Raw genomic sequence first — 141065 nt, forward strand, 5'->3', positions numbered from 1 at the left:
CATGGCTGTTTCTAATAAAGGACGTGTAAAGAATTTTTCATAGAGTACCCTGGGCATAATGTTGACGCTGGAGCCAAAGTCGCAGAGTGCTTCTAGGAAGTCCACCATGCCGATGGAGATCGGGATGACGGTGCGTCCTGGATTGTCTATCTTGACCGGCAGAAGGTCAGCAATTACTTCCACAACGGGGTTGTTCCAGAAGTTACATCCTCAAGCATCTCAGGGCAGTGTTTGCATGAGTGTCCAATATCTCCAGTGTGTTTGTGCTCGTATATCTAGGTTCTTCACTTGGTGGAGTCTGGGAGTTGTAAAACTCCTTCATATTTTGCTCGAAGTGTACCTGCTCATAGGACAAGGCAGAGATCAAGTGCATGGGCCCTGTTGGTGGAAAACACCAACAGAACCAAAAGTGTATTTGTTCTTCTCTAACCTTAAGCATAGTGAGCAAGACAAAGTTAATGGATAATAAGATCATGAGTGTAGCATTTAAAATATTTGTCAGATCATATCGCTCAACCTAATGGAAAGATAATCTATCTATACTTATGTTTTGTTTATATCTTCCAGAGATTGAATGTGCAACATTTTAGCTTATATGATTAGGAGTGTAGGATCACAAAGGTGGAAGAACTAAACATATTGAATCGATTGGGTTGGTTAATCTAGAGTTGTAAATCATATATGTTTATCTCTTTTATTCATGTGAACGCCAGAACCAAGGAGAAGCTTTATAAAAGTGATAGTCAAGTACCTTAAGATGTTACCTTACTTGAAGAGTGATGGTACAATATCACCTTGTGGAAGCTTTCCTTTCTTAGTGGTTATGCATCGTGTTTGTAGCACCCTCCATGGATCATCTCTTGTGAGCTATGCCTTCCTTGTGTAAATTGTTAAACTTCATGTGTCTCTCTCTTTGTCTCCAATGTGAGTTTATCTCAGGACTTCCCAGGTCGATATTGAAAGTTTTCCTGCAGGGGTTAGTCCAACAAAATATCCAATATCTACTATAGCATACTATCAGCTCAAAGATCAACCTAGACACCATGTCTAATTTGATTTAGGAGGGCATTTTAACCTAAGCATCATGCTTAATTTAAAAACCTTTGGAAGTAAGATCATCATTCCTAAACTAAGCACCATGCTTAATTAAGAGATAAATGAAACTACTCCAAACCTGGACATATACTAGAGCAAATAAAGGTAGCATGAAAGCATTTATAGAGATCTACTCAAGTGGAGATGAAGTAGTGTGATTAGTATTTAACAGATTGAGCATGTCTCAAAGGTAGGGACAACCAACATAGCAACATGGCAAATGATGTTTTTATGTAAAGTACTCCCCCAAGCTTGAATTTTGCAAAATTCAAGTTTGGATGAATTTAATTTAATGTTGTATGATGATTGGTTGGACATACCTTGTGCTTGTCATTCATCCGATCTTCTTGCTCCAATCCTAGAAAGGTTAGTGACAAGATACCCGAAGGAATTTTTTACAATTATCCTTATATGCTCAATACACAAGGTAATGCTGCAAATAATTAACAGCTCATGTTACGATCTGATCAGTGCTTGTCTTAGGACACTAAGCTTGTCCTTGGGAAACCATCAATTTATGTCGGCGAAGTGGTTTCCCCTACAACGCTGACCTATATCAAGATCAACTCAACGAGATCTGCAATATTTAATATAGACATATGCATCGACAACCACCCTTTTAAAGTTTTTATAAATAGAAAGGATGAGGGGGTTGGAGATCTCGAATGTGGTGATGTTGGAGAGACCAATGGATTGTGAAGATGTTGCATATGAGCATGGAGTAAATGAAGTGGCTATGGAATAAATCCCATGCTCATTAATGCTTAGAGTGAAATCCATGTGGTATGGTGAAAAATGGTAAGGTGAGTGTGGTAAAAAAAAGGGAAAAGAAAAAGGATACACGGACGACTTGGTTCGAAACTAGCACAGCTACCGTTCCCCGGCAACGGCGCCAGAAAGCTTGTTGGGTATTTTAAACGCAAACAGAAAAATCCGCAAGCGCACAGATACCGATGTAGCTTTCACCCGGGAGTATTCCAGAGTATCGATTTTCCACAGGGAACGTGAGTGTACTAATTAAGAATCAAGAACGCCCAAGGATAACTATATAATTGTTTTTGGTGGGAAGAGAGGAAGTTTCGTGAGAGTTCTCTAGTTGATCTAAGAATCAAGAATTACTTCAAGATTATCTATATCGGGACATCAGAGCACTAACCACATAAAGAGATGAGAAGGGGGCTAGGAAGGTCTGACTACGGTCCTACAAACACCGATCCGAACGTGGTGGAATACGTCGACCGTTAGGGCTGTCACTACCCTAAGGCTACCACAACAATCCGCAGGATTGGGTGCCATTCCAGGTAATCGCAAGACTAAACACCACGTCTAATCTATTAATTACTACTCTAGCGTTATAAAGACTAGAGCACTTGATGCAAGCGGGAATCCAATAAATAACTTGAATGTAAATAAAAGTAATTAAAGAACTCAGGAATTATGAATTGAAGAACCTGGAGAACGATGAAGAACGAACCAGTTGCTGCAAAAGTACAATGTTGAGGAAGATCCGACAGATCCGGCTCCTCCTTCTCCGCTCTCCTCTTCTCTCTCCCTATTTTCTAGATTACAACTAGAACTAACTAGAACTAGAACTAGAAGAACTAGAACTAGAACTAGATGAACTAGAGGGATCCTCTCTACTTGGATGAAGAATTGAAACCCTAGCTTTGATTCTGTAGAAGAGGTATGATCTCCAGGGGCCAGGGGGTCCGGTTTTATAGTCCCTTCAAGTGAATCTGGGCCGTTGGATCAAACCGACTTAGATTGAACGGTTATCCTTGATCCTTTAGGTCGGTGGAGAGCTTGGCCGAAACAGAGTCCTGATTGGAGTCCACGAGGGGGCGGGCGCCCAGGGCAACTGGGCGGGCGCCCAGTCCCTGGCCCCGTTCGGCCTCCGCTTCCTTCCCGTGGCTTCTGGAGTCTTCTAGATGATAGAAAATTGCGTGGCACGTTAATATCTCTATGTAAACCCGACGTGTGGGCCTTTCCTCCATATTTCCTGATAACCCCCTGCAGAAATAGACAAACACCAAAACTCGTGGAATTCTGTCAGATAAAACCCTAAGTCTAGGTGTTGGTTCCATTTAGATCCTTTTCCATGATTAGTTGATGGTTAAATGTGAGCATTAAGGACCATCAACAAGGGTTCAGGGTTCAGGGATCAGGGATCACAGTTCAGGGATCAGGGTTTAGGTTTCAGGATTCAGGGTTCAGGGTTCAGGGATCAGGGTTCAGGGTTCAGGGATTAGGGTTCAGGGTTCAGGGTTCAGGGATCAGGGTTCAGGGTTCAGGGATCAGGGTTCAGGGATCAGGGTTTAGGGTTCAGGGATCAGGGTTCAGGTATCAGGGTTCAGGGATCAGGGTTCACGGATCAGGGTTCAGGATTCAGGGTTCAGGGATCAGGGTTCACGGTTCAGGGTTCAGGGATGAGGGTTCACGGTTCAGGGTTCACAGATCAGGGATCAGGGTTCAGGGATGAGGGATCAGGGTTCAGAGTTTAGGAATCAGGTTTCAGGGTTCGGGGTTCAGGGATGAGGGTTCAGGGTTAGGGTTTATGGTTTAGGGTTTAGGGTTTAGGGTTTAGGGATCAGGGTTCAGGGATTAGGGTTCAGGGTTCAGGTTTCAGGGTTCACGGATCAAGGATCAGGTTTGAGGGTTCAGGGTTCAACCATGGTAAAATTTTAGACTTTTCTATACTTTTATGTGTCCAAACCATAGTAAAATTCCATGTGTTCAATGCATGGTAATATTTTTTTGTAAAAGCTTGAGTACCAATAGGTCATAGCTAGAGGGACCCTATCACAGCTCGAGAGAGCCTATCACACCTGAAAAAGTCTAGGACTCCAAACAATGGTAAAATTCTAGACTTTTCTATACTTTTATGTGTCCAAACCATAGTAAAATTCTATGTGTTCAAAGTTCCCTGAGCACCGGACGCTAGCACCGGACGCGCCGGGTAGCGTCCGGTCCCATGCGCAGGGAGCATGTAAAGTTTCCCCGAGCACCGGACGGTGCACCGGACGCTGGGAGTTAGCGTCCGGTGACCTGTCAGAGACAAGCGCAGGTAGCCGTTATGAAGCACCGGACGCTCGGTGCAGTGCGTCCGGTGCAACATAATGTGCGTCCGGTGACCCCGTTTTCAGTGGAAAATGGTTGGCCGACCTTTGGACTTCGTGGATAGTATTTATACTTCTCTACCTCGTCCATAAGAGCTCTCTTGCCCATTTGAACATCAGTGAAACTTGTTGTGGAGTAAGAGAGTTGCAAAGAGCCTAGAGAGGATTGAGATTTGAGTGATTTCTTGAGAGAATCCTCCTCTAGTGAGTTCCAAGAGTCAAGTGTGCATCCACCACTCTCTAGAGCCTTGTTTGGGTCAAGTGAGAGTTCGTTGCTTGTTACTCTTGGTGATCGCCATCACCTAGACGGTTCGGTGGTGATTGGAGGCACGAAGACCGCCCGGAGTTCTTGTGGGTGGCTCGTGTCAAGCTTGTGAGCGGTTTTGGGCGATTCACCGCGACGGAGTGTCGAAGAATCAGCCCGTAGAGAGCACTTGGTCCTTGCGCGGACCAAGGGGGAGCAAGACCCTTGCGCGGGTGCTCCAACGAGGACTAGTGGAGAGTGGCGACTCTCCGATACCTCGACAAAACATCGCCGAGCATTTTCTTCCACTACTCCTTTACATTCTAGCATTTACTTTATGCCTTTACATTCTTAGAATTGCCATGCTAGAATAGGATTGGAACTAGGTTGCAAAACTTTTATCCGGTAGCTCTCTAGGACACTCTAGGCACAAGGGGTGGAATTGGAGCTTATAGGTTGCTTAAATTTTTAGAGAAGCCCAATTCACCCCCCCCCTCTTGGGCATCTTGATCCTTTCAGCGCCGATGGACCGAGGCAACGGTGAAGAGCAAGTGTGGTTAAGATCGATGAACCAATACGGTCATGTGATGATATGAAGTGGATCATATCATTTGGTGATTGGTTGGTGCATGTGTTGCATCAACATTGGAGGTGATGGAATGGAAAGCGCAAGGCAAAGGTATAACCTAGGGCATTTCCATTTCACCGGTCATAGGTGTTTAGAGAAGTTTATGACCGGATTTAGGATAGATGGCCGTACTATCAAGAGGGGCAAACTTGTTTGCATATCGGTCATCTAGTGCCACTTGAGCGATCTAACTTTGCATACGTGTTAGGATCGAGTGGCGTGGCAAGTTGAGAGGCTAACTCCTTTGGGAAATTGTTTGTGAAAATGCTAACACACTTGCACATGGTGGAGTACACTTGGTGGTGTGGGCACATTTACAAAAGAGGTGGAGTTCCTAGGGTTGAGAGGCGTGTGGGTTCCTCTCTCCCTCCCGCCGAGCTTGCTCGGCGGGATTCGGCGCTTTTGAGAAAAATATGTGTATATTTTCTATTGCGCCGGAGGGAAATTTAGAGAAGTCGCGGGAGTGTTTTCTCACTGAGAAACACTCACCGGACGCTAAGTGCGGAGGCACCGGACGCTGGCCTCAGCGTCCGGTGAGCTTGACCCTGCTAGGGTTAAGCACCGGACGCACTCTGAGAGCGTCCGGTGGTTAGCGTCCGGTGTGAGGGGTTTTTGCAACCCTCTCCGCGCACGAGTCCGGTGAGCACCGGACCGTCCGGTGCCTAGTGTCCGGTGAGGTCGCGAGTTTGACAAACTCTCTGCGCACGAGTCCGGTGAGCACCGGACCGTCCGGTGCCCATAGTCCGGTGGTGCTGTGCAGGCGCGCGTGCGAAGTAGCCGTTGGCGACAACGGTCGACTTCAAACGGCTAGTGACACGTGGCGGTCAGCTGAGCACCGGACGCTGGGTGTTGAGCGTCCGGTGGCTCCCTGTGAGCGTCGCGGTGCCCACGTGTTTCGTCCAGTGAAGGGGCAACGGCTAGTTTAGCCCTTGGGGCTATAAATAGAAGTGGTGGCCGGCCTTGGCCGGTGCTGAGCACCCTTGGGACTTAGTGTCCATGCTTGAGGAGTGCTAGGAAAGCCTCTAACTCACTTGTGCTTGCAAGAGTGCGAATCAATAGCGAGTGAGTGATTCTAGTGCGTTGCATTGAGAGATTGCATCGAGTGGCACTAGGTGTTCGTGTTGCAAGCCGGTGGTGCTTGTTACTCTTGGAGGTTGACACCTCCTAGACGGCTTGGTGGCTTGTGACTCCGTCGAAGCACGCAAGGAGATTGTGCGGTGCTCCGGAGAAGAGATTGTGAGGGGTACGGTGCTCACCCCGCGGGGATCGCGAAGAGCAACTCTAGTTGAGCGAGACGTGAAGAGCGACAAGTGGTCCGGCCGGGTCAAGTGCTAGAGCTTGTGGTAAGCACTCCACGTGGGAGAGTGTGACTTGCGGGTCACCACTAGCAAGAGGACCGGCGGCAACCTTGGAGCTTGTCTCAACGGGGATGTAGCTTGGTGGCAACCAAGTGAACCTCTCGGGAGAAAATCATCGTGTCAACATTGTTCTTCCCGTTGGTTTGCAAGTTCCTAACACAAGCTTGTTCTTACATTCATATAATTGTGCTTGTGTAGTTGCTCTTGTAATTAGTTAGCTTGTGTAGCTTGCTAGTTACCTTCTTGCTTGTGTAGCTAGAAGTAGTTCCCTTTTGTGACTAATTTGGTTTGTGTAACCTTGTTAGTCACTTTGCTTAGTTTGTGTAGCTAAGTAAGTTGTGCTCACTAATTTGGCATTAGTTGCCTTGTTATTGAGCTTGCTAGTGAGCTTAGGCTTTGTGCGCTTTGCCTCACTAGTTTGTGTAGGAGCTCCCCCGGTTTGCTAAGTACTAGTTGCATAGGTTTGTGTGACCTTGCTCCTAGAATTGGTTAGGTGAGCTCTTGCTAAGGTAGCACCTTGCTTGCTTGTTTAGGATCTTTTCAAGGTGCTAGAGAACTTAGATAGAGGGGTGTAGTCTTGGCTAGACCGATAGTTTTAATTCCGCATTTGTTTCGGTTAGCCGGCGCGATAAGTTTTAGAAAGGACTATTCACCCCCCCTCTAGTCCGCCATCTCGACCCTTCAAATAGCCTATTTAAAAATTCTACAAACTACTAGAGCAAGAGGTTAGTAACTAACAAAGCAAAGTTTTTGCTCTAGCCACAATAGAGTGTTTGTAAGCCACCTATCCAACGACTTTAGTTGCTATTGTCACTAGACACACAAATACTAAGTCTCTACAAGCTATACTAGTGAAATTAACTACATAAGGCTAGACTAGCAACTAACTAATTACACTACATTGCATGAAAGTAAATGAGAGGATGAGATATTTATACCGCTGTGTAGAGGTGAACCAAGCACCAATATAAACAATCAAGCACCGGGAGAATGCCAATCAATCAATTGAGATACCGATTTTTCTCCTGAGATTCACGTGCTTGTTGGCACGCTATGTCCCCGTTGTGTCCATGATCACTTGGTGGTTCGGCGGCTAAGAGGTGTTGTACGAATCTCGTCCCAACTAGAACACCGCAAGAACCAACCCACAAGTGAGGTAGCTCAATGACACGAGCAATCCACTAAAGTTTCCATTTGGCTCTCCACCGGAAAGGTACAAAACCCCTCACAATCACCAGGAGATGGCCACAAATAATCACCAACTTGTGTCAATCCTCTTCTGCTGCTCCAAGCCATCTAGGTGGTGGCAACCACCAAGAGTAACAAGAAAACCGTAGCCAAATCAATCCCAAAGTGCCACTAGATGCAATTACTCAAGCAAATGCACTTGGAATCACTCCCAATCTCACAAAGATAGTTAGTCTATGAAGAAGATGAGTGGGAGGTATTTGCTTAGGCTCACAAGGATGTCAAGTATGCTCGAATGCCAAGAGGGTGAGCCCCAAACCGGCCAAAAGCTATTTATAGACACCCCAAACAAATAGAGTCATTGGCTCTCTCACTACACAAAGAATGGGGGTGTCGAACATGCAGATGGTTAGCCATCAGATGCCGGAACCCAGCGTCCGATGTTCAGATGACAACCACATGTCTAGCTTGTGAATCTCATGTGTTGATCTCTAACAGACACTTAAACGTCTGAGTTCACAAGTTCAAGCTGTTGGACGCGTCAGGTGGTGAAAGGTCCTAATATGGATAGAGGGGGGTGAATAGCCTATTAAAAATTCTACAAACTCAGTAGAGCAAGTGGTTAGTAAATAACAAAGTGAAACTTTTTGCTCTAGCTCTAATGGGGTGTTTGCAGGCCACCTATTCAACAAGTCTAGTTGATATGATCACTACACACACAAGAGCTATGTCACTACAAGCTACGCTAGAGAACTATGCCACACAAGACAAAGTAAGCAACTAAACTAATTACACTACCTTGCGGTAAGTAAATAGAGAGGATGAGATATTTATAATGTCGTATAGGGGATGAACCAATCACCAATATATGAACAATCAAGCACCGGGAGAATGCCAATCAAACACAATTGAGACACCAAATTTTCTCTCGAGGTTCACGTGCTTGCCGGCATGCTACGTCCTCGTTGTGTCGACCAATACTTGGTGATTCGGCGGCTAAGAGGTGTAGCACGAACCTCGTCCTCACTAGGAGACCGCAAGAACCGACCCACAAGTGAGGTAACTCAATGCCACTAGCAATCTACTAGAGTTACCTTTCGGTTCTCCACCGGGGAAGGTACAAATCACCGAGAGATAGCCACGAACAATCACCAACTCGTGCCAATGCTCCTCCGTTGCTCCAAGCCATCTAGGTGGCGGTAACCATCAAGAGTAATAAGAAAACTGCAGCCAAATCGATCTCCAAGTGCCACTAGATGCAATCACTCAAGCAAATGCACGTGGAATCACTCCCAATCTCACAGAGAAGGTTAATCTATGAAGGAGATGAGTGGGAGGTGTTTGCTTAGACTCACAAGGATATCAAGTAGTCAAGAATGCCAAGAGAGTGAGCCCAAAGCCGGCCAACAACTATTTATAAGCTCCTCAAATAAATAGAGTCGTTGGCTCTTTCACTGGGCAGAAATCAGGACCACCAGACGCTCAAGCAGGAGGCACCAGACGCTCAACCCCCGCGTCCGGTGCTCCAGAGCATAGCCACGTGTCCACTAAGTGAACCACGCACGTCGATTTCCAACGGTCAAAAACAAACCACCCGACGCGCTTAAGTTAGCACCAGACGCGTCCGGTGCACAACGGTCACGTATACAGAGAGGTTTGCAAAAACACAGGAGCACCGGACTCACTTCGAGCGTCCAGTGCTCTCAGTTAAACTTACTGCAGAAGTCAAGCCACACCAAACGCAAGAACAGGGTCTAGCCTGCGTCCGGTGCTTGGTGTCCGGTGCTCAACCCTAGCAACACCAGATACTGATAGCACACTGGACGCGCTGACTCAGCGTTCGGTGCTTGCGGTCAGAGCGTCTGGTGAGTGTTACTCAGAGAGAAACACTCTGATGACTTCTCCAAACTTGCCACCTGTGCAATAAAAAGTATGCATTTCATTTTCTCAAAAGCGAACCCAAACCCCTCTCTACCCTTCAAACTCAACCTCCTTCTTAAAGTGTGTCAACACCACCAAGTGTACACCATGATGTGCAAGTGTGTTAGCATTTTCACAATCATTTTCTTTGAAGGAGTTAAGTTAACTTACTAGGTTCTAAATGCATGCACATAAACATGACACCTAGTGGCATTTGATAACCGCTTAGCTAAATAATTCCCCTCTTTATAGTACGGCTATCTATCCTAAATATGATTACACCCTCTATGGTGTCTTGATCACCAAAACCAAAACCCTAAGCAATACCTTTGCCTTGATCTCTATAGGGTTTTGTTTTTCTCTTTCTTCTTTTCCAAGTTGAGCACTTGATGATCTTGTGGTCATCGCCATGATCATCACTCGCTCCATCACTTGGCATGTACCAACCTCATTAAGTCTACACACACTTAGTATAGAGGTTGGTACTAGGGTTTCATCAATTATCCAAACCAAACTAGGGCTTTTAGGTGGTACGCACCGGATGCACCCCTTAGCACCAGACGCTACTTAGGAAGCATTACAAGTAGGCAGGGTCATTGAACACATCCAACGCATCCTCACCGGACGCTCCCTAGCGTCCGACGCTTACTATTAGAAACATTCGCTTGCATACTTGCTGACATCACACTTCACTGGACGCAGGAACAATGCATAGGCCGTGTCCGATGCTCCCTGTCGGATGCTCCGACGCACACTTCTCTCTTGCACCGCTCAGCCAGAGAACACCAGACATTGGGTAAGCGTCTGATACCTCCACGACCAGCGTCTGATGAGTGTTTTTCTAGTAAAAACACTCCCACAACTTCTCTAAACTTTCCACTAGTGCAATAAAAAAATATGCATTTCATTTTATCAAAAGCACCGAATCTCACCTCACAAGCTCGTGGGAGGGAGAGAGAAACCCAAACCCCTCTCTACCCTTCAAACTCCACCCTCTTCTTAAAATGTGCCAACACCACCATGTGTGTACCAACATGTGCAAGTGTATTAGCATTTTCATAATTATTTTCTTTGAAGGAGTTAAGTTAGCTCACAAAGTTCTAAATACATGCACATAAACAATATCACCTAGTGGCACTCGATAACTGCTTAGCCAAAGAATTCCCCTCTTTATAGTACACTATGTATCCCAAATGTGATCACATCCTCTAAGGTGTTTTGACCACCAAAACCAAAACCCTAAGCAATACCTTTGTCTTGATCTAAATAGGATTTTGTTTTTCTCTTTCTTCTTTTCAAGTTGAGCACTTGATGATCTTGTGGTCATCACCATCATCACCATGATCATCTCTTGCTCCATCACTTGGCATGTACCAACCTTATCTAATTTACACACTTAGTATAAATGTTAGTACTTTGGGTTTCATCAATTATCCAAAACCAAACTTGGGCTTTAAAACACTCAATAATTCCTTGTTTCAGTTACTTTAGATGCCACTTGTGTGCTATTGAAGTTTGTTTGCACTTTGCAAAATCTAGAGGGCCAATGCAATTTGTGGAGTGGGTTGATCCTGAGTGGCTAAGCCGAGCCATCAATAACTTCATAAAGATTTGGCAAGAGCTGAAGAATACTTGGGTGAGCAGTGGACTACAAAGGCTTTGCATGATAATGTCATTTACACTGAACGGGCCCTCAATGCAAAACTAGCAATGGAGGAAGATGTGCATAGTACCAAGCATGTTGCTCGTCATGTTTGTTATGCTTACCACAAGAAGGCCCTTCTCATTGCCATGGACAAAAGCAAGCTCCTTTATCTAACCTATTGCATGATGGTGCTTGTCATTGCCTTGCTGGTAGTTGTAGTCATTTTGAAGTTCTGAGTTTGCAGCATGGTAATGCACTTAGCATTGCTCGTTAGGCCATCAAATAGATAGTCTAACTAAATAGACCTGACTCTTTTGTTAGCACAATTAGTATTGTATCTTAGATAAGCCATCACTCCTGCTTGCCTCATATGAGTAATTAGTTATGTTTTAGTTCTTTTGCTTAATGCAATATACTAGTAGATGTTGAAGGCACTCTTACAAATCAGTTTCCATGATGTAATATTATTTTGGTACGAAGAACCTTGTTAGTACTGTTGAAGGCACTCTTACAAATTAGTTTCCATGATGTAATATTATTTTGGTACGAAGAACCTTGTTAGTACTCAGTTTAGACACTGGATCAATAATCAATGGTTCCTGCATTTAGCAGTGACTAGGTTACTTGTGTGCATGATACAAATGTTGCCTAGCTACCTAGGTACAAATGATGACAAACTAGATAGCTACAACTCTGATTAATAAACCAATAGTGTCCTTGACATAGATGTTTCTTGCATTCTTGATGGTTGCAGCTTTGTTAGTTGCCTCAACAACCATTGCAATCACGTTTGCACGCTTTTGATGTTTCATGAAGGTTTGAAATGCATGGTCAGCAGCCACTGATGCTCCTTTAATGATAAGCTAATGACACCTAAGTGCTAGATCCATGCCACTAAACAAGTCATGGGGGGAAATTAGTATGCTAGCTAGTGCAAATGTAATAATAAACCCTAATCTAAAAAACCATGGATCAACTGCGACATTCAAGATGTGCCACCTAGATCTACGCACATCATCGACCATTCCCAATGACTCAACAAAAATCGAAGTACGTAAACCACAATACAAGAACAAGCGAACAATAATAGTCCACAAAACCTTAAATGGTCATCCTAATAACCACTAGAAAGTGGGAAGTAACTAACCAGAAACAAAAAGTTACCCTTCAAGGAGGATGAAATAAAAAGGGATCCAGGGTGCGTACTGTAGTTGGAACCACGGCGTCATACCTATGAGCACCTGGAGACGCTCGACAACCTTCTCAGACGAGCCTCTAGCCGAGAACCCCAATGATGGTGAGAGACATAGCAAGAGAGCGTGGGTGAGAAGAGTGCGAGATTGGGTGAGACGAGAGCGAGAGAGCAGCAGCCATTGAATAGTGTAGCGATAACCCTAGCAGGTAGGTGGGAATTCTCAATTTTATACGAGATTTGTGCCAGCCAAGGCGAGACCGCACAGGTGCTATGCACTGGACATGCCTCCTAGTCACCGGATGCTACTCAAAGAGGTCTGAAAACACTCAAGATGCATCGGACGCTCCTCTGCATTTGACACACATGGCCAAAAATCACGCTCACGATTATCTCTATCGTAATGCTACACCGAACGCTGGAACAATGTTCTTGTCGTATTTGGTGCCTGAGCATCGAACGCGTCGATGCTCTGCTCAAAAGCTCAACATATGACCACAACGCACCGAACACTGGGCCAGCGTTTGAAGCCTCCTCAGCCAGCGTTCGGTGAGTGTTCTCAGCGAGAAACACTCCCACGATTTCCCTGAAACTTTCCACCGGCGCAAAAGCATGGAATCCTGCCTCGCAAGCTCGGCGGAAGGAAGAGAGGATCTCAAATCCCTCTCTACCATTCAAACTCCACATCCTTCTCAAAGTGTGCCAACATCACCATGTGTGTACCGTGTGTGTATGTGTATTAGCATTTTCACAATTATTTTCTTTGAAGGAGTTAAGTTAGCTCACTAGGTTCTAAGTGCATGCACATGAACAATGTCATCTAGTGGCACTCGATAACCGCTTAGCCGAATAATTTTCTTCTTTATAGTACGACTATCTATCCTAAATGTGATCACACCCTCTATGGTGTCTTGATCACCAAAACCAAAACCCTTAAATGTGATGACACTCTCTATGGTGTCTTCATCACCAAAACCAAAATCCTAAGCAATATCTTTGTCTTGATCTTTATAGGGTTTTATTTTTTTTCTTTCTTCTTTTTCAAGTTAAGCACTTGATCATCTTGTGGTCATCACCATCATCACCATGATTATCTTTTGCTCCATCATTTGGCATGTACCAACCTCATCTAGTCTACATACACTTAGCATAGAAGTTAGTACTTTGGGTTTCATCAATTATCTAAAACCAAACTAGACTCTCAACCATGCTCTCAGCTAGTAAGCTGGTGTTTTGACAAATCAAGCAACCACACGAACACAAAGAGTGAGGGAGCAGCCGTAGGCGCGATTACTTGCGTCAAGAGAGCACGTTGCGGTCCGAACAAGCCAAGCTCCACAAGAACGGACTCGAGATTCATTTAGGTCTGGTTTAGATCTAAAAAGTTTTTGATTTTTTAACACTATAGCACTTTCGTTTGTATTTAATAATTATTTTTTAACCATAGACTAACTAAGCTCAAAAAATTCGTCTATAAATTACTGACAAACTGTGCAAATAATTATTTTTATTTATATTTAATACTCTATGGATATACCGTAAGATTCAATGTGATAAGAAATCTTAAAAAAAATTTAAATTTTGGAGTGACTAAACCAAGCCTGAGGCTCAACCATCGACCCAGCCATCCAAACATCGAACATCCGCGGACCTAGGTTTGATTGACTGGAGTCAGGTAACCAATCACAGGCCGGGGTGTTTGGTTGAGGCAGGGTGTTAAAATTTAATATGTACATTTTCATTTTATTTAATAATTAATATTTAATTATGAATTAATTAACCTTAAAAGATTCGTCTCATAAATTATTTTCTAGCTGTGTTTTTAGTTTTGTAAATAGTATATATATTTAGTATTTCATACATGTGTCTAAACATTCTATATGATGAGAGTTAAAAACCATTGTAGTGTTTTCCGATGCTGTAGTTTTAAGAAACTATAGTATTAAGAAACCATGTTTTTTTTAAAAAAAGTCTAGAGTGAAGTTTCTAAGGCCTTGTTTAGATGTGAAAAGATTTTGAATTTCGCTACTGTAGCACGTTCGTTTGTTTGTGATAGATATTGTCCAATCATAGAGTAATTAGGATCAAAAAAATTTTCTCGCAATTTACAGGTAAACTGTGTAATTAGTTTTTGTTGTTATATATATTTAATGCTTTATGCATATACCGCAAGATTCAATGTGACGAGGAATCTTGAAAACTTTTTGGTTTTTGGGGTGAAATAAACAAAGCCTTAATTCACCTCAAAAGCCAAAAAAATTTTCAAGATTCCCCGTCACATCGAATCTCGCGGCACATGCATAGAGCGTTAAATATAGATGAAAACAAAAACTAATTACACAGTTCGTCTCTAAATTACGAGACGAATCTTTTAAGCTTAGTTACTCCATGATTGAACAATGTTTGTCAAATAAAAATGAAAGTGCTACAGTATCAAAATCCAAAAAATGGATCTAAACAAGGCCTAAAACTCCAAAAAGACTAAAGTTTTAGCAATACCGTAGTTTTTAAAACTACAAAATTCTTTACATCCAAACACTCTTATGGTTTTCAAAACAAAAGTATTCCATAAAACTATGGTATTTTTCTAAAACAACAAAAAAGTTTTAGCAATACCATAGTCTTTAAAACTACAAAATTCTTTACATCCAAACACTGTTATGGTTTCAAAACCAAAGTATTCCATAAAACTATGGTATTTTTCTAAAACAACAAAAAGACTTCTCATCCAAGCACGGCCTAAGTGTAACGGATAAAGTGGATGCTGCCTAAAATGAAGAAATAATTCAAGATTCCGTGTCACATCGAATATTTAGGCGCATGCACAAAATATTAAATATAGACGAAAATAAAAACTAATTGCACAGTTTGGTCGGAATTGACGAGACGAATCTTTTGAGCCTAGTTAGTCCATGATTGAACAATAATTACCACAAACAAACGAAAGTGCTACAGTATCGCGAAAGTTTTCCATTCGAGAACTAAACAAGGCCATAGCACCGAAATCAAGGGGCAATAGACATACACTCTATGAGTATAGTACAATTTCAAATTCAAATTTAACAAATATATTGGTAAAAGTGAATGAGAAAAGAGAAATCTGCATCAGAATCTGAGTAAGTTCCAGACCGCTTCCTTTATCTTATAGATCCAAAATATTTACAAAAAAAAAAGACTACGAATGTTCTCCAGAATGCAATGCAGGACTCAAGCATCCAAACACGACCGAATTAGAGGGAAAAAAAACATAAACCACTTGTTCTGAGCTTAGATGTAGGCTCACTGGCAGCACTTCCAATGTCTCCCAAAATTTCTTCCTCCCTTTCTCCATCCACGCGGTGTCTCAGACTCGTGATTCTCCTTTTTGACTTATCTCAATGTGATGGTGAAACATTACATAAGTCAATAACCATTTGATTGTGAACTTATGGTGTATCCTTGAACGCCATATCTGATGGTGCCAGTCACATCAAATTGTGTCTAGGGGTTTGTCTGCTGAATGGACTTCTCCCCACGAATAATCTGTATACAAACCCAAAGGTAAAAATGAGACATAAAAAAAAATATCAAACAGGCAATTTAATTTAAGTACCACATGACCGTAGGTTTATGCAAACAGAAAGTTCTGTTCTAGTTTTACATGTTATAATGAGCTATGTCAAATGCAATAACAGAATTTAGGGTCATGATTGCTATATGAACATAGCGACTAAGAAATTTTGCATACAAATTTGCCAGGCACGGAGTTTTTGTAGATAATGAGTGCATCCCCTGCCTGAAGGCCATGTGTCTTCACGAATTCACCTAACAAAGAGAAATGAAATGGTTTAATCTATCAATGTCTGGATAACAAGGAAGCTAGAAAACATTTGAAACTGTATCCAAATTCCACACCGAGGCATACCTGCAGCTTCCAGAATATACATTCTGCTTTTGTTGTTTGGCCAAAATCTGAAATAGCAAAGTGTAAATGTCAGAAAGCATTTGAGTTTAGTGACAGTAAGATGTACCAGTTTGTGCATACTGTGGCAACTACTTTTCATGACCTTCAATTTCGAGAACATGGCAACACCTAAGAGAGAAATCAATTTATACAATGCCTTCAACTTCCTGGCTTTTGGCAGGAAAGAAGTTATAACCTCCTGGTAGGCCATTATCATTCAGAAATATATTTTGCCTCCATCTCTTTTTCAGAAGTGGCATTTCAAAGATGTCATGAGGTAATCTGAGAGCATACCTATACTTAAATTTCCATATAATCGGAAGCACCATGTCATCCATCTGCAGTATCAGAGGATCCCCTTGCACCAATGGTGGAAGACCAGCCTCAGCATCCTTCTGCAGAAGATTGAGCAGACAGTTACATTACAAAACATAGTTGACAAAGTGCCCTGACTCCCAGAATAATAGGATAGACACTGTCAAGTAATAGAAGATACCTTGGGAAGCACAATTCGCCCAGAATTTGCGACATCACTCTTTGTCAACTCCTTGCGCAAAATGACTTGGTACTCTCCAGAGTTGAACTTCTGAAAGTCATGTGTGTCCCATGCACACAGTGAGACATGAAGGAAAATAACTTGTTAATTACAAGAGAAGTATTTGTCTAACTACTGTAGCATGACCAATTAACTAGAACTATGCCAACCGAATTCAAACCATTTATTCCTTTTCCGATGAACTTATCAAATGCAGATTCGACATAAGAGAAGAATATGCGCAATAAAGAAAAAGGACATGGAGTGTGTGTTAGATGTATCACATTACTCATGGAAGCGCAACTTTCATGGCTCTGCTTCGACTCAGGAAGAGTGCCAGCTGTGTCACGATGAACTTCGCCACTGTTTCTAGTGTCCATTTCATCACTGCTTCTAACTACTGCAGGCAAATCCTGTGTATCACGCATCAGAGCAGAAGTAAAAATTAGGAAGGGTAATGAAATCAATAAAGTTTATCATAACCCTGAAGGTTCGTATCTATGTATACCTGTGAATTCTCAGGTTCTTTGGCAGATATAGATCCTTCCATGGGCGTCATGTGGGCACAAATATTTGGTCCAAGGGACATTGTAGTGAAAGAGTCAAACCCAAGGCTGGATGCACAACCTGTTGTTTCCAAAGAATATGAAGAATTTAGCTGAGGCGGAGGAGGGATTGTGAAAGATTGGTTCTGCATCAGAGGATAAGAATCGGGACATGCTGACTGTTGCAATTAGTTGACCCATGCTTAAATGAATGTGGATATCGGTTAATGCTATACATTGGATTCTAATATATGTACCATGCAACCACATATAACAGTATAATGTTACAGAAATGAACTGCCAGCTTACATTACATGCTTGAAGGCCAGAAGGACATTAAAAACAAAGAAGAAGACAAAATCAAACTTGCTAGTTGCAGCAAGCTACAGTTATGCCTGTGAACCTGAAAGGAATGAAAAGAAAGCAAAGCATATTTTCGCTCTAAGTTTGTGAATGGACTATATCTATATATTTTACATGGTCCCATGAGTGTTTTCGTTTTCGATCGAATTTAAGCACAGTGATATTTATATATAAAAATTAAGAAATGGAATTTGCAGTAGGAGAGTGATGGAAAGCAGGAGATGTACCTGAATCCTTATCCGGGATGTGGGAATGGCGCAATGGGTGGGGATTCTCCTCCGGGATGTGGGTCTGGCGCAATGGGTGGGGATTCTCCTCATGTTGTGTAGGGTAAGTAGAGCAGGATACATTCTTGTTAAGCATGTAATGGGTCCACAGGGCATAAGACTGGGGGACGTTGTAATGGAAGGGTGTATTGGTGGTAGCAGGGGCGGGCTGTGCGGCAACGGCGGCGAAGGCACTGTTGGACGGGCTCCAATCGGTGAAACCTCTTGGAGGCTGAGAGTGGGGAGCGGCATTGGCATTGGCACCGTGTGTGGAGGCGGCATCAGCATCAGCCACAACAGGTCCTGCAGCATAGGGTTTGGGGTAAGCAACAAGAAGTGGAATCATTTGTATGCAGAAAACAACGGGATTAACAAAGTGATGGAAGTAAGAGCTGTACATTCAGTGGATTAGGCTTAGATTCTGATATTTACTCTACTCTACTCTACCTAGTGTAATAAATTATAGATCAGCAGCAGCAGTGGACAGTGGTGGAGGAACAGAAATTGTCCCGTGCAAAATTAAGCACCAGTGTGGTGGGATTGCAAAACAAAATTGATGAACGGTACCGTATGTATCTTGTATTCTAGGTGCCCTCCATCCCTCCGTCCGTTCCAAACACCCGTCCATCCGGTGAGGTGAGGAAGGAAGGGAAACCGAGGAGAATGCGGAGGAAAGAAAGAGAGAGTAACTAACCGGCGGCGGGCGCCCCTGCGTGGAGAGGCAGGTGGAAGGGGAGGGGAAAGGGGTGCAGGCCCTGGCTGGGATTCTGCACGGCGGCGAGGAGGGCCTGGTAGTGGTACTGGTGGTGCGGGCCCCCGCCGCCGCCGTCGCCGTCGCCGTCGGGTCCTCCCATCTGCCCCATTACGACCCCCTGATTCTTGCTCCGGAAGGGCAAGGGGAGGGAGGGAGGGAGAGCCAGAGCCCAGAGGAGGAGGAGGGGGAGGTGGAGATGGGGATGGGAACGGGAACGGATGGATGTGGTCGTCCGCAACCCACTCACTCACTGATGAGCTGCTGCTAGTCACGAGCTGCTGCTGCTACTCTCTTCCTCCTCCCTCCCTCCCTCCTCATCTACCCGTCCCGTCCCGTCTCGTCTCGTCTCGACCTGGCGGGGGGGCTAGCACTCTACTCCTACCAGGCAGTAGCAGCAGCAGCAGCAGCAGCAGAACACTCTCTCTCTCTCTCTCTCTCTCGACGGAGAGGGTGGGAGCCTGGGAGGGAGGCTGGGCTAGGCGCAAGAAGGGGAAAGGGCCAGAGTGCGTGCCAGACGCCCGCTCTCTCTCTCTCCACTTCACCCCCACCACCGCACCTACCTGCAGCGCTGCGCAGCGCAGCACAGGGACCGGACCGCTGGTCCTGCAATGCCTCTTGCTACTGCTACTGCTACCCCGTTCTCTTCTCTCTCTCTCTACACGCGCGCACTCATGACTCATGCTAGCTGGTCAAGCCTGCTTTGCTTTCCTTGCTTTTCTTTTTACTCTTCCAATTTCGATCGGGAGTGGAAAGGCAAGGAACGAAAATATCCTGGCAGGATTTTATTTTGCGCCCATTATCACTATCCTTTTTCTTCACGCCTTCTATTACAGTATTTATCGCTCGCTTCATTTCTTTCCCCAATTTATTTCTATCCTTTCTCAGTAGTTATTATACCATTTGTTTATTATCGGACTGTAGATTCATAAATGAAGTATTTTATCATTATAGCAAGTTTCAAACACTTTTTATCTTTTTCTAAAAGTATATGATGCTACTAATACAGTGTATTCTGCTATAGCATCTCTAATTGTTAAAAAAACACAATTATTGAATCAAAGAGTTTTTCAAATGGCTAAAAAAAAATCTGAGGTCATATTTCTTGGGTTTCTCCAACGATTTCCAAAATCAGGCAATTTTGCATTGGACTATTTTTAAATCTATCTTATTGCTTTTATATTTTCTTCTCTTGTATATTTGCACTAGGAAGTCTTTCCTACATTCTTACATGTAAGTGTGCATATATTTTCGTGCAATTGGATCAATTTCTCAAGTGTAAAAATATTAGGAGTTGAGATAGAGAATTGTTCGAGAGTAGTTTTTTTTTTAATTTTGCTAAAAAAACAAAATTGGGGCTAGGTTTTAGAAACTTTTGAAGATGTTTATATACCTAATCAAAAGAAAGTCTCAAACATTTTTAATTCTTTTTTCTAGAAACAAAATCATTATTATTTTTTAAAATTTACAAGTATATTTGTATATAAATCTACACTAACAAGCTAATTATTTGCAAACCAAATACAAAGTTATTGATGTCTTAGGCTTATAAGATATGTGAACGCGCTCATTTAGTAAACTTTCTTTTTTCCTACAGTAGTCAATCTTGAAATAACAAAATGCACCGACCATGTCATTACAAGTCGATGTAATGTGAAATATAAATAATAAATAAACGATCAAAATAGCTTTCATATAAGTAATTTTTAATAAGGATAGCGTCCTACGTCAACATCTTAGCATTATCTAAACTAGCTACTACCCTGTAGTAAACATAGAACTAAAATTGAGATAGTGAAATCTTCCATAAGAATAACAAGGTTATGACTCTAAGACTCAGCTTTTAGCAACCTTGATCTTGTGTGACTGCCATGAAATGCCTCATAGCGCAGCCCTTTTATTCAGACATTGAAGAGTTGAGTATGAGGAACAAGAAGAGTTGGGTGATCAATATCTTCTGGTGGTACGTTAGACTAGGAGAATTTAAATGTTTTGGTATGTTTGTGAAATGCTTATTTGGAGGTACTGTATTGTTTGTATGATGCTGATGCTAATGTAACTAGGGAAAGGTGCTACTAGTACCCTAAACATGTTGGATTGAGGTACTCAGGTCTTGTTTAGTTCACCCAACCCAAAAACTCTTCAGATTTCTCGTCACATCAAATCTTGCGACACATACATTAAGCACTAAATATAGATAAGAAATAACTAATTTTACAGTTTGTTTGTAATTTACTAGATAAATCTTTTGAGCTTAATTAGTCAATGGTTGGACAATAATTGTCAAATACAAACAAAAATGCTATAGTATCAAAATCCAAAACTTTTTAAATCTAAATAAACAAGGCCTCAGATTGGTCTGCACTTGCAACTGATCAGTTAAGACTAATGTCAAATGCAATACAGCTCAAATTCAAAGGGATTGCCCAGCCAGAGAGAGCAGTAGATCAACTCCTTTGCCCTTTTATTCATCCACTCAGAAACAAAGCAACATGAGCCAATGACCTTCAATCTAAGGGCTGGAGTAATGAAGCTACAACAGCCATGGTCATCTCAGCCAACAAACCATGAATGTCAGTATGTAGTATAGAAATCCAGAGGAATCCACGCATTGAGCACATGTGTTGGATGGAGATGGGATGGGAGCAGACAGAACTGCATCATGGAATAGTTCATTAGCTAGCAATGCTTCTGATTTCATTCAGAGAACGGATAGTCACTGACTGGAAGATACCGAAATCAACATGCCACATTCACTACACTAGACTAGTGATGCTACGACTAGAATCCATCCAATCCCCTTTCCCTCTCGCCTAGCTTGAAACAAGTGACATTTCTAGCATGACACACATCTGCCAGCCATTTACAGAAATGGACAAGAACAGCTCGCCTTGCACATCTACATGTCATCATCCAACTCGTTCTGCTCATCCTCATCTTCCTGGTCGCCAGCGTCATCCTCGTCCTCGTCAAGAGCCTTGCGCCTGATGCGCTTCTTTGCAGGCTGATCCACCTCCTGCTCCCCATCCTTGTCATCTGCCTTGGCTTTCTTCTTGGCAACATTGTTCTCCTGCATCACACAAGTCGAACACCGAATCAGGGAAATATACTTCAGATATCAGTAGCAGGCTGAAACACGTGACCATGTCCAGCAAGGAAGGGAGAGGCAGAAGAGAAGAGAAGATGGACTTACACCACTGCCCTCGCCATTCTCGGCTTGAGCCTTGAGCTCCGCGGCCTTTTCAACGTAAGGCTTCTTCTCCTGATCCAGAGAAATGAACAACAACAGAGGATGAATGATGAGCAAGAGTCGGAACGCCAGAAAGACTCTTATCAAGGAATTCAGATTCAGAACAGAGAAGAGAAACAGAGTAGGACTGACTGACTGACCTCGTCTGTCATGGACTTCCACTTCTCCCCTCCTTCCTTTGCAACCTTCAATCAACAGGTAGATAGATTCAGTCAGTCAGTGAGTGAGTCGATAAGATGAGCAGGGCAACAACTACTCAAGGTAGAAGAAACTGGGTGGGATGAAGGAAAAGAAAGCTGGGCGTAGAGGAAAAGGACATACGGTGGCGACACTCTTGTTGTCAGGATGGGCGGCCTTGAACTCCTTCCTGAAGTCGTCCCTGAAACAAAAAAAATCGACAACACATGAGATGGGAGGATTTTTTTTTTTTTTGGTTATCCGCATCTACTTAGAAAGAGGGAGGAAGAAAAAGGTGCGTGCAGTCGCAGTCGCAGTCGCAGTCGCATTGCATACATGAAGAGGAAGAAGGCTGTGGGCGAGCGCTTGCGCTTGGCATCCTTGTTGCCGCCGCCTCCGTGTCCCTTGGCGGAGGACTTGTTGCGTTCGGCGGGCTTGGCGGCGACCTCGACGGTCTTCTCGACGACCTGCGCCTCGAGCATCATCCTGATGTGCTTGTCGAGGCTGCAGCTGTGCATGTCGATGAGGACGACGGGGACATCCTTGTTGCAGGCCTCGCTGCAAGGGATGGGATTCGTTCTCGTCAGATCTGGTACCGACCGAGCGAGCGAGCAGGGAGAAGTAGAAATGAAGGTGAAGTTACCATCTGGTGAATGCGCTGCCGTCCCTGGAGCGCTTGAGGACGGTGGCCTCGACGCGCTTCCTGCTGCGCGCGGCGTTGCCGCCGGACTTGCCTCCAGCCATGGATGGATGCGCAACTTGCTTGGGGGCGACTGCGAGTGCGATTGCGATTGCGAATGCAGACAGAGAGAGGAGATCGGAGTAATAAAGGCAGAGGCGGCAAAGGATTGGGCGGGGCGGGGCAGGCAGGCGCGCGCGGGGCAGCCAAAATGAATTGCAGGCGGCAGCGGCAAGCAAAGCAAATTGCCAATCCCCAAAATGGAATTTGGAAATCCACAGCCAATCCAAGCAGGAAGCCCAGATCGGACGGTCCACATGAGAGAGGCTTCTTCGTCTTGGCGCCAACCAAAGTTGCCGTCCCGCTCTTTTTTGGCTCCCTCTCCCAGATCCAAATCAAAACCCCGCGCCCGCTGCTCGCTTCGCCTTGCCCTGTCGACACGACGACCTGTCCTCTGCACTGCTTGCTTTTTGTATACTCCTAAATCGTAATGCAAAACCTCCTTTCTTAATTTTTGTTTACGAGACATGGCACAATCCAATTCAAGACGCTGCCTTTTTTTTTCTTTTTGCGAAACCGGTACGATAGTCACGCAGTTTTTCTTTTCTTGCACTTTACTTATTGTTCACCACCGCTACACTCGCCAAAAAAAAAAAATCACCACAAGTAAATTGAACAAAAAAAAATGTCAGATTAGGACGTTATCCAAGCGTAATGCCTTACTTCACGGAGTCATTTGAACTTATATTTGTTTGTGTCTATATCATGCACATTGCACAATCACCTTTCTCTTTTTTTTTTTTTTTGTTCCAACCACTTGGGTATGCAGCCGCATGCTCTTCTTTATGTGAGGCCTACTCGCAGTAGTATAGGACCCTACTGATAGGGCTGCCTTTGTACCGTTGTTTTTTTCCACTATTTGCAAAAGCACATTGGATTTGTTGACCCTGTAGCGCTGCCTCATTTAAATAAAATAATAAAGAGATTAATGTAACATGTAAGGAGGTTTTCAATCAAAAAAAGAAAAAGAAAAAACCTCCTTGATTCACACCCGTATTAGGGTACGCAAAAGTGTGAGTTCTATTTGAGGTTTCAATCAAAAAAGAAAAAGAAAAAACCTCCTTGATTCACACCCTTATTAGGGTACGCAAAAGTGTGAGTTCTATTTGCATGCTCTCCTCTTTTCATACTCTTTGCTCCTTTTTCACTATATATACATTTTAACATCTTGTCCGTTTGTTTTTAAAATGGTACATTATATTTAGTTCAGTCTTGTCTCAATACTTCTTTTGTAATGCTATCAAAAAACATGTCATTAATAAATGTGCACATGCAATTGGGATGCAACATATCAAAGGCTCTTTATAGGCGCAATGGCACTACTACAGCAAAAAAGACTGAGTCACATGCTCTCTGACTACTCTTTCCTTTCTCCGGCTTCGATAATCCTCTAAATTTCACATTACATATTGTTACCAACGGTTAGAGGCTACCTCGCCATTGGCCGGCGTTGTCCACCACCACCTATCCCTATCTCCTTCACCTCACCCAACCTTAACCATCACCTGCACTAGGCCCCACTATCGATCCTTCTTGCTGTATGTTCAATGTCACTCCCTCAGTGACACCTTCGCTACCACACATGCATGTCTACCTTGAACCCTTAAGAAAACCTCGAACCACAATCCATGTTGTAACCTACCCTTGTCTAATCTTTTGTGTCTTAGTTGCTGGTCGATCACTCGCACGACAAAAGACGCTTGTTACAGGATAAAATAAAAGCAGTCTCATTGCACTCGCATCTTGAATTCTTGACATGTGTTCATGCATATGTGGCGAAACTAGGCTAGCGCCAAACAAAGAATCTAGACGTGCTTGGAAAATGGATCTCTAGGGTTGCACCGCTATAGGCTAGTGGAGCGTAATGTGTATATATAGGGATGAAAAATGAACAGAAACTGCCCTTTCACGCGCGCTTTCATCTCTATATCTTTGGCAAAAATGGGATTGAGTTTGGAAAATTCAGGATAAAAAATGGGAATAGAATATGTGCGGATATATATATACAGAAACAGAAAAATACGGACGGAGCCCGAAATTTTAATTAGGATCATAAGATGTAAATGTTCTCAATGCGGTGGCCGGCAATTCCCTCTTTCATTTTTCCAAACAAAAGTAAAACTTGGAACGGGGCAGACATTATTAAGGCCTTGTTTGGATGTTGTTGTATTTACTTCAATCCATGTGTGTTGGTGTGGATTGGAGTGGAATTTAGTTCAAGTTCTACTCCAATCCACCTCAACACATGTGGATTGATGCAAACAAGGCCTAAGTCGGTTTTCATCCCTACCTGCACCCATGCCCCTGCCATTGCCCACCAAACCATATGCACACAAGGGGCGGGGATACTGCAGACACGGCAGAATCATGCAGCAGCCATGAGCCCATGACTGTGTCGAGTGAGTAGTTGGAACACACACCCTCCACCCATGGCCATCGCAAAGACTTGACCGCTACTCCGATCCGATCCATATATACATTGGTGCCGATCGATCGAGAGACATTACTACTACATGCTAGTAGCTAGCTAGCTGCAGGTCGAGTTACGGGTGTAGGTGTACGTACGGTGGTACGCAGACGTACGCTACCATGGCTTGCTCCAGCAGCCGGCTCGCCGAGGCCTCGCTGCTGCTCCTCGTCGTCATCCTCCTAGCCGCCGTCGGAGCTTGTGCTTCTGCCGAGGCGGAGATGAGTGCGAAGACCATCGCGGCGGTGGCTACCCGGAGGAAGCTGGACGATGTCGTCACCACCACCAGCAGCAGTGGATCATCCTCGCCGTCGTCGTCACCCTCTCCAGCAGCGGGAGGAGGAGCAGAGAAGAAGGAGAGCAAGGACGATAACGGGAACAAGGAGAAGGAGAAGGAGAAGCCCAAGGGCGGCGCGACGTCGACGAAGAAGCCGCCGCCGCCGCTGCCGGCCAAGTGCGTGACGAGCAAGGACTGCCACCTGAAGCGGCTGGTGTGCGCCAAGAAGTGCACCATGGCCGCCCACAAGAAGTGCGCCGCCAAGTGTTCCCACTCCTGCAACGCCCTCCCCATCTGCACCTGATGAAGACGATGGATTATCCATCCATTTGTTGGAGCCCTTCTTGCATCGTACGTCCAATTAGATTCACAGATTGACAGATATATAGTTGTTGAGCCAAGACGCATGCACGATACCGATCGAATAAGCTTCCTTCCTTCCTTGTCGCACTGAAGTAGAGTAGAGACAGAGTAGTTATTAGCTAGCTAGTAGGATCGAGTGGAGTCTCCCCTTTCCTGTTGTCATCTTCGACTGTCATGCTTCCTTCCTGCCTCGCTCCGATCCTTATGTGGATCAGAAATGTCTGTCTGTGTTTTCTAGTATTTTTGCCTGCTGCCTTCCTTGTCTTTTGTCACTGCTGGATTGGTTATGTTTCAATCATGCAAGTAAGCCTGCTTATTTTCCAATCTGGATGATCACCGGCCGCGCGCTGGTCGGCCTGCAGCTGCTTTCTGAAACTGAAAGCATGCGCACCAACACACATGCAATGCAGTAGTCACGCACTCGTGCATTTCCAATTTCCAGACGATTCAGGGGCAGCAAGTTAATTGTGCATACATACATACAAGATACGACCTATGAATCCATCACCATCATATTTACAGCTAGCTGGTCACGTCAGCGAAGCAAGCAACCAACCAACCACCTTAAAATAATCACTTGCAAGAAAGTATTTTTCTCTCACAACAAATCAGCCAACAGCCAACAGTATCTGCCATCCCACCATTCAGTTTCAATTCTAGCTCTAGCCCTATTCCTCGTATTTAGCTGATAACCAGTCCATAACCATAACCATAACCACCTTAATTACTTGCACCTCCATCCACCCCAGTGATTCATATATAAATAAAGTACAGATAACACACCATTCAGTTTCACCTCTAGCTCTATCCCTACACGTATTTAGAAGATCATGCTTCATGGCCCCTGTCCCTGTGTCAGTCTTCGCAACTCGCTCTCTTCATCCAGTGTCTCCATCAGTAGCGGGGGCGCATACTGAGCGCTCCCCTGATGTTCTTCCGAGTCCTGGCAGAATGACAGGACCATAGTGTCGATTGACATCTCCACCACTGCAAAGAAAAGCTTTGCAACTATATAACCCAGCACCCACGACAACTGCAAAAGAAAAAAAGTTGCGCATTCATCACTCATCAGCTTCTTCATCCAAATTGCACCAAGATATATAGAGGAACTCAACCATACGCTGCAAAGCTTGATGATCACTTACCAGCACGGGGACTAGTGGCGATGATATCTTGTTATGGCCAGATCTGTACTTGTGCTCATCCAACATAAGGAAGGCAAACAGTGCACACAACAGGCTAACACAAAGCTTGCCCAACAAAAGAATCACATCCCCAATGACATTCACTTTCCCAATGCGCAATATGTTGTTCATGATTAATTCAGTTGCTAGCACGGAAGCCTTGAAGAATCCTTTCCCTGTAATGGCAATCTGTAGTACAAAATCCCAAAATATATTTAGCAACCTATTGGGGTCAGAATAAAAAGCATTTTTCATCATACTGCTCCAAATGCACGCTAAACTAATTGTGAGGAAACTTAGAGAAATTAGCACAAATGTGACACCTTCTAATCAGCAATCTAGACAGAATGTTGATACCTACCATGACATAAGCATTTCGATTCACTGATTTCAGGGTCCAATCAATGCAGCCTAAGCAGCACTGAGATGAGGATGATACTGCCTTCCCCAACCTGCTTTCACGGGCAGAATCAACAAATTTCAGCCTGCGGCGTAGTGACTCGAGTATGAATCGCACCCACTCTATGATGGACACAATCAGCGAGCCCAGAGCCACAGATCCCAGGCTATAGCGCAATAAGCGCTTCAGGGAAGATACCACAGTATGGAAAGGGATATCACGCTGCATCACAAATGTGACACCAAACATCAGTCACACAAAAATAGTATCCCTCTGGACTCTGGTAAAGCCATAAAGGAGATGAAAATCCTCAGAAATTTGTGATCTATTTCGTAGATGCAATTCTTTACCAGAGACCAGAGTTAGGTTTCTGAGATGCTTACCGATATTTCACCACGTGCCCAGTAATATGAAGCAACTGATCCAGCAATTATAGTCGAAGAACACCCGATGAAAAATTGTGTTGCCCAGTAACAGCCAAAGAAATGGAAAAGAATGGCGATGCCAATATGTGGGGTGTAATGGATACTGTAGCCACAACAGCTGTCACAATTTACTTTGCCAAGTTTGAGATCATATGAACAACAATCATTATTACAATCATTTCGTATAACTTGACCGGCGCTGAAAAGATGAAGTGTCGCTGAAAACCAGAACATGTAAAAGATAGCGAGGATGAAGTATGGCACAACTGGAAAAATGATAAGTGCCTGGACTTCGCCAATGACCTTTGCAGCAACCTAAATAAAGTTAACTCAGATAAGTGCTCTAAAAGTACAATGGAAGAGCAAATGAGGAAAAATCTACAAATGATGTCATACAAACAGTTTGGTGCATTGTCATGCTATCATCTATGCATTAATGCATATGTTAGCTGTAACCCCTAGTGAAATATTATTTAATAAAATGGTCCACATGTGAAACCAATAGGTTCAGCAATGTACATACCTTCAAGACAGATGTTGCTATCATAATGCGCCGAGCAATAGCTATTGAAGTCAGGAAAGCAAGTATCATTATCACTGTCATCAAGACAGAAGCAGCATGAAGGTGATTTATCTCCTGAATAAAGATGGACGATGAGATAATGAGCAGCTTAACAGGATATTGCTCAAAAGGGCACCAACATGAGGCAGAAAACATACCCGTCCACCTATGCTAACATAAGGATCACTTTCACCAATTACAACAGTCAAAGGATCATGGCCTATCCAACCAGCTGAGTACATAAAGTAGTTAGAAGATGTGACATTGTCTGAAACAATAACGGTCATATTATGATACTTAGTGTGTCTATAGTGAGAAGTATCCCACCTTTTATATAGAAGAACATTGTAACAGATATCACAAGAGCATTGAAGACCACCACTGTTATCCAAGACATCCCAGCAACAAAAAAACGAATCATGAGTAACCAGATCACAGACAGGAACAGAGGGAGTAATCCCCCACAAAGGATTAACACAGGCCAGGACTTCCCAATATCTGCAACATATCTCTGCAAAAAACGGAAAATATCACTTTTAAAAGGGAAATATAGTTTTGAGTTCAGATAATTTACAAGCAGACAGGCTGGTTGATATCTAATAAATAATAGTTCTGTTTTGCATATTCTTCACAGGTGTCTGCTACCATCTTCTTATTTTGGATGATCCATAGAATCATTCGTATAACTTATAGGGAAAAAACATGCCCCTCCTTATCAAAACACCTTTTTTAAACATCTATTAAACCTGTTGCACACATGTGAAAAAGAGCAACATTTTGTTTGTTGCTAAATTCTTGATGCAAATAAAGTAAATTGACAGAGTGCAAGTAGTCCCAGGAGCATCACAAACCTTCATGACGGCAGATTTGCTGTTGATTGCATCATGAATTGTTTCATCTATTAGCATGTTTTCATCGATGCTGACACCACCCATGTCCTTCCAATGCTTCAAAGAGGCATTGGATGCCCGTGCAATAAACTGGCAACTCCAGTAGACTGAAGTGACAGAGAGATCAAAATTAGTGACCAGTGGTCAATTTCTTAAAAGTTGGTATGGTGCTGCTAGACATCGAAGACCTGATATTCATGTGAGACTTACCATTTACACTTGGAAATATGACAGGGTAACAAGGACCCTGCAGCTGAAGAGAACTATTCCTCATGTCTGGTGTGAGGTACTCGAAGTAATCGTAGTCCCTGTCAATCCAATCATCGACAGAGAGGCGTATGTCACCTTCTGGATAATCGCAAACAAAATTCAAGCCATCTTCGGCAGGAAGTGGGCATTCCATCAGGCAGATGGCTTTAGCGTCAGGTAGCTCGATGTGACTGGTTTTGAGCCCACTTTGGTAGACCTGGTTGGGGTTCAACCAATAGCGAACATCCAACTCACGCAAATCAGGATCACCGTGCCTGCTGCCACATATGTTCCCTTTGTAGTCCAGTCCGTATGTCAGCCTGTACAATCGAAGAGGAACAAATCATATCATATATAGAGTAGTTATTATCCGGATGATAAGAGTATGTCGTTCCAGCGAGGAATTGGTTTCTGCTAAGAGAAGTGATATTAAATTTGAGGAACGCAAGGGCTCTAGCTTTTGCACAAGAGATTTTTCAGTGTTTACTACTAGCGTTAGCGTGAATGGGGCCACAGATTCAAGTGGCAGTAGCAGCAAGAGGTTTCAGTATTCCAGTGGGGACAGTGACAGAAGTGGTGAATGCAGGAAGTAAAACAGATAAGGTGGAGCATTGGCGTAAAGGAGAAGAGTATAAAGACGGAAGGTTGATCCCTGGACCTGAATGGTATTTACTTCACTGTTGGTGGTTGGTTGCTGGTAACTGGCGATTGGTGTAGCAGAAGCAAAAGTTTGCAACAATATGAAATCCGTGATATGGAACTGTCACCACGAAAAATGTAGGCTTTCCCTTTCTTTTCTTGTTGGACCTTGAGGTAAGTCTATTGCAAGAAGACCCAACCATGACACGAGTTGTTTTCAGGTGTGCAATTAGCCTCAGCTGCACATTGCGTAGATGGTTTTTCTTTCTTTTCTTTTTTTTACTGGATGCAGTCAGTTTGAGTACGAACGAAGCAACTGCAGATTCCATTACTGTCTACTACGTACTACTGTAATTAGTATGGTTGTCTAATTAGTGAGACTAAGGTACAGCAACAAGGAATAGCAGTGTCAAGGAGTTGGAAAAATAAAATTAAAAACAAAAAGAGGAAGTACCGTCGACTGAAGAAGTAGAATGAAACAGCAGGAAAATGGATGAGGCGGAAACCAAAGAGGAAGAGGTGACATTGATCGACCATCTTGCCTGTGTAGCAGCCCTCCAAAGCAGGCAGTGGAACTGTGGAAATGCGAGATAGCGAACGCTGGTGGATATTCGATTTCAGCAGGGGTAGGGAAAAATTGAATGTCTGAATTGAGTTTGGTTGGTGCTGATGGTTCATGGTAATAGAATAGCGAGCGCTTAGCTAGCGGACAAGGAAATGAATAGATCTACGTAGTACTTAATCAACACAGCGAATCCGGAAGCAGGCAGGCAGGCAGTATAATCCGAAGAAATGTGGAATGGGGGGAAGAAGAGGGCAGGGCAGGGAACCAAGGCTGAGTGAGTACCTGAGTGGGTTGCCCTGGTTGAATCCGAAGCTGGAGTTGACAATCATGGCGACCCAGAAGGCGGCGAAGAGGAAGAGGAAGGGCCAGTCCCGGCACTTGCGGTCATGGCGAATGACGCTTCCTCCGGGCCCGGGGTCCCCTTGTTCATCATCACCGGCGGCGGCGGAGGGATAGCGGCCAATAATGGCGCCTAGAGGGCCTCCCCCCAATACCATTCCTCTTCCTCCTCCGGCCTCCCCCTCAGTCCTCGACGCAGGAGCAGCAGCTGCTGCTTTTGGTGTCGGTGGTGGTGATGGTGAGGTCTCAGCTCAGTTGCCTGCCAGCGAAAGCTCTTTGCTCTTGGGAGAGGGGAAAGGAGTGGAGACTGCACTGAAGGGAGCTTTGAGTGACGTCACTCTCCTCGCCACTGTGAACCGTCCAACTCGAGTTGTGGTCGCAGTCTCCTCCCCCTCACTTGTTTTTTTTTTCCTTTTCCCCCGCCGGGGGTTGCGGTTGAGGTTAAGGGTGACTGGGTGAGAAAGTTGACCAACATTAAGATTATTTGTGCTAGTGGTCTTGTTTAGTTATACCCAAAATATAAATTTTTTATGATTTACCGTTACATCGAATCTTGCAGTACATACATAGAGTATTAAATATAGATAAAAAAATAATTAATTATATAGTTTAATTGTAATTTACAAGACGAATCTTTTAAATCTAGTTAATCTATAGTTAGATAGTAATTACTAAATACAAACGAAAACACTATAATACCAAAATTCAAAATGTTTTGGATGCAAACAAGACCCTACTCAATCCATTAGGCCAGTCTCAATGCATAGTTTCATGATACAGTTACCAAGACTACAAACTATGTAACCGAGCAACATGAGTTTTATAGGGATGAAACTCCTTTCTCATCTGATGAAACTCCTTCATTTAATGACCCTGTCAAGTCAGCAATTTTGCTTTATGTGGCCCCTATTTAATGTGCATGACACTCTCATAAAACATGCATTGAGACTGACCTTAATGTCCTCACTCGGCCTCAGTTGCAGCACTGTCCTCTCTCTATATTTGAAAAGAAAGTTATTTTACCTATAGTCTCTAAAATATAACTTTAACTCCTTATTTTTATAAAAAATTTTATTAAAAGTGATATATGTATATTATTATGAAAGTATTTTTTAAGGCAAATCTATTTATATATTTTTAAACTCACAACTTTAAAGTTATTCATGATTTATATTCTTAACAATGTTGAGTCAAACCTTATCCAAGGCCTTGTTTAGTTTCCAAAACAATTGCAAATTTTTTTTGATTTTCCGTCACATCGAATCTTGTGGCATATGCATAAAGCATTAAATATAGAAAAAATAACTAATTATATAATTTAGCTGTAATTTGCGAGACGAATTTTTTGAACCCAGTTAGTTCATAATTAGATAATATTTATCAAATATAAAAAAAATATTATAATATCTATTTTAAAAAAATTTTGGAACTAAACACGGCCCAAAACGACTGTGTTATACCCACTCAGGAACCAAAGCGTGCGCACTGTTTAGTTGCCTTCAAAATTCAAAACTTTTCAAGATTCTCCTTGAATCTTGCGGTGGAGCATTAAATATAGAAAAAATAAGTAATTATATAATTTGCCTATAATTTGCGAGATAAATGTTTTGACTATAATTAGTCTATAGTTAGATAATAATTGTCAAATACAATCTAGGTCTTGTTTAGTTCCAAATTTTTTTACAAAATAGACACTGTAGCACTTTCGTTTGTATTTGACAAATATTGTCCAATCATGTACTAACTAAGTTCAAAAGATCCGTCTCACGATTATAAGTAAATTGTGCAAATAGTTATTTTCTTTTATCTATATTTAATGTTTTATGTTTGTGCCGTAAAATTCGATGTGATATAAAATCTAAAAAAATTAGAAACTAAACGACCTTAAAATATTACGGTGTCAAAATCTAACAAAAAAAAAGTTTAGATCTAAAAACCAGCCCTGAGCCTGACGCGCCATCCACCTGTGTGCTGCCTGCAACCCTGCGCCTCGCCGTCCGGTGAGGCCTTGTTTATACCTAAAATTCAAAAAGTTTTGAAGACTTTGCTGCCATTTGGTTTATTAATAGAAGTACTATAATAATGAATTAAATTTAACTATGTTTACAAAAAATTTTAAATAAAATGAATCGTTAAATTTGAAAAAAAATCAGTTTCGTCTTATGTTTAGGTCTTGTTTGGTTCTCCTTGCTAAATTTTAGCTAGCTAAATTTTAGTCACTTTAGTAGCTAAAGTTCTAAACATATTGACTAAAAGGAGCTAAAATAGTTTAGTTCCATTAGAGCATCTCCAAGAGACTCTCTATATTGTTCCTAAATGCTAGGAATAACAATTTTGATAAAAAACTACCTTCCAACAGCTTTTCTAAATGATCATCCAAATATAGTCATTGTCTATTTCGGATTTTTCGCTAGCCAAATATAGAAGACGAGAATGACTCTCTACAGTGCGCATGAGATTTAGAAAGGCTCTTGAAGATGCTGTGTCACCTATAAGTAGCTAAAATAATTTTAGCTAGCTAAAATTTAGCAGGGAACCAAACATGACATTAGAATGGAGCGAGTAGCAAGCTGCTGGGCCGGCAACTGGACCGGGCCCCCCATCCAATTTGCTTGATTCCGCTGAGCAGACAGATCGGGTCGGGTCCTCCGCCGGAGCCGGCGACGAACAAGGATGGTGAAGGCGGTGGTCGGCGACGAGGCGCACCTCAAGGCCTTCGAGGAAACGCTCGCCTCCTCCTCCTCCTCCTCCTCCTCCTCCTCTCCTCCACCTCAAGCCCAGGTCGGCCACTCCCTTCCCTTCCCTCCGCTGCGGTTCCCTCACTCTCGTCGCGAGACGCTCGACACCCTCTGATCTGGTTTCATCATCTGTTAATTCCCAGGTGGGCCTCGTCGTCGGCAAGCTCAGCGCTTCCTCCGACCGTGCCCTCGTCTATGCCCTTCTCCCCACGCCGCTCACCGACGCCGCCGCCCCCGCATGCTCCCTCCGCGCCGCCCCCAAGTCCAAGCCTTCCAAGGGCGGCGGCAGAGGCTCTTCCTCCTCCTCCTCCTCCTCAGACGCCTCTCTCGACTTCGATGTCGAATGGATCGCCGAGCATGCGCGACAGGTAGGTATACGCTCCCTCCCATCCCAGTATGTTCACCAATTTCTCTGAATCTGTTGCATATTACTAGTACATACATGCTTTTAGGTGTCTAGGATGCTGCTCGGTGGTATGAGTGTTATAGGTGCTTACCTATGGGCTTCCGAGGCATCATTCAAGGCCACATCTCCTGCTGTCTTGTCGCAGGTATACATGTTTAAATGGTTCTCCCTTATGCTAATGCTATGGTTCAATCAATCAACCGGTGGCTCTACCTTCAGCTGCCAGGCTCCGCTTGCTCATGCCATGCTTTCGAGGGCTTGGACGTGAATTATTTACCTGTGGTATGCTCGCCTTTCAGGTTATTCGCGCGATTTCCCAAGCTTGCTATGGCAGTGCATCCGGTGAGCGGCTGCTCATCCACATTTCTTACAGTCCTCGAAGGTGCTGTCTTGTCTTCCTACATGTTATTAACTTTGGCGCTCTTCTTCTCAAAATAGAATATGTTTGTTTGTCCACTATTCATTTGCATATAGCAGTGTAAATACTTGGTTAACTCCATGTATATATGCCGTTGTCCTTTTGGATACCAACAGGAAGTATTCTACACCCCCCCTCCCCCTCTGAAATCCTGTTTCTTCAGTCACATTTCATCCTTGTATGGAGTTATCAGCTAATGTTAATGGACTGCGATTTATTTATGAAATATATATTTTTATGTGTTACAGATGGACCTGTCGTATATGTGAGGTTGCCTCAGCAAGTCTGCGTCCGTGTGATTTTAAATACAGCAAACTATTATCTTCTCTTCAAACTTTCAGATGCACATATAATTTTGAGATAAGGTACTAAATTTAGCATTTCTTGTATCTTTATTATGACACAGACAGACAATACCAGTTTATCTGGTTTGAGTCTCTAATTACTACACTTATTGGCATAGGTTAACATCTGTTCAATCTGAGCTGTTTAAGAAAGTTATTTTGAAGGCAATCAGTCATCTCACAGAGGAAGTGCAGAATGCCAGAGCTTTGGTCGATGGGCATCTGGTAAGTTACAATTCTGAGCCTCTATTGCAGATATGCAGTTGGAGAAGTACACAGATGCCAATACTAAAGTTAGAGATGCTCATCACCTAGATCATCGGCTAGTTCCATGTAGTTTAAAAGTTTTTTTTTGACTTTCATAGACCTGTTCTCAGAAGCTCTAAGGTCAAACTGATTCACTTCATATGACAATCAGCAATCTGAATAAAGGGTGCGTACCCAGTTCTGCCACACATGGCGCGTTCTAGCCTTCTAGGGAAATGAATTTCTGAATTGAATTGAAGTTCCAATTGGCAATTCTTGAAGTGGACTGTCCATTACATAAATTAATATTCCATATAAATTATGCCATTCCCTCTAACCCATTGCTGATAGTTCATCATATCATGTTATGTAAGAACATCTAACATCTGCACTCGAAACAATAAGATAAAATTTATTAACTGAACGAGCCATAGCATAAAAGGCATAAAAAAGCTTACCCATTCACACCTTTTTTCTTCTTCTGTAGCTTTCAGCTTCTAGGAACCACTGGTATACATGCTTATTAGTTCAAAACTCAACTAATTAGGAACAGAGTTGCTCTTCTACAACAGCTTGCTAATTATGCATTTTTGCACCTACTTTTTTCCAAGCAGTTTTCAGAAGACATGAACATTAGTACAGAGGGCGCCCACCAAGTTGATTTTCTTGTGCCATTCAATAATGCTGTGCCTGTTGAAGGTGTGCCTCAGCTAATGCTGTTTCCTATTCTGTTTGATGGCACATTTCTGTTGATGTCGTTACAAGGGCCTAACATTGTACGGTTGCACTAAAGAATGCAGTTTAGAGGGAGTTGCTGGGCTTATTCGCTTTGTTGGATCTGTCAGTGCCTTGGCATATTTAGGCCCGAAAGAATCTGTTTCAGAAGCTATATCTGATCTAAAGGTTGTTAAAATATCAATCTCTACTGTTTTGTCTTTTTTCACCTAGTTGCACTGTTTTCCATTATGTGTGTATATGTAGTATCAGTTTCAGTTTTTTACAAGCGCTTTAGAGGCAGTTGTCTTTGGCACTCTACTTCATATATGCATTTTTTTGAGTCCTCCAGGTAAGAGTTTGGAAGGGATTGTTGATGCATTGGTGATGAAAACATGACATGGCATTTTTTTTGGGTATTTTGCAGTTGAATTTTGAATCGCAAGATTCTTATTCAAAATTAGTTTGATTGGGTTCAATACATATGGTCTTCTTATCTGACTACATTATTATGTTATAATAAAGTGGGGATTGATTTGACTGATGTAGATTCTGGCAGAGGCAGAAGTTTAGTTTAGCTGCTGGCACTATTGCATAAGCATAGCTGAAGCTGAATCCTTGTTTGAGGCATCATTGTAGTTGAGAAAACTAACAACTTCTTGTGTGTGCTGCTTCTCTTACTCTGTATCAAGGCGGACATCGTTACAAGTCTAAAAAGCCGGTTGGATATCATCCTTGATGAGGCAGATGATGGCCCTGCCACTGATGAAGTGGAGAAATCACCATCTCAGAAGGTCACTCAAGTTATATTTCATGAGTTGAGGTACATATGTTGTGACCTTTATTTTGAAAAAAATAAATAAAATAAAACTGCACCAACTCAATATGATTTTTATTGTTTAAGCCTGGCCCATTGATTAATGTCTCAATGCTGTAGAATGTATTGAGTTGTTGACATAATGAAATTATTGTATTGAGCTTAACAGGCTTCCTTTCCTCTGTGGATGATAGATAACGAGTCTCACAACTGATTGCCTATTTTCTCCTTCAAACAGAGAACCTTACAGCTTTTCATTCCCAAGAAGAGTTCTGATACCTTGGTTGAGTGGCACCTATGTTTGTGATTACTTGCAGCAATCAGAGACAGCAGAGGTAATTACGCTGTGTCCACAATATTTCATTTCCTCACCTTGAGTCCTACTTCAGTGGAACTGTATAGCATTCTCAATCCTGCTAAAACACTTGACACCCTTTTGGCTCACATGACTTTCAGGATGCTTTGGATCGCTGCAAGGAAGTGATAGCACTGGAAACAGCCGTGGAGAGCTCTTCAGTCCTGGAATCAGAAAGTGCAGCAGCTTGTAGCACGCTGGAGTCCTTTTGGGTTATGGTGCCTGGATCTCACAGCGGAGGACAAGGTGGATCCAGCAAGCTCAAGGACAGTCATTCTGTACAGAAAGATGATTCAAGCAAAAGACAATCTGGTGGGAATTTCAACATCATAGCCGCTCTGATTGTGCTACTGGTTGCTCTGCTAGCTGGATTGATATTCACTTTCTCTGCTGGTTCCAGTACCTGAACCCACCTGCACTATAACCGTGTTGTACCACCAGTAGATGAGATACCAAAGATGTTAGAAACTGTTGAATAGGGAGTTGAAATATTTTTTGTTAGAAGAAAACTGTTTTTACATTTTTTTTAAATTTCCTGTTGCCCTTGTTTGCAGCTAAGCTAAATGTGCTTACTCGCTAAATGTCTATAGGACTATATACCCTTATCTTCTCTGTTCTGCCTGCCTGAGAATGAATCCTATCTGTCTAGGCTGCCAATTGGATTCCCCCGTCCAATTGAAGACAGTAGAAAGGTTTAATTTTCCTTCTGTATGTAGTCATGGCAATGGAAAGAAGGCAATGATCGATGCCGCAACGCATGATAGATGTTTTTTTAACAGCCATCACCTTTGCTTTTGTTCAATGAAATCCAACTGAAAACAAATTTGCATGAAAAATGAAGCGAGCAAGCAAATCTGATCGACGGCCGCTTATTTGGAGTTGGATCCTGGCACCACTGCCTCTGGCTCAGGCGCGAGGCCCATCTCTCCCAGTCCCAGAGATTCCCATCCCACACGGCGAACCAAACCAGCCCACATATAAGGCCTTGTTTAGTTCCACAAATTTGTATAAAATAGACACTATAGCACTTTTATTTATATTTAATAAATATTATCCAATTATGGATTAACTAGACTAAAAAGATTCATCTCGTAAATTATAGATAAATTGTGCAATTAGTTATTTTTTTATCTATATTTAATGCTTTATGTATGTGCCGCAAGATTCGATGTGACTGAGAATCTGAAAAATTTTGCAAAATTTTCTGGAACTAAACAAGGCTTAAATCCAAGGTCTGCCTTGGACCCTTTGTCATGTTGCTCTGCACTGCATCGCGGCCTTCATCTGCCCGTCAGACTGCCCGAGAGTGAGGGTCATACTCAGCTTCAGTAAACATACATCATTGTACACATGCTCCCCTGTCACACCAATTGGTGACTGCATCGGTTTACATACAATACAATCCAATACTACAATGTTAGTTTAGCTCGTCTCTTATACTGTTTAGAAACAATCTGAGCTCCCTCGCTTTCCTCTCGTGTTCTGGAGACTGACTGCCATCATCAGCCTCACAATCCTGGTCAGGCTTCTGGCCATTCCGTCTACTCTTATCCACTTTAACCGGTGAAGGAGAAGAGAGATCGATCATGGTGGGTTCTACTACTTCACTACTTTGTCCATCGCTCCTCTGTGAGGAATCAGCTTTGCCTGCCATCCCAGTCCCATGCCTGAACAATGGTGATTCTTCCACCTGCACATCACAGCCACTTGTTCCAGGTTCATGCTTGCAACAGGAGGGTTCTTTCTCGGGCAAATTGCTTATATCCCAGAGGGCTCTTCTTTCTGCTTCCATACACAGTGGCGGTCCTTCTGGAGCTGCCTGGGGTTTATGAGCAGCGCAAGGCGAGGGTGATGAAAGATCAATTGGCTCATGATCTAGTGTCGAATTCTTCATGCCGCACAAAACAGTATTTCCTTTTGACTCCATTGATCCAATCAGCAGATTTTGGTGCTGCAGATCAATCTGACCCATGGTTACTGCGTCTGAATCACTGAACTTTCTGGATCTGGCCATCTTACAAGATCGTATAGGTGGTGATGGAGAAGACAGATCAACAAAATCCTGGAGCGGTGCCACCATCTGCATATCTGCTGTCTGAGTCTGAGGGCCATTGGCTGTACATGGAAATGTACTGCTTTCAGATTCAATTCCAAGTAGCAATTCTTGGAGCTGCGCATCCACGTCTTTTAAGGCAGCAGCAGCTTGACCTGATTTCTTTGGCCTAGCTCTCCTCTTTTGCTTCTTCTGAGCATCCTTGTTTTCCAAAAAGACAGTTATTTTTTCTGGGCAAGCACTGCAATTGCATAGGTGACAGGTAAGGCATGTCAAATTTTCCATAGATTAAATACAAATCCAAATGAAAACTTTATGTTAGCTAAAGCCAGCCAAGGCAACTGATTCCATATCAAATGGAATCCAACTAGCAAATTAGGCTTCTACAATAATGCCTTTTGTCCCTCTCCTGTATATTATCAGAAATCAGCCACAATGGGTATTGTACATGCCTAATTTTTTCTGATCATAGTTAGAATCTGGACATGTGACGTCCACAAATAATGCTCTGCAATAGAAACATGTGATGTTCTACTTCATATATTGATTTGATTTTGAAAGGTGAGTCCAGTCTGTGAAACACCACTTACCAAGGACTATGGGAGGAGGAAAAGTGTAATTACCTTCTAACAAGATCCCCTGGAACAACTGAAACTTGGAGCCCATCTATGTTTCTCCATGAAACCTCATAATATTCACTTCCTTGAACTTTTCGCTGCTTCACAATTGCCAGTACAGGGCACGGTACTGGCATCTGCGAATCAGATAATCAGACTTGAAAAGTAGATGTCATATGATCAGAGTTCAGAAATGCACTCAGAAATCAAAGCCTACCTCATCCAGTGAAGGTTTTATTCCTAGATCTGAAGACGTGGAGCGGAGATTTGAAAATCTTCGAAGTTCTCTCTCAGCAATCTTTGGAAGGATATATTCATCTGCAGACATGTTTTTAAGGAAATAACTCAGGGAGTTCTCTCATGTACACAAATGTGATACTACTACCTTAACATTGAATATATCTGATAAAACCAAGCATAACAATTAGGGATTTAGAAGGTACCAGTTTTCACAGGGCTCCACTCAAAGTATTGCTCACATATCTGTTGCAGCTGTGACCGAAGAAATGGCTGCTGACTGCATGCCCTGAAGACAGAATGAACATTTAACATCAACCAATAAGCCAACTAGACCAGCATTTGACAACCTGGCTCATTCCTACTAGTCATTCCAGAGAGTAGGAAAGATGGAAGCCAACCTCTGCACGGCTTCTGAATCTGGTGAATGACATTTTGGCTCCAGATATGCATTTATTATGTCACGAAATTGACCACCAGAATCTTGGTTAATCCCAACCTCTGTAATGAAAAAACAAGATATGAACAGCAAATTTCAAATTCTATGTTCACTGTGTTGGCGAAGAAGTGTAATGTAGCTAAATAGCTGGAGAAAACAACAAAAAGATTGCTTACCACAGGTACTCGCTTTTGGGCATGTTCCACCAACCCTCCCTGCAATGGCACCACTATTTTTTCCTTTACATTTCCTTGCAGGTTTAACTCCATCGGACAAAATTTGATCAAGAATGGCATCATCCCCCACAGATTTAACAAGGCGGCATGCTAATTCCTGTGACAATTATAGACAAAATTACAAGAAAAAAAAAACAGTGAGAAGTTTCATTACTTTGATTTCATGATTACATATGGAGTTGTGGACAGTAAACTAAAGTCCACACGTGTTGTCTGTGACTTTTGGTACTTACTGGGCCAAAGCCATGGACTCCATTAGAATAGTCACTGCCAAGAAGAACTGCAAGTGATATCTGAAAATATTATGGAAGTTAAAAGAAGTCATAAATTATGCAGTCTTGTAAACAAAATTAGGAAATGCCATAAAAAGGACTATATTAGTCAGAAGCAAAGAATAATTTAAATGAACAGGTAAAGGCAAGGGGACAAAAAAAATAATGAGAAGACTTGAGTCAGATAGAGTGATGTTGTTATTGCATATTCATTTCAGGGTCAAGCAGATTGGGAGATGAGTTATCTACTTATGTAATGATTAGATAACTTCCAATAATCTTCAGCTCAAACTAAGCAACAAATGCAAGGTTGCACAACGATTCACTGGAAGATTCTTCTACCATCAGATATTACAACTTAACTGGTACTTTCACACTGTAGTTAGAAAGGGCAACCGAAAATTTGATTTGCTGTATCTCTCAAAAGACAAAATGTTTTTTTTTTCTGGTAACTGAAGGCGGACACTTAATTTTCCTGTATTCCTAGATACAGCATTGGATGGAACTTCTCAATGATGATTAAGAAGAGATACCATAAGTCTAGCTGAAGCAGGAAAAATCATGCAACGTACCAGTGAGTTCCTGCCGAAACCAAGCTTCTTCTGAATGTCTTCCATTTCATAGCAAATTACATAACCACCCTCTCCTGATCAGAGAGAGTGAGCATAAGCAAATCACTAGGGTCTAGGCTACAAAATAAGCCACTTCCTAGTATAAAAATGAGGGCAGATAATGCATATAATATAAGACCTCTTAGCATGATTAACGAGTAGAGCAAAAAGGCTCAGAAAAACAGCTACTCCCTCCTTCCCAAATTATAAGTCATTCCAAAGTCAAACCACCTCATGTTTGACTAAAATTATATCATAAGATAATAACATTTATGATAACAACTAAGTATCATTAGGTTCTTCATTAGTTATATTTTCATATTACATCTATTTAATGTCATAAAACTTTGTAATTCTTTCTATAATTTTGGTCAAACTTGAAATACTTTGACTTTCCAAGATTCTTGGAATGACTTATAATTTGGAATGGAGGGAGTATTACCTATGAAAACATCTCTATAAACTGTCCTTGCACCAAACAGGAATGAATCGGAATCCGATGTAAAACAGCCATCCTGAAACAGAATAGATGGTAGATCAGAAACATGCGCCTAATGTTGGTTTCATTAGTATCATGACACAGCATTGTACTTACACACAAGGAGGCAAAATTAAGCATTGCACACTGTGCCTCTGCCTCTTCCACACTGTTAAAGAATAGAACAGTTAAACAAAGAGGCAGGGTTAGTCATGTGGCCATGGCATTACTGATTCACTGGTACATGTGGTACTTAAAGTAGAGTTTTCTTAGAGCAGAGAGAAGTAGTACCCATCCAAGCAGGGGATGCCAAGGGCCAACCCGAGATGCTTGGCTTCTTTGATCATGCGTGAGAACTCTGAGCTCTTGTTCCGGCGCAAAGAAGTCAGAGGTTGTGAGTTGGCCTCCTCTCGAGTAGCCTAGGGTCAATTGATTCCAAAAGAGAGTTTAAATGACTGGGGGTTAAGAAAAATTTAGGGGGACAGAGCATCAGAAGCAACCTCAGCAGCATTTAATCCCAGGCGGCGCCTATAAGTAGCCAATTTGACTGAAGGAATCGCCCCATCTGAAGGCAAGAGCGAGAAATGAAGAAATTTTAGGGTGATTTGTTATTTGATTCAACACGGCCATTAGGCATTGCCATTTCCTTCCGGGTCCAAAGAGAAACGAAACCTGAGACAAAGATGAGGCTGCAGTTGAGGGCGAGGAGGGCTCGGATACGGTGGAAGAGGTTCTTGAGGTAGACCTTATCCCTGAGGAAGGCCGGGGAGCGGTTGGCGCTGCAGAACTGCACGAGCCAGCAGGAAAGATCCACGCACACCTTCTTGTTCCTGATTCCAGCACCATTCGTATGAAGAGGGAGATTGAAGGCGGCAGATGAGGGAGAATCCGCAGCCAGGGTTTGGGTTTGGGAAGGGACTGCTGATCTACTTACTGGAGGTGCTGGAGCGGGAGCTTCTTCTTGCAGGAGTCGAGGATGTCCCAGAGGTTCTTCACCCCCATCGCCGCCGCTGCAGCTGGAGGTCGCCGGAGCCGGAGAAGAAGACAAGAATCCTCTAACGGAAAACAGCTACTGCCGGAGGAGGGTCGCGATTTCCTTTGCTTTTGTGGGAACGAACGGGACGAAATTTCAATTGCATTCAAATACGCTTTTACACCCTGATTGCGGAAATTAGTCAATGGCGCTATTGGAGGCGTGTTGGGAATTCCTTAACTGCCATTGAAATATTACTTGATGGTTGATGCCTTAGGCCCTGTTACTTGCGATTTTTTTTAACTCTCGTCCGACACATGCATAGAGTACTAAATATATATTATTTATAAAGCTAAAAACAAAACTAGAGAATAAATTTTGAGATGAATCTTTTGAGTCTAATTAGTCCATAATTGAACAATAATTATCAAATAAAAAGAAAATGCTACAGTACTGTATTCCCTCCATCCAAAATTATAAGTCATTTCAAAAAATTTTGAGAGTCAAAATATCTTAAGTGTGACCAAATTTATATGATAAAATAATAGCTATTATGATACCAACTAAGTACATTAGATTCTTCCTTAATTATATTTTCATAGTATACTCACTTTATGTCACAAATTTTAGTATTTCTCTCTATAATTTTGGTCAAACTTAAAAATGTCTTGACTCTCCAAAATTCTTAAAATAACTTATAACTTAGAATGTAGAGAGTACCTATTAAATTTTAGCGCCCAACTAAACATCCTCTTATTTATTTGTCAGCGAGAAGTTGCGTGTCTCATGTATTTTACAATTCGTGCCCATAATTGAAATGACCTTTGCCTTTATGTCATTTTTTTTATAAATCTTTATATTATTTTTTCTAACCACTCAAATCTAAATACATGACTCTTTTGGCTGGTGGTTTCTTTCTTACCACTCGGATTCAAACACATGACCTTTTTTATTTCTTAATGAATTTAAATTTGACCAAGCATCATCAACAGAAGAAGCTCCGTGAACATAGGGAGACATATATTCAATACATAGAGATTGAGAACACTATTCAATACATAGAGATTAAGAAGGCAAGTCCTCTGTTCGCTTGAACTTATCAACACAGTATTAGTCGGCAAGCAAAAGGTCGTATGCCTGTTTGGCCTGAATACCTGTACTACATAGGGGTATACTTATGGGCCCCAGCTCCATGAGCCCCTGACCATCGCACTGCCTGCACCCCCTATGCGATGGGCCTAGATTGATTAGTGGTCAGTGTGTGGGGCTTCAGTTAACACTCAATACATAAAGAGTTTATCCTGGTTCGAGGGTCAAAGCCCTACGTCAAGCAAGTGAATCTTTTGTGTTAGAGTGCTCAAGCGAGTTCTCATAACGAGAGAGAGAGAGAGAGAGAGAGCGAGAGAGAGATGGTAAGAGAGAACTGAGCTAGTTCTAATTTGTTTTTTTAGATTTGTCATCCCTTTCTATAGGGCTCTGTCCTACGTTATATCTCGAAGGACAAGGAGTGAACAAGGAGTTGGGTATTAAGGTTTTGCATTCTTGATCCTAGAGCCACTGGGGGCGTCCTACACTCCTTTTGTGTTCATGATCGATAGCTAAGAACCGTCAAAAATGTGCTGGGATCAGGAGCAGGGGACAAGGAATAGGTGCTACAGTTGTATCCATAACTAGTTCATCTTCTTGTTGTCATTCGTCACATCCCAATAGAGAAGAGCCTTCCCAGGAGAGACTGACATGGGTCTTGCGCCTCCATCTCCTCCTTTGAACCGAGAGGTCGCGTGCTCCATCTGATCATGTTATGCCAGGCCATGGTTGTGATCCCTTCGTTCAGAGTAGATGACAACGCCCTGCTGGAGTGAAAAAACAACGCCCTACTAAGACCATGGGCTCTACTGTTTTGTCCAAGTGTCAGGATCCTAACGTCTATTAGGGTTTGACAAAAGACTACCAAGTTAGCATAGACAAAGGGTTGGTCAGGACTTGGGACGATGGTGTATAGGCTTGCCGCTACCAAGCCACCTTTGGTCGGCCCCGGGCATCGACGTTGGGACCTCAGGAAAACTTGGGTCAAGCTCCTCGAGAGCCCTTAGGTTCTCGAGCAAGGGATGTGTTTGCCAGTCGTCTGACCCAAGGTGTCGTTCATAGTTGATGAGGTTGCCCATTGCTCAGGTTGTCTTGGGCCTAGCAGGCCTTTCTCAGTATCTAGCGAGGGAAATGCGTTAGCATACCCGCTGGGTGTCGACCTCGAGCCCCTAGCTAATTAGGGAAATCAGTTAGGGGTTAATCATATTGTTACGATGTTGATCCGAGGGTTTAAGTACCTCCATGTTATGTATTTGTCAAATGGCCTTTAGGGTGGATTTGAGCCTTGGGCTATATAGGGGCTGAAACTCAGGATGAACCCAAGAAAAGCCAGTAGCACCCCTTGGCCCTCAACTTAGCCTAGCTATACCCATAAGAAAAAAGCCTACAAGGGCCAATCCCACTCGATAATATACATGTCCATTAGGGCCAGACCTTATCTAGGGCACAAGGCACACCCTGTTAATAGTGGCGTGCCCAATGGGTAATCCAGATAGGCGCAAGACTACCCTAGATTCTGGCCCCAAAAATTTTTAGTACTCCTCTTAGCCCATAGAAGCTTGGCCCATCCTCTTTCTCCATTCCCAGCATCCCTTCCTCTGTTCATCCCGAGTTCCCATCCGAGGAGGCGTCTGGTGAGGAGGGGCCGCCGCGGTGCCCCATGCCGTTGTCACCCAGGTGCCCATGCGCCTACATGGCTACACGTGCCAACCACGCCCACGCATCACGTAGCCATGCTAGCTAGTCAGCCAGTTGGCTTGCAGCCCACCGCCCTATGCCCGCAACGCCCCTGCGCTGTCGTTGACCCACCGCGGCGCCGCCTCCCTTGACCCTACGCTACGCCCTACCGTTAGTTGGTCCTTCGCCTCTGCTTGGACGGTCGCCACGACCCATGGCGCCACTGGGTAAACCACAGCACGCCAGGCCGGTGGCTAGCTCTGCGCCTCTGCCTCTTCTGTTCCTGGTGAGTTGATTGTTTTCTTCCATATCTGTGAGACTTAGAGCCAATAACTGAATGAATTTGTTGATATGTTTTTAGGAAGTCGAGGCATGAAGAAATCAAATATAACAGTTCTTTTCCAGAAACATGAGTAGAAAAAAATTGCAACTTAGACTGCTCCACCAATTCCAGTTATTGATGAAGAGTTGTCTATTCCTATTGTAGAAGATCCTCTAAGTGTGAGTGTAGAAAGTGGTATTTTACCTATGGATGAAGGGATAGAAACACCTACAACTACAAGCACGACAACTCTACCCACAACAGATGAAGTTGAAGAAGAGATAGAAGCATTAGAAGTAGAACCGCAGAGATAGAAGCAGTAGAAGTAGAACCGCCTCTAGTTGCAGCTGTTGATGTTGATTCTCTTGAGCATGACCCATGCCTAAGGAGGTCTATTTCAACATTTGATTTGAATGAACAAGATTCTATCAGAAGAAGGTACATTTTAAAAGGCCCATGTCATCTTTATACCTATATCTATCCATTCAGAAAAATCTATGGAAAAGATCACCGATTTAGTTTTCTTTGGTTTCAAAAGTACCCATGGATTGAATATAGTGTAGAGAACGATGCAACATATTGCTTTCATTGTTATTTATTTAGTAAAGGAAGTGGAAAATTTATTACAGAAGGTTGGAATAATTGGAATGTGGGAGCTATTGCACTTGATAAACATCAGAATTCAACTTTACACAAGTTTGCTCAAGAGAAATACAACTTATTTGTGCAAAATGGTACAAAAATTGATAGTCATTGTGAAGGTGTCACAAAAGGATAGAGCTGATTATAAGGCTAGGTTAACTTATTCACTCAGATGTTTGAGGTTCCTTTTGAATCAGGAATTAGCTTTTCGTGGGCATGATAAAACTGAACAAAGTGTTAACAGAGGGAATTTTCTTGAACTATTGAATTGACTTGCAGGAAATAATGCAGAGGTGAACAAAGTGGTTCTGAAAAATACCCTAGATAATTGCACATTGACCTCCCCTCACATACAAAAGCAAATTATTAGATGTTGCTCTGAGAAAACTACTAGATCCATACTTGAAGCACTTGGGATTATTACTATACAATTATAGCTGATGTTTCACGCTTACTGAATATTGTTGGAGTTTCTTGCAAACGCCATGATATGCTTCGAGATGTTAGAGCACGAAAACTGAAGAAAGCACTTGAATTGGGTGAAATAGAAAGTGGAAGTGGGTTAAATCAAGAGATGGGATTGGCTAGGCCTGGTGACACTAGGTGGGGTTCTCATTATAGAACTGTTTTGCATATCATTGACATGTATTCAACCATTCGGGAAGTACTCATAACCATTGGAAATGATCTCACACAAAGAGATGATTGGCCAAACATACATGCTATGGTTCTGATTTTAGAGTCATTTGAGTTTGTTTTCAATGCCAACTTGATGCTTGTGATTCTTGGGTACACAAATGAGTTGTCTCAATTTTTGCAAAAGAGGGACCAAGATATTGTTAATGCAATGACACTTGTTGGTGTGGCAAAGATAAGGTTCCAACAATTGAGGTCTAATGGGTGGGAAGATTTCTTAGAAAAGGTTAAATCAGTTTGCATCAAATTCTCTATTGATATTCCTGCAATGGATAGCAAATATAAGCCTCATGGAAGATGGGCAAGGTTTCTTACTCTCTAAAGGTTTCAAGATGGGCAAGGTTGACACCACTCTCTTCACCAAGAAGATTGACAAAGACTTGTTTGTGTTGCAAATCTATGTTGATGATATCATATTTGGATCAACCAATCAAGAATTTTGTGAGGAGTTTGGCAACATGATGGCTAATGACTTTGAGATGTCAATGATTGGAGAGCTTAGTTACTTCCTTGGTCTTCAAATCAAGCAATTGAAGAATGGCACATTTGTGAGTCAAGGCAAGTACATAAAAGACATGCTCAAAAAGTTTGGTATGGATGATGCAAAGGCAATTAGCACTCCAATGGGAACAAATGGAAGCCTAGATAGTGATACAAGTGGAAATATGGTGGATCAAAAGTTGTATCGGTCTATGATTGGGAGCCTACTCTATGTGACCGCATCAAGACCGGATGTCATGTTTAGTGTATGCATGTGTGCAAGATTTCAAGCCTCACCAAGAGAAAGCCATTTGAAAGCAACAAAGAGAATATTGAGGTACTTGAAGCATACACAAAATATTGGTTTGTGGTATCCCAAAGGTGCAAAGTTTGAACTTGTTGGATATTCCGATTCGAACTATGCGGGATGCAAAGTTGAGAGAAGAAGCACATCGGGTACATGTCAACTATTGGGTAGATCACTTGTCTCATGGTCATCCAAGAAGCAAAATAGTGTTGCACTATCAACCGCCGAAGCGGAGTACATTGCGGCCGGTAGTTGTTGTGCACAAATCCTATGGATGAAGGCAACATTGAAGGACTTTGGAATCAACTTCAAGCAAGTGCCATTGCTATGTGACAATGAAAGTGTCGTGAAGCTCACCAACAATCCGCACTCAAGAACAAAGCACATAGATGTCCGCCATCACTTCATAAGAGATCACCAACAAAAAGGGGACATTTGCATTGAGAGTATAGGCACCGATGATCAACTTGCCGATATATTCACCAAGCCACTTGATGAGAAGAGGTTTTGCAAGCTAAGGAATGAATTGAACATACTTGACTTCTCAAATATGTGTTGATGCACCCCATTATATGACATGCCTCACCTTCGAGCAAAGCAAGGTAAAATTGTTTGACATGTCATCCATCCTATACTAAGGACTTGTTTAGTGCATTTAGTCATTCCTTACCTGTTTTAGGCTCATTCATGAAAATCAATTGATTTTGATGCTTATATGGTACCACTATTGTTTCTATGCTTGACTTGATCTAGTGGTAGCATATGACATGTTTATGGGCTTGCAATCCTAGTGTTTGATCTAGAATATGAGCTATAAGTGTTTAACTCAACATGGTACAAGATAACCCTCATTTGGAGGTGTGAAGAAGCTTGTCCTTGGATCAAACCGAGTTAAATATCTTAGGCAAGTAATCTAGATTGGACCAAATTTGGGAAAATGATCTCACTTCACATGGTTTCACACTAACCTATCTAAAAATTTGAGCTCACCTTTTGTGGTCTTTGATGACAAAGGGGGAGAGAATTTCCCAAAGATTTAAGATAGGGGAGTAACATGATAAAAGAAGGGATCAATTAAAATTTTGAAGCACACAAGTAGGGGGAGCAAGCTCATAAACTTGTATGTTGCATTTGTATGTGCATCACATATGGTTGCTTGCATTTGCATTAGCTTTAGAAGCTTTCTCTCCGTTGCCTTGCTTGTGTGGTGTATGCTAGTTAGAGGTTTGATTGATGAAATGAAGAACTAGCATGCATAGGTAGTGTAACTAGACTTTTAAGTTGTTTCACAAGTGTTACTAGAACCTTGTTTATAATGTTGATCTCACGGGGTGTTCTAGTTTTGTGAATGTCTAGTTACTAATGGTGCTAAGGATGGTGTATATTGGCAACTCCGATTGGTATCACGCTTCAAAGGTCCATTCTTTACACCTTAGCATCATTTGGTAGAAATTGACTCCTATGTTTCCTATTCAAGCATATGTGCAAGCTTTCAAATCCAAACTCTTAGCACATATGTAGGGGGAGCAATTGCTACCAATTTGGGTTTATGAAACTTGTCCATAACCTTTGCACATGGTAAAATGCTTGGGCAAGCAACATGAATCCAAGAAAATTTTATTGAAAATCTTTGTAAAAAGGGTTGTCATCAATTACCAAAAAGGGGGAGATTGAAAGCCCTAGTTTGGTTTTGGATAATTGATGAAACCCTAGTACTAACCTCTATGCTAAGTGTGTGTAGACTTAATGAGGTTGGTACATGCCAAGTGATGGAGCAAGTGATGATCATGGTGATGATGGTGATGACCACAAGGTGATCAAGTGCTCAACTTGGAAAAGAAGAAAGAGAAAAACAAAACCCTATGGAGATCAAGGCAAAGGTATTGCTTAGGGTTTTGGTTTTGGTGATCAAGACACCATAGAGGGTGTGATCACATTCAGGATAGATAGCCGTACTATAAAGAGGGGAATTCTTTGGCTAAGCGGTTATCAAGTGTCACTAGGTGTCTTTGTTCATGTGCATGCATTTAGAACCTAGTGAGCTAACTTAACTCCTTCGAAGAAAATGATTGTGAAAATGCTAACACACGTGCACTTGTTGGTACACACGTTGTGGTGTTGGCACACTTTGAGAAGGAGGTGGAGTTTGAAGGGTAGAGAGAGGATGGGTTCCTCTCTCCCTCCCGCCGAGCTTGCGAGGCGGGATTCGGCGCTTTTCGAGAAAATAAAGTGCATATTTTCTATTGCGCCGGTGGGAAATTTGGAGAAGTCGCGGGAGTGTTTCTCGCTGAGGAACACTCATCGGACGCTGGCTCAGAGGCACCGGACGCTGTGTCTGAGCGTCCGGTGTGCAGGCTGCCTGGCTCAGCTAGGGTTAGGCACCGGACGCTAGGCACCGGACGCAAGCTGGAGCGTCCGGTGGTCTGAGTCCAGTGTCCGCACGTTTTGCAGGCCTCTCTGGGTGTGAGTCCGGTGGCTAGCGTCCGGTGACCCTGCGAGTTTGCGGAGCTCTCTGCGCACGGGTCCGGTGTGCACCGGACGCGTCCGGTGCCAACCTGCTCAGCGTCCGGTGCACTGCAGGTGACCGTTAGACTCTGACACGAGCGTTTCAAAAGGCGACACATGGCTAACGTTGGAGCACCGGACGCTGGTGTTGAGCGTCCGGTGCCCCTTTAAGAGCGTCCGGTGACCCCGTATTTCGCCCAGTGAAAGAGCCAACGGCTCTATTTGTTTGAGGGGCTATAAATACGTGTTTGGCCGGCTTGGGGCTCACTCTCTTGGCATTCTAGCATACTTGACATCCTTGTGAGCCTAAGCAAACACCTCCCACTCATCTCCTTCATAGATTATACATCTTTGTGAGATTGGGAGTGATTCCAAGTGCATTTTCTTGAGTGATTGCATCTAGTGGCACTTGGGGATCGTTCTAGCTGCGGTTTTCTTGTTACTCTTGGTGGTTACCGCCACCTAGACGGCTTGGAGCAGCGGAGGAGGATTGACACGAGTTGGTGATTGTTCGTGGCCATCTCCCGGTGATTGTGAGAGGTTTGTGCCTACCTCGGCGGAGAGCCAAAGGCAACATTAGTTGATTGCTCGTGTCATTGAGCTACCTCACTTGTGGGTAGGTTCTTGTGGTGTCCTAGTGAGGACGAGGTTCGTGCTACACCTCTTAGCCACCGAATCACCAAGTGTTGGTCGACACAACGGGGATGTAGCGTGCCGGCAAGCACGTGAACCTCGGGAGAAAAATCTTGTGTCTCCATTGTGTTTGTTGATTGGATTTCTCCCGGTGATTGGACTTCATATTATTGATTGGTTCATCCCCTCTACGCGGCGGTATAAAGTTCAAACCATCTCTCTTACATTCCCGTAAACTAGAGTAGCTTACTCTCTTGTATAGAAACTTTAGGTAGCTCTCTAGTGTAAGTAGAGATATAGCTCTTGTGTGCCTAGTGATCATATCAACTATAATTGTTGGATAGGTGGCTTGCAAACACCCCTTTAGAGCTAGAGCAAAAAGCTACGCTTTGTTATTTACTAACCACTTGCTCTAGTGAGTTTTGTAGAATTTTTAAATAGGCTATTCACCCCCCTCTAGCCATATTAGGACCTTTCAAAATTAAAGTAGCCTTTTATATTTATGTAAGACCTTATCTTATATGTAATCTATTTGTGCAAGTTTCAGACCTATTTATGTAAGCTTTGAACATTAAATTGTATTGTCGCATTTTGCTTATTTTATAACCATTTTACTGAATTTTTTCTTTAAATTTTGTCGTGCTGCGCATGAAAAAACCTTTTAGGACTACTTTGGTTTCAATTTCTGGGTCCGTCACTGCCTGTTAAGGCCCGACTCGAGCACAACATGGCCCGACTCGAGCACAACATGGCCCGAACCTTATCGTGCCTGTGCTGACCTAGCTCACACCTTAGTACCATGCTTGTGCTTTACCCACTTGCATCTGCTCATCCCATCTGAATCTCCTAGCTCCAACCGTGGCGCTGTCCCACTCTGAGCCTTAGACACTCTCCTTCTCTCCCTCCGGCTACCACCGCTTTCCTCTCCTTCCTCTCCTCCGAGGCTCCTCTTCCACCCTCTCGTCCATGCATCTCGATGGTGCAGCGACGGCAGAAGCTCCTCCCTTCCCTCCTGGCTGCCCATCCATGCAACTAGATGGCGCCGCGGCTGCAGAAGGTCCTTCCTCACTTCTGGCGCTCACCTCCGCTCCCTCCTCTGTCGCTGTGGGAGCTCCCCTTCTCTATGGGTTAGCACAGACATGTCGTGCCTTGTGTGTCGACACGGCACGTCTAAGCGATTGCGTCCATGCCTCCATTCTCTATGGTGCGTCGTTGAATCTCTTCCTCCGACCTCACCTCTTCGCACGGATTAATGGACTACTATAGGATTTTACAATGAGTCGATGGTAAAAAAAACACCTTAACAACATACTGTTACAGGTAGAATTACAGTTCCGCACCACTGTACAATGCATCATATGTTTCATCATATATATATATATATATATATATATATATATATATATATATATATATATATATATATATATATGTATGTCGTAGCATGACGGGTCGTCGATCAAGACGGCAGCTTGACGCTCACATAATGGTGTTGTACCTGGTCCCGTCGATGTTGACGGTGGCAAGCACGACGGCGACGCCGAGGAGGAGCACGACCACGGCGGTGAAGTTGATGAGCAGCGCCTCTGCGCCGTACTTGGGTAGGCGCAGGGGCTGGCCCTGCATGAAGGTGAGCTTCTCGAGGAAGCCCAGCTGCGCGGTTCCAACGGCGAGCACGAAGATGAGGAGGCCGAAGACGGCGTGCCATGGCAGCGTTCTGCGCCTGGTGGTGGGGGAGGCGCCGGGGAAGAAGTAGGTGAGGAATCCGGCGGTCCACTGGAGCCCGTAGAGGGTGACGGTGGCGATGCCGACCCAGGAGTGGAGCGAGTAGAGGTTGGGGATGCCGCTCTCGACGTGAAACTTGAAGACGGCGTAGACGCCGAGGACGCCACCGGCGAGGCCCGCGGCGTGCAGCGCCAGGTGCACCTTCTTCCTGGCGTCGCGGGCGAGAGGGAGAGAGCGGTAGCTGAGGATGGCTTCTCCGGCGAGGACGATGGGGCCGAGCACCATGAGCACGGGGTGGACGTTGAAGATGAGCGGCTTGTCCTGGGAGCGCAGGGCGAGGCCGCCGCGGAAGTGGATGCACCAGAGGAGCACCAGCACGATGGCGGCCACGGCCAGGACGTGCGCCACCAGCGTGCGCGCGTCCATCGCCGCCTTGTTGGACGCCGGAGCGGCACCACCCTTCATCATGTCCAATCCAATCCGTGGATGAATTATGAATTATTGCAGCTCGATCGTTGCCGTGGCGGCAATGGCACGCACGTACGGCGTCCAGACTCGAGACACACAGGGGGGGGGGGGGGGGGGGGGGGGGATGAGTGGATCAACTAAGAAGGAATAGAAAGGATCGGATCGGAGCTCAAGGAAAAGGAAAGGTGGGGGAGAAGCAGTCAAGCAGCCTGCAGGCAGCTGCAGCTCATATTAAAAACTGCAGAAATAAAGCAGGAGATGGCAGTTAAATGGGTGTGGACGTGGTTGCTCTCTCGGCCGCTATTACCGGTAACCAGCCAGCCACAAACCATACCCAGACCAGCTAGCTATGTCACCTTTTTCTTTGTCTGGGTTTCTCTTCCAAACAGAAATCTCTCTCTCTCTCTCTCCAGTCTGTTCTTGGGTTCCGGTAGATTTCAACAAGTAGTAGTAGTTTAATTTAACGGGAGGTAATTGGAAAAAAAAATCGTTTAGAATAACACAACTGACAAAAAATCAGACACTTTTAGAATAGTAGCATCGACATATACCTTTTGCGTATACATGAGCATCTTTGCTTGACTCATTGGACGACTCTTTAGTTGTCGCTTCAAAGCTACTCCCTCTATTCTAAATTATAAATCATTCCAAGAATCTTGAAAAGTCAAAACATTTTCACGTTTGACTAAAATTATAAAGAGAAATACTAAGATTTATAACGTAAAGTGAGTATATTATAAAAATATAATTAAGGAAGAATTTAATGATATTTAGTTGGTATCATAATAATTATTATTTTATCATATAAATTTGGTCAAACTTAGAAATGTTTGACTCTCCAAGATTCTTAGAATGACTTACAATTTGGAATGGAGGGAGTACAAGTTAGTTTTAATTTATTTAGGACAGGAGTACCCAAATCTCTGTCCTCTGTATTGCTTCTCTGATTTCTTTCAATTCATTGCACCAATGCAAGAGCCGATCGAGCAGGAGATTCCTTAATAAAAAAAGCCAAAAAGACATTCAAGTAAAATGGATAGTGGAAACAGAAATTGTGGCGGCAAGCGTTTCATGCGTAACATCCATCTTGCTAGCCATCAGCGGGTATCTTTTGTCCCGCTGAGTGAGTGACTGACTAACACAACACAACTTGGACGGGAAAAGCTTACTGCTGTCGTATGCATCCATGTCACCACTTGGTATATAATGCTAGACAATATGATCCACAAGTCGAGAACTCGATCGAGGTGCACACATCTCGATTGTCTATTTGGTATATTTCCTGACTCTAACTGGAGCTAAAACAAGAAAATTACACTATTCATCACGTGGCTCTCCACATATAAATGTTAGAAATTAAGGAGCTAAGCCACATGATCTTTAATCTACTTGACATGAATATAAACTGATCATAGGTGAGCAACTTCACCCGATTAAAAAAAACAATATCATACAATTGGTTAAATGAGACTGAGAAAACCCAGTTCCTGACTAAGAGTGCTCATGAGTAGATTCTCCTTGAGATTCATAACTTTTTTTAGCTAAACAAGAACTCCGTACCTATTGTAAGCAAGGAGCTAAAACAATCTGCCATCACTGCTCCTTATTAATCCTGCCAAAATCACTCTAGAATTAATTATCACCTATTCCGTGCCCTGCTCACTCCACCAGAGAATGAAAGAGCTAGAGCTAAGATCAGGGAGTGAAGCTCTACCAAATAGGTCATAAAGGGAATGAGTGTTTTAACATACTGACACAAAAATACGTCCTCTATATTAGTTTTCCTCCATTTCTTCTCTCTTTTACATATATACCCTATAGGGTAAACCTTATTTCAACGGCATAAAAAAATCCAAATTTTTCTTATTCTATCACATACACGATTCAACAACATTTCAACCAATAATTTTGAATTCTAATTTAGAATAAATTTCAAAACAAAATATAGGTTTGAATGCACAAAATAGTAATCCACATAAACATGCAAAGATAAAGAGAAATCTAGTGCCCATGGATTTGCCATCCATGCTTAACAAGGTCATCAGTGAAGTTGTTCATGTGTTGCACAATCTTCGATCTTTCAATGTACTTCAAATTTTTTTTGATTGGGTCTTGATTCATCTCAGGACTCATAGGTGTTCCCATATAGTTGTAGTTGAAGTCTTCCGACTGCCCTTGCTCGTTCTCTATTATCATGTTGTGCATTATCACACATGTTGTCATGATGTGCCACAAAGTATTTTGGTCCCAAAATCTAGCAAGTCCCCAGACAATTGCAAAATTGCAACACCCCAAATGCTCACTCAATGTCCTTCCTTTGTGCTTTTTGAGCCTTGGCAAAATGTACTCTCTTTTTATTTTTGAGGTTCTGTGTATTGTCGTGACAAAGTTGACCATGAGGGGCATATACCATCGACACGATAGTAGACCATTATGTGTTGGTTACCATTGACTTTAGAGTTAACTGGTGGAGCTTCTCCATCTGCTACCCTTTGCAAATAGTGGTGACCTTTGTAGGACATTATTGGTATTTCTTAACGTCTATAGAAGTTAATCCACAAGCGTACGAAATTATCATTATAGCTTTCACCCAAAATATTCAGGAGATTGTATTTCCACAGGGCACGGAGGTATTTCTTCTAGCTAATTTGTCCAAGAACAACACAAGGGTAGCTGGTAAGGGTAGAGAATGGCTTAGAGTCTAAGGATAGAAAAATTGTACTCCTACTTGCTTACTTCGGGCACTAGCTTACACCGGGTCTGCCAAGCTATATCGCCCTACGGCTCTACATCATACCTAGACATGGGGGATTACAAGGGACGAACAGGGCCCACCACCTGCCGCCCTACTCCTCAACTGTGGAGTACAAGGCAAACAAAGGTAGCCTCTAGCCTAGACACGACATCTATGCTATCGGCTACTAATCTAGCGTTGATTAGGGTTGTCCGTCTTTATCAGGGCCCTCTACTAGAGTATCCACCACGAGGACGGAAGACAAACCCGCAAACAAGAGTAAAACTTATCTATCCAAAAGACTTGTATACTCACTTAGTGGGAGAACCTATTGAAGCACAAGTATTTGTTGAGGTACAAGACAGGGAGACACCGACAAGCCTGGCTCTTCCCCGTTCTCTTTCCTCACATATCTCCCTACTAACTTTTACTAGCTATCTAGGGCCCTAAGCCCATTGGAGTGGTGCTCTTTCTCTTGCCCTAGCTCTTTGCTCTTCTCCTTGGTGTTTTTGAATGAGAGGGGGTAGTCCTCCTTTTATAGATGGAGAGGAGGGGTGTATTCCTTGGAATATTCCCTGATCCGCTCATATGGAAGGAGCAAACCGCCATCCTACATTTAATTTAATGTTTATCCCCACTTGAATCGACCAAAGAGAGGCGGTGTGAGGCGGCCTGTGAAGTTTGGGCCCGAACGGGCCACTAGGGGTGTGGCCGCACTCCCACTAAGGCCAAATGCGGTGATACTCGGTCTATGATCTACTTTGGGCCTTTAGATAAAGTCTGCAATATGGGTGTTCACATCAAGTGGGCTCAGTGGGGGTGTAGCCGCACCTCTACCGTACCAAGCCCTTTTGGCCCCATCTTTGGTGGGTGGTCTTCTGTGAAGTTCTTAACATGACCCATGATGGTGTTGGCACAAGGTTGAGTTGTTTTGATTTAGTTTTGGGCTTCTCCTCCCCATGACTTGTCCTAATTCTTTAGATAATTGGGCCTTCTCCCCTTCGGCTCGTGCCAGATGCTTGTTTTGTTGTGTTGCTTGTATACTTTTGGTCCATTTTTTTTGTGTTATTCTGACATGTCCTCCTGCAAAAGATGAATCAATAAAACTCGTGAAATTCGTTAGTTATAAGTCATACTTCATAGTTTGGTGTTTATTTGAGTAGGTTTTGTGTGAGAGTTGGTGGTTAGAAATTGGGGTTAAAGATTACCAACAGACATTGATATCATTGTGAGACCTCAACAATATAAACTGTGCATACCAAATTCATAGATCATAGGATGTGAAAACTTCAAGAATGATTGTTGGATCATGATACTGCCCTTTAAATTGTCCATGCCATGCCATAGGGCAATTCTTCCACTTCTAATGTATGCATTTGATGCATCCAAGCATCCTTAGGAACCCTCTTTGTTAACCAATTCTCATAAGCCTTATGGTGTCCTTTGTAGTTTGGTGCTCATAAATATTCTTGTCCAAATACCTTAATTATATTATAGTTTTCACAAATTTCCTGAAACTCAATATGGTGGTGCTCTTCGCAATTCAAAGCAACTCATCAAGAGAATCAACTAGGATACCATATGTTAGCATGTGAGATGTTGTTCTAATATTCTTCAAAACATTATGGCCAAGGTCCCCAACTGCAGCACGTTTCTACTTGAAGTATGAACAAGGGGATTCCACAACATCCACAATGCACAAAAACATACATTTTTATGGATACATGAGGACCTATGGAATGTAATCCACCGCCCACAAGCCTATCATGGCCTAGATGCTTGTCCCGATATAATTGGGCCCTGCAAAGTATTTCTATGGATACCATCTTGTGCCCTACCATACTAGATACCACCACCATAATTGGGCCCCTAGCTTGTCGCTTTCCACATGAGCAATCATCAAAACGGCGACCATGTCCATGCCTAGCACTGGCAACGCAGCTGTAGGAGGGGTGCCGATGCTGCTGGTTTATTCAAGTTCTGATTGCTCTCTCTCTCTCTCTCTCTCTCTCTCTCTCTCTCTCTCCATCTCCACAATTAGAAATTCGGTTCCTCTCTTGATGGTGCCAGTGCCAACGAGGGTGTGGCTCCTCTCTTGGCCAATGAGGGTGGTTCTGCCTCCATTTGTCAGATTTGGTTCTCAAACTCCTCCTACTCCTGTGATCTACTGCCGCGGGAATGAGACTCAAAATGAGGACGAGAAGAACAAAGAATAATAAGTGGATCCCTTAAGCTTGTGTCCACCAAAAGGGATTTGAGAGTTGTGATTTGAGGATATTTACTGTTGAAGTAGATCCCCACCTTGCATGCTGCTGTGGGCCTTACTAGTCTTTTTATATGGGGGGTGCTGTGTTGTATTGGTGTGGGCCCCGCGGTGCCATACTTGGTGCGGTGCCGTGGTGTGGCGTGCCTCTCCTTGTGTTTGGTTGAAAGGAAAAATGGCAAGCCTAGCTTATATATAGGGTCTCTCATCTCACTCTCAAACTCACTCTCAAATTTCTCTGGATTCACAGCATAATCGTAGTGGGAGTACGTAGTAAAGATGTGGCGTCTGCCTGCTGCCATGTTGACGAGCGAGCAAAGGAAGTTAAGGAGGCGCGCGCGAGCAGTTTCTTCTTCTATTCTTTCTTGACTAGATATATACTATGTTATGTGTATATATAAATATAGATAGATCTGCGTGCGCTGGTTAATTAATTAGTGGAGTCGTTTAGTGCAGTGCTCTGCTTTCATCTTCTCCCCCGGTGTGGCCGGGTTGCAATTGTCTCCGTGCCGCCCTCCATCATCCATCATCCATGCATATAAATTATTCAGTTCCAACCTACTAGCTTGGTTACTTGAAGCAAAGCAAGCAACCTAGCTCTACCATCCATCCAATCCATCCATGAAGAAGAGCTTGGAGGAGCAGCGCGACGAGGAGGAGGGGGCGGCGTTGGTGCCGCAACATGAACATCGTCAGACGATATCTTCGCCTTCGCCGCCTCATCAGGATCCAGAGCAGAGCGGTGACGACGACGACGACGATGCTCATCATCATCATCTGGTGGCGGCGCCGGCGTGGTGGAGGCGGCGGGCGCAGAAGCTGGTGCCCACCAGAGGCGTGGGCCTGGTCATGGCCGGTCTCCTGGTGCTTGCCTTGCTCGTCGGCAGCGGCAGCACCAGCCGCTGGATCCACCTCGACGGCTATGCATCGGTATGTATACTAGTTTGTTAGTACTTGCTAGGATCCATCCATCGGCGTCCTCATGTGCATACATGCTGCATGCATACCCTTAATCAAACTGCATGCAGAGTATTAATTAATTATATGATCGAAGAAACTGGACTTCTGCCGATGATATATATATATATAGTTTATATGCATGATTTGTAGCGCGCCAGCAAGCTAGAGCAGCTGACGATGCATGCTATTACTTACTATGGTTTACGGTGGAGGATCAATCAATAATAATATAATTAATCGAGAGGAAAATTATAATCCCCAATAACATATGAACAACCTGCAGGCCACACGGCAGAAGAAGGCTTCAACTACATCTTCAACGTACGCGTGAAATAGAAATAGAATGGATTGGAATTCAGCATGCATGCAATTCTTCTCTCGATCGATCTAGATAGTCTACGGATCGGTATGCATGATGATATCTCGTCAAAGCCTCCCAACGTATCCAAGGCAGCCACGCATGCATGCAGCTAACTAGTATAGCCCTTCAACCTTGACTAATCAATCTCACGATGACGACAACGTACATCACAAACTAACTTGTAGTCGTCTACAGTCTCTCTCTCTCTCTCTCTCTCTCTCTCTCTCTCTCTCTCTCTCTCTCTCTCTCTTATATTACTATATACTACAGTAGTAGGACTTGGACCCAGTTACTCCACGCTCGCCCGGCTCCTCCATCTTTTTCCCCCCTCTTCCTACCTTGACTTGGAAATGGAAACACACATCACTAGGTGGCTAGCAGAATATAGGACTGCCTAGCTGACAGGACACAGTTTGCTCATCCATCCATGCTTCCTGCTAGCGGCTACCCTATACAGTAGTTCTGGATCATAAACTGATCGAGATGATTCATGTTTTTTTTTTGTTGATAAAAATCGATCGAGATGATTCATGTTGAGAGGCAGGCAAGGGTAAGTGCATGCATGTGCATATGCGAGCGTAGCCATCCATCCATTTCTGATGGTTGAGGCCTTGTTTAGTTCCCAAAAATTTTGCAAAATTTTTCAGATTCTCCGTCACATCGAATCTTTAAACGTATACATAGAATATTAAATATAGATGAAAATAAAAACTAATTGCACAGTTTGGTCGGAATTGACGAGACGAATCTTTTGAGCCTAGTTAGTCCATAATTGGACAATATTTGTCAAATACAAACGAAAGTGCTACTATTCCTATTTTGCAAAAAAATTTGGAAGTAAACAAGGCCTGAGTTCCTTGGTCACGTAGGCACATATCTGCACCATCCATCCATCAGTCACGAGGAAAGCGTCTCACGGGATATGCGCCATATTTCTAGCTTCCATACGCATGCATCAATTTGGCACCCTATTCCTAGCTAGGTACGTACGGTACACATCATCTGTACCGTATCTCCCTCTCTTCGTTTCTACATGTATGTATACTATGTACCAGTATTAGTACCCGCAGCTTCAAAGTCCAAAGTCCAAACAAACTAGCTAGGTACGTGCCAAATTCTTAAAGGCCACATATTGAGATGTGGCCGCCCATGGAAAGAAATTAGACGTGCGTACCACGTACGACTTTTCAAGAAACAAAATTCTATTGTTTTGACTTCCATCCCCTGACTTGCCTATGTGCACTGATAGCGGTGTCCATCTAGCTTCCTTTTCTCACACTGACGATGACGATTGCTACTCCTCCGTCTTAAAAAGAGTGGCGTTTTGGATTTTTAGACATTATATTTGACCATTCATTTTATTCAAAATTTTTTTATAAATTATAAAATAAATAAATAAATATTAAAGTATACTTAATGATAAAATAAGTCATAACAAAATAGAGATGATATTTAGATAAAAAAATTTGAACAAGACGGGTGGTCAAACAAGATGTTTAAAGAAAAAAACAACACATTTTTTTTGACGGAGGGAGTACTAATTAATACTCTCACAGTTTCAAATCGTAACCGTTTTAGCTTTTTTCTTTTTAGAAAAATAGCTTTTGTTAAATACATAAATATATGTATTTATGTCTAGACATATAGTAAACCTTATATATACATCTAAAAAAAATCAAAATAATTTATAATTTAGAATAGAGAAAGAGTAACTAATTATGGTCGCTACATACTTAATTTCTAATAAGTATACATAGTGCACACAACCAAAAGCGCCAAAGCCCACTGAATGATACATATACTACTACTACTACACCACCCACTGAATGAGCTTAACCCTGCTCTTTAGTCGGAGAACACTATAACATAGTGGCACGGCACTAACCTTGTCGAAACAGCTAGCTAGCGGTTTAATTGGCAAAGGTGTAAGTAGTTATCAGTTGCATTTTAAGTGAAGTCAGCTTTGTTAGGACGGTAAGAATTGATTGATGGAGACAAACACTTGCACCGTTGCACCATCGTCCCATCCATTACAGAAATTTTATTTTAGGAAATAATTTTACACAACCAACTACTTGTATATATATTAAAAAGAACAATTCAGTGTCATGTGTGTAATCTCGTGGCAGAAGTCATTTGAACTTATTGCATTGCTAGCATACTTGCATGCATATGTTGGCAGGCAGGCATGTTCCAAATGCTTTTTTTTTTTTTTTGAGGGAACATGTTCCAAATGCTAACCGGCCGGTCTAAATGTAATAACAAACTTGCATGCAACAGTTGCAGTCGTTTCTGCTCGGCAGCGGCGGCGGCATGAAACAGCACCGGTGGCTTCCTCACCACGTCCCCTCGCCTGAAGCGGACCTCGTGCCCATACCCTTCAGCTGCGGCAACGGCACTGGGTCGCCGGGGACATGCCGCCGCCGCCGTGACACGACGACGACGACAGTACAATCATCCCCCTCTCCGTCGCCGTCGTCAATGCCACCAGTGGCGTCGTCGTCCAAAGTTAAATCAGCATCGAAGAAATTAGCCCCACCTCCTCCTCCTGAGTGCCCGGAGTACTTCCGGTACATCCACTCGGACCTGTCGCCGTGGCGCGAGACGGGGATCACGCGGGAGGCCGTGGAGCGGGGGCGTCACCGGGCGGCGTTCCGGCTGGTGGTGGTGGACGGCCGCGCGTACGTGGAGACGTACCACCGCGTGTTCCAGACGCGTGACACCTTCACGCAGTGGGGCATCGCGCAGCTGCTGGCGCGCTACCCCGGCCGCGTCCCGGACCTGGACCTCATGTTCAACTGCGAGGACATGCCCGAGGTGCGCGCCGCCGACTTCGCCGCCGCGCCGTCGCAGGCGCCGCCGCTGTTCCGCTACTGCAAGGACGACTCGACGCTGGACATCGTGTTCCCGGACTGGTCCTTCTGGGGGTGGCCCGAGGTGAACATCCGTCCCTGGGCGCCGCTGCTGGAGGAGATGGCGGCAGAGACGGCGCGCCTGCCGTGGGCGGAGCGGGAGCCGTACGCGTACTGGAAGGGCAACCCCGGCGTGTCCGGCGAGCGCGGCGACCTGCTCCGGTGCAACGACTCGTCGGGGGAGTGGAGGACGCGCGTGTTCTGGCAGGACTGGGGCGCCGCCATCCGAGACGGCTTCCGGAACTCCAACCTGGCGAAGCAGTGCCGGTACCGGTACAAGATCTTCGTGCGGGGGCGGTCGTGGTCGGTGAGCCAGAAGTACATCCTCGCCTGCGACTCGCCGGTGCTGCTCGTCGCCACCCCCTTCAAGGACTTCTTCTCCCGGGGCCTCGTCGCCGGTAAGCACTACTGGCCAATCGACCCCGGCGCCGGCAAGTGCGCCGGCATCAAGTTCGCCGTGGACTGGGGCAACGCGCACCCGGAGCAGGCGCGCCGGATGGCCGAGGAAGGCAGCGGATTCGCGCGCCACGACCTCAGCATGGACTACGTCTACGACTACATGCTGCACCTGCTCACCCAGTACGCCGCCCTGCTCCGCTACAAGCCCACCGTGCCGGAGAACGCCGTCGAGCTGTGCGCCGAGACCGTCGCCTGCCCCGCCGCCAAGAACAACAACAACAGGGAATTCGACTTCATGATGGAGTCCAGGGAGAGGTTCGTCGCCGACTACCAGCCCTGCACGCTGCCGCCGCCCTTCACCGACGATGACATCAGGGAGATGGCGCGAAGAGACCAGGAGGTGCGCGCCAACGTGCACAAGTTGATGACCACCATGACTCCATGACACGACGACGGACGATCAGGGATAGCTACCAGACGCCGTCCTTAACTCCTTACTATACGATACGCTACGAGTCCACGTACGTCAGCAAGCGTCGTCCGAGCTCCACGTATACTTTTGGATATATAATTCTTTATTTAGCGTATATATGAGACTGTTACACCAATGGCCCATTGCATGGGACTGGGAAACAAAATATTTTTATACACCCAATACTATTGTAAAAAATAATTAATCTTGTAATCTTACAACACATTGGCTGAGTTATATTGTTTTCAACATGTAACTGTATTAATAAAAGGTTAACTTTTCAATCTCTATTCAAATTTACATGTTTTTTAATACATGTGTCAGGGTTATGATACCTCGGTATTTCAAGACACAGATTGGTTGACCGCTCGGACGGTCCAAGACAATCAAGCTAGCACAAGCTCAGCAACTGTTGCCCATCTAAGGGCCTGTTTAGATTGGGAACGAAAATTTTTTGGGTGTCACATCGGATATGTCGGAAGGATGTCGGAAGAGGTTTTTAGAAGCTAATAAAAAAACAAATTACATAGCTCGTCAGGAAACTGCAAGACAAATTTATTAAGCATAATTAAACTGTTATTAGCCTATGTGGGTTACTGTAGCACTTAAGGCTAATCATGGAGTAACTAGGCTTAAAAGTTTCGTCTCGCGATTCTCAACTAAACTGTGTAATTAGTTTATTTTTTTATTTACATTTAATGTTCCATACATGTGTCCAAAGATTCGATGGGATGGATGAAAAATTTTTAGGTGGGGAACTGATTAGCCTAAGCCGCGCAGACCGTACCTGAGCCAAGCAGTTTTTTTTTTTTGAAAGTTGAATCAATAAGTGCAAGTTTTTTTTAATTATTTTTTTTTGCTGTGTCATAAAAATGTAGGCATGTGCTTGTTTTGTGCGATGCTTTCTCTCTGCACTTTTGTTTGGGCATGAGAAGGCTCTTGTGGCTTGGACAGGGCCCAGGGGGAGCGGATTGGACTGGAGCGGGCCGGGCCATGTCCAATTAATTGGCCATCCATGTTTGTGTTACTGCTGCCTAATGGAAACGAGTTAGGATTTTTTTCTTTTTTAAAAAGTATCGTATTATTCATTTAGGGTAGTGTCAGTGGCGGTTTCACCAGGATGTCATGCACATTTATTAGAGCGACATGTCAGCAAAGCTGCACTTTTTGCATGAAACGAAGAGGAGAGAGAAGGAAGTAGTTTCACCATGGTGAAACTCCGCTGACGTTGTTTCCCACGCGGTGAAACAGGATGAAATCCCTACTGAGGACTAAATCGTTTCACCATCTTGCATGTGACCCAATCATTTTACAGTAATTAAATGCTTTGCCCAGCCTAAGAAACATTAAGGTGAAACTCATGCATTGTGGATATTGTTTCATTGTTCGTTTCATTGATGCTGTGTCAGCAGATTTATTTTAGAAACAGTGCATTGAAATAGGCCATTGAGACTGACCTTTATTGCTAGTGCTACTGTGCTAGTAGTCACACAAATAGACAATGAATTTGTCTCCAGCCCATTTCTCATCTCATTTTCATCACTTGAACAATACGGGAGATTGCCAGATTAGAGATCGCACTTTTTTTCTTTTCTTTTTTCTAATTTCTCAATATAACTTGTGTATTCATTACAAGGCTAGCTAGATTGAAGAAGATTGTATCATATATGTACCAACTTAGGCCTTGTTTAGGCCTTGTTTAGTTCACCCAGAAAACCAAAAAGTTTTCAACATTCCCCGTCACATCGAATCTTTCGACACATGCATGAAATATTAAAATAAAAACTAATTATACAGTTTACCTATAAATTACAAGACGAATCTTTTGATCCTAGTTAGTCTATAATTGGACAATATTTGACACAAACAAACCAAAGTGCTACAGTAGCGAAATCCAAAATCTTTTCGCATCTAAACAAGGCCTTAGTTTACCCCAAAACCAAAAACTTTTCAAGATTACCTGTCACATCGAATCTTGCGTCATATATATGGAACATTAAAAATAGATGAAAACAAAAACTAATTGCACAGTTTACACGTAAATCGCAAGACGAATCTTTTAAGCTTAGTTACTCTATGATTGGACAATGTTCATCAAATAAAAACGAAGGTGCTATAGTGTCAAAATCCAAAAACTTTTCGCATCTAAACAAGACCTTATTAGAAAGACAATTTTTTCTTCTACGAGTTATAGTACATTTGCATGCTAACAAATATGCACATATTTACCTCTATGAAGTACTTATGAACACACGCAATGCACAACCTATTAGATATCGCGGTGTCGATGGATATGTTGTTTATCATTGAAAGAGTATCTATTGTAACACATACTCCATATGTAAACAAAAAAATAGAGTTTCTATGGCCATTAGATCAAGAATTTTTATGTCATTATTTCCAAGACTGTCATATTATATAAAATAAAATAAAATAAAACATGAATGAAGCATTCATCCTCAATCCTTAATGTATAATTTCATTTTATTTTTGTATGGACTTTTAATTTCATGACTCACCTATAAAGTTGGTAATCGTGTTAAGAATGTTTTGTCATGACTCTCTTCTTAAAAGTGTCAGCATATCATTAAAAATGCATATATGACAACCTATTAAATACAAAAGAACTCACGTGAAACTCTTGCTGAAACTATCCTTAAGCTATAATATAAATTTGGAGCAAAGCATCAACATTTGACTATAGGAGAGTGGAAGGAAAGATGAACCTAATTTTTATTCACAGGTGACACGCGCAATGCAAAAGTAGTCATCAAGGCCTTGTTTAGTTCTAAAAAATTTTGCAAAATTTTTCAGATTATCCGTCACATCGAATCTTTAGACGTAGCATAGAGTATTAAATATAGATAAAAATAAAAACTAATTGCATAGTTTAGTCGGAATTGACGAGACGAATCTTTTGAGCCTAGTTAGTCCATGATTGGACAATATTTGTCAAATACAAACGAAATTGCTACAGTGCTCATTTTGCCAAAAATTTTGGAACTAAACAAGGCCCAAGATTGGATTCTTTGTTTTCGAGATTTATTTTTTTGTGGCGGCACAAAAAAAATGACATGTTTCTACGTTGATTTGAATATGGATAGATACCAGGCCATTTTCCGATATATTAGAAAAGAAATAAAAAATAAATAAAGGGAAGAGAAAAAGAAAAGAAAAAGGAGGGGAGTCCAGCCAACGTGCAAGGAAACGAAGACAGAGAGGAGAGGAGAGGAGAGGAGGTCCCCCGCCGCCGCGCCGCTCGAAATCCCCAAACGCCCAAACCCCTAGGCAAGATCAAATCAGATCAGATCTCTCCACCCCCACCCCCACTCCAATCCCCAGCCGAAAGCCCATCCATGGCGATCGTCTACGCCCTGGTCGCTCGGGGCACGGTGGTTCTGGCCGAGTTCGCCGCCGTCTCAGGCAACGCCGGCGCCGTGGCCCGCCGGATCCTCGAGAAGCTGCCGCCCGACGCCGAGTCCAGGCTGTGCTTTGCGCAGGACCGGTACATCTTCCACGTCCTCCGGTCTGACGCCGCCGGCATCACCTTCCTCTGTATGGCCAACGACACCTTCGGAAGTAACTACCCTTGTTACCTTCCTTCCTCTCAATTCCTCCAATTCGTTCACAATTCCCATCCCATACATACATATCTGGACTTTCTCCTATATATATGCGTCGGTCTTAGCTGCTACTCATTGCTAGTACTCCAGTTGGTCGATTACGCTATGTTCTGCGTTCCGTAGTCGTCCTAGTCGGCCAGTTCTTTGCCTGATTGGGCCTCCTGTGCTGAACAATATTACAACTCATCTGTTCTGTCCGTTTTCTTTCGTGATGCAGGAAGAATCCCCTTTCTCTACCTGGAGGACATCCAAATGAGGTTCATGAAAAACTACGGCAGAGTCGCCCACTCTGCGCTGGCTTACGCCATGAACGATGAATTCTCCAGGGTGCTCCATCAGCAAATGGAGTTCTTCTCCAGCAACCCAAGTGCTGACACACTCAACCGTCTCCGCGGAGAAGTCAGTGAGGCAAGTACCTTCTCATCAAACTAAGTCGTAAATGTTTGTTCCCACCGATTGGCGCATCCCTTTGGGATTCAGGGTGCTCAACTCCCCTCATCATCTCTCTTGTATGATATCCAACTCACCTCCTGCAGATACACACCGTCATGGTCGACAACATTGAGAAAATTCTTGACAGAGGCGACCGCATCTCGCTCCTTGTGGACAAGACATCCACCATGCAGGACAGCTCCTTTCACTTCCGCAAGCAATCCAAGAGGCTCCGCAGAGCTCTTTGGATGAAGAATGCCAAGCTTCTGTGAGTGCTGCTATTACCTTCTCCATCCTTCATTCATATTTGTGCTGTCTCTTCCTTATATGAGTATCTGTATTGAAGACATTATAGGTCAATCATTTATTGGTTATCTTATTTACTTCACACAACTTAGCAGTCCTGTCCTCGCTTTTTGTCCAATGTTGTAGGAACCTTCGTCATCCATAACCGATTACCAGTGCTACTCCCCCTTTTCAAAAACATGAAAAAAAGATGCTGCCTTCTCTACTGCTTCCCTGCTATTTGCATTTTGACCGTATCTTCACATTCATTTTCTTGTTGACCACAATTTACCGGTCAGGTCCAGAGAAAAATAACTTATGTAGTGATGTTCCTTTAGGGGTGGTGGTTAAAATAACAGTGACGGGTGACTGACTTAGTGACTTGTAAATTGTGTATAGACTTTTGTATTAGTATGGAACTATATAATTTGGTTTGGTATCCTGCTTGAAAAAAACTATAATTCAAGTTCTTGCCTAAACCTATAGCCATGGTTAACCACAGGTGCTGCTAACTCCTGTTTATTTGCTTTCCTGAAAACTTTCTATAAAATAAATGCTGTATTTTTCTTGTATTGTGGTCTGGCTGCTTGAGATATACTGATTCTTATGGTAACCTTTTTTGTTTTCAGAGTTGTGTTGACAGTTGTCATAGTAGTGCTGCTCTACTTGATCATTTCTGCTTTCTGTGGAGGCCTTTCCTTATCATCATGCAGATCATGAATAACACACCAGATGGTTGGCCTTCCCTTGACTGGAAGGTAAAATACCATGGAATGATGCCTGCTATGTTGAGCACCTGAGCTTCCGGAGGCAGAAAAGATCGATCAATGTTTTGAGGAGGATACCTCCACTGTGGTTTCCAGTTTGCCCTTTTGTGGTGACATGAGTTAGTCGTGCAACACTGGGATCAGCGTGTACAGTACGTGGATTGTTGTTCAAGGAGTGGAGTTGGCAGTTGCTGTGGTCAATTGGTTTTTATGTCTCCATGTGTTGTGGGTGAATCTTAAAATCTTGGTGTACTTATTATCTTTTTGGGCCTATCAAACTGTCATTGTGCTTTGTGGGGAATGGAAATGAGTTGCTGTGTAGAGTTACTTGGTTAATGTGCAAACATATATGTATGCTGCAATGAGTGTTACATACTTATTATGGTTAGCAGTGTATGACAATTACACTCGAAAATGGATTGTGTCTCGGCTGTTATTGATGAGCTACCCATATGGATGTGTGGAAAACTGCAGTGATGTGTGCTTGGAATTGTTGAAGCTCCGAATTGCACCGGCCTGTGATGTGTTTTCTTTTGCTCGCTTCAAAAGATATATTCCGAAAGTGTAGAGGCCTTGAATTGCCTTTTGTAGAAGGTCGTACCGACAGTTACTTTAGTTACACCTAATCTATGTGGCAGTGCGAAATGTGTTGGTGATGCTTGTACCAAATCTTAAGCAGAGGATGACGATGGGCAGCTAGCAGAGGCGTGGAGTTGCAGGGAGAGAGCAGTTAGAAGGAGGAGCAGGAGCAGGAGCAGGAGCAATGAATGATTCGCAACCACTCCGGCGACGGCGACGGCGAGGCAAAACAGTGCATGCCGTGCGTCGAACAACTCCTGATCTGTTGCTCCTGCTCTCCATCACCTTGTGGTAGCACTAGCACTAGCAGTATATATATTTGGTTGCTCTTGCAATCTCATGGCGTGCATTGCAATAAGCAGCAGTGAATTGAGACAGACACCCGTTCGTGTTCCCAAGCATGACAAGCGAGTCCGCCACCGTGATCCAGATGGACGACGGCAGGGCCCCGGCACCAGCAGCAGCAGGAGCAGCCGCCGCCGCCGCCGCGTCGTCGTCCTACGCCACTGCTCCAACAAGTATCAGTGCTGCTGAACCAGCGGCGGCGCCGCGCAAGACGACCACCGTCCCGTTCCTGCTGCGCTCGGGCGCCGAGGGGTTCCGGCGCTGTCTGGCCGTGATCGACTTCCTTCTAAGGGTAGCCGCCTTCGGGCCCACGCTGGCGGCCGCCATCTCCACGGGCACCGCCGACGAGAGGCTGTCCGTGTTCACCAACTTCTTCCAGTTCCATGCGAGGTTCGACGACTTCCCGGCCTTCACCTTCTTCCTGGTGGCCAACGCCGTCGCCGCGGGGTACCTGGTGCTGTCGCTGCCCTTCTCCGTCGTGGTCATCCTCCGGCCCAACAAGGCCACGGGCGGCGTCAGGCTGCTCCTGCTCCTCTGCGACGTGCTGATCATGGCGCTGCTCACGGCGGCCGGCGCCGCCGCCGCGGCCATCGTGTACGTGGCGCACTCGGGCAACCGGCGCGCCAACTGGGTTCCCATCTGCATGCAGTTCCATGGATTCTGCCAGCGCACCAGCGGCTCCGTCGTCGCCACCTTCCTCGCCGTGCTCGTCTTCATCGTGCTCATCCTCATGGCCGCCTGCGTCATCAGACGCAGCAAGTGAAGTCCAGCTAGGATTAGGAACCGGTCGTATGCTTAGCTTTTGGTCCATTGCATGCATCCATGGCCATTCCTCCGATCCTTTGCTTGCCCTTCCTTAATTTCCATCTCCATCAGTCATCAGTGTTCTCGCTCGTTTGCTGTGTCGTTTCATCAATTATGTACGTAATCATCAATGTAATGTAACTACTACAAATTAAATTAATCAGCTGTCGTTTTACTGCATGAAAAACATATATATATATATATATATATATATATATATATATATATATATATATATATATATATATATATATAATACGTACAATGCATGAGCATGATGGATGAACAAAAGATCTGATCATCGATGTTTGTGATGTGCAAAAGACGATGGAATATTCAAGCGGCTGGTGGTGGGGATGTTGATGTTGCAGTAGCAGTCGCGAAGGCGGACTTGCGGTAGTATGCCATCCCTCTGATGCCGTCGGGGTCCATGGCGAAGTCGAGCAGGCGGTAGAACCCGACGACGCGCGTCTCGGCGTAGAGCACGATGTTGGCGACGCCGTCGCGCCGGAGCTCGTCGACGAGGCGCTCCATGACGGCGCGGCCCAGACCGAGGCCCTGGCACGACGGCTCCACCACCACGTCCCACACCACGGCGTTGAACACGCCGTCCCCGGCCGCGCGCGCGAACGCCACGGGCCGGCCTTCCTCGCCGGCCGCCGACAGCCACACCACGCGGCTGTGCTCCAGCGCGCGCCGCAGCCGCTCCTCCTGACGCCGCGGGAACCCCACGCGCGCGAACACCTCGTTCAGCGCCGCCACGTCGATGCCCTCCGCCGTGCGCCGCACCGCGAACCCGCGGGACTCCAGCTCCGCGTCCGACACCGTCAGCCGCACGCCGCCGGCCGGGGCGGGGGCGGTGGCGGCACGAGGCGGACGCAGCAGCAGACGCCGGGATATCGTTGTCGTCGATGCCGCTGCTGCTGCTGCTGCTGCAGAGGACGATGGGTAATGAGGCGGTCGTAACAGCAGAAACCGCCGCGATTTCAATGCTGCCGCCGCAGAAGCCGCCCACGGCCATGGCTGCTGCTGCTGCATCTGCGTTGGCATGGCGAGGACCAACTGATTGATTGATGACTTGGTTGCTCAGCTAGCAGGAGATGGAGGAGGAGATGCAGCAAGCGCTTGGCTGGATTCTTGTGCTCCAGCAGGCCAGTGGCCCTGGATCACCTGCTTATCCATCCTGTCCTTCGCCGCCTCAGCCAGTCAGCTCTCAGTCTCAGCCCAATTTGTTTCATCCTCCTATCTATTGGCCGTCGGATCTAAAATGAAGGGCCTTGAATTCAATCAGGACTTGTACAATGAAAACATAAATAAAGAGTGTCAATGCAGCAACCGAGTAGTCTAAGGACAATCATTACATGATTTTCTTTTGCCTTAGATGTAAAATAGAGGGTCCACCGATGCAGCCGCAGCAGCGTTTGGAGTTCATTCGGGCCTTGTTTAGTTTCCAAAAAATTTTGCAAAATTTTTTAGATTTCCTGTCACATCAAATCTTTAGACGCATGTATGAAATATTAAATATAGACGAAAATAAAAACTAATTGCATAGTTTGGTCGGAATTGACGAGACGAATCTTTTGAGTCTAGTTAGTCTATAATTAGATAATATTTGTCAAATACAAACGAAAGTGGTACTATTCCTATTTTGTAAAAAAATTTTGGAACTAAACAAGGCCCCTCATAAGCCTGTCTCCAACAGGAACCCGTTCCCAAACCTAAAATGAGTTTCCAACACAATATCTATAGCCTCCAACAGAGTACCTATACAGAAAACTATCAGGAGAGGCATAACCCAAATTTGGGTATTCTCTCTCCTCGAAACCCATTTGCAGAAAGTGTTGTCTTTTAGGTTTTGTTGTTGGAGAAGACTAAAAATAGCTATGAAGGACAAATGACAATGAGTCTTGTATTTTGGGTAACGATTGTTGAAGATAGTCTAAGCCATGGCATAAAATACTGTTGGTCTTTATTTGAATGTAGTCGGATCCGTATTAATCCACATGTGTTGGGGTGGATTGAAGTAGAACTTAAACTAAATTCTACCCCAATCCACTCCAACACATGTGGATTGAGGTAAATCCAACAACATTCAAACAAGGCCTTAGCTGATTTATTGTAAAAAAAAACACTGCTGAATAGGTAACAGATTCGACTGATAAGTTTAAGCAAACAATGAGTTTCTTATAATTTTAAAAAACAAAGAGAGTAGCTTTTAGGAGCTGAGATATTACAAACTGTAAGAGAGCCCCAACAAATATGCTACAGACTCGAAAAACTTATTGGTTTACCAATCGTTTGCTTTACAACTATTGGAGCTAAAAGTTTATTCCAAAAGCCAAAAACTAGAAAGACAGCTATTCAACCAAAAGCTCCCGGCAATGCAGCTCAGCCCCAGGCGCTGGAAATCCAACACCTAAGAGAGATGCCTGGTCCAGACAATGCAAATTAAAACTACAGCAGCGCACTTCATGGACACAGGCACGGCAGGCCTTCAGTGTTTCAGACAAGAAACAATTTCACAGCATCCAAAGTTCAGAGCTGTGGTACGTGTTTGTGTCTCTCAGACACAACCACCTGTCCACCCGAATAAGTAAGCCAAAATTGTAACCAACATACAGCTAAATTACAGTCGCAATTCCTCACACAAAAAAGGAAGAAATTGTTTTTTGTGCTCTGGAACTTGAAGCCACTCACATTGGCCGGAGTGCGGGGGAACAGTAAAATTTTGAAAGTACATGTCTATGTGCTGTGGGAAGCTAGCTTGCCTGTCATCCTCATGTCTATCTCTTCTTCTAATAACTAGGCACGCGTCTCTTGGCGCTAATACACAAAACATAACCTATAGCCTACGCCCCCTTGAGCTTGCGTGATGGAGGCCGCCGGAATATGTTAATGAGATCATCAACACCCTGTTCAAGCAAGTCACATGTACTTCTCAGTTGCGGCAAAGCAGATGTTCACGTTCTGTCCAGAATAAAGCAGGCAAAGAAATGATCCATACCCGTGTAGTGATTACTAGGAAACAGAAGAGAACGATCAGATAGGAACCGAGCACCAGAAGGAACAGCAGATCAAAGGTCACACTTGCAACCTGGATAGTTAGGGAATAATGACCGTGTGAGATAATTTCAATAATGGTATCTCAAAAGCACAACTTCAAAGCGGCGTTCAACTTCACGTGATTGAATCTAAATTATCCTTTCACCAAGTTGATTAATATGTCACTTCAACATACCTGGTACACATTTAGAGTTGCTTTCGTTGCATCATAGAAAGTGAACATGCCATCAAGCGCATCACTTTGAATATGCACATCAGTAGTGTGTTCAGACAGTTCCTGCACCAGAATATCAATGTCATCTCTTGCCAGAAAAATAGGAACCAGGTGAGAGATGAAATCATTGAAAGCAACCCTCCAAACCTTTTTCAGTGCTGATATGAAGGGATCATTTTTCTGCAGAAAAGGTGCAACACGTGGTGTCCGTGACAAAAGATCCAACCAGGACCGGATATAGTGAGGATTAATTGCTAAGCTGCTATTCTCTGCAAAAACGTCGATGTTCCTTCCTTTCAATCCGTAGATGTGTCTCTGTAAAAGAGCAAGAGGCAGCCAGTAGATTTAGTTTCCAATCATCATTTTGTTAGTAGCAGTATGAGGATTCAAGCCTCCAATGACTTCTCATCACAATCAAACAACAAATCGTGCACTGTAAACCATTTTAATATAGATGAAACTGGATGTTGCACTCTCCAAATCGCACCAGCTTATCAGCCCCTTAACCCACAACATAAAACCCCGCCCACATGAACATGTACAACGAAAAATCAATAATAAAAAACAATTGTCCAAGCACTAATTGAGAAGCAAATGATTTAGCTTACCGCAAGACTCTCAGAAACTAATCTCACAGTTCGGGTTACTGACTCAACATCTGTAGATTCTCTGCCAAAAAGGGGAAAGAAACATATAAGTATTAAAATAGATTGGAGCACTTGCCCCCAAAAGACTAAGGATGCATTGGAAGTGACTCACCTAGTGTCGTGAAGACCACCAGTGCTTTCCAAAAATTCAGGAGGGGTAGACATTTCTGAAAGAGTAAGTGCAGTCACTCTAAACCTTGAGAACTGTTCGTGTTCCCATGCTACCTACAAGTTTGCAAAGCGTGAAACATGGTCAGACAGACACACAAACAATAAAGTGCAACAGGAGAATTTAAGAACCCAACTAGGCACATCATGATTCCAATTCACATTCAGTAAAGTTTAAACAAACACTAAGGTAAACAACATGCAAACCTGATTCGTTACAAATGCACTATGTAGTGAATATGGCGCTGTGATGCAAGATACAATAACAGTGGTGTAGATAGTCATGTCCATCAAAATGCAAAGTTTACTAAAATTCTACTGTCAATGGACAGGTGGATAAGAGGAACATAAGAAACAATATGTTTTATTCCATATACTTGATGTATAGGTTTAGTCACTAGTTCTACACAGACGACTACTGCATATGTATTCAAAAAGGGTGCTGCCATCTAATGCCTATTGTATGTTTTTTTCAAATGATCCTGATTGGAACTGAAATCAATGTGAGGGTATTTAATCCTTGAAGTATCAAGAAGTACATACTCTAGGATTTGAGACATTAATCTTCTTGTGCTTGATTCCAACTGAAACACCCATTTCTTTAGAGACATCAGAAAATTCCTGAAAGCAAATAATTTCACAGATATCAATATGACTCTCCTTACAGATAGCTAAGGTTATGGACCAACAAGCTTCAAATGGTTAACATACTTCAAAGATTTGCTTGATATAGGGATTTTCTGGAGGCTTTGATACATGCATCCAGAGGTCACTGCTCCAGGAACCAACACTGTTCAAGCAGATTGCGTAGTCAATGCTCTCGCGTACACGCTGATCAAAACTCCTAAGCCACTGCATCATTTAAAAACAACTGCTGTAAGTTGCTTACACAGATGACACAAAGAAGGACCTAATTGCTAAATCAAACAAATGGGTACTTACTTTGCTAGTTCCATTGTAATTGTAGGGTCCACCAGATGTTAACCCAAAGAGAATATTGTACTTGCCCCTTGTCTTAGGATTTGAATACAAACGCGAAAATAATCTTGCAATCTCTAAAAGAGCCACAACTCCACTTCCATTGCTGTCGCTTCCCACAGAAAGTGCCTGAGAAAATCCGTGTTATCAGAGCATCTAGAAGAAGATTAAAGAACATTATAGGGAACACTTTTTGGATAAACATACAGGTGCAGCACCGAAGGTGTCATAGTTTGCAACTATGGCAATAGTCGGAAGCTGTTCGCTATCACCCTCTCCTTTCAATCCAGGTAACCATCCCTGCAACTCAAAAGATTCAGTTTTTCAGCATGTTCAGATTTCCAAAAGGAACAAGGGAAACAGTTTTGTTTTGATAGCACAAACATAAGTTTGGAACATTCACTTATAGGCCTTTATGTTTATTTAGTTGCTTCTGAAGGGGAAAAGCCCACAAAGTTAACTTACGGAAATAAAGCATATTTTAACTGACAGTAAATCGATTTAGAAGAAAGGCTACCTGGATATTAGAAATGGTCGGAGATGACACTTTTCTAGGCTCTGCTGACGACACGACAAGTTTGTAACTACAAGTTGAAACAAAAAATATCAAAAGAAAATACCATGAGATTGACGGTTTCAAATTTTCCATACATTGTACTTGGGTTAGAGTTCAAAGTGAAAAAAGGCTGGCCAGTTTAAAATATGAACAATTTCTAATGTATTACCCTCCTGTTGTTGCAGAGGCTGGTTGACCTGAAGAGGCAATTTTATGGATATCTGCCAGCAGGTTATCAAAACTGTCGTCGTGCAAAGCAAAGTACACTGGATACTGCATGAAGCAATGAACACAGTTTAGCCCAGACATGATATGCGACAGAAAAGCGGATTGGATTACTCAAGCAATTATGGAATAATAGGCATAGATTATCTCAGGATCTTGAACGCAATCAATTCTTACTGTTATTGATGAAGCCATTTTTCATAGAGATTATTAATGAAGTTGGATGCATCTTAGCTTTGTGGAATCAATTTATTTGTTGTGCTATATGTTTATACCAGTGGAGCTATGTAACATATCTGCTGAGCTGTTACAAAAAAAAAAGTGAAGGGTGTCCAGAATGACTAGTGTGATAATGCAGAGTCAATCTGAGCTATTTTCTCAAAGAGAAAACTATGGCTTACTGGAACTTGTTCATGCACAAGCAACTTCTCCAGCTCAGTCAGTACACCTTTGACCTTCCCCTTGTCATCTGCACTGTCCTTATCACCGCCGCGGTTTGTCGGGAGCAGAATGAGCAATCCCCCCAGATGTTTTTTCTCCACCAGGTACTCTGAGAAGGCATCACGAGGGTTTTCAGTAACAGAGGTAGGTGGCGGTACCAATGCTTTAAGATTTGGAGATTTGGCAGCACTAGAAATATCATTCACAGTTCATCTCTGATGATCATGATGTTATAATGTGAGATGGGCACATCAGATTTGGAAACAGTGAGTAGCAAGTAAGGCAGATCGCGACCAAAGTAAGAAACAAAAGTGAAGAGGTCAAGCACAGTGCGTGAGTGCCTAACTGCCTATGCTGCTGGGCGTGATCCAGCCTGAAAGTAGTGAGCACAAGCTAGTACAGACAATTGCGAATCAAAAGGGAAGATGGTAACCGCAAAACCCATCCGACAGGGGAGAGATGATATAATAGCAGCTAGGAAAAGTGTGTATGGAGTGGAGGCAGGAAGAGATCTACCTACCAGTGTAGTAAGCTTCTACTAGTCCATAATTTAACTAAGAAGAGGGGGGGAGGGGAGGAGAGTGAAGTGAGCTGACCTCTGAGGAAGGAGAGCGGGAGGTCGAGGAGCGGCGCGACGAGGGCGGAGCGGGAGAGGTCCGCGCCGGCGGGGAGCGGGAGCGCGGCGGCGTGGTGGTTGATGACCGCGGCGCGGGAGCCGAGCGGGGCGCCGGCGAGGTCGTACTGGATGAGGCGGTAGACGCCGACGGCGGCGGCGGCGTCGCCGAGCTCGACGCAGGCGAGGAGGACGAAGGCGACGGCGAGGGCAGAGGAGATGGAGGCCAGCAGCTCGCCGGAGGGAGACATGGCTCCCGGCTCCCGGCGGCGGGATCAAGGCAAGGCAGGGCAGGGGAGACGACTCGAGGTGCGAGATGCAGATGCAGATGTCGCCGCCGCTGCGTGTTTGCCCTGCTGGCTGCCTTCAACAATCAACAACCTCAGCTCCTGCACACACTGCCCAATATGATTAATTTTTAATTCAAGGGTTTTCCCCCAAGCCCCCTTAGGCCCTGTTTAGTTCTCCACCCAAAATTTTTTCGTCCATCTCATCGAATCTTTGGACACCTACATGGAATATTAAATATACATAAAAAATAAACTAATTACACAGTTTGATTGAAAAACGTGAGACGAATCTTTTAAGCATAGTTACTCCATGATTAGCCTTAAGTGCTACAGTAACTCACATGTGCTAATGATAGATTAATTATGCTTAATAGATTTGTCTTGTACTTTCCTGATGAGCTATATAATTTGTTTTTTCATTAGTTTCTAAAAACCCCTCCCGACATCCTTCCGACACATCCGATGTGACACCCAGAAAATTTTCATCTCCAATCTAAACAGGGCCTTACTGTACCAATTACCAAAACTGTTGGGTTTCCTTTGCATATTCTCAAATCTCAATCTAAGGTCTTGTTTGGATCCAAAAAGTTTTTGGATTTTGACACTGTAATACTTTTGTTTTTATTTGACAAATATTATTCAATCATAGTCCAATCATAGAGTAACTAGGCTTAAAAGATTCGTCTCATGATTTACAGACAAACTGTGCAATTAGTTTTTGTTTTCATCTATATTTAATGTTCCTTACATTTGCCGCAAGATCCGATGTAACGAAAAATCTTAAAAAGTTTTTTGTTTTTGGGGTGAACTAAACAAGGCCTAACTCAACTTAAAATTTTCAATTCTTTGTTGTATTTCCCTCAAACCAGATTGACTTTGTGCACAATATAGACAATCTTTGCGTTGATATATCTTCTTCCGCGGGTCCAGCACCAAAAAACTAAAAACTTCTCAAGATTTTCTGTTACATCGGATCTTACGGCACATACATGAAGCATTAAATATAGATAAAAATAAAAACTAATTGAACAGTTTAACTGTAAATCGCGAGATGAATCTTTTGAGTTTAGTTAGTTCATGATTGGACAATATTTGTCACATAAAAACAAAAGTGCTACAGTACCCGAAAACAAAAAAATCGAGAACTGAACAAGGCCAGGCTTATAGGTTTCTGGGGCCATGGGTTCTTTCTCCCCCTTAGGCTAGTTCCCAAAAAGTTTTGCCAACAATTTTATATTATTCTTCGTCACATCGAATCCGGCGGCACATGCATGGAGTAATAAATATAAACGAAAACAAAAACTAATTATATAGTTTATCTATAATTTGTGAGATGATTTTTTTGAGCCTAGTTAGTCATGATTAGACAATATCTATCAAATACAAATGAAAGTGCTACAATACCCGAAATCCCAAAATTTTGCCAACTGAACAGAGCCTTAACGTTGTTCCTTTTTTTCTCTTTTTTTGTCTGCATTACGAGGACTCCCTCGTCCCGGTACTGTGTAATTCTGTTTCTCTTAGTGAAACAGTTGTCAAGGCATGTCTGCATTTTATGTTTGATCCTGAGACAAGGTGGCCACACGCTTTCAATACATTTCATCGTAATTCATAGATAATTTTGGGTACTTCTTCACTGAGACATATGAATATGAACATATTGAACTCACAACTCAATGAAGCTTGTTTGGCACTCAACAACCAAATTTATTGAATTTGACTAAGCTATGGTAGAAAAAATCAGGCCTTTATTTATGTTCAAGTATAGAGTACTCACTCGTCCTAGAGGCTGTGACCACCAAGCAACAATTGTCTGATGCTTTTCTAGTCTCAGAAGACCAATTTTGCATATATTCAGCCACATAAGTAAGCTGCACTAATCTCATTAGAGATCAAGTGCATAATGAAACTAATGTCTTTTAAATAAAAATCATTTTTTGTTAAAATCTACTACAACTAATATCTTTTGTTTATGATTGCTATATTTTGGATGATCAATGCATGATTGCATTCAGGAGCACACTACACATGGAAGCAAAATTTGAAATCATTTTTCCTTTTTTGCTAACTGTCATAGTCCAACATAAGAAGAAGTTGTGGGCATAGCTTCTGACGGGGGTGGCAGCAGCGGCTATAGTAGCAAGCAGCATGGGCAATATGAGCATGAGATAGAGAGAGTCAACCATTGCAGTTTTCGTGTGTCTTTTTTTTTTGACAAGTAAACCATAATTATATTAACAGCATGCGACTGTTAGGAGTATTACAGAATTAATGGTTACATCATTGATTGCCCTAAGAATGGGACAATCATTTCCATGACTAGGATTAGTACAGACTTTTGAATAGCCAATCTAATTATTTTGTAAAGCACTAAGGGCCTGGGAATCAGCCATCTGATTATGGGTTCTTCCAATCCTGCGTACCACTAAGTTTGTTCCTGATAAAAGAGTAGCAGTTATCTGAGTATATGGCTTAATTATCCAATCGGGAGGATTGGATAGATTGGATCCATTTAGAAAGTTGACAAGCTGTTGGTTGTCCGACAACAACGTCTTCTGGTGACCTTGGAGATGACCAAGCAACTGTGCTGCCAATGCTATAGTAGCAGATTCTGCCATGATTACTGAAGAAGACTCCTGCATAGTGGCTTTGATGAATATGCTTAGTGGGGGCTGTACATCCGTGTTGATGATGAAAATTCCTAGACTCGCATGTCTAGGAACTGGTGCAAAATTGTCTGGCGTCGTCGATGCATCAATATAGCACTGGGTTCCTGCAATAGATGTTGGGAAATGAACCAGTAATTGGTCCGTCGCCGAGATGGAATGGCGGTTTCCTTGATGTGTTCCTGCATATGTGTTATGAGAGGGAATTATAGAATTATGTAAACAAGGGAGGGCCTATTTTAGAGCATCCAAGTGAGAGTTTATATGGGCATTAGCTGCCTGCTGGATCTGGTGAGATGTCCATGTTCTCCTCTGGAATCTTTTATCATTGCGAGCCTTCCAAATGTACCAGAGAAGAAAAAAATTCTTGCATAAGATTTCATCTGTTAAATTATGCTGAAAGAGGAGAGGTAAAGTCATTTGGACACCGTCTTCTTCTGCAGGAATGTTGTTAGTGAGGAGAGGGGTTAGCTGCATACCATATTTGTGTGGGAAGGTGACATTTAAAAATAGATGCTGATCCGTTTTAATGTCCCCACAATAACCACGGTGTTTATCTAGAACAGACTCACATTTGAGGCTATGGTTCCGCCAAGTAGACTTTGATATTTGAGGCATTTTAGGTCTTGTTTAGATCCAAAAACTTTTTAGATTTTGCTACTGTAGCATTTTCGTTTGTATTTGATAATTAATGTCCAATCATAGATTAACTAGCTCAAAAAAATTATGTCCTGATTTACAGACAAACTGTGCAGTTAGTTAATTTATATCTATATTTAATGTTACATGCATCTGCCACAAGATTCGATGTGATGGAAAATCTTGAAAAGCTTTTAGATTTTGGGTGCAACTAAACAAGGCCTTAGTTGTAGAGATAGAGAATAGAAGACATAGAGATAAGCCATAGATGAGTGTGATGCTATTGCAACTCCAAACTATATAACCGATGTTGTGTTGGAGGGATAGATTGGGATAGAAGTGGAAGATAGATGGAGAAGTAGAGTCACAAACCGAGCGACGAATAAGAGGATTTTTCTCTATTTTAATATTAGATTAGATAGCCTTGTTTAGTTCCCAAAATTTTTCAAGATTTCCCGTCACATCGAATCTTGCGGCACATGCAGGAAGCATTAAATATAGATGAAAACAAAAACTAATTACACAGTTTATCTATAAATCGCGAGAGGAATCTTTTGAACCTAGTTAGTTTATGATTGGACAATATTAGCCACAAACAAATAAAAGTGCTACAATAGCGAAATGAAAAAAATTTCGCGAACTGAACCAGACCATAGATATAGAGATTATGTACAGGTAGATTAGAGTGAACTACATACACTACTATAATTTAGAGTGGATATTGTAGCTCTTCTCTTGCTAGGCCTCAAATTCCCGCCGCACAGGGTGGGTCGACTAGAAGAGCAGTGGGATTGAGGGAGAGAATTTCCATACTTTAATTTAATATTTAATAATATATAAAAATATAATATAATATAACAATATGTTAGATATATAGAGTTATAGACATAGAGATATAGATTAAAAAATAAACTTTCTTATAATAATAATAATAATATATAGTAGAAGGAATCGTGCTGTCCACACTAGTTTTGGTATGTGAGCTCTTGTGTATAAATACCAAGCCAGAGCAAGACTGGATGCATGCACCACCAGCCCACACAGCATCTCAAATATAACCTTCATATATTCACTCGCAGAGAGCGGAGAGAGATATATATATAGCAGGCAAGGCATGGCGAAGGCGGTGGCGATGCTGATGGCCCTTGCGGTGGTAGTGGCGGTGAGCTCAGGCGGGGCATCAGCGGACTGCAACATCGCAGCGCTAGCGAGCTGCAATGCGGCGGTCATCCAAGGGGCGAAACCCACGGCGATGTGCTGCTCCAGCCTACGAGCGCAGGAGCCATGCTTGTGCACATACCAGAACAACCCAAAGTACGGCAAATACCACCCAAATGCCCGGAAAATGGTCACCTCCTGCGGCATGGCCATCCCCAACTGCTAGGCTACCTCTTGTGTGCATGTAACATATATTATATATACATATAAATAAATCATCAATTTATTGAAGATGCATTTATCTATGCATGTCTCGATCGATCTGGCTATGTTGTCGTATTTAGTTTGTGCCTCATATGGACCATAATATAGTACCAAGAGCTAGTGATATTGTATATTTGTGTCATGATGATCCAAGATGTTTTTCATTAGCCGGCCCGGAACATTCGTGCCCAGATGTACGGCCCCCCAGCGTCGTCGTCCCTGCAGGCCCGCAAAAGCATCAGGATTTTCTTCCATTTAAGATCGAATAGAATAGTGTTCATAGTGTCTCTATTACTTAGGCCTTGTTTAGTTCCCAAAAATTTTTAAGATTCCTCATCACATCGAATTTTACGGTATATGTATGGTGCATTAAATATACATGAAAACAAAAACTAATTGCACAGTTCATCTGTAAATCGCGAGACGAATCTTTTAAGTCTAGTTACTCCATGATTGAACAATGTTTGTCAAATAAAAACGAAAGTGCTACAGTGTCGAAAACCAAAAATTTTTGCAAACTGGACAAAGCCTTATTACTAGCAAATACATCGTGTGCTGCAACAGGGCGTGCTTGGTTGCGTTAACTTGCGGCTCAAAGAATTATTTAGCAATCCCGTCATATGTTTTAGTTCATCTTAAAATCCGACTTTATACCATGACTGAATGTGCACTGCTTCACCTTGTATGAAATAAATAGTATATGTACATGGCTTGTATATTAATAGATTAAAGATTTAAAGTATTTCACATGATATAGATGACATAGTTATTTTTTATAATTAATATGGGATGACACAGACTTAGTGGGGAATGATGTGAATACCTTGCATGAAGAGATATTTGTTTATATATATATTAAATTATTTTAAAATTTTCTTCTAACATTCTTTGATACAAAGTCATCGATAATGATTTCAATATCAATCTGGATTATCACTAGCCGGTTCCTCCATAGCAACTATCGCCAATGCATCTGGATCTCTCGAAGTGCTTGCATTGCTCTTAGGAAATTTATGAAAAGCTCCTCTCTATGATTCTACAAAATCATCTATTTACTTTTTCTCGTAGCCAGAAGGATACTTTCTTGATTACACGGTACTGTTAAAAAATTAATTAAAGAAACAATTACTAACTATAATTTGATAAAGTACACAGATCACGTGATAAATAATTAGTAACCAAAATTTAAGATGAGATTCCTACCATACCTTGCTACCGTCTGCCGATCGACTGTCAAGTCTACACAGCCTGTTAGACTTGAAATTGCCGATTGATTGTTGAACGAACAAGGATGAAGGAACAACAATCACGTGAGAGCTTGACACCCTGAGACTGATACGTGAGATCAGGGCCTGGCAGCCTTGCTGTTGGTGCCTGCCGCTGCTTTATCTGATCTACTGAATGTGGACTAGGGATGTAAAAGGCGCGGCGACGGGTAGCCCGTCCTGTGTTCGCAAGCGCCCCATGCATCTGTACATGTTGATGGGTTTCTGCAGCGGCCCGTTCTCAATCTCAACCGCGTATAGCATGCGGCGTACGTTCTTTAATCCCGCGACAGCCCGTTTTGCACCGCTCGATCGCTAGCCTGCCTGCTCATGCATGCAGTAGTTTTACCCACATGCATCCCGCCGCATGCATGCTGTTGAGGCCAGGGCGCATGCATGCGGCAGCCCGCACGAGCCGCTAATGAAGACGCATGCAGGAGCTAGCTACTTGCCTTACTTCCGTAAAGACATGTAACGCGCAAGCAAGTAAGTACAGTAGTAGCTCCTGTTTTGCTTAATGATAATGCAAATTAAGACACAGTATGCATTTAGATTTGTTTACAGGGAACAGAGGATGCTAGCTAGCTAGTAGGCATTTTATATTAGGGTTTAGATGAAACAGATGATTCCTCCCTTCTTACTTACTTGTAACTGCTCTTCTTCTTGTTCACAAAGCTAGACATAGTACGCTCAGTCCGGCCTCTCAATGCTCCGGTGTGAGCAGCGCAGTGCACTGGAGCATTAATGGCGATCTAGCTCAGCGGAGTCCCGTCTGTGCGTGCTCTCGAGCTCACCATGCTGGACGACTCCATTCACTTCAACACTCGTCTTCAAATCCGGCGACGATGGGAGGGGCCGAGGAGGATCCGGCCGGGCAAGGCTCACGACGGAGATCAGAACAAGTCCGATGGCTAAAGAGTCGGAGCCGAGAGAATTAGGAGAAGGCGGCGGTGGCGGATGGAGCTAGAGGCTGACACGCAGACTTGAGCCGATCGAGAGGCAGCGGCAGACGGGTTGACGGCGTGGTCCGCGCGCTTTGCAAGTATAGTGTCGACTACTAGAACGCCGCCGCCCCCTCACGCGTCCATGCGCGCGAGGGTCGCGGAATATCGCTTCAAAGATTTGTGCGCGCGGCGATCACCATCACGAAAAGCAACAAGTCAAGGATATTTTCTATTCCTACTTAGTCTAATACCCGTGCTAACGCTACGGTGATTGTCTATGCATAACACAAGCAAAAAACTACATGTTTTGATATTAAAGAATAAAATGACATATATATTAAAAAAATGGCAGGGAGTTTCCATTTGAGCACTAATTTGACTTTATTTGAAAATGCAGCACAACACCCATTTTGACAGTATTAACTGAAACTACAGACAACCTTTGACACCTGAGTGATCACCTGAACCAAATAGCAAATGTGAGGATCTTAGTAATAAATTTGAAGCACATATTAAGAATATTGCCATTTCGTTCATACTCACCGGCCGTAACCAAACTTGTCAGATATACAGGGCTTTGGTGGCTCCTGCCTTGGAGTTTATCTGGGGAGTCACCATCAGCTGTTGTCATCAAATCAACCGATTTCCACCCATCAACATTATCAAGAACAGTCAAAATTATCAAGAACAGGATCAAATCGAACTGAAGTCTCTTTGGAAAGATGCCTGCATAAATAAATTTCCATAATTAGGGTAGTCCTTGGTTATTTTGGTTTAATCCATGATATGATGATTATTTGCTAGTAACTATTTTTTCCAACTCAAGTGTAATTTGTTAGGTTGATTTTTACATGGCATATTTTACTGAAGTTATCTTCTAAAAAAAACTGAAACACAAAATTCTCCCATCACATTTGAGTTATGACATGACACCATAGATTGTCATTACGCTCTTCAATGCTCCAAATGCTGTCATAACTAACCTTCAATTCCATCAGACCATGAACGGTTAATATACAACTTAAATGGTGGGTTGTGCAATTCAATTAGAATACCACAAAGTCTGCACTTACACAGGCAAAAAATCCGCCATGCCGTTAGATGAATTATCTTTGCGTATTGCTCTTTTACAGTTCCTACTTCATAGTCTACTTGAATATTACCAACGCATTTGTATTCCTTAGACTTAAATACTGAAATTTTATTCCTAGTCTACTTAAATATTACCAGTGCATTTTTTCCTTAGAAAAATTTAGACTTCGCTGATTGAAGGAGCCAGGAAACATATCATTTCAGTTCAGTCATACCTCACTCATTCATGTTTCCATGAACCAATATCACCTTCAGAGCCCAACAAACAATATTTGAGGCTCTCTAGAAACAAGATGTCTCAGTTCCAGATTCACAGAAATAACTGAAGATTTCATTTTTTTGTCAAACAAAAATTATTGTAAATGACAGTAGGAAGAGAACTATTGTGGCAGGAACATACTCTCTCTCCTTCAGTGGACATCGTCAAAGTTAACACTGAACAGTATATCAGCCATGTACTTCTACAAGAAAATAAGATGGTAGCATCAGAACTGCACCAAACCAATCTACAACATACCAAAGTTGGGTGATCCAAAGCGTTCACACATACCTTGAGCTCAGACTCTGGTATTGTTTCAAAGTAGGACTTGAGAGTTCCACAGTGCAGGCAGAGGAATTTCAGCAGATTGGGACAGAAGTCACTGAGCTCGTCAGTAGGAGAGGATCCTTCTGCACTTAGCATGTACTGGAAACCAATACTGGGTTTCAACCTGAAGAGTGTCAGCAGTGTTAAAGTGAACTGACAATTCAAATAGAGCTAAACAGAAGGAGCTGGTAAAGCAAATGTAAACACAAAACGCCGGTGAAAAGCCTAAAAATTTTAATCATGATGCTAGAAAATGAATTACAGGAGTCTTTAAGCACAATACGGAGTGGATGTAAAATAGCTAGGAACCTACACCAATCATGTGCGTATATGCAGAGAGCTATCCATTTAATCAATTTTGTCTCTATAATTTTTCAGTCTCTTATAACCCAAACTGAGAACAAATTCTTTATTGCATATACATATTTGAACTTGTAAGCAATTGTAAGCTGCATAGTAAATTTTTTGAAAAATTAGAGTGAGTGAAAAGGAAGGTAGAGATACTTGCAGATAGCCCTGGACCTCATCTTTAACTTTGTTGCCACCATTTATCTAATTTTCAATCTGTACAATTCTTCATTCGCTTACAGCCTGAACTGAGAATAAAGTATTTTATTGCATATCTAAAAGAATAGTCCATACAATTAACAACTCTTACCAACGTATAGTTTAGTTCCTAGAGTGCATGCAAATTCTGATACCTAGATATCTCCATATTTCTGATTGAGCAATTAGCAAAGTAAACATCAAAACATATAACCAATGTGCAAAAGCATTTTGCCTCAGATAATCATCAATCATCAGCCAAACGCCCCTGATTTCCGATATTCTAAAAAATAACCAAATAGTATGGTGAGATTAGATCATTTTTGGCCACCCAACACCAGCATCCCCAAATAGCCCTAGATTCAACCAACCAGGAACCTGTGTCTCCGACAAATTTGTACATTTAGGATTCCACGCTTCTAACGAAACCCTAAATTGCTTCTGTCCGCATGATACACACGCTAGGCACTGCAGCTCTCGGAACGGAGAGCCGATTCAGCGCGGAAGACTGCAGGCAATTTTCGGGAAAAAAGTAACGGGGAAATCGGGAGGCACCGACCTCTGCGAGACGAGATAGCGGAGATCTCCGTGCTTGACATTCTTCTCGGCCTCCCTGGTGAGCGCGTCAACGACCTCCCGCTCCTCCGCCGCCGTGCAAGGGAGGCAGCTCGACGCCTGGAGGAACCCCTTCTCGCTCGGGATCGTCATCCCGCCGCCGATCTGATCCAACACCCCCATCCGATCAAATCCAAGCAGCACGGGCGAGACGCCGGATCGGGACCAGCCCGAGGCGGTTCTCCACGTCCGGGATCGGCACCAGCTCGATGCGGACCGAGTTGCGATACGGATACAAAGTTTTTCACGGATATGGAGATGACGGAGTTGACGCGAGGCCGAGGGCGGAGAGTAAGGTCGTGATCATACTTTTAATCTGGGCCGTCTAATCTGTAGGTCATCTGCCGTGGGTCGTTGATCTTGCAGGTGGGATTTGCCTGGAGAAGATTTCAATTATAGTAGAGATTACTACTGTGTACCTATATACATGTATACATATCTGGGGGCCCATCGGTTTTTTGGACCTGGGACGTCTGTCCCTCCCGCTCCCCCAAGGGCCGGGCCTGCTCACCCGTCGCCGCCGCCTCCTAGCTACTCATCCATGTGGCACTACTATATGATTTCTTTTGTGTGGGGTTTCAAATTTGGCCTTCGAGGTGGGCGGCCTGGTTGTCCGCCTCAGTTATTCGAGGCTGGATAGCCAGGCCATCAACCGCCTTGTTTAATCATTGACTAACCGTCTCGGTTAATATTTATTAACCGAGACAGTATTATAACACAACCGTCTCGGTTAACGATTAACCAAGACGGTCATTGTAATATAACCATCTCGGTTAATGCTTATTAACCGAGGTAGGCAAATTAAGGCGTTTCTTTTCGTAAATCCATTAATGGGCACTTCACTATGAAGCCTACCTGGCCTAGCTAGCAAGCAGCCCATTCGGCTGATACCACCTTGTAGTATACAAGCGGGAGTTCGGTTTCATTCTAACTTCTCCACTCTCAGTCCTCTTCCTCCCTCCCTCAGATGGCCCTAACCCCGCTCTCTCTCATGAGACGACGCGGTGCTCTCCCTCCCTCTGATCCAACTGACCCCGCTCTCCCTCTCTCCCTAGACAGTGTGCGGCTCTCCCTGTCTTAGATCCATGGCACGGTGCACCCATTCTCCCTCCCTCTTCCGGCATGGCGGCAGTGGCGTCCTCACACGCGGGCTCGACAATGGCTCATGGGGCGGCGGATCTCGGTGACCCCTTCCTCTCCTCTAAGCACGATGACCCATCCCTCTCCTCCGAGCACGGTGTTGCCTCCCTCTCCTCCAAGCAGCTGTGGGCGCAGATCCACCCACCATCGAGCGGATCTGGCCACCAGAGATTGTGGGAGAGCAGTACGGTAGTGCGGAGGAGCGGTATGACGACACGTGATACTGGGCTTGGTGGGCTCTTAAAAAAATCTTAAAATTATTAGCCATGATGGGCTATATAACTCAACCACCTCGGTTGTATAGCATTAACTGAGGCGGTTTTTGCAACCGTCTCGGTTGAGGCCACAATTAATCGTGACCTTTAGTCCGAGGCGGTTGCAAAAACTGTTAATCCTTTTTACCCGCCACAGTTAGTGTGGGCCGACTCTAACATCGGAAGCACGGTCATCGCGAGCGGCCCTGTCCCACCCCGTGGCCACATAGGTTGTCCCTGCCCCACTCCACCCACTACACATGCACGGTCGCACCCTGTAGAAAACAGAAGAGGATGGAATCTAAAGAGGTTATTAGGTAGATGAAAATAAAAAATCTTATCAATTGGAGATAGATTAGTTCTTATTAATTTGTTTTTGTCTATTTTACCTCAATTTATGTTATTTTTCTTTGAGGTACCTCGTGGAGTCCTTAAGAAAATAGACTACTACAAAGCGAGGTTTTTCTGGCAATAAAAAACTATTGCCATGTTAAATGGGATATTCTGGATCCTTTTGTGTGTGGACTCTTCACAAATATGGTATTTTTACTGTTAAATCTATGTATAGTTATCATGTTAATAACAGAGTTAAGGTTACACAAGAAATTTGGCATTTGAAATTACCTATCAAAATTAAATTATTTATGCGGTACTTTAAAAATGGGGTCATTCTCACAAAGAATAATTTAGCTAGAAGGAATTGGAATGGTAGTAAATTATGCAACGTTTGTAGCAAGTCAGAAAGTATTATTCCTTGTGGTGCGCTGTTCATTTTGTATTAGGCATCAAACCATGCGATGGGGAATTTTTCAAAGTTTTTAGATTTTGGGTGTAACTATACAAGGCCTGAGTAAGAATGATATTGTGTTAAAATTATGGCCAAATAAAATCTTTTTTGTATGTACTGTTTATGGAGACACACTAGCCTTATTTTTGGGCTCTTTTTATAGCGGATTGAGGACCGTGAGGATTGTTTAATTTTTTTCACGATCGAGTCTTTTACCCGGCTTTCATTAAGAGGAAGGGCCAAAGAAAGGCCAGAACATAGATACATGGACTAGGGGTTGGGGGTTGGGGGGTGGACCTCCACCTCTAAACACCAAACAACTATGCCTGCCAAAGAAAAAATACATCCACGCAAGGGTCGCCAATAAGGGGCAGGTGAAACCATGGTGGTAAAGCATCCATCGAGAGACTCAGCATCCATCCACAAGTGACCAGGTAGCCACTACGGAGAGCTCAACATCCATCCACAAACGACCAGGTAGCCTCTATAGAGAGCTCAACAACCATCCATCCACCCACAACGACCAGGTAGGTGTTGCGAAGAGGTAAAACGATCATATCCCCAGCGACCAGGTAGCCGCTACGAAGAAGAAGATGTATCCGCCAACGGCTAGGTAACCACTGCAAAGAAGAAGACAACTGCGGCGACACCAACACCCGAGGTAGATAGACCCGAACGAGGAGAAAGCTGAAGCGCAAACAGGCACATCACGAGCACGAAGCAACTTCGACGGGGGCTGGCCAACAACGAAGCCTCCAAGGAGGGCATGACATCCGCGGATGCCAACAACATTGAAGAAGGCTCAAGAAGGACTTTCGTCCCCAAACCGCCCCCAAGGACCTATGCGACAACCCAAACTTTTGGCGACGCCTTCAAGAAGGTGGATGACGGAGCTGCGCTATCGCCACCGGCCCGAAGCAAGAAGTCGGGTAGGGCTTTCACCTAGGAGCTTGTTCGACCACGGTCGCTGGGGATCTCTTGGCCCCGGCCACCGGCCCACGGAGACGTTGGCCACCAAACGGTGGTGGCCCTGCCAAGTCACACTGCACGGAGATGGCGGCCCGGCCATGGCCATGGCCAACAGCCACAAAGCCCCGCTCGCCAGACGTAGGGGCCTCCAAACTGCCAGGGCGGCGTCGACGGCCGGCTTGTAGACGAAGGCGTATACCTGGACGCACTCGCGGCCGTACTTGGCGGCGGCCATGCGAGAGGCGATGGCGTGGAGGTCGAAGATTTCATCCGCGGGGAAGAGGTCGATCTCACGGATGCTCTGCATGGAGCGGTAGCTAATGCGCCTGCCGACGGAGGACGGTCCTCCTCCGACATGGGGCCCGCGACGGCGCCAGCTGGGCACCATGTCGCCGAAGTTGGGCTCCCTAGCGCCTTGCCGTAGGGGAGCAGCGGGGTCTATGCCGCCATGGCTAGGTGTGGGCAAGGCCGCCTGGATCTAGCCGTCGAGTGCTGTCGCCGCGCCAGCACGTATGCCGGCTGACAAGCTGGACCGCCCACCGGATCCATGGTGTGGGGCGCTGGATCCAGCCCAAGGGGTCCCGGATCTGAGGCCCGAGCACACCACCGGCCAACCAAGCTCCAAGCCACAGGTTGGAGGAAGAGAAGAAGGGGAGGGAAGGGGAAGAGAGAAAGGGAAAGGTGCTATGGGGTGGCTTTTTTGGGCACCATAGTTGGCCGCTGCCGCCTTCACCGCAAGCCAGTGGTGGCGGCCGAGGGTGCTCACCGGCAGGGGTGGAGATGGAGGTGGGAAGTCGCCCCCGTGTTGTCTTGTATGGAGAGCGATGCGGGGGAGAGTAGTTCTGGATCATAGCAAAGTCCATCAGTTTGCCTTCCTCTAGAAATCAAAGCAATGGAGGTATTTGTCTCCACGGATGGGCTTTAAGATTTTGTATTGAGCAATAATGTTGGACCTTTTATTGTTTCCTAGTTGATTTTTACTGAATTGGACTATCTGCCTCTTCTCTGAAGAGGTCTGAACCCGGAACTCCTCCATTATCTTAAAAAAAAGTTAATTACATGTATTGGAGAAGGGAATAAGGGGAGAGAAGGGAGAGGAGGCGATGGGAGAATCTGGAGTGTGGCACAAGCGGTCTACCAGCATCAGACAAAGTGTCTGCGAAGTTGGAGGGAGCAAGCAACGTACCTATTGTACAAACTTCGTACAATCGATTGATCCATCAGTTGATGTTGATTGATTGCATTGGTTACTGTGTATATAGTTAATGTTGCTGGCAGTGAGGCATGCATATGCAGATGCAGTGCAGGGGCAGGGCGATGAAATGAAACCCGGACGGCTAAATCAGAATACCCATACCCTCCGATCGTCCGATCCCCAACGGGCAACGGCCCAACCCAGAAATGCATCCTGAAACGAAACAATAATGGATGCATGACAGATCGATGGATCGGAGATGATGGATGGATTATTGGTGCAACAAATGCCTGCAGCATGCAGAATTGCAGATCCAGCAAATGAGTGAGCTAGCCGACAGACGACTAGACACAATCACTAGTTAATCACTCATACACACAGGGCAGCAGGACAGGGGAAGCTCGGACAATATATACCATGACGACTTCTCTCATCTCTCCCGGCCTCTGCTTGAATATTAAGGCCGGCCGGATTTTTAGCAGTAAATACTGTAACTCAGGAGGTTCCAATGCAACTTGGGAGTAAGTATATGCCACAAACCCTACTAGACTCGGATCCTCCAGTGTCCAGTCGTCCAACCATTAGCTACTACATTTCATTTTATACTTGTCTGAATATAATACAGACGAATATCTGCATATGCCAATATCACCAACTACTTGACTCCAGTCCAGATGCAATTCTTTTTATCTTGTCAACAAAATAAATGGAGGGACGGCGTACTACGTACTTACGTGGTACATTTTAATGAATTGATCTGCAAACAATTAATTCATTAATTTGCTATTTACATAATGTATTGCAGCCTTGCAGGCAGGTTCCACGTGGAGGGTAGCATCCATGGCCAACACAAGGAAAAGAAGCTGAATTATAACTATAGTAAATAAAGTAATAATACATACAGAAACAAACAAACAAACAAACAAAGTCTCACTACTCCGATCCATATATTGCAGCAGGGGTGCAGGCAGGCATGTTCTTGGGTACGGTGTTTTTTTCATAAAATTAAACCTCCACTACTTAATCAGCACGCAATGCAACTACTCTCTGCTCTCTGCCTCTCTAGGTAACCTACCCCTGCCGCTCTCAGTTTAGTTTAATTAGGTGTTTGCATACATATGTATGCAGTACTGTGTTAGTATTAGCATATACTGTATATATATAAAAATAATTCTGCTCACACAGTCGATCACTGTCACAGCGCTCCCTCTCTCTCCGAGTCTAAATAAAAGCTAGCCAAGCCGCGCATCGATGATGAGTTCATCGCCTCTACTATACTGCTAGTCCATGTCCATCTGATCTAGCCAGTAGCTACTCCTGTCTTCTTCCCAGCTAGCTCTCTTGCTCCTCCCTAGCTAGTCCGGCCGATCCCCGTCTGGCTGTCTTCATTCCTCTCACCAGTCACGCCACGCCACACAGGTACTTTACTTGCATTGGCCAGCTGCATCTGCTGATCTGCGCGCCATCATGGTTAAGAAGCAACAGCTTGCTGTTGGCGGCGGCCTCACCGGTGTTCTCAGCAGCAGCAGTATTAATAAGCAGCAGGAAACTAGTGCTGGTGCAGTGCTGCCTTGCCATCCGTCCTCTTCCTCCTACCCCGCATGGAAATGGCAATGGCAATGGACATCCTGCGGCATGCACCCAACAAGAACTCTCTCCTTCCGGCAGCAGCAGCAGCAGCAGCAGCAGCAGCAGCCAGAAGAGCAAGAGAAGGAGGACGCAAAGAATGGGCATGACCGTCACCGTCGTCAGCAGCAGCAGCAGCAGCTGGCTGCTTATGACAAGACCTTGAACTCGGCGGCCTGCTCCTCCGTCGACTTCTCTGGCGACTCCTCCTCCTTCGACAGCTCCGTGTCCACAGCTTCGGAGGAGGCCTCCGAGTCCGACGCGGAGGCTGTCATCCTGCAGGCTCTGCGCTCGGACCGACTCTTGTACGAGCCTGCAGATGATACTGAGGACGACGACGACGCCTCCTGCTGCAGGCTCATCAAGCAGCCGTCGCTCAGCAGCAAGCAGAAGCCGCAGGCCGCCGTGGCCGACAACGATGATGGCGACGACAAACCGCAGCTGGACCTGGACACCAGCAGCAAGGCACCACCACTAACGACGTCGACGTCGACGGCGGCCTTGGCGTTCGGTGGCGCGACGGCCATGTCTGTGGAGTCGCACAACCCATACCGCGACTTCAGGGAGTCCATGGAGGCTATGGTGATGAGCCAGCTGGGGCAGGAGGGTGGCGTCAAGGACTGGCGCTGGCTTGAGGAGATGTTGGGTTGGTACCTCAGGGCCAACGGCAACAACACCCACGCTCTCATCGTCGCCGCCTTTGTCGACCTGCTTGTGGCGCTCACCACCCAGCAGCCTGCTGCTGCTGCAGATTATTGTTATTCATCGCCGTCGTCGTCGTCGTCGTCTCCGGTGGCCACCCCTCCTGCTAGTGCTGGTGCTACCAACTGCTCTGCTGCTTCATCCATTGACGATTGCTCTTGCTGCTCTTCCTCCTCCTAGCTAGCTTGTAGTCTGTCAGTCGTCTCTCGTCTGCGGCAGTGTACTAGTACGAGTACCTAGCTAGCTACTTGGTCGTCATTATATTAGCGTGCAGCTTCCATTTTGATTGATTATTTCTTAGCAGTCTGTCTGTTGCTGGCTTAGCTAGCAGCATCAACCTCAGAACGATCAATATGCATGTAGATGTAGCACAGTAGTAGTACGAACTCACAAAAATGCAAGAGATGGATATATAATGATCATGTTCGCTACAATTTTGAATTCTACCACCACGTTTTTTGTCTGTGGTACAGTTAACATGCTCTAGGGAAAAGAACCGTCAACAGTGCTAAGCTGCTAATTACAAAAAAAAAAATTAAGATAAATGTATGGTGTTGCTAAAAGAACGGAGATAACCAAAATAGGAGGTGCACTACTATTTGCTTATTTGTGGATCCCTCTTTTCTCACTACTACAATGATATTATATTAGGACTTTAGGAGACAGCTTACAGAGGCAGTCAAAAAATATTTGTGTGTCTCAAAATACCTGAGGAGCCTAATAGACAGTCAGATTATTTACACGGAGGGCCAAACAACCACAATCTATAAGTTAATTTATAAAGAGGCAGTTCTCTCAAGAGGAGAGCCTCTGTAATTCAGACCTATTTAAGGTACTGTTTGGTTTGCTCTGTTAAACTTTACCATCCGTCACATCGAATGTTTGAACACATGCATAGAGTACTAAATATGGACTATTTACGAAACTAAAAACACAGCTAAAAAGTAATTTGAGAGACGAATCTTTTAAACCTAATTATGATTGGATAATAATTGTCAAATAAGACGAAACCGCTACATTACCAGTTAGACTTTAACACCTAAACCAAACACCCCCTAAGGCCTCTTTGACAGGCCTACACTTTGGTGGCTTCGATTTCTTGCCAAAAAATGGTTTCGACTTTACCATTTTTGCCTTGGTTTTTCTTTTAGGCTCGCTTCAGTTAAAAATGCATGACCCACTAATAAAGCCGCATAGCCAACCCTAAGTCTCAACTCACAAGTCACCTGCATTGCATGACCGCACCTCTCTCCCTCTCCCACAACCGTGGCTCTCCTCCCTTTCTTCTCTTCCTCCATTTCTTCCCTCACTTGTGTTCTCACACCACGGCATTATCCTCACAGAGGAATTATACTAAAATAAAAAGCTTTGGAAGCGAATCATTTATAGTTTCATTCAGAACCGACGAGCCTGCCTTTCTAACATAGTCACTATTAATCAATTTTTTTTGGAGGCGGGCATCCATTTGCTTACGGAGTTCATGTTTATAGATGCAGACATGTTACGACATCCTTCTCCGTAAACCATTTAAAAAACAACATCGAGCTCGACAACCTTCCAGCCCTAAAATCTAATGTTGGTCATCCTCAATTTTTGACGCTACTGTTGTGAAGCCCTTCAACGACTTCGAGCGACCATGATCTCGCAGATCTCGACCGGCCCTGTGAAGCCCACAATAGGAGTTCACCCTAGATCCTGTGGAACCTTGTAGATTCATCCAACCATCCTTGCATGTGCCACCGCCACTGCCGTCTCGGGTCGTAGATCTGCCACCAACGCCGTTGTCATCTCGAGTCGCATATTTGAGAGAGAGAGAGAGAGAGAGAGAGAGAGAGAGAGAGAGAGAGAGAGAGAGATGATGGAGTGAGGCTGCTGGTCTAAGAGGAATAGGTAGAGAAGAGATTAGGGGCTCTCTAGCCGTTGGAGAAAACTCCAACCTCAAAAATTAGTTATTGGGGGAGATACAAAACATGTTTTGGGGTTTTGATGGTTTTCTCTCTAGTAGAATGAGAAAATCCAATCCCTAATAAGAAAAACTGCGGATTAGGAGAGGAGAGGTCTCCCCCTTATTTGAGGGGTGGGAGGCAGGATTTGAGGGACTGAGAAATATTTTAATTAGGTTGGGTTTGGGGAACTGCTGAAGTTATATGATCTCTAAGATAACAGTTTTTTTCTCATTGAAGCTCTGCTGGAGAGATACTCTTAATTAGAGGTGGTAGACTCAACAGCACAGGAGTGCGGGGACAAGGCTCCCCATCCGCTGGCGCGCATGGGGCCAAGTGTCCTATTGATCCACATGGGTGGAGCCACGTTGGTAGCAAGCCTACAAAGTGGGCTTGGCAATGTTTTTTTAAACTTCCATGGGGAATTAGAGAGATGGGCATGTGGGCTAGGTAATGCCCATAGAAATCCATTTGTACCATCTCCATTGTGGTGGTGTCTGGTGTGTCCATATGTAATTGTTTGTAAACAAAAATATAGTAATGAAAATTTCCTATATAGCGAACGAAAAGTAAATGAAATACAAATCCCCTAGGACGGTAGAAATTTTATTCGTTGAGATTAAGCAACCATATATAGTGGATTGTTCACGGTAGTAAATTGGATCTTTTCTTTCTTTTATATAAGTTAAATAGATAGAAAATGTTACTAGATGTGCAAGGCGTGGAATTCGCTTCACAAGAAGCGATATTTGTCACGCAACCAAATAATTAATGGATCATCATGAGAACCTAGAGAGACCAGCATATACTAGCTTCAATTATATATTTGCTGCAACTTCTATCAATAATAATCTCTAGCTGTTCTTCTATATATAATGTCATAAAAAATATATAAAATGCAGATGGCGCGAGACATACATATATATCTATCTATAGCTAGCTACCTAATTAATTAATTAATTAATTGATGATGACGAGATTATTGGCACCAGCAGCAGGTGCTGGATCGATCAGAATATCAGATATAACAAGAGTGCATGCAATGCAATGCAACGAAGTAAGAGGGAGGGAGATGGAGAATAATTAATCATCAGAAGAAGGTGACCCTGCATTCCTTCTGTTTGAACTCGGGCGGGCGTTGGGCGTGGGTAGCATGATCCCATCGCTGGAGCCTGAGCGGGCAATCGATCTTGGTCTTTGGGCCGAGCACCCTGAGCACCCAGACCTTGAGCTTCATGTGCGAGCTGATCTTGACGTCGACGGAGAAGATGGCCCCCTCGGCAGCCTCCTTCCGGAAGCCTGCGGCGGCGTTGCCGCCGACGAGGGGGCTCTCGCCGGTGAAGGCGAGATCGAGCGGGCTAGTGACGCCGGTGTCCTGGAAGAAGTCGGGCGGCCCGGCGTGGGCGAACTGCTGGCCCTCGTAGTGCGCCTGGGCGACGAGGCCGTGGTAGTGGAGGGCGATGTGCTTGTTGGGGTTGCGGACCTGCAGGCCGAGGGAGAGGTTGTAGCGGAGGATCCACGTCTGCGGGGTGAGGGTGAAGTCGGAGAGGTCGGCGGAGACGGCGGAGACGCGGATGATGTGGGGCCGGAACAGGAGGAACAGCACCAGGGCGACCAGGCCGGCGACGACGAAGATGCAGGTGAGCACGCTGAAGAGGCAGCTGAGCACGCCGCAGAAGAGGCACCGGCACGGGCAGCACAGCACCGACGACACGGTGCTCGTCTTGCTGCCCATCGACGGACGATCGAGTGAATCGGTGATCCGATGATCCCCACCCACCTGTTGCAGCAGCTAGCTACCAAGTGATCGTCGATCGATCGAGAGAGACGAGAGCGAGGCTCTGCAGGGAGACGACACTGATCGATGATGAGAGAATCGTTCGTCCGTCATGCAGTGGAGATCGAAGACAGATGATGCATGCATGGGCGGCTGGCCATGGAAGTCGCAGTCAGCTAGTGTGCGATCATGAATGAATTGCTGCTGTCCTCGATCGCGCGCCTTCTTCGATCTTTCCATCCAACTCTTCTAATCCACCCAACCATCGTCCCCTGTGCATGCGCCTCCCGGCCGGCCTAACCTTCGTTGGGCTTGGGCCTGCCCTTTGGGCCTCTAGCCTGACAATAAAATGCATGAAGCACTAATGCCAGACTTATTCTTTTCTCTTTTTTTTATTGAACCGGAGGGGTTTGCACCCCCTGCAGGAAAGCTTTATTGAAAAATAACTGTTTAAACGTTACAAGTCACCGGCTGCTCTGGATAAGGCAAACTCATGAAACAAAAAAGGAAATAAAGAAAAGTAGCATGCAATAGGATTGCCCAGAGCCTCGCTAAGCAAGATTTGCAATCCATTATTCAATAAAGGGTGAATATGCATGTTTCGCTCTTAGCAGCAACAGTCGGAACTCTTCCCTGAAGTTTTCTTTTGCCAGGGTTAAAGAGGGTTGAATCTGTCTGAAGATAAGATCATTCCTGGACTTCCATATCGTCCATGACAACAGGATGATTACCTCCATGAAGAAAGGCACTCCAAGCTGTGCTTTGAAGCTTTGCAGTATTTGAAATGGATCAACATCCAAGTCCACTTCAACGTTTACTATTGCCCAACACTGTCGAGCAAACTGACACACACTCCAGCAGTAGATGTGATAGTGACTCTTGATGTTAAGGATTTTCCAATCCTCCCTGCCCCTTTTCTTTGCAGGCAAGTATCCAAGCAGCTTTCGGTTTTTGCCTTGCATTTATGTCAGAGCCTCTCCACAAACATAATTTTCTGAGCTTGTCAATCGTGTCAATCACATTCTGTTGTAGTAGAAAAGTACTCATGCAGAAGGATGACATGGCTGTGAGCACAGAGTTAGTTACCTCCAACCTCCCAGCCTGATTCAATAAGGCTGATGTATCATGTAGCTGCTAGCCTTCTCTCACATCTGTTCACTAGAGGGGAAAAATCAATTGCAGTTGGTTTCTTCAGACTCAAGGGGAGGCCCAAGTAGGTGAAGGGCAAAGTCCCAGTATCCAAGCTGAAGGTTCTGGCCAAATGCTGAAGCTTTTCTGGGCTAATGTTGATTGGTACCATCATGAACTTATTATAGTTAACCTTTAGTCCAGTTGATTCCCCAAAAGAGTGTAAGAGGGCCTTCAGAGTCAACAGCTATCTACTGCAAGCTTCCATGATGAGAAGAGTATCATCAGCATATTGCACTATGGGGAAGTCCTCAGCATATATCAAAGGGATTGGAGATCTGAGAAGACCTCTCTGGTTTGCCTTGTTAATTATGGATTGGAGTAGGTCAGCAACTAAGACAAATAGGAGATTCTTTTCATACACACACACACACACACACACAAGTGCTATTCTACACCGAACTATTATACTGGACAGAATTCAGTACCGTTCAGTACTCGTGTTTTGACAAATAGCGCTGCCGTGTGTGTGTCTATATCTATCTATCTATATATATATATATATATATATATCCAAATGCTAAGATAATAGGAACAAGAAAGTGCTAGCAAGCTAGCCTTCTTTCCCAGCGAGTTATATATTATAAGATATTAGAGGCCAAAATTCTTCCAATTAATCATGGTTTAGCAAGACCCAGAGGGACGACAAGCTTCCAGTTGAGCATCCAAAAGTCCTAGCTAGCCAAACAATTAAGTCTGTCAGCATCAATATTTATGAGAACCATTGAGCTCTATGTCTATGTGAGATCAAGCTTCCATAAAATTATTTAGACAGATAAAGCATCTCCATGGAGATGCAGTAAAGCCTAAGCAAATAACGCCAACATATATAATGCATGCAACAACTGAAACTGATAGACAGGTCGATGATGGATTGGAGTCTAGCTATTTTGGTGCTCCATCCGTCTAGAGTACCTGTGGGGTTACTGTGTTGTAGCCACTTTAATTTCTCCATTTTCCTCTTGGAAGAAACCGATTGGACCCGACCTTGAAATCAGTTAGGTAGATTGCCTGTAGAGCGATGTATATATGCACTAATTCACAACTAACAAACATTGTTTGTCATGTCTAATTAAAGTCATCATATGCCATGATTGCTTCTTGTTCGTGGTTGCCTGAAGAGTAGCTAGGTGCCTAGGTATTTGTGTTGTTTTCCTTTGGTCACATTATTAATGGGGCAAATAATAATATTAGCTTGCATTGATCTAGTTGTGTCTAGAGTCTAGTAGGTGTGGTGGGCACTTAATTGTGGAAATCTAGTGCTGCAGGTGGCTCAAGTGAAGTATGATCCAAATAATCAAATACAAAACTCAAATAAACTAATTTCAAGTCAATTCTAAATTTTTTATATGCATTGGATGGTTCTTCCAAGTTTATTTTGGAGTGCTTAATGCCCATGTTTAAAGACTTTCATCTTGGTAGGCTCCTCTTTAGCTTAAACTTTGGGACCACAACCCTAATTCCAAGGAGGTCAAGAGCAGTATAGGACAATTTGTATGCTTAATGTCAGTTTCAAGATCTTTACAAAAGTTCTGGCCAATAGGTTGACAGAGGTAGCCAATAAAGTGGAGAGGTCAGAGCTAAGATCAATAGCCAAATTTCAAGGGCATAGTGCCACACATAGTGGATGATGGACTCTCTATCCTACAGTATGCGGATGATACTTTAATCTTTATGAAAAATAATATTGATGAAGCCAGGAACCTGAAGATAGTACTAGGTGCTTTTGAGAAGTTGTCTGTCTTGAAAATTAATTTCTATAAGACTGAGTTGTTTTTTCTTTAGCTCACATGGGGACCGGAGTAGTAAGAAGTTTATAGTGCTTTTTGGTTGCAAGGTAGGGAGCCTTCCATTTTGTTATTTAGGAATTCCAATGCATTTTCATAGGTTGTCAAATAAGGACCCGAATTCATTGGAAGAGCATTATGAAAAAAAAACTTAGTGGTTGGAAAGGAAAACTCCGATCTTCCAGTGGTAGACTAATATTAATTAACTCAGTTCTATCTAGTCTGCCTATGTTCATGATGTCCTTTTTTTTGGTTCTTAAAGGAGTACTTAAAAGGCTAAACTATTATAGATCCAGGTTTTCTAGTGGTGCTTGTGATGAATAGAAGAAGTATATGCTTGCTAAGTGGAGTTTACTTTGCAAGCCAAGGTGCATGGGAGGTCTAGGCATCTTGAACTTCGCTCAAAATTCCTATCTGCTTAATAAATGGTTGTTCGGATTGTTAAATGAGGAGTGTTTTTGGGAGGAGGTGCTTAAAAAAATACAGTTTTCGTTTAGCCCCCTCTGGATTTTGTGTCAGAGCCGGTATGTCTCGCGGCTAGTCCGATGGATCATAACCGTCCAGAAACGTCGCTCAGCAGTGGCCGAGGCACTAACAGGGCCGGCCTGTACAATGACGTGCCAACTACAACCAGCGAGCTATTGATGGATCAGTCGATATAATCATGGTGGCCGCCTCCCTCCACTAGCTAGCAGTGCATACAGAGGTACCTAGTAGGTTCATTTCTGTCATGCATAATTGTTGTTTGATCTTTCTGGAGAGCTCATTGGATCAGCTGTAGGTACCAGCAGCTTAATAATTATATATATAATTGCCATCTTGATTCAAGGCCAACATTAGCAACAGCTGACACGCCATACGTTTGGCAGCAAAGGAAGGAAGGAAGGAAGAATTCAATGGAGTAACAGCAGCTGCTCAACAACCTGATACTCTATAAAGTAGATATAGCTTTAAACTTACCGAATCAGCACCTCAGTGTATATAGTAATAGATTAGAAGGAACACTAATACATATGTCAGATCAGGGGAGTACATAATTGAGTTAATCAAATATGATGGACAACAACTATTTGATCATACTATGCATGAATGAAAAGTATATTTACAACAGCAACTTACGGAACATGTAGACACATGCATATTTTCTGGATTTGTCCCTCTGAATTTCACTGATTACAAAAGTGAAGTAATCCCTGTCCATCTACACTCAACATAGAGTTAGGCAGAAGTAGATGTCACTCAAAGGTAGCTGAGGTTTCCCGGCCAGCCCTTTCATTCATATATCCATCCATATGCATCCTCTATAGGTACATACCACCGCTCCTCATCATCTTTTCCCAATTCCCATCCACACAAACAAAATAAAAAAAAACCCAACAAACAACAAACAAAAAACTTACATATATAGGGTCAAATTATTTCATTGGTTGTCTACAAATAAACTAGTGTAGCTAGCTCATGTATATATCTGATCTTCTTATTTATTACGAAAAAGAGCATCTTCAGTTCATCAGCCCGGATTGGAAGAGTACTGAAGCTCCAACAAACGACTCGGAATGGGATTTTGGACCGGGCGCTTGCATTTGCATCGATGGATGACGAGAGACACGATGGTGTACATATATATTAGTAGTAGAAGAGGGTGGGAGTGTGAAGTGATGATGCGTGCTAATATATATGTAGTATAACTGATGAGAAACTGAGAGAACGAATAAGCAGTTGAATCAAACGTCGACGATGCAGGGTGCTGCGCGCTGGAACTTGAAGTATCCGAGCCCGCCACCGGCGTTGGATCCGTAGCTTCCCTGTCCATCGTTGACGGTGAGCAGCGCAGGGCAGCGGACCCTGAGGTGGTAGTGGCTGGTGATGAAGGCCCCAGCCTTCCAGCGGATCCACCCGTCGACGCGGATGGTGACGAGGAGGTAGCCGGCCGTCTCGTCCTGGGTGAGCGCGGTGGCGAGGTAGGCCGGGAGCGGGACGTTGGACGCGGAGAGGAAGGGCGCCCAGACGGTGGCGTCGTTGGGCGGCTGGAAGAAGGGCGGCAGCGAGGTGGGCACGGTGATCTGCATGGCGCGGTACTCGGCGTACACGTCGGCGCGGTCGTAGTAGATGCCGACGCGGTCGTTGGTGTTGCGGGAGGCGAGCGTGGCCTGCATGGTGACGGTGAGGTAGGAGGCGGAGCTGACGTTGATGCACACGATGCTCACGTCGTTGAGGAAGAAGCGGGGCTTGGTGGGGCGGAGGACGAGCCACACGATCAGCACGATGAGGAGGAGCAGCAGGATGATGCCCACCAGCGCCGCGCAGAACCGCCGGTAAAGACGCTGCCGCTCGCAGTCCTTGTGCTGGTCGCAGTACTTGATCGACATTTTTGATTTGCACTCCACTACTCCACCTATGTGCTATCTTCTTCTAGCTTCCTCTAGTTGCTCAAAGGAATTGAAGCTGGATGAAGTATGCAAGTGTGATTATTGCACGTACTGCAGATAGAGAGAAAGAGGCCAAGGAAGCAAGTATGGAAGGGAAGGCTCCTTTTGCTTTGCTAGGCTCCCTCACTCAGTGACAAGAGAAGCAGAGAGGAGAGCAGAGCAGAGCAAGGGGCCGCCAACACAACAACTAACAATAAGTAAGGAAGGAAGGAAGGGACTCCAAAGAAATAAGCAAGTTAAGGTGTATGTATGTAGTGTATATAAGCCTGGCACTGGCAGGTCAGATTCAGACGTGCTAATAATAAGCTACTAAGTACTAACTAGCTAGCTAGTACGACTTACAATTGTACTCCATCAACTATATATATGTGCGGACTTGCTCTCAAGACTTTTGGACGCTCCATCATTCAGAAGAGAAGAAAAAGGCTCGCATCACTCTTGATAGATAGCGTACAGGCCATTCTGAATGTGCACTACTGCAGTATCGAGGGAGGAAAAACTAAATTAAAGCACGGCACATAGCTCACAGATGAAGCATCTTTCATGTGATCCAAGCTGACTTCTACACTAGCTTGTCACTGAAATTACAAGCTACTACTACTTCATTTAATTTACTGACTGAAGAAATTAAGACCGATCGATGGTATATATGATTCCATATCCATCAATAATTCAATTCCTTGCATGGCTTGACGACGTCGGTCCATCGCATCGTCGTCGTGTGATGATGCCGCTGTCCCTTATTTCCACTCTCGCATAGCACATACCATGTGACTTGCATCCAGCTGATCGAACTGATGCGATGCGACATCTATCCCAATTAAGTTCACAATTCTTTCATTCCCCAAAGGGTAATTGTGTCTGCATATACTGCATCTACTTTTGCTCAGCAAAACAATCTTGCATGCAAAGGATTCAACAGCTGGTGAACCAACAGCATTAATAATATACAAAATATATTACTTTTAACTTCACTACTACTCTATATAATCCTTGTTTGGAGTGGGATTACAATATCCAGCACTAGCCATTACAGTATATGTAATATCTGCCTGTCCATGAGCATAGTGCAATTAATATATCGCCCTACAGCAACACACTTAGCTTGGAAAGTTGAAAGAGAAAGAGCAGTGGAGGCGGCAGGTGAGGTGTCCACGTCGATCACCATGCAGCCTGCCTGGAGGTCAGTTTCAGAGCATCAGTCCACATATCCCCACATCAATTTCTTTCGTTCTTTCTTTCTTTCTTTCTTTCCTTCTCTTCATAAAAGAACAAATAGAAGGATATACAAAGTAAAGGCTAGAGGCTGAGCCATGCTTCTTCCCCCATCACCTTATCTCGCTCGCTGGCACCATATACGACGTTTGTCGACCGATTTCTGAGCCAAAAGAAAACGTACAAAACATGTATATATATAAAGATATGTGCACTTAAATCGTGTTCCTCTTCTCTCCTCAGGAGTGTCACGACTCAGGACACGACACTGTCAGTCCCCACTGAACTTTCCATAATTTTGTCAGCTTCCTCCTGCCTCTTGATCATCCTCTTGTCAGATCATGCTAGCTGATGGGGTTTTGTTTTGGGTGCTTCTCTTAATTCCTTGCCATGCCCTAATATGATGCCAACTCAAAGTGTGATTCAGCAAAAGTTCAGTTTAGTTTAACATGATATGGTGTGGACCTATGGTTGGTTGGTGGCACATCATGCTCAAGAGACAGCAGCCTCAGCACCAGCTGATGCTCAGGAAGGGATATTGGAGAATCAAGGTGGGCTCTCTCACTACTCCTCTTTTCCTCGATCCCCCTCCCAGTTGGGAGTCCTGGTGCCACGCAACGACTTGGCGAGGATGCCAGGCGTTGATCTCAACCCTAGGCTATCAAAATCCAACGCTAGAGAATTAATCTTGCCTGGCCCAGGCAACCTTTTGCAACAAACTCTGAACCAAACAGCCATACATACTACCAACTGAAGCATGCAACACATCCCCACAGTCCGATCCCCCCACACACAACGAAATGAATGGCCACTTGAACTGTACATGTGGGAACGTACTCAAGCATCTAACTCCAGGTTCTAAACACATGCATGAATGTCTCCAATGCATTGCTCGTATCCCATCAAAACGGTCTATTCACACACTAGTTACTCTTTCATCGACCTATGGGGGGTGTGACAGCCCCCGGGCATTCTGTTTAAGATAGAAGAAAACTTTCTTACACACAGATCGAGAAACTCCCAAACCCCTACCTCATTCATACGTACACAGTGGCATCATTGCACATGTGAGACTTGGGGCGGTCCTTAGACCTGTGCTTTCATGTGAAACAAGCATGAATATTTTACAACAGCAATTTTTGTGCATGTGAGGCAGGGAGTCGAACTCCCAGCCGGCTGCTTCCCTCGACGGGGTCGCAACCCCCGAGCTATCAGCTCTTTGCAAATGACATTGTGCTATCTCTAAACTCCACCCTTATATATGTTATAATCTTAGAAGTGGTTGAGTAAACACCATCACTAGTCACACCAAAACCAATCTCCCCTTCAATTTTCGGTTGCGTGCATGTGTCATAATAACAGGTGAGCACTACTAGTACACCTGCATCCTTGCGTGGTCTCTAAGGGTCAAGGCTCAGGAGGGGTCAAATTAAATCTGCCGATTTCGACCCATGCATCACTACGGGACAATCGAAATTTTCCGAGTGGACAGTCGCAACCCTCGCCGGCATCGCACACTGGACAGTCACCGTGAGCTGCTTTGGGAGTTGTTTATATACTCTTGAACATGTGGTTTGTAATATATTCTGAATTTCGTATAAATTTAGTCATTTGTGATATATATATAAATGTGGTTTGTGATATATTGTTGTTGATTTTTGGTTTGTGATATATATATATATATATATATATATATATATATATATATATATGCTTTGTTGCTTACATGGAAAAGCAAAAAGAAATGTTCAAAGTGGCTTCCCCGAGTGCACGGGCTGCGGCTCTCGAGGAAGAAGGTGCCTTCCCCGAGTGCCTGGGCAGCGGCTCTCGGGGAAGAGGATGTCTTCCCCGAGTGCCTGGGCAGCGGCTCTCGGGGAAGAGGATGTCTTCCCCGAGTGGTTGGGCTGCAGCGCTCGGGGAAGAGGGTGTCTTTCCCGAGTGCCTGGGCTGCGGCGCTCGGAGAAGATGGTGTCTTCTCCGAGTGTTGCACTCGGGAAAGATTTTTTTTTAAACAAGGAAACGGCGCCGGCTACCACCAACGACGTCAACTCTTCCCCTAGTGCTAGGACGGCTCTCGGGAAAGCCTTCCCCGAGTGCACGATTTTTGGCTCTCGAAAAAGACGTCTTTTCCGTGAAGAGATACCCCGGACACTCTTCCCCGAGTGTTGCACTCGAGAATAGCTTCCCCGAGTGCAACTGGGCCTTCCCCGAGTGCATTTGACACTCGGGAAGCCACTGCTTCCCGTAGTGCATATCCATGTCTTCTTTTCATAATTGAATCATCTCAAGCAATCAAATTATACATCACTAGCTGAAAGTAGATTCTCAAATTAATAATCCATCCATCAACTCGTCGAGCAGTAGAATATAAAACAGACAACCAAAGCATGCATGCAGTTTCTGTACAAGCAGTGGCATGTGTTTCATGCACAAACCTTGATACCTGAACGCGGTTTTTTACCACCTGAGCACGGTCAGTATCCTTACTTCACACACTCTTTACCTGTTTACCATCCATAGCTATGACACTATTTGGCAAAAAGAAAAGTTTGAACTTTGAAGGTTCTACATATATATCTTCTAGATCCAAAGAAAACAGAAAAGAACCTGTTGTTGCTGTTGAAATCCATTCTAGCTACCTGTACTTTTCAGCTTTGTTGGACTACCAAACATTCATTCATACTTAGTACTAGAACGTACCAACCTGACATCATAAAGACTAGACTACACAGATCAGGACTTAAGGGGAAGAAGAACAAAGGGGCAAAAAAAAAAAGGAATATCCTTATTACTTTGATGGCAATGGTGTGTTGCTTAATTAGTACTCCTCACTAAGGTCAATAGCAAAAAGGTGGAAACAATTAGTCATCCATCACTTTCTAACCCACTCTCTTCAGATAGTGTGATGTTGCTATGCAACAACACACATCGTTTTCTATATCAACTGCAAATCAGCAATCGGCTCCAACTCCTCATGAAGCCCCAAATTTGAAACAGCAGGAAATTAACATCATATCACAAAGGCGCATGCACTAGCTAAGGAATTAGTCGGGCCAATCTTACTTGTAATTTTGTTATTTTGATACCTATTCTTATTTTATTAATTTCACCGGTAGGGGCAAGCCCCTCCTATTTTCCTAAAAAAAAAAAGAATTAGGAATGAAATGCATGCTTCAGTGGAGGGAATCTCCTTGGTCAGTGTTTGGTGATCAAAATTTGGCCCACCCATCAATGGCACTGCATATATATGGTACGGTGTGCTTGCACAAGCATGACATCATAAAGCATCAGACTTTACCGGTGGAGGCACTTTTTGGTATGTGCAAAAGAATGCATCAGCCTTTATAATGAAACTGAGGCTTAGGTTAAGTGCTGATTTATTCTCTTGCCAGAATCTGCTCTGCACAGAGAGAGTATGTAACAATTTGAAGATAGAAAGGGGATAACCGGGAAGAATAAAAATCACCTTAGACTAACTCCAACAATAAAGATACAAATAGGACACCTTTAGGTCATGCATAGTAAAAGCGTAGCCACCCAAAGTTTATCCCTCTCCAACATAGGAGCACGGGAGAATGCAAATCTCCCCACCCAGTTGAAGCCCATGGCCTCCCCTGCTCCTCCCCCTCCGGCCTTACGCTGCCACGCCTGTGCATCCGACATGCTGTTGCACACGTGCGCTCTTCCTCCTCCTTGCGCCCTGCTCCTCGCCAGGCGTCACAGAGCTGCTGGCCCCACCGTAGACCCGACTCGCCGTGGGCAGGACTCGTGGACCCGCCACGAACCTGGCTCGCCATGCCGTCGGCAGCGGGAGCGCCAGCGGAGGCCCTGGCTATGCGCGCGACCTCGTCTGCAAGACTCCACGGAGGCCCCAGCACCGAGCAGCAGTAGTAGAGATCTGGGGCGGCGGCACGGGGCGCGGCATGGATTTGGGGCTGCGAGGTGGAACCCCCCTTGATGCTGGCCGAAAGCAGCCGCATGGTCACCGCGTTGCCGACTCCGGTTGTGGTGGTGGTCCCCGTGGTATAAGGACGACACAAAGAGACGGAGGGACGACACATTTTTGCGTTGCGTGTTGCCTCCGACCTAAAATGAGTGTTGTGTTTGTCTACCTTGTTGGAGGCTGTTTTTACATTGTGTATCACCTATTTTAGGTATGGCTCTTGCTTTGCCAATTCTATTGGAGACAGTCTTGGAGCACGACCAACGCAGGTTGGCTTGAACAGTGGTTCAAGGAAAAAAATTGCTACAGGTAAGCTGAAGCAACAGTGCATTGAAATATTTTTGCAACGCAGGCTTGCACAAAACAACTATTGAATAGTGGTTCAAGGAAAAAAATTGCTACAGGTAAGCTGAAGCAACAGTGCATTGAAATATTTTGCAACGCAGGCTTGCACAAAACAACTAAAGCTCATCCTACATGCATGCTTTTTCTCTGAGTGGTGCCATGCCCTTAGCTAGCAGAAAAAATAAAGTCAACAAGTGGGTAAGTGCAGAGGAAAGTTAAAGAGCTATGGATCGGAGCTTGCATAATACTGAAACCAAGTATATCCTATCCAAAAGCAATGTAACCTAGCTAGCTAGCAAGAGGAGAGAAGAGGGTACCAATCTACTTATATCTAAAACAAAAGAAGGTAGAATATTGCAAATAATATAAAGCGGATGCAGCCACAAACATGTCATCTTAATTTTGTGGTGTCCACATGGATTCCTATGCAGAAGTTGAAGTGTGCCCATACTCCGATCAATTACAGGCTACAACGCATCATTGGAGAACTTAGGTCTTGTTTAGATACATCCAAAAACTCAAAACTTTACAAGATTCTTCATCACATCAAATCTTGCAGCATATACATGGAACATTAAATATAGATAAAAAAGATAACTAATTACATAGTTTACTTGTAAATCACAAGATGAATCTTTTAAGTCTAATGTAAACAAGACCTTAGTTTTAGTGACCGTAGCTGAAGTCTGAAGATTTACGCCCAACTGAACCCACCCAAGCTCTGATATGCTCGCGGGCCGGCCTGAGCTACAAAAAAAGTGAGCTCCTCGGGCTGAATGTCTGTGCTTACCGTTGTGGGGCTGCAGGCGGGCTTGGGCTTGGGCCAAAGGGGGGTATATATGTGATCCAAGGTCTTGTTGGCTTGATCAAGTAAGTGCTATCCAAATTCCTCAATCTCACCTGGAGGACGCTAATAAAGGTGTTTAGATCCATTTTTTTTATTTTAACATCGTAGCACTTCTATTTTTATTTGATAAATATTGTCTAATCATGGAGTAACTAGAACTAGGCTTAAAAGATTCGTCTCGCGATTTATATATAAACTATATAATAGTTTTTGTTTTCATCTATATTTAATACTTTATGCATGTACCGCAAGATTGACAGAGAATTTTGAAAAGTTTTTGTTTTTTGGAGTGAACTAAGAGCATCTCTAAGAGACTAGGTAAAATTATATTCTAAACTACAAGATTTAGCCATTGTGTAAAATAAAAAACTCACTCAAAGCATAGAGTTCCACAACAGCCTTTGTATAAGATAGCTATTGATGAGGACGACATGTTATATATGACAAGTGAAAGTTTAGGAATATCAAACTTGCTATTTTAGCAAACCAGATAGCACATCTATTTTGGACTTTATTTTTTGCTTAAAAATATAAAAATAGCCTAAATAATATGGATAGCATATTTGTTGGAGTTGCTGCCAGATTATTAACACACGTGGACGGACTTGGCAACGTCGGTTGTGGTACGTGGAGTGCAGGTGTCCGTAATGCAGCCACAAACTAGTCGTCTACTCTGGCACTTCCACCAGAAGCTTCATATTCATTCATGCAGCAGTACAGGAGACACGTATAGTAGGGCTTCTTCGCCTTGTGCTGCCCCGCTCTGCCGTCAGGTAGGCGCCACGTGAATGCAAGGCTTCCCTAATTTTTGCGTCTCCGATCCTCTGTACGTACGTAGGTTAATCGATCTAGTGGGTCCCCACTAGTAATTATGGAACAGTACGTGATTAGTTAAAGATCCCTGTCGTCAATACTCAAAAAATGGGATTGATTTTCTCTGTGTGGTACTAGCTAGCCAGTAGTGGTAGCAACGACGAACATGATCGGATCGGATCAACAACGTTGCTTTCATCGATCGATCAGTAGTAGTAATCAGGGCGCCGGTGATGCATGAGAGGGAGAGGCGGGCGGGCGGGGTTCAACGAAGATTGGAGCGAGGCATGCAGCAGCTAGCAGTAGCAGGTGAGGCGTCCAAATCATAAACCCTGCAGCTCGGGGGCCGGACGATCAGGCTCAAAAATATCCCTGAGGGATTCAGTATCCAAATTAGACCGGATGCATGCATGGAGGCTGATATATACTGGCCGGTTTGAATTTCATCATCATAAATAGTTATATACTATAATAGTACCAAACGAATTTGTCTCGCCAAAAAAGCCGGTCGGGCGTGGTTCGTAGTTCTCTTGTCTTTTTGAAAGAAGAAGGACGAACCACAGAGATATACACAAACAAAAATATACACTCTCACTGGCTAGTACTTGACCACGCGTACGTACTACATAACATACATACATAGGACCATGGAATTCTTGTGATGGATCATCGATCATTCATCGCCATGGCCATCGCCATCGCCATATATATACATGGAATTTGCTCACATGACCGTGCATGCGTTGACGTTTTCGTCGCTGAACATGTTCATGTACTTGAGCTCGGGTGCGGAGGGTTCGGCCATGGCCTGCGGCGCGCTGCGGACGAACCCCGCGGGTGCCTTCTTGTCGTAGGCGCCGCCGACGTAGGGGTAGGTGGTGAGCGCGTAGGGCACGTAGGGCCACATCTCGGCGTTCTTGCCCGTGGCCTTGACGCGCTGCAGCACCTTGGCCGGCTCCACGTACCCCGTCACCGTGCACTTGCTCTGCTTCGGGTTCACCGCCACGCTCGTCACCCCGCGCATCGACTTCACCGCGCTCTTCACACGACGCTCGCAACCCTCGCAGTCCATCTTCACCTTGATGTTCACCGTCTGCAATCACCGGCGTGTCCGGCGCCGGCGGCAACAATTCAGTAATTCATTCAAGCTTCTATCTAGTAGGAGTAGCTAGCAGCTCCGATATATATATATATATATATATATATATATATATATATATATATATATATAACTGTCGTACGTACCTGCAGCGGTCGCTTCTTCCTGAGCTTGAGCGCCTCCTTCGTCTCCGTGAGGCTGCACAGATGCGACAAGTGGTCCAGGATGCCCATGGCGGAACTGCACGCCGGTGTATGCTCCCTGCTGCCGCCTTATTTGCCTCTATCTCAGCTCGCCGTCGCCCGATCCGATCCTCTCAAACTCTGACTGACAGGAGACCAGAGCAGAGCAGAGCAGAGCAGAGTAGCTTGCTTGTGTCAAGACTGAAGATAGGAGGATTATATATTGTTGATTGATGAAGCCGGCCGGCCGATCCCCGAACTAGGATGGTATGGTATATATAGTGGAGGCCACCCCCGGACAAATTAAAGCTTATCTGGTTTCTGCACAAACAAAAAGCTAGAGAGAAGATGCAAGATGCCTGCAGGTTTCTCATCCGGCCCTTATTACTTGTTTTGTTTGGAAGGGGGAAGAAAAAAGAAAAAGAAAATATATTTGTATGGCCAGGATGGATGCCCGGCAGCCCAGGCTTTTTGTTTGCAATCATCTTCATCTCATTATGTTGGTCCATGCTTCCATGGTATACGCACAGTAATACAAAAAACTGTCAAACCGCTGCTGAGCTTTCGGATTTTAGTGAGCGACGTGGACAAGAAAACGACATCCTCCTTATTACTCCTGACCTTTAGCTCCTTCAATTCCATGATAGGAGTGGCCCACTGCATGCCCTGCCTGATAGCCTGTCTGATTTTGATTTGATAGCACAGCTAGCTCCTCCATCTTGGCCGGTCCAAACGCTGCTCGAAACGTGTGCATGAATCAACGAAACCAAACGAAACTTCATTACCGACCTACTACTTTGTGCATTATATTGATGATTTACGTGTCCTGTAAAAGACATGTTTCGGATCCTATACATTTTGAAACCAATTGCTTCAAATTTCACTGTTAGGTTATTTTGCCAATAATTCCTCAACCAAACAGCGAAACAGTATCCTTTTATTTGTCATGTACTACTTTCAAGTGTGTGTGTGTATAACATCCATCTACAACAATGTTTTATGGTATTAAATAATTTCTATTTATTGCAACTTTTTTTAAGGATTGAGCGGCGAGAAGGGGTGCAAAATGTCTTCACTTATAGTTATAGATCCCAGATGCCAAGTCAGGACTACAAGGTAGGAGCTCGGCATAGCAGATCACATACTCCTTTTATCTCGAAAATACAATCGTTTTGAGACTTGACACGCTACAAATACTGATGGCAAAAGACCAGTATACCCCTACTCCCTCTGTCCCTATCTCAATTTCTCTCTTGTGTTTCTCCTCATTTTTGTCTAGATCCGATGGGCGGCCTCCACCTCGCCGCGCACAAACTATCCCTACCCCGCTAACCCCGTGTCCATGCAAGCAGCAGCACGGCTCCGCTGTGGGGGCCCACCTCGTAGGAGCTGAGGATCAAGGGGACGACTGTGTGGATCTTGGCGACAGCATGCTGCTCGTGTGAGGTCATTGCCCGTCCTTGACCATGCTGGTAGCCTCGGCTAGGGTGTCGCTCCACCTTCTGCGTGTCTGCCTGCCTCACCCAAGAGAAGAGGGCTACCAGAGGAGGAGGAAGAAGGTTGTAGCCACGGACCTCACTGGTGGTGACCCACTCTGCTTCTACCTCTATGCTGGTGAGGCCGGATGCGGTGGGGTGATGCCGGTGGATGTGGATCCAATGTAGCCATAGCCATGTAGCCGAGTGGGGAGAGAAGAGCGAGCAGAAGAAAAGAAGGTAGAGAGAAGAGAAAGGCGTAGGCCTAGTACGCGTGGGATCCACCTATACAGACTAAAACACCACTTGCTGTGGGAAAAATTTTGAAAGATAGAACGACTGTGTTTTTGGATAGAGAAAGTATTAGACCCACACTTTAGTTGTGTATAAGTTGTCATCTCTCTACATAGCTAACAGCAACGTACAGGACAGATATATATGAGCCGTGTTGGCCAAAAAAATAACTAGAACTACTGTTAATTCACGCAAGGCTACGGATGGACGTGAAGGTTATTGTTGTTGCTGCAACTAATTAATTAAAAGATATTTGGAACTTTGCAGAGGTTGGTGAGGGAGGTGGGAGGGGACGTATGGTACTCCATGATAACGATACAAAGATATATATGATGTCCGGTCAACAGAATACAACTTTACAAAATATTCGTTGGAAATATTTGTGAAGAATGGCTATATATATTATTGATGTATATCCTACGCAGATCCTGAACTTTAGACTTGTTGTGAATGTTTGTCAACTAAAGGAGACCATATGATTGATACTTTGATAGTTTGATATATGCATAAACTGACAGGAGCGTGAAGCCATGCATGCGCCAACTTTCTTTTTTGACAGCAGTAGTAGTATATATATAACTGATCGATCTGATCAATGTGGGAGGAGATAGATATATAGATAGAGAATCAACCTCTCCAACAAGTAACGCAAGGTGTCCTGATTGCCGACTGCGACGTTCCAGCTTTTGCAATCAGTAAGTGCCCAAGTGGTGATAAAGGAAATATGCCATCATCGTCTGTGAACTGCATTCTGCCGGATATCTTTATCCCTGATTCCAATCCTATTCCTTTTCTTCTTCAAGAATTAATTAAGTAGATGATGAATCATATATATACATCCGCATAGAAAACGATGATACAGTACCTAATTAGCTTGTATATATATGCACGTACGTGTTGATTGGCTATATATATTTTCTTTGATCCCAAACTAAATTAAAGAACAGTTACTCTTGACACAGCTAAGCTAGTTTTGGCAGAGGTGAGGGATATCTATGATGTGTCGCGCCAAGCCAGCACAACATTCTCTCTTGGCTGTGAACTGGCTAGATTTGCTTTACCGGTACATCGATTATTGCCTTTCGCATCAGAACATTCTCTCTTTGTTTTAAGGGATTGCTATATATTGTTTTCAGGCGTGCATTGCAATATTCTTCTTGGCAACGACAGCTTTATTTGCACACACGTACATCTTGCTGCTTTATTCTATATACTCGTATCTACTTTGGTAGCTTTGCAAATTCTACACTTTATTTAGCTCAACATCAAGCTTTTCCGCAGAACATTACAAAAAGAAATGAGCAGGCTACCCTGCTTCCTCTCACACTTCCTGTGAAGCTACTTGTCTGCTAAGTTTCCTCCAGCTCTAGTTAGCTGTTAGATCAAACTCCAACTAGGACCATCTTATCGGAGCAAAAAGATATGATTTGTTCCCTCACAAAATATATTATAGGGGAAACATATAAAACTGATATTGAGAAAGTATATTGTGCTTCTTGTTTTTGCAGTGAGCCGATTTGGCTTGCTCGCTGCAGCAAGGATAAACTTTCCCATGACCCAAGGTAGGCCTTATCTGGATATAGTTGGATTTGCATCAAACCACATCTGTTGAGGTGGATTGAAGTAGAATTTAAACTAAATTACACCCTAATCTACTGCGACACATGTGGATTGAGGCAGAGGCGAAGCCAGCCACTATGGCTACTGGGGTCTTATATATTATACAGTGGGGTCAATAGTAGCGATGAGCAGTAATCAACAGTAGTTCTCTATAGGATTTGTAGAAATTTATCAGGTCGCTTGACCCCTATGCCAAAGGCTAGCTCCGCCTCTGGATTGAGGTAAATCTGATAATATCTAAATAATACAGTAAGCTAGTCGAGAAACCAAATGCCTTTGCTCAACTACAACTTCTAGCTCGGCAAGATGAAATAGTGCTTGACAAAGATTCCAAGCATGCCCTATGTATGCTGATTGAAGAGAAGTTATTATAGCATAGGAAGATTTGCAACCACAAACTGTTAAAGGTTAGTAACCGGCCGGGTACATCAAAGCACGCCATGCTAATGAAATAGTTCTGAAATTCACATTGCGTGGTGAAGGAAACGTATGTAACGGAGTCACAATGAAGTTTTCATTCTACATGATGCATGTAGCTAGAAAGTATCAAATACTTATGAATTTTGAACATATACTATTATATCTGTATGTGTACGTACCTTTCACTTATGTATAATTAAATTGCTCCTGCCCTTCACAGAAGGTCATCGATCTACTTATTAGCTCGTACTGCTTGATGGTTCTAATACACTAGATACACGTTGCTGTGAAGTATATATATACATTTTTTTTGTATAAAATCATGTAGTGGAGTTGGATTGGTCTCATCTGATAACTCTGCCCAATAACTTCATTTCATGACCCATATATTTACACATCACTTTGTTGTAAATGACGACGGATAAACGATGAAGAATATAATATCAAATCACAGCGGAGACACAAAGATTTAACGTGCAAACTCCCTCCAATGTGAAGGACAAAACCATGAGCGCCAGCCAGCAAACACTCCTCTCTATTATCAAGAGTTGGGTTATAACGTCGTGCGACGGCTTACAAGATCATAATCTTCAGTGAAATCCTAATTTTGGGTATATATACCGTACCGTGCAGTGGGGGGCAAGCCCCCCCCCTCCAAGTGACAACGAGGGTGTACACCAATGGACCACTTCAGACTCCGCTTCTCTCCGGTCCAAGCCTTCGGCGACAAGCCACCACTTCGCTCCGTGTCAGAAATCGACCTTTATAATGTGCAGCTGAATTTAAAACATATTCAACACACTTTCTCTAAAGATTAATGCACATCACTATTATGGTCTCATGATATGCCCGGGCCGGGGGTTGCATTGCCTGGCCACCATGATTACCACCTTTTCCATTGCTTAAATAAATACGACTCAACTGGTCCTGCTTTGGACAATTAGGATTATTCACTCCAAGCTAGATTCATACAGCCTTATTATTAGCTTAATTCCCCACCTACCAACAATGCTACTTCCTTATATATATTATCAACCTTAGCTGGATTCATGGACACACACAGCGCTTTCAAGATCCTTCAACGCATACTTCCTTTTTGTTTTTAAATTTAGACGACTGTGAATTGCTAGTGTTATTGGTTGGATTTTTTTTAACTTAAGCTGAATACTTACTACGCAATCCATTCCAAAATATAAGACATTTGACTTTTTAACATCAAGTTTGACTACTTGTCTTATTCAAAAGTTTGTGTAAAAATATCACTTCTTTTGTTGTGGCTGCATTTATTAATAAAAATTCTCCAAGAATGACTTAAATTTGACTATGTTTATACAAACTTTTTGAATAAGACGAGTGGCCAAATTTGAAGTCAAAAAAGTCAAACGTCTTATAATTTAGGATAGAGGGAGTACTATCGTATGTCTATAAAATTCTACCTGCAGTGAGAGGTTGACAGATATGGCAGTTCCCCAATCTCTGTGCTCCTCCTCTTCACAACACATGTCCCCACCCTCTGCTTTGCCTATGATCTGGGCCACGGCACACTGACACACTCGCATGCCACTCTTTCTTCTTCTTCTTCCCTTCATCCCCCACGAGTTTAGTCATGGCACATTCCCTTACCTATGCGTCTCTCTTCTTCCTTCACCAATGCTTCTACCCCCGTACGTGTCCAGGCCTCCACCGCCTCTGCTTGTGTCCTAACCACCAGCACCTCCACCAGTGGTGGACCCAGGAATTGGCCAAGATTAGGGCCAAATCATGGTGGCCAAAATCCGAAAACTACAGCCCACAGTAAAATCTATAGAACCATATATACACACGTATGTAAAAAATAAAAATTCTCAAGCAAACTTTGCAAATTAGAGAAATTCTTGAACTATATTATTAATAGTACGATAAAATAGCTATGAAATATCAATGAACATTGAAAAATAAATACCTATTGTCTAGTAAATATTTGTTGCATTCGCCTCTCCATCTAACTGAAATCAAAAGTTCACAATTAGCAGTTGAAATCAAGAAAAAATAAGAACTAAACACTGGAAAATTGAAAATTGAAGGAATCAGTACCTTCAGTTCACGTTCACGGAATCACAGCTTCTGGACAGGAGGCTCCCGGCTCCCCTGCCCCTGGCCACGCCCACGCAGGGACATGTGGACATGGACAGGCCGTAGGCAGCAGGCCGGCGGACCGCCGTCTGGGTAGGGGCGAGGGCCGCGAGGCACCGAGGCCACGAGCAGAGAGGGCAAGGGCCAGGGCAGGAGGCGTCATCTCGCCGTCGCGTGCGGGAGTTTGCCCCGACCGTCGCGTGCAGGAGCGTGCGAGGGTAGGAGGAGCCAAGGAGGGAGGCCGGAGCGGAGACGACAAGCGAGGGCGCGAGGCGTGCCGCGTGTGGCGTCGTGGGCGTGTCCGCGCGAGGATCGGTGGCTGAGCGACTTCTCTTCCGTTAGCCTTGGTCTGCTCTAGTTTTCTGCTTAATGAGTTTCTTTCTTGGGCTAGAACTGAAGAGTTTTTTTCTAAAATTTCTGGACCACGACTAGGACCATGGCTCTACTGGCCCTAGGTCTGGGCCTGCCCCTGACCTCCACTCATAGACGTTCAGCTGCTTGTGCTCACTAGCGCCTATGATCGTTGAACAGGCTTGCGATCGACCCCATGCGCCACTTGTGTCAAAATCTCTTCTCGGGTGTCTATAGCCCATCCTTGATGCGTATTTTGTTTGATCGCCTCCCACAATTTTTTCTCTTTTCTCCCAACACGGGCCACCATCAACCTCATTTGCAGGTCTCAACATCCTCACGTGTGGGCGCGATCATCTTCCTCTCATGCACTCGCGCTCCAGAAAGCTAGCACAGGTTGCAAGTGGCCACTCAGACCTAGCAGGGGATGGCTTGGCATTGGATTTAGGTAGGATGACTCTGCCTCTAGATCTGCCTATCTTCAATCCGAACAGCTTCAAAACACAAATCGGTCCTGCCTCATCCCATCCCACCTATTTCTCCTAACAAACAACTGTAAAACGACGGGACCAGGGGCTACCGACGTTCCTTTCAGTAATTATTGTTAAGGACGGTGAGAAGGTAAGGTGATGGCCGATCGAGTGCCTGCCGAGCGAGGCGGGCTCCAATAAACAATACTATAATCCAGTCCAGTGTCACAATAATGGAGAGAGACCGCCCCGACCAGCAATCGTGGAGGCCGGTTTGGCACACTGATCGCGTAACCGAACGATCCTGGCCAGTGTCACTCTTCTAGACATCTACCATGCATGAAAAGATTCATCATAACCATGCTGTTGCATGCATTGTGCAGTGCTACTGCTAGCTCCATCCATCATGTACACCGTTATTTGTATACTCCATATCGATGACAAGCAGACAAGAGACAGATATTAGATATATTAGGACTAGCTTGGATAAGATGGGTCGATAGATAGATGAGACAAGCTAGGTCGTGTGTGCCGGTGCCATGCGCGATACCTGCATGTCATGGCGTGATTATTTGACTCTACCGTCCATGAGGGAGCTGTCAACTTCAATTATATTGGCCGGCCGGCGAGCACCCATACCACATCGCATTCGATCAATCGCACCACTCACCAGTCACGCATGAAACATATCACTTGACACACTGAGTGTGGTCAAACGCAGTTGTATTAGACCTTGTTTACTTCCATCTAAAAACCCAAAATTTTTTAAAATTCTCCGTCACATCGAATCTTTAGACGCATACATAGAGCATTAAATATAGACAAAAATAAAAACTAATTACACAGTTTTGTCGAAGTTTACGATACGAATCTTTTGAGCCTAGTTCGTCTATGGTTGGACAATAATTACCACAGACAAACGAAAGTGCTACAGTGTCACGAAATTTTTTACTTTGGGAACTAAACACAACCTTGATCCATGATTTTCTCCGTCGATTTAAATGTAAAACCAGTACCTGATGAAATTGGCAGGTGCTGACTTCATGATTGGTGGGCTGCATGTGCTGAGAACGAGATGATCCGAACACCGGGGATGCGGAGGATTTGTGTGTTGGAGTTCCCTCAGCACCGGCAGGCTGACTGGTGGGCTGAACTCATTGAGGAGGAGGTGATCCTCCCGGCCGTGGCGCCTACCCCTAGGGTGGGTACGTAGGAATTCTGTAACTCCTTCCACTGTACTGCTGCCTTGGCTGGCCTTGGCGCCCGGGGAACCAGCGCGCAGATGGATGTCGAACTTGCTCCCGCTGCCTTGCCTGGGCCGAGGCCAGTTCCGCCCAGTTCGATGCAGGAGGAGCTTGAAGAAGTTGTGTGTTGCCCGTTGGCAACGCCGATCATTAGGGCAGGACCCCGGCTGTGCCGATCTAGGACGCTAGTGTCCATACATTCGTTGCGGAGGAGCGGGAGGCTTGCCGCCAAGTCGCGGGCGTCAAATGCCACGGCCCTGGAACAGAGAATTTTGCTAATAAAGTTGGGTATTCCAGTGCATGAAGATGAAGCGGACCTGGAAGTGGAGAAAAAGTTCAAGCTTGCCTTTGGGGGTAATATGTCTGGAACTAAGCAGAAGTGTTTGCAGTTGCTACTCAACAGGGGCTACGACGTCTCAGCGATGGACCTCAACCTGGATGGCCTCGGTGAGGGGATGGCGTAATCTTGCGTGACCTATCGCCTACCCAGTTGTAAAATTGTGTTTCTATGTCGACAATCGATAGTTGTTTGGTGTGGAACGTGTGTGGTCTCAATGAACATGCACATTGTAATGTGGTTAGGACCCTTGTTCAGCTTCACTCTCTGACTTTTGTATGCCTCCACGAGACCAAGCTCTCGGAGGTCCATGCTGCTCTGGTTAATGAGACTGTAGGCCCGGATTTTGACTATGCTCTTCTTCCGGCTGTTGTAGCTGCGGCACCCCCGGCCTATGCCCATGTAGGCGTCGGGCGGCAGTGGGGGCTTTTTCATCCTCCTCGCATCCTCCTTCAGCGATGGCAAGGAAAACTTGGTCTAGTGCCCTGTAGGCCATCAGATTCGGCGTCCTTAGGGTAGGGGGTGGCACCCATGGTGGAGGGTGCTACTGATGGTGGCTGGCGAAGGTCAACAATGTCGATGGTGGGTGCTTCAACCGCCGGCTTTGACATTTGGTAGGGGGATGCATGCAGAAAAGTGAGGCTAGTCTTTGCCATGTTGTCTGGTCGGTGAGGGTTGCAGACGCAGCTATGTGGCTGCTTATGCAGTCGGCACGTCGATGCTCCTCTAGTGAGGCTTCTACGAGATGGCCAGTGGTAACGGTGGTGGCGACAGGCTAGGGTCCGACATCTATGTGGGTACCTCAAGCAAAAGCCTAGCAACGACAACACCTGTAGGCATTGCTTCCCTGTTGAGGGCATTGTGTCCTAGCAACGTCTTCCATGGATGAAAACCTGGTCCATTCCCAGACGAGCAACGACGACGCATTCGACGTCGTACTCTTTCTCAACTTGGTTGAGATGTCTCTTGTGTCAGATGCACACTAGCTAACACCACTTAGATACTAGGTTGTCATCCCCAGCATGGTGCCAGAGTGTACAAAGGTATTTATAAATGTAAAGGCTCTCTAGAAAATAATCTATTCTATCCGCAAGCGCACAGATAAAACACCTCATTGTAGCATTTCACCAGGATAAGTATTCCAGGTATCATTATTTATAATTTTGCTTAAGAGAACAAAAGGGATGAAATTAAAATAAGGGCAAAATCTATCAAGGCATAGACTAGAGATAAACTTGCAAGAACATGATTACTAATGAGAAACTCGTCACACAGTCACTTACTTTAGCAGGAGGTAAACCATAAAGATAATGATAATGAATTATAAGTTCAAGGGTAAATAACACAGCGATTAGAAAATAGACCACTCCTCATATATGTAGGTGACGTCGGATTAGCTAGAGAATGGATTCTAAATTATCTATTATCTACTAAGTCATAATCTACTCTAGTTATCTACAAGATCATGTATAGCATAAAAGACTCTTTGAAGGGTCAAGATGGCGGACTAGAGAGGGGGTGAATAGTCCTTTCTAAAACTTATCGCGCCGGCTAACCGAAACAAATGCGGAATTAAAACTATCGGTCTAGCCAAGACTACACCCCTCTATCTAAGTTCTCTAGCACCTTGAAAAGATCCTAAACAAGCAAGCAAGGTGCTACCTTAGCAAGAGCTCACCTAATCAATTCTAGGAGCAAGGTCACACAAACCTATGCAACTAGTACTTTGCAAACCGGGGGAGCTCCTACACAAACTAGTGAGGCAAAGCGCACAAAGCCTAAGCTCACTAGCAAGCTCAATAACAAGGCAACTAATGCCAAATTAGAGAGCACAACTTACTTAGCTACACAAACTAAGCAATGTGACTAACAAGGTTACACAAACCAAATTAGTCACGCAAGGGAGATACTTCTAGCTACACAAGCAAGAAGGTAACTAGCAAGCTACACAAGCTAACTAATTACAAGAGCAACTACACAAGCATAAGTATGAATGTAAGAACAAGCTTGTGTTAGGGACTTGCAAACCAACGGGAAGAACAATGTTGACACGAAGATTTTCTCCCGAGGTTCACTTGGTTGCCACCAAGCTACGTCCCCGTTGTGTCGACCAACACTTGGTGGTTCGGCGGCTAAGAGGTGTTACACGAACCTCGTCCCCACTAGGACACCGCAAGAACCTACCCACAAGTGAGGTAGCTCAATGACACGCACGATCCAATAGAGTTGCTCTTTGCGATCCCCGCGGGGTGAGCACCGTATCCCTCACAATCTCTTCTCCGGAGCACCGCACAATCTCCTTGCGTGCTTCGACGGAGTCACAAGCCACCAAGCCGTCTAGGAGCTGGCAACCTCCAAGAGTAACAAGCACCACTGGCTTGCAACACGAACATCTAGTGCCACTCGATGCAATCTCTCAATGCAACGCACTAGAATCGCTCACTCACACAATCGGATGATCACTATCAAGCATATGTGAGTTAGAGGCTTTACTAGCACTCCCCATGCATGGACACTAAGTCCCGAGGGTACTCAGGTGGATATGGTAACTGTTCGCACGGTAATCCAGGGATTGTGCAGGCGATTTGACAGGAAGCGGTCATTATCTAAAGATATTTTACTGTGCGCGATCTCCTGGTCGGTCCATCGGCGATATTCTATAACGATCATCTTGCCGATGGGCGGATAGACGGGGGGTAACCGTTTTTTGCGAATATCCTGGTCAGAGCATCGGCAGATCTTTGTAACGGAATTGTTGCCGATGTACGACCAAGAAAGATGCCCGTTTAGGAAGTTGGGGATTTCGAGGAATCTGCAGAGGATTAGGATCAGAGTTGTTCAGATTGGGGTTGTCGGTTACCAGATTAGGAGCATTAATTGCGGAGAAGGCATCATTACTGCGGAGAATTTCGGAGCATTAATAGTTTTATACTCCGAAACTGGGGGGCATGTGTGTTGACACCATTTTTGGGCACGTGTCCAGGATGGCAGGATAGGGTGGCAGTACGATGCAGGTTGCTGATGAGGATGGTTGCCGATGAAGGAGAGGTTGAATGTGACTAAGTCCACAGGCAGTAATATGGTGCCGATGACTGGGTAAAAAGGTCTGCCGATGACTATGGCAAGGGGATTGCCGATGACGCGAAGGAGGAGTCCGGAAGCTGCCAGTTGTCATGTGGAGGAGTTCTTGGTTTGTCACGAAGGATAGTTTTATTATTTCCTTAGTTATTTGCATCGTTTTGTATATGGATTCCGTGTAATTTGGAGTTCGAATTCTAATCGTGTCTGGTTGTAGCTCTTTGAGCAGGGTATAAATATAAACCCTAGGACCTTGTAATCAGGATATCAAGAAATCAATCAAATACACGTTTTTACTCATATTCCAGTATCTACTTTTCGACGACTTCGTCATATTTTTTTTCTTTTATTACGAGTTCTTAGGAATTCGTCGACTTAAGCTCGGCGTGTTCTCGAGTTCTGCGTGAGTACCTCTTAGCCGTGACATCCGGGCGCATCGCTGTTGTCAGGACTAAAGTATTCAAGTTATCACCTTTGCCGATAGTAAGGTCAAATCGGCTGGCACGCCTTAACGTTTGAATCGGGTATTAGCCCTTTGTGTTTGCAGATCAGTTTTTGCATCAACACATCTTTTGGCACGCCCGGTGGGACCGATTCAAGATCAAGATCAACATGTCGATCTCTGACCTCGATCAAGACAACGTCATCCCCGTGATGGAGGCCAACCTCAAGGATGAGCAGAAGCAGGCTATTGCCCAAGCCATGGAAGAGTTCAAGCAGCAATGCTTGAAGTCTTTCAGCATAAACAGGAGCGGCGAAGTGGTCCAGAAAGATGCACTGCCGGCACCACGGCAGGTCACCTTTGACGCCAATCCTGGCAAGCTTCAAGATATGGTTGACAATGCCATCAATCGAGCGTTGATTAACCAAGCTGGTGTACTGTCTAATACGGTTTTCAACGCCGTGGCAAGAACTTTCAAGGAAGGACAAATCCCGCCAGATTATGTGGGGCCCTCCCATCATCAGCCAACGGCACCAGAGGTCACGGCTCCATCGGCTGCCTTGACGAACGCAAGTGCACAGCCTGCCGTCCCTCCAAGTACATTGGGGACTACTGATGCACTGTCTATGCCGATGGCAACCAACCCCCAAATTTCAGTTGGGCAGCATAAACTGACAACAGATATGTTGGCATCGGCGATGTCAGGGTTAAATCTTCCTCCCAACTGGTGGGGTTATGGTATGCCTCCAGAGTTGACGCCGGGAACATCACAGATAACTGACATGAGGGGCAAAACTCCTATGACATCGGCACCTCCCAATGCGCCGGTGAACCAGAGTCCTCGGTATACCACAACTACTACCGCACGGCCTTACACTGGGAATCCTCAAGATTCAATGTTCCAGATGCCCAACGCATCGGCAGAGTCAATGCTGATGCAACAGAGGTCTATGGCCCAGTCGGGGTATGTCAATACAACGACGGTACCCAATTACCAATCATCGGCAGCACCTATGCCGATGAACGCGAATAATGGATGGCTTGGACAGCAGGCCTTTCCACAATCGCCCCAGCAGGGTTATCAGACTACGGGGTTCCAGCAAGGGCAGGTTTATCCCGGGTTCCAAGGTCAGGGGATTCCCAACCAGCCAATAAATTTTGGACAGCAACTCGGAGGACAGACAATCGGTGGACAGCAGTTTGGTAGTCCGCAGATTGGAGGACAGGTGACCAATACAATGTTCCATGCAGGTCACGTCCCAAACAGACACGTGGAGGTTCGCCACCAGATGCCAGATCCGCAGCCGCCTCATCGGCAAGATGCCGATGCGTATTGGGCCGATAAGATAGCTGAAGTAATGAGGGAACAATTTGGGATAAAACCCAAAGTCAACACTTATTCTTATCGGACACCGTATCCTCCAGCGTATGATTTGATCCCGCTTCCACATCGGTACAAGGTACCGGATTTTACAAAGTTTTCCGGACAGGACGACACGTCAACTATGGAGCACGTCAACAGGTTCATTATTCAATGTGGAGAGGCTGGTAACAGGGACGAATTGAGGGTTCGTCTATTTTCATCATCATTGTCTGGATCGGCCTTTACTTGGTTCATATCATTACCTCCCAACTCAGTAATTACTTGGGCTGATCTAGAAAAGCAATTCCACAGATACTTCTTCTCGGGGGTTCATGAGAAGAAGATCACCGACTTGGTCAAGTTGAGGCAACGTAATGATGAGTCGGTTGAAGGATTTGTGCAGAGGATACGAGAGGTCAAGAATAAATGCTATAGCCTGGTTCTGGATGATCGGCAGCTAGCCGATTTGGCTTTCCAGGGTTTGTTGCCACATATCAGGGATAAGTATGCCTCTCAGGAGTTCGAAAGTTTAAGTCATTTGGTGCAGAGGATATCTGATCAAGACATCAAGCCTTTCGAGCCTAAGAGGGCATGGAATAAGAAAGTGTCATTTGTTGACGAAGCAACAAGCTCAGATTCCGACGAGGAACCAGTAATCGGTTTGGCAGAGTGGGTAAAAAACAAGAAGCCGATGTCTTGTCCTTTTGGGCAGAAGGAACCAGAGAAGTTTGCCTTTGACACCGCCAAGGCCGATAGGATATTTGACTTTCTACTTCAGGAAGGTCAAATCAAACTGTCACCTAACCACGTGATCCCGTCGGCAGAAGAGTTGAAGAGGATGAGATATTGCAAGTGGCATAATGCAACTTCACATGACACCAACGAGTGCAAAGTATTCAGACAGCAGCTGCAATCGGCTATAGAGTCGGGGAGAATCAAGTTTGACAGTTCTAAAGCCCAGAAGCCGATGAAGATAGACCAACATCCTTTCCCGACAAACATGTTGGACGCTAAGGGGAAGGCTAAGGTCTTAACGTCGGAGACAGCTGAGAAGAGTGCATCGGTAGATCCTCAGCATCAAGTTACTACCGCCGATGCAAGAAGTAAGGGCTTGGTCCAGGAAGGAGCTAGCTCAGGAAGACTTCCTCGATCTGGTATTGTCATAACTCATAGAAGGCCTCGAGAGAGATGGCAACAACGGGAAGATCGGTATCGGCGCCAGCAGGAAGATTATCAACGGGAAGAAGAAAGACGCCGACAGGAGTGGAATCGGCACAGGGATCATTGGAATTGCCCATTCTTCATCCATTGTTGGGAGGAAAATATCAAGCTTCCTACTGTCAGAGACTGCCCTGAATGCAACGGTTATGATCGGTACGATAGGAACGATCGGCGTTATCATGATGATGAACGGCGATTTAATGGGCCAATCAGAGGAAGGGCGTCAGTTCATGATCGGCTGGGGGGGCAGGCTTAGGTTCGCGATCGGCTCGGTGACCGTGTCCAGTGTTTTCCCAGGAACCAGGAAGAGCTCGAGGAGATGGCTAGTGCGCGGGTTCCCGATGAGTTCATATTTTGCAGAGATGCTAACACACATCGTATGGAGTCAAGGGAGAACCGACGCCCGGCAGTAAGGCAAAGGCCACTTCCTCCATGGTGCCCTCAAGGATTAACCAAGACACAGAAAAGGAGATTGCAACGAGAAAGGCAAGAGGAGCTAAACAAGGGAGAGAGCTCTGCAAGTCGGCAGCCGTCAGACACTAAGAGGGAAGGTCCATCGGCAGGCGTCAACATGGTCTTCATGTTGCCGATAGAGTTTCTTGCACCAGCCAGTGACGATGGGTTGGAATTTTCTGATCAGATAGCTCAGTTGGCTCTGGGTCCGATGACGGCTATCTTTGAGAAACCTGCCGATGACGAGAGGCAGCATCTTAAAGCTTTGTTCCTCAAAGGAAGGGTTGATGGGCAGCCAATGACTAAGATCCTAGTTGATGGTGGAGCTGCTATTAATATTATGCCGTATGCAGTATATCGGAAGCTTGGGAAAGGGGATCAAGATTTGACCAAGACCGATATGATGCTCAAAGACTTTGAGGGAAACGTGTCTCCAGTCAAGGGGGCGATATGTGCAGAGTTGACCATCGGCAGCAAAACTTTGCCGACAACTTTTTTCGTGATCGGTGGAAAAGGTGCCTACAACTTACTATTGGGGAGAGATTGGATTCATGCCAATTGTTGTGTCCCATCTACAATGCATCAGTGCTTGGTTCAGTGGGTGGGAGACAAGATTGAGATCGTCCCAGGAGATTCTTCTTATGTTATCGCATCGGCAGAAGCGGATACTTACGAAAGGACCAGGTGCATTTCAGGAGAAGCTTGGGAGAAAGATTTTCTCAAAGTTGCCGATTATGAGATTCCACCGATCCAAGCAGTCGGTTCTGACGACGGTTTTTAATGGATAGATTCGCCGATGATGGAAAATTGGGCCAGGGGTTCACATCGGCCGATGATTTGGTAGAAGTGGATATAGGTAGTGGTGATAAGCCTAGGCCTACTTTTATTAGTGCTAAATTAGATCCCAAATGTAAGCAACAATTGACTAGTTTGTTAAAGGAATATAAAGATTGTTTTGCTTGGGATTATACAGAGATGCCTGGTCTAGACCGATCAATTATCGAACATCGGTTACCCATCAAGTCTGGATTTCGGCCACATCAGCAACCAGCCCGCCGATGTAATCCTAACATTCTACCTGATATTAAGGCCGAAATCACTAAACTTATTGAAGCTAAGTTTATTCGGCAGTGTCGGTATGCCGAATGGATTTCCAATGTTGTTCCGGTTTACAAGAAGAACGGGAAGCTTCGGGTGTGCATTGATTTCAGGAATCTCAATAAAGCTACGCCGATGGATGGATACCCGATGCCTGTCGCCGATCTACTGGTTGATGCTGCGGCTGGCCATCGGGTCATCAGCTTCATGGATGGTAATGCAGGTTACAATCAAATATTCATGGCAGAGGAGGATATTCCAAAAACCGCGTTCAGGTGCCCTGGTCATGTTGGACTATTTGAGTGGATAGTCATGACTTTTGGGTTAAAGAATGCTGGTGCTACTTATCAAAGGGCTATGAATTTTATATTTCATGAGTTCATCGGCAAGATCGTAGAAATTTACATTGATGATGTGGTGGTCAAGTCTGGAGATTTCTCAAAGCATCTTGCCGATTTACGAAAAGTGTTGGAGTGCACAAGGAGGCATGGGTTGAAGATGAATCCCAACAAGTGTGCATTTGGCGTATCGGCAGGGCAGTTTCTTGGTTTCATGGTACATCAGAGGGGTATTGAAATTAGTCGAAGATCTATTGATGCCATCAATAAAATAGTGGCCCCTACCAATAAAACCGAGCTCCAATCCTTGATCGGCAAGGTAAATTTTATCAGAAGATTTATATCAAATTTATCTGGAAGGATTCGTGCGTTCAGTCCTCTTCTTAAATTGAAAGCCGATCAAGAGTTTGTTTGGGGAGAAGAACAGCAGTTGGCTCTGGATGAAATCAAAAAGTATCTAGTAAATCCTCCAGTTTTAGTTCCACCTCAACAAGGGAAGCCCTTCAAATTATATTTATCTACCGATGGATCGGTTATCGGTTCAGCTTTAGTTCAAGAATTTGAAGGGAAAGAGAGAGTAATTTATTATTTGAGTAGGAGGTTGATTGATGCTGAAACCAGGTATTCGGCCATTGAGAAACTGTGCTTATGCTTATATTTTTCATGTATCAAGCTGAGACATTATCTGTTGTCGGCTGAATGTGCTGTTGTTTGCAAAGACGACGTGGTCCGATACATGCTATCTATGCCGATTATGAGTGGTAGGATCGGTAAATGGATTTTAGCGCTGTCGGAGTTCGATTTGCGTTACGAATCGGCTAAGGCAGTTAAAGGGCAGATCATGGCCGATTTTGTGACTCAGCATTGCGGTCTAGTGGAAACCTTGGAAATTGCACCCTGGACGCTCTTCTTTGATGGATCTACCTGTGATCGGGGGGCAGGAATCGGCATTGTATTGGTTTCTCCTAAGGGGAGGAAATATGAGTTTTCCTTGCCGATTGTTGCTACATCAACAAATAATCAGACTGAGTATCAAGCTCTGATCAAGGGATTGGAGTTGTTAAGAGAGGTTCGTGCTGATGCTGTTGAAATATTCGGGGATTCTATGTTGGTTATAAATCAATTGGCCGGAAGCTATGAATGCCGAAGTGAAGTCCTCATAACCTATTTCGAGAGAAGTATGCAACTGTTAAAGGAATTCAAGAACTTCCGATTGGAGCATGTTCCCCGATTGCATAATGAAGACGCTAATCGGTTAGCCTAGCATGCCTCAGGATGTCAGCCAATGATTAATGCGACATCGGCAGTCAGTGCCGGTGATTGGAGGAAAGAAATTATCGACTATCTAGAAGATCCATCCAAAAAAGTTGAAAGACGGATTCGATTTCAAGCGACCAAGTATGTGCTCCTTGAAAATGAATTGTATTATCGAACTATCGACGGAATTCTTCTCCGATGCTTGGGTGATGATGAAGCCAGAAGTTTGATGGGGGAAATCCATGAAGGAGTGTGTGGAGCGCATCAGTCAGCTTTTAAGATGAAGTGGATGATTCGAAGGAATGGATATTTTTGGCCAACCATACTTGAAGATTGTTTTAAATATTTCAAGGGATGCCAAGGTTGTCAAAAGTTCGGTAATATCCAGAGAGCACCCGCATCGGCTATGAATCCTATAATAAAACCTTGGCCGTTCCGGGGGTGGGCCATCGATCTGATCGGCCAGATTTATCCACCATCTAGCAAAGGGCATAAGTTCATTCTAGTTGCCACTGAATATTTCACTAAGTGGGTCGAAGCTGTTCCTTTGAAGAAGGTCACATCGGCCAATATGATTGATTTTGTGAAGGAGCATATTATTTACCGATTTGGGATTCCCCAAACGATTACTACCGATCAGGGCACCATGTTCACGTCGGGGGAGTTCGATGAATTCGCAATCGGTATGGGAATTAAAGTGTTGAATTCTTCTCCTTACTATGCTCAAGCCAACGGGCAGGCCGAAGCGTCTAACAAAGGAATTATCAAGCTTATTAAACGAAAGATCAAAGAAAATCCTAGGCGGTGGCATACATTGTTGAATGAAGCACTGTGGTCTTATCGGATGGCTTGTCATGGATCAACCAAGGTGTCACCCTATCAATTGGTGTATGGACATGATGCAGTATTGCCTTGGGAGATTAAGGCTGGATCTAGGCGATTATCTTTTCAAGATCAATTGGCTGCCGATGATTATGCCACTTTGATGACCGATGAGTTAGATGATTTAGCAGGGCATCGGTTAAAGGCTTTAATGAGTATAGAAGAAAATAAGAAGAGAGTTGCTAGATGGTATGATAAAAGAGTAAAGGCTAAGGAATTTGCCGATGGGGATTTGGTATGGAAGTTGATTTTGCCAGTCGGGACTAAAACTTCGAAGTTTGGGAAGTGGTCTCCTAATTGGGAAGGTCCTTATCGGATAAGACACTCAGCTCCTGGTAATGCCTATATTCTAGAAACTCTCGAAGGAGTTGAATTTCCCAGAGCATTAAATGGCAAATATTTAAAGAAGTACTACCCCAGCATATGGGTCGACGCATAAAGGTTTAAGTGCCGATAACACTCCTATCGGCTGGATTTAAATGTTCGGGGGCAGACTTAATGTTTCAAAAGATGCCGATAACAGTCTTATCGGCTAGACTAAAAGCTAAAAGCGGAGAAACAAAGGTGTGTTGCCGATGGAAGCTTCAGATGTTCAGCAGCGCTTGGATTGCTGATATGGCGCGCAGCCGAATCTGATTGGCTGTCTCTATCTCTTTGATATCATCATCAGCAGAACCTTCTATCGGCTTCAGCTTCCTCTTCAGCTGCAGCGCTTTGCGACCATGGACGTTTCGTTCTTGTTCAAGGTGTTTGATGGTCTCCGGCAGTTGACTTTCTTCTTGCTGGGCTTGGGACAGAGCGTCCTCTACTTGCTTGAGTTCGGCCAGTAGAGCTTCTCTTTTTGCCGATAGATCAGACACTTTCTGCTTCAGTGCATCACCTGAGGACTTTAAGGTGCCGATGTTCTTATGTTTCTCATCGGCTAAGAGTTTTTCTTTCATCATCTCCTCAGAAAGCTGGATTTGAGCGGCTCTATCGGCAAGGCGTCGAGCAGCTCTCTGGTACTGTAGCTGGCGGCTTTCTAGATGTGCAGCATGGAAGAGTGTTTCTTCAGTATCGGCAGGAATTTGGCCTCTAAGGGTCTTGAACAGGGCTTTGGCTGGGTCAGAATCGTTGACCAGTTGAGTTGTGTCTTGATGAAGTATGGCCGATAGCTCTTCCAGCTTAGCTCTGGTTTCTGCCGATACAGTTCCAACTGCCCGAGAGGAGCTTGCTTCCTCGCCTTCTTCTTCGAAGATATCAGTGGCGAAGGAGAATAAGCTGTTGGGAGAATCTTGTTCCTGAAAATGAAGATGAAATAAGTCAGTTTTATGGTCAAAACTTCGGCAGACGATACTGGTGGAAAAGTGGATGACTTACTTGCTTCAAGGCGATTTCTTGCCTTTGACTCAGAGATGCCGATGGAACTACAGGTTGATCGGCAAATGTTGCCGATGGAACGATATCGTCTGAAAGAAGACAGGAAGGATTATGAGACTAAATGAGAATAAGTTTATCGGTAGAAGTATTGTTGAGATATGTTACCCGAAGGAGAAACAACAGTTGCCTGAATCGAGGAAACCGCCGATGGTATAACTGGACCTGCCGGGCCAGTTGTTTGTTCACCTACGTCAGCTGATATACCTTCCGTTTGAGGTTCTTCCTGCTGGGGTTCTTCCATCTGTGGTGCTTCCTGTGTTGGTTGTGGAGATGGTGCTTGCTGTGCCTGGACTTCTGGAGAAGAAGGGGAAGATTCCACCGGGATTGGAAACACCGGAGGAGGAGGAGGAGTTGCCACTTTCTGGCGCTTTGTTCCAGCCTTAGCACCTTGGATGCCCTTCCTCTTTGGCTGGCTAGACTGGGGGGCATCGGCACCTTGGCGTTTGGCTTTTGCCGATGCACCAGTTTGCTGCAACAACAAAAAGGAGTTTATGAGCACAGATAGCCGATACAAAGATAGTCAGCATAAATGCAAAAGGGTTTTAACAGATTGCCTTGAAAGCTTGCGCCAGAGTGGAAGCAGTTACCGTTGGTAGTGTCTGAGTTTTCCTGGTGGTAACTTTCTTGAGGCGCGCACCCCGGTGCACGATGGAAGCCAGAGTGGGAGCATTATGGCCGATTGAGGAAATCGGGCCTGATGGGAATAAGTCGATCGGCTTGCCACTCCTGCTAACCGATGGGGGGGTGTTGTCAATCTGCAAAAGGAATACAGAGGTAAGTTACCGATGGGAATGGTATTGGAAAATGAGACATCGGTTTAAAATACTTACAGTGTCATCGGGGACTTCGTATTTGGGGTCGATCATGCCGCGGTACGAGGGGGCCGATCTGCAGAATAGATTCTCTTTCCATTCTGCCCACCATAGCTTGTATGCTTGAGTGATAAAGGCGGCTGGAACCCATTCTGACAGATCTACATCTGTATCGGCATTTGGTGGTAGCTGGGCTACTCGAGTCCACTCGAGGAGGTTGGCGATGGGTTCTCTGGGCTTTATTACATCGGCATAAGGAAGTGCAATCGGCAATTGGCCGAAAGCTAGCTGGCGAGCTAATGCCGATGGATTATAAAACTCATAGGTTTGGGGAGAGGTTTTCGTGCTACCGAAGAAATTCACTGGTATGGCTCTGGGAGTCACAATTGCCATCATCACCTCATTGTCCCTGTCGAGAGCTTCATCAAATGGATTGAAGGTCAGAGGGAGCATGCTGTCTGGATCGTCATAAGCCAGCCATGGTCGTTCATCTCTGGCCAAACCCTCATACAGAGTCTCGAAGAATCGGCCGATCTGATCCGGATTGTTCCCTGAACCGGGTAAGACTATAACGGCTTCACCAAAGTTCAAGGGGGCACGCGTTGCCGATTCCTCTTCACCCAACACATGATTCTCGGCTATATCTCTTGGGAAGTGCTGAGAGAATAAGTTGAAATCAAGGCGCTTATGTAGATGCAGATTGAGCCACATATTAATAAACCACCAGGGGCCTCCCAAGTTGCCGATGGATTGGCCAAGCAGGAGTTTCTGGGCTACCTGATGAAGAAGGTGGTAAACAGCGCCGAGCAAATATCGGCCGAGAGGAAATTGGCCGCCGCTAGCCAGTCTTTCTGCTGCCGATAGATAGACAGAAGTCGGTCCTGCCGATCGACCACAGAATACAAACTTGTCCAGCCACATGTTCAGAAAGGTGGTTTGCTCCTTTATGGTGACAGGCCTTCTCCCGCGGTACTTCTGGATGTACCCTGACCAGCCGCCGATAGCGCGAGTCTCCACTTTGGCACTGGGGGCAGTATCAAAAAAGTGGGTGCTATCGGCAGAAGATATATCTAGCCCAGTAAGCATGGCTACATCGGCAAGGGTAGGAGAAGCAGGGCCGTGGCCAAAAACAAAAGCATTGAGAGTGTCTGACCAAAAGTAGGGTGCAGCTATCAGCAATGACTCGTTCCTGTGCATATCGGCAATGGATAGCCTAATGCATTGAGCTAGCTTCCTCTAACCCCATTGAACTTCATAAGAATTGCTGACCCTCAAGAACCAATCTTTCCACCCTACAGTAGGGCTGGGCCAAGAGCGAAAGGTGTCTTTCCACAGATCTAAAGAAAAGTTTTCAGCTCTAAAGGGAATCCTGTTGGTTTCTGCATTGATAAGGTCGGTTGGATCTGGATCCCCTAGAGGGCCGAGGCACTGAAGGTGTGGTTGATCGGTAGGGATGACAATTTTGTTGGACAACTCCTAGTATTTTGAGGAATAAAAATACAAAGGAAAAGGAAAAGGAAAATATTCGGTAAGATGAATCGCAGATGAACAGGAATGCGAGAAAAAGGTACAGCAGATAAGATGGAAGTCTGACCTCAGGGACGACGAAGCCAATGGCCATCTTGTCGTGAGGACGTTGGAGGGCACCGGAGTTGATGAAGAGGAGTGCTTGTCGGAGATCTTGAGGGTTGTAGATGGCGCCGCCGCTGGAAAAGCAAAGTTGGATAGTAGAATGGTGTAATGGGGGAGGAGTACCCAAGAAGGAACTATTTATAGGACAAGATGGGCAAGGGCAAATCCGACTTATCTCTTTGCCGCATCCGAGAAGCCCGAGGGTACTCAGGTGGATATGGTAACTGTTCGCACGGTAATCCAGGGATTGTGCAGGCGATTTGACAGGAAGCGGTCATTATCTAAAGATATTTTACTGTGAGCGATCTCCTGGTCGGTCCATCGGCGATATTCTATAACGATCATCTTGCCGATGGGCGGATAGACGGGGGGTAACCGTTTTTTGCGAATATCCTGGTCAGAGCATCGGCAGATCTTTGTAACGGAATTGTTGCCGATGTACGACCAAGAAAGATGCCCGTTTAGGAAGTTGGGGATTTCGAGGAATCTGCAGAGGATTAGGATCAGAGTTGTTCAGATTGGGGTTGTCGGTTACCAGATTAGGAGCATTAATTGCGGAGAAGGCATCATTACTGCGGAGAATTTCGGAGCATTAATAGTTTTATACTCCGAAACTGGGGGGCATGTGTGTTGACACCATTTTTGGGCACGTGTCCAGGATGGCAGGATAGGGTGGCAGTACGATGCAGGTTGCTGATGAGGATGGTTGCCGATGAAGGAGAGGTTGAATGTGACTAAGTCCACAGGCAGTAATATGGTGCCGATGACTGGGTAAAAAGGTCTGCCGATGACTATGGCAAGGGGATTGCCGATGACGCGAAGGAGGAGTCCGGAAGCTGCCAGTTGTCATGTGGAGGAGTTCTTGGTTTGTCACGAAGGATAGTTTTATTATTTCCTTAGTTATTTGCATCATTTTGTATATGGATTCCGTGTAATTTGGAGTTCGAATTCTAATCGTGTCTGGTTGTAGCTCTTTGAGCAGGGTATAAATATAAACCCTAGGACCTTGTAATCAGGATATCAAGAAATCAATCAAATACACGTTTTTACTCATATTCCAGTATCTACTTTTCGACGACTTCGTCATATTTTTTTTTCTTTTATTACGAGTTCTTAGGAATTCGTCGACTTAAGCTCGGCGTGTTCTCGAGTTCCGCGTGAGTACCTCTTAGCCGTGACATCCGGGCGCATCGCTGTTGTCAGGACTAAAGTATTCAAGTTATCACCTTTGCCGATAGTAAGGTCAAATCGGCTGGCACGCCTTAACGTTTGAATCGGGTATTAGCCCTTTGTGTTTGCAGATCAGTTTTTGCATCAACACCACCACTTCTATTTATAGCCCCAAGGGCTAAACTAGCCGTTGCCCCTTCACTGGGCAAAACACGTGGGCACCGGACTCACTATAGGTAGCACCGGACGCTGGAACAGTGCGTCCTGTGCTCCAAAAACAGCCACGTGTCACTAGCCGTTTGAACTTGACCGTTGCCGCCAACGGCTAGCACACGCACGCGCGTCTGGAACAGTAGCACCGGACGCTCTGCTGCTTCACACCGGACGCGCCCTGTGCGCACCGGACTCACACGCAGAGAGCAACACAAACTTGCAGCAGCACCGGACTCTCAGCGTCCTGTGACACCGGACTGTCCTGTGAGCACCGGACTCTCAGCGTCCTGTGCCACCGGACTGTCCTGTGCGCACCGGACTCTCAGCGTCCTGTGCCTGCAGTTCACCTTGTTAGGTTGCTAACTTCTAGCTCCGAACTCCAAATTCGATGATCTTGGATATTTTGGAAAGCTTACTTAGAGTACTATCCAATATATATGAATACTCAATCCAAATCAAAATGGATCAAAGCAGTATTCCAATCTAAAAGCCATCCTAATGTCCGGAGAACACCGAAAGACTTCTCTCTCTTCTCCAAGTTGAACAAAATCAACTTCAACACCTTCTCCTTTGCAAATGTGCCAACACCACCAAGTGTACACCACCATGTGTAAGTGTGTTAGCATTTTCACAAATATTTTCCCAAAGGAGTTAGCCTCTCAACTTGCCACGCCACTCGATCCTAACACATATGCAAAGTTAGATCGCTCAAGTGGCACTAGATGACCGATATGCAAACAAGTTTGCCCCTCTTGATAGTACGGCCATCTATCCTAAATCCGGTCATAAACTTCTCTACACACCTATGACCAGTGAAATGGAAAAGCCCTAGGTTATACCTTTGCCTTGCGCTTTCCATTCCATCTCCTCCAATGTTGATGCAACACATGCACCAACCAATCACCAAATGATATGATCCACTTCATATCATCACGCGACCGTATTGGTTCATTGATCTTGACCTCACTTGCTCTTCACCGTTGCCTCGGTCCATCGGCGCCAAGTCTTGCTCAAGCTTCACCGTCACACGCGGTCCCTCGCTTCAAAGCCTCCGACTTGCCCTTCACTCTTGCAACCGGTCCATCAAGCCAAGCCTCATCTTGATCTTCTCCACCTTGGTCACATGACTCCATGTCATGTCTCATATGCAATGAGCTCCTCCATCATCACATCATCACCTGTGGACTAATCTCCTGTGTATCTCACATAAACACTATTAGTCCACCTAAGTTGTCACTCAATTACCAAAACCAAACAAGGACCTTTCAATCTCCCCCTTTTTGGTAATTGATGACAACTCTACAAAGATATGGAAATTAAGCCTTTTCAAGCTAGCACTTTACACATGTGTAAATTGCTAACTTGATTTGGATTTTATGCTACTTATCCAACATTTAAGCTCTATGTTAAGATTTGGATAAGCACCATAAAACCCAACTAAGTGCTAAGGTGTATAGAATAAACCTTTGTAGCTCGATACCAAATCGATATCATTTGAAGTATTCAATGTACACCATCCTTAGCACCATGTGTAGCTAAACAAAAACACTAGAAACCCCGTGAGATCAACATTAAAAGCAAGGGTCTAGTCTTTACTTGAAGAACACAAGTCTAGCTACCAACCTATGCATGCTAGTTATCATATCATCAATCAAGTTCTATAACTAGCATACACCACACAAGCATGCATATTGAATTTAAAACTTATGCAATGCAAGCAAGCACATGAATATGCACATATCAAATGCAAACAATCAATGTTCATGAGCTTGCTCCCCCTCCTTGTGTGCTTCTCTTTTGTCCAAGAATTTTGATCCATCATCTTTTCTTTTAATGTTGCTCCCTTGTCCATGTCCATCTTTGATCTCTCCCCCTTGAGACATATCTTTTGTTGTCCAACTTATCTCCCCTTGAGACATATCTTTTGTTGTCCAACTTATCTCATGATCATATCTTTGTTCCAACTTCTCCCCCTTTGTCATCAATTTCCATAAAGGTATGTGATACCAATTAAATCACTTGATACCATTTGTGAAAGAGTGAATCTCATTGTGACAAAGGATTGCATTGGGATAGGTGGTTGAGGCTTGAATCTTGCATTTTTGATGGACATCACCATGTGTTGGAATGACATTACTTGAATTGCTCTTAAGATATTGGTGGGGCACTCCCCCTATGTCATAACATGGGTCATTCACTTGTCAATCTTGTTGGTGAGGGAACTTTCTTTGCTTGATGATCACTTAAAGTTGAGGATCACTTGTGGAACCACCTTCTTGTATGATAGATACCATATGTATAAATGTGATATCATTTGAAGTGTCTTGTCCGATACCATATGGAATTCTTCTACCAATTAAGGTCTTCTAATATGGAACCACTTGTTTGCTATCTTGAACATTTGCTATTACCATCATGAGTACCATTCGTAGGATATCAATTGAAGAAACATTTGAGTCTAGATATCCATTTTCATTGCTATCTTGTTCTTGTACTCTTATCATCATGAGCTTCTAATTGTTGACTTGAACTATGTTGATTTGCCTAAGTTTCCAAGTCCGGTTTGAACCAATGACAAGCTTTTTCACACCTCACATTAAGGGTTATCTTGCCAATGTTGCACTTGTCACTTGTCAACAATCCAAAATAGATCAAGTACTTGGGTTCACTAGCTCATGAATAAACTCATATACATACCACTAGATCAACTAATCATTCAAGCAATAGTGGTAGGTTATGAATTTAAAACTTTTCATTTGTCATGCATGATCCTATTAAGCATGTACTATATGCACTAACCGCATACTAGTAAGGGATGAAATGATCATGCACATTACAATGATACCTTTGCTATCTTGGAGTAGAGGATAGTCAATAAAATTCCAATTTTACTCCAAATAGCGATGTGAAGTCCAATTGATAAGCTTGGTGAAGACCAATTATGAATGTCAATTGATAGATCAAATCTTCACCCATATGAAATAAAAACTACTTTATGATCAAGTGCACTATCTTTTGTTGTGGTTGGCTTGCTTCATCTTTTCTTGATCATTGCTTGCATGAGAAAACTATTAATAATATCACTTGAACATCATGACTAGCTCTCTTTTGGGTTGTTGCTTGCTTTCTTGATCAATCCTTTTGATTGCTTCAACTAAGCATCTCAAATGTCCTTTAGATCACCACTTCCATGTTAGCCTTCCAAGCACCACACTTGGTTTACCCACTCCTCGGGCGGCATGCCCCTCACATAGGGAGAAGTGACCTCTCTCCAAAGAACTATTCTTGATACTCACTTGAATTACTTTGATTGATTGATTCAAGTGATGGACTTAACATGATGAGTAACCATGAAACCTTCTTTAAGTCTTTTTCTTTCTACTTGTTTAAGTCCTTTTCTTTCTACCATATGATTTTCAATAGTTACTGGAACTTAAACTTTATCTTCATCTTGAGTTTGATTTTGATCTTCAATTTGAGTACCAAATGTGTACACCAAGTACATTTCACAATCAAATGACCTTGTACTCATTACTTGTCATGCTTCAAGATCAATTCAAAACCAAACTTAGGTGCCTCAAACACTTGTAAACATGTTTCCAACTTGAGGACCTTTCAATTGAAGTGACTCTAGATCAATCCAATAATTGTCACTTTTCTGGCAGATTCTGTACCTTTCAAAGAGTAACTCATATCTCACAATGTACAGATCCAAATATTATGAAATTTGGTGGAGATGTGCTTTACTGAGTCATCTAGCATTTGTAAAAATTTGATCTTCATTTGACTTCTAGATTGCTACCAGATTTCAATTCTTCCACCACTGCTGCATGCTGAAAACTGCTGCACTATAGCTGATAAGATCCACTCCAAAACCGAAGTATCCCTTATCCAATTCTCATGAAATTTCTACAGCGTCTTCTATGATAATTGTACAGCATGCATTCCAAATTTCAAGCCATTCCAATAAGATTTGATCACTCAGACTCAGACTTGATCTTAGCTAGCTCAGGTTTTCAATATTTGGCAGATTTCAAGTAATTGAGCTATACTTGTTCAAATTGAACCAAACTTGAAATCAACTTGATCGAATGCATTCACAAGACATATATCAATTCAATCCACTTACTGAAAGTCATCTTATGAACTTATCCAACTCAAATCAATCCAAACTTGGTTACAAAGCATTTAATCCATTCAACCATCTTATAGCAAGCAACATTGCATATATATCCAATTCAATCAACTCATATGCACCCAAATGAATGTGATCAACAGAGATATACCTTGGTCAGCTCATGATCATCTAATTTGCAAGCTTCAACTCATGTAATTGCAAGCCATCAAATAATCCAATAAATCACAACAACTTGAATATTTGCACTTGTATGTTGTAGCACTTGGACTTCACTATCTTGTCATGACATTGGGTTTGGATGTGCACTAGGCTTCAATACTTGACTCAATCATATGATGAACAATTATAGGAATAATTGAATCAAGCCTCCAATGCCGATGGTACCTATAAACAATCATCCACTTTTTGATGGTACCCAAACTAGTTTGGGTCCTCTCAAGTTAGGTGCAACATACTTAGGCATAGCCTTAGTATGAGTAGCGGGATGTTTTGCAATAGCAACCATAGAGGTACCATTACCATCCTTTCTAAGCATAGTAAAATCATCAATTGAAATAGGCTTAGAATTATTACCTAGGGGACATGAATAAGCCATGTGTCCCCTTTCCCGGCATAAGTAGCAACTTCTTTTGGATTGAGCCTTTTCTTCCTTGCTCAAGTGTTGCTTCTCATTGCCTTGCATCTTGAGAGTTGCTTGAGCCTTCTTCTCAAGCTTGGTAGGACACTTCGAGGTAAAGTGTCCATCATTCTTGCACTCAAAGCATTTGATGTGGGAGAGGTCTTTTGATGACCTTGATTGTCTACCTCCCCTTCTTGTCTTCTTCTTCATAATCCCCATGTCACCACCATCTACATGGTAGATCTTGACTTGAGCTTGGAGCTTCTTTTCTTGCTCAACTTGTGGCTTTTGTTGAGGCTTCGCTTGATGCTTCACCAATTGCTTGGTTGGGCACATTGAGGTGAGATGACCCCAAGTGCGACACTTGAAGCACTTAACATGCTTTAGCCTCTCTTCTTCTTTCATCTTCTTGAGCTTCTCTTTGTTTGGGCAACCATTTGCAAGATGATCCACTTCATGACACCGATAGCACATGAAATGAGAAAGCTTTTCTCTCTCTTGCTTTCTTTTGCCCTTTGTCATCTTCTTCTTGAAGCCAAGGCCACATTTGTCACCATAGTTTCTTTGAGTCTTCAATATATGCTCAAAGGTGACTTTTGAGTAGTAGCACCTCTCTAACTTGTTGCTCAAATTCTTCACTTCACTTTTGA

The 141065-nt window shown here is 44.2% G+C and overlaps 16 protein-coding genes and 1 long non-coding RNA gene across 18 annotated transcripts; 6 read left to right on the top strand and 11 right to left on the bottom strand.

Moving 5' to 3' along the window:
• LOC8064312 (B3 domain-containing protein IDEF1) lies at nucleotides 15422–19446 on the bottom strand. Of its 2 annotated transcripts, none has more exons than XM_021465841.1 (9): nucleotides 18733–19446; nucleotides 18000–18341; nucleotides 17373–17491; nucleotides 17149–17277; nucleotides 16826–16915; nucleotides 16624–16724; nucleotides 16291–16337; nucleotides 16114–16190; nucleotides 15422–15908 (listed from the first exon to the last, which is right to left on the bottom strand). In XM_021465841.1, the coding sequence occupies exons 1-9, from the start codon at nucleotides 18899–18901 to the stop codon at nucleotides 15867–15869; spliced, it is 1116 nt and encodes a 371-aa protein (XP_021321516.1). In that variant the 5' UTR covers nucleotides 18902–19446; the 3' UTR covers nucleotides 15422–15866. The 2 variants fall into 2 exon arrangements, with proteins under 2 accessions (XP_021321516.1, XP_021321517.1); XM_021465842.1 differs by lacking the exon at nucleotides 18733–19446 and adding an exon at nucleotides 18606–18681.
• On the bottom strand, nucleotides 21430–23120 carry LOC8067050 (high mobility group B protein 7). The gene is made up of 6 exons (XM_002444805.2): nucleotides 22860–23120; nucleotides 22553–22774; nucleotides 22361–22418; nucleotides 22180–22224; nucleotides 21983–22051; nucleotides 21430–21859 (listed from the first exon to the last, which is right to left on the bottom strand). The coding sequence occupies exons 1-6, from the start codon at nucleotides 22958–22960 to the stop codon at nucleotides 21689–21691; spliced, it is 666 nt and encodes a 221-aa protein (XP_002444850.1). The 5' UTR covers nucleotides 22961–23120; the 3' UTR covers nucleotides 21430–21688.
• On the top strand, nucleotides 25372–26386 carry LOC8067051. Its single transcript, XM_002443636.2, has one exon. The coding sequence runs from the start codon at nucleotides 25545–25547 to the stop codon at nucleotides 26001–26003; it is 459 nt and encodes a 152-aa protein (XP_002443681.1). The 5' UTR covers nucleotides 25372–25544; the 3' UTR covers nucleotides 26004–26386.
• On the bottom strand, nucleotides 26557–31671 carry LOC8064313 (choline transporter protein 1). Its single transcript, XM_002444806.2, has 10 exons — nucleotides 31259–31671; nucleotides 29734–30092; nucleotides 29485–29630; nucleotides 28961–29144; nucleotides 28792–28865; nucleotides 28595–28708; nucleotides 28030–28386; nucleotides 27608–27868; nucleotides 27208–27435; nucleotides 26557–27095 (listed from the first exon to the last, which is right to left on the bottom strand). Exons 1-10 carry the CDS (start codon nucleotides 31471–31473, stop codon nucleotides 26898–26900), a joined length of 2136 nt encoding a protein of 711 aa, XP_002444851.1. The 5' UTR covers nucleotides 31474–31671; the 3' UTR covers nucleotides 26557–26897.
• On the top strand, nucleotides 33889–38099 carry LOC8067052 (protein odr-4 homolog). Its single transcript, XM_002443637.2, has 11 exons — nucleotides 33889–34096; nucleotides 34197–34421; nucleotides 34506–34604; nucleotides 34759–34841; nucleotides 35126–35242; nucleotides 35341–35446; nucleotides 36082–36166; nucleotides 36261–36370; nucleotides 36874–37004; nucleotides 37237–37333; nucleotides 37455–38099. Exons 1-11 carry the CDS (start codon nucleotides 33989–33991, stop codon nucleotides 37758–37760), a joined length of 1467 nt encoding a protein of 488 aa, XP_002443682.1. The 5' UTR covers nucleotides 33889–33988; the 3' UTR covers nucleotides 37761–38099.
• On the bottom strand, nucleotides 38565–43675 carry LOC8064314 (flap endonuclease GEN-like 2). Its single transcript, XM_021464368.1, has 14 exons — nucleotides 43231–43675; nucleotides 42969–43126; nucleotides 42797–42861; nucleotides 42588–42715; nucleotides 42414–42465; nucleotides 42261–42333; nucleotides 41780–41853; nucleotides 41169–41228; nucleotides 40876–41032; nucleotides 40662–40761; nucleotides 40467–40549; nucleotides 40241–40341; nucleotides 40030–40160; nucleotides 38565–39647 (listed from the first exon to the last, which is right to left on the bottom strand). Exons 1-14 carry the CDS (start codon nucleotides 43296–43298, stop codon nucleotides 38771–38773), a joined length of 2127 nt encoding a protein of 708 aa, XP_021320043.1. The 5' UTR covers nucleotides 43299–43675; the 3' UTR covers nucleotides 38565–38770.
• LOC110437088 (probable ascorbate-specific transmembrane electron transporter 1) lies at nucleotides 52902–53930 on the bottom strand. The gene has a single exon (XM_021465268.1). It carries the CDS (start codon nucleotides 53808–53810, stop codon nucleotides 53097–53099), a length of 714 nt encoding a protein of 237 aa, XP_021320943.1. The 5' UTR covers nucleotides 53811–53930; the 3' UTR covers nucleotides 52902–53096.
• Nucleotides 58972–64195, top strand: LOC8067053 (protein O-glucosyltransferase 1). Its single transcript, XM_002443638.2, has 2 exons — nucleotides 58972–59737; nucleotides 62409–64195. The coding sequence occupies exons 1-2, from the start codon at nucleotides 59429–59431 to the stop codon at nucleotides 63882–63884; spliced, it is 1785 nt and encodes a 594-aa protein (XP_002443683.1). The 5' UTR covers nucleotides 58972–59428; the 3' UTR covers nucleotides 63885–64195.
• LOC8064315 (vesicle-associated membrane protein 714) lies at nucleotides 67092–69454 on the top strand. The gene is made up of 4 exons (XM_002443639.2): nucleotides 67092–67490; nucleotides 67752–67942; nucleotides 68071–68234; nucleotides 68881–69454. Exons 1-4 carry the CDS (start codon nucleotides 67268–67270, stop codon nucleotides 68969–68971), a joined length of 669 nt encoding a protein of 222 aa, XP_002443684.1. The 5' UTR covers nucleotides 67092–67267; the 3' UTR covers nucleotides 68972–69454.
• On the top strand, nucleotides 69585–70926 carry LOC8064316 (casparian strip membrane protein 2). Its single transcript, XM_002443640.2, has one exon. The coding sequence runs from the start codon at nucleotides 69998–70000 to the stop codon at nucleotides 70703–70705; it is 708 nt and encodes a 235-aa protein (XP_002443685.1). The 5' UTR covers nucleotides 69585–69997; the 3' UTR covers nucleotides 70706–70926.
• Nucleotides 71025–71796, bottom strand: LOC8064317 (serotonin N-acetyltransferase 2, chloroplastic). Its single transcript, XM_002444808.2, has one exon. It carries the CDS (start codon nucleotides 71794–71796, stop codon nucleotides 71083–71085), a length of 714 nt encoding a protein of 237 aa, XP_002444853.2. The 3' UTR covers nucleotides 71025–71082.
• LOC8067054 (nicalin) lies at nucleotides 72977–78043 on the bottom strand. Its single transcript, XM_002444809.2, has 14 exons — nucleotides 77635–78043; nucleotides 76999–77147; nucleotides 76542–76645; nucleotides 76334–76400; nucleotides 76024–76116; nucleotides 75781–75945; nucleotides 75550–75690; nucleotides 75382–75459; nucleotides 74783–74895; nucleotides 74632–74692; nucleotides 74171–74338; nucleotides 73985–74086; nucleotides 73751–73840; nucleotides 72977–73658 (listed from the first exon to the last, which is right to left on the bottom strand). Exons 1-14 carry the CDS (start codon nucleotides 77900–77902, stop codon nucleotides 73596–73598), a joined length of 1662 nt encoding a protein of 553 aa, XP_002444854.1. The 5' UTR covers nucleotides 77903–78043; the 3' UTR covers nucleotides 72977–73595.
• Nucleotides 82278–82658, top strand: LOC8067055 (non-specific lipid-transfer protein 2P). Its single transcript, XM_002443641.2, has one exon. The coding sequence runs from the start codon at nucleotides 82361–82363 to the stop codon at nucleotides 82628–82630; it is 270 nt and encodes an 89-aa protein (XP_002443686.1). The 5' UTR covers nucleotides 82278–82360; the 3' UTR covers nucleotides 82631–82658.
• Nucleotides 97149–98406, bottom strand: LOC8064319 (NDR1/HIN1-like protein 10). The gene has a single exon (XM_002444812.2). It carries the CDS (start codon nucleotides 98065–98067, stop codon nucleotides 97423–97425), a length of 645 nt encoding a protein of 214 aa, XP_002444857.1. The 5' UTR covers nucleotides 98068–98406; the 3' UTR covers nucleotides 97149–97422.
• LOC8067058 (NDR1/HIN1-like protein 1) lies at nucleotides 102065–104021 on the bottom strand. The gene has a single exon (XM_002444813.2). It carries the CDS (start codon nucleotides 103451–103453, stop codon nucleotides 102809–102811), a length of 645 nt encoding a protein of 214 aa, XP_002444858.1. The 5' UTR covers nucleotides 103454–104021; the 3' UTR covers nucleotides 102065–102808.
• LOC8067059 (heavy metal-associated isoprenylated plant protein 20) lies at nucleotides 111100–112324 on the bottom strand. The gene is made up of 2 exons (XM_002444814.2): nucleotides 111922–112324; nucleotides 111100–111769 (listed from the first exon to the last, which is right to left on the bottom strand). Exons 1-2 carry the CDS (start codon nucleotides 112006–112008, stop codon nucleotides 111401–111403), a joined length of 456 nt encoding a protein of 151 aa, XP_002444859.1. The 5' UTR covers nucleotides 112009–112324; the 3' UTR covers nucleotides 111100–111400.
• Nucleotides 116114–118626, bottom strand: LOC110437169. The gene is made up of 3 exons (XR_002455355.1): nucleotides 117840–118626; nucleotides 117709–117751; nucleotides 116114–116527 (listed from the first exon to the last, which is right to left on the bottom strand). It is a non-coding gene; the product is annotated as an uncharacterized LOC110437169 (long non-coding RNA).

Source organism: Sorghum bicolor, chromosome 7, assembly GCF_000003195.3.
Source record: "Sorghum bicolor cultivar BTx623 chromosome 7, Sorghum_bicolor_NCBIv3, whole genome shotgun sequence".
Lineage (NCBI taxonomy): Eukaryota > Viridiplantae > Streptophyta > Magnoliopsida > Poales > Poaceae > Sorghum > Sorghum bicolor.

Coding starts and splice junctions, on each gene's coding strand:
- LOC8064312 (XM_021465841.1), bottom strand. CDS start 18,901: ATGGGGCAGATGGGAGGACCCGACGGCGACGGCGACGGCGGCGGCGGG. Junction 16,725..16,825: donor GGCGAATTGTGCTTCCCAAG/GTATCTTCTATT, acceptor AATCTTCTGCAG/AAGGATGCTGAGGCTGGTCT. Junction 15,909..16,113: donor ACTCCGTGCCTGGCAAATTT/GTATGCAAAATT, acceptor GTTTGTATACAG/ATTATTCGTGGGGAGAAGTC.
- LOC8067050 (XM_002444805.2), bottom strand. CDS start 22,960: ATGGCTGGAGGCAAGTCCGGCGGCAACGCCGCGCGCAGCAGGAAGCGC. Junction 22,775..22,859: donor GGCAGCGCATTCACCAGATG/GTAACTTCACCT, acceptor CATCCCTTGCAG/CGAGGCCTGCAACAAGGATG. Junction 22,225..22,360: donor ACAACAAGAGTGTCGCCACC/GTATGTCCTTTT, acceptor TGTTGATTGAAG/GTTGCAAAGGAAGGAGGGGA.
- LOC8067051 (XM_002443636.2), top strand. CDS start 25,545: ATGGCTTGCTCCAGCAGCCGGCTCGCCGAGGCCTCGCTGCTGCTCCTC.
- LOC8064313 (XM_002444806.2), bottom strand. CDS start 31,473: ATGGTATTGGGGGGAGGCCCTCTAGGCGCCATTATTGGCCGCTATCCC. Junction 30,093..31,258: donor AACCAGGGCAACCCACTCAG/GTACTCACTCAG, acceptor TCGATTGTACAG/GCTGACATACGGACTGGACT. Junction 27,096..27,207: donor CGCCACTAGTCCCCGTGCTG/GTAAGTGATCAT, acceptor TTTCTTTTGCAG/TTGTCGTGGGTGCTGGGTTA.
- LOC8067052 (XM_002443637.2), top strand. CDS start 33,989: ATGGTGAAGGCGGTGGTCGGCGACGAGGCGCACCTCAAGGCCTTCGAG. Junction 34,842..35,125: donor ATTTCTTACAGTCCTCGAAG/GTGCTGTCTTGT, acceptor TATGTGTTACAG/ATGGACCTGTCGTATATGTG. Junction 36,167..36,260: donor TAATGCTGTGCCTGTTGAAG/GTGTGCCTCAGC, acceptor GTTGCACTAAAG/AATGCAGTTTAGAGGGAGTT.
- LOC8064314 (XM_021464368.1), bottom strand. CDS start 43,298: ATGGGGGTGAAGAACCTCTGGGACATCCTCGACTCCTGCAAGAAGAAG. Junction 41,854..42,260: donor TTATAGAGATGTTTTCATAG/GTAATACTCCCT, acceptor CTCTCTGATCAG/GAGAGGGTGGTTATGTAATT. Junction 40,762..40,875: donor CCCAAAAGCGAGTACCTGTG/GTAAGCAATCTT, acceptor TTTTCATTACAG/AGGTTGGGATTAACCAAGAT.
- LOC110437088 (XM_021465268.1), bottom strand. CDS start 53,810: ATGATGAAGGGTGGTGCCGCTCCGGCGTCCAACAAGGCGGCGATGGAC.
- LOC8067053 (XM_002443638.2), top strand. CDS start 59,429: ATGAAGAAGAGCTTGGAGGAGCAGCGCGACGAGGAGGAGGGGGCGGCG. Junction 59,738..62,408: donor ACCTCGACGGCTATGCATCG/GTATGTATACTA, acceptor TGCATGCAACAG/TTGCAGTCGTTTCTGCTCGG.
- LOC8064315 (XM_002443639.2), top strand. CDS start 67,268: ATGGCGATCGTCTACGCCCTGGTCGCTCGGGGCACGGTGGTTCTGGCC. Junction 67,491..67,751: donor GGCCAACGACACCTTCGGAA/GTAACTACCCTT, acceptor TTCGTGATGCAG/GAAGAATCCCCTTTCTCTAC. Junction 67,943..68,070: donor TCCGCGGAGAAGTCAGTGAG/GCAAGTACCTTC, acceptor CACCTCCTGCAG/ATACACACCGTCATGGTCGA.
- LOC8064316 (XM_002443640.2), top strand. CDS start 69,998: ATGACAAGCGAGTCCGCCACCGTGATCCAGATGGACGACGGCAGGGCC.
- LOC8064317 (XM_002444808.2), bottom strand. CDS start 71,796: ATGCCAACGCAGATGCAGCAGCAGCAGCCATGGCCGTGGGCGGCTTCT.
- LOC8067054 (XM_002444809.2), bottom strand. CDS start 77,902: ATGTCTCCCTCCGGCGAGCTGCTGGCCTCCATCTCCTCTGCCCTCGCC. Junction 76,117..76,333: donor CGACCATTTCTAATATCCAG/GTAGCCTTTCTT, acceptor TTTGAGTTGCAG/GGATGGTTACCTGGATTGAA. Junction 75,946..76,023: donor ACACCTTCGGTGCTGCACCT/GTATGTTTATCC, acceptor GGATTTTCTCAG/GCACTTTCTGTGGGAAGCGA.
- LOC8067055 (XM_002443641.2), top strand. CDS start 82,361: ATGGCGAAGGCGGTGGCGATGCTGATGGCCCTTGCGGTGGTAGTGGCG.
- LOC8064319 (XM_002444812.2), bottom strand. CDS start 98,067: ATGGGCAGCAAGACGAGCACCGTGTCGTCGGTGCTGTGCTGCCCGTGC.
- LOC8067058 (XM_002444813.2), bottom strand. CDS start 103,453: ATGTCGATCAAGTACTGCGACCAGCACAAGGACTGCGAGCGGCAGCGT.
- LOC8067059 (XM_002444814.2), bottom strand. CDS start 112,008: ATGGGCATCCTGGACCACTTGTCGCATCTGTGCAGCCTCACGGAGACG. Junction 111,770..111,921: donor GGAAGAAGCGACCGCTGCAG/GTACGTACGACA, acceptor CGGTGATTGCAG/ACGGTGAACATCAAGGTGAA.